The sequence below is a fragment of the Phyllopteryx taeniolatus genome, chromosome 13, assembly GCF_024500385.1.
Source record: "Phyllopteryx taeniolatus isolate TA_2022b chromosome 13, UOR_Ptae_1.2, whole genome shotgun sequence".
Taxonomy (NCBI): Eukaryota; Metazoa; Chordata; class Actinopteri; order Syngnathiformes; family Syngnathidae; genus Phyllopteryx; species Phyllopteryx taeniolatus.
Window position 1 is genome coordinate 21,865,048 of NC_084514.1, and position 144,179 is coordinate 22,009,226.

The 144,179-nt window shown below is 44.2% G+C and overlaps 2 protein-coding genes and 1 long non-coding RNA gene across 8 annotated transcripts in view; 1 reads left to right on the forward strand and 2 right to left on the reverse strand.

The window, feature by feature from the left end:
- Positions 1-24,651: 24,651 nt before the first annotated feature.
- Positions 24,652-78,785, reverse strand: sertad4 (SERTA domain containing 4). Of its 4 annotated transcripts, XM_061795080.1 has the most exons (5): positions 42,393-43,817; positions 40,968-41,366; positions 40,365-40,477; positions 33,252-33,610; positions 24,652-31,114 (listed from the first exon to the last, which is right to left on the reverse strand). In XM_061795080.1, the coding sequence occupies exons 4-5, from the start codon at positions 33,318-33,320 to the stop codon at positions 30,281-30,283; spliced, it is 903 nt and encodes a 300-aa protein (XP_061651064.1). In that variant the 5' UTR covers positions 33,321-33,610; positions 40,365-40,477; positions 40,968-41,366; positions 42,393-43,817; the 3' UTR covers positions 24,652-30,280. The 4 variants fall into 4 exon arrangements, with proteins under 4 accessions (XP_061651064.1, XP_061651060.1, XP_061651062.1 ...); XM_061795076.1 differs by lacking the exons at positions 33,252-33,610; positions 40,968-41,366; positions 42,393-43,817 and adding exons at positions 43,910-44,082; positions 78,516-78,785; XM_061795078.1 differs by lacking the exons at positions 33,252-33,610; positions 42,393-43,817 and adding an exon at positions 43,910-44,048.
- On the forward strand, positions 62,328-69,236 carry LOC133488300 (uncharacterized). Of its 2 annotated transcripts, XR_009791607.1 has the most exons (4): positions 62,328-64,259; positions 64,675-66,479; positions 66,825-66,872; positions 66,958-69,236. It is a non-coding gene; the product is annotated as an uncharacterized LOC133488300 (long non-coding RNA). The 2 variants fall into 2 exon arrangements; XR_009791606.1 differs by having other exon boundaries at positions 62,328-66,479.
- Positions 78,786-82,864: 4,079 nt separating the features above from the next.
- The window catches only part of syt14a (synaptotagmin XIVa), an 80,728-nt gene continuing 19,413 nt past the window's right edge, over positions 82,865-144,179 (reverse strand). Inside the window, exons 4-9 of one of the 2 annotated variants that reach the window (XM_061795141.1) lie at positions 139,726-139,953; positions 110,017-110,288; positions 102,892-103,341; positions 92,030-92,219; positions 89,405-89,461; positions 82,865-86,281 (exon numbers count right to left, since the gene is read on the reverse strand). In XM_061795141.1, coding sequence (XP_061651125.1) covers positions 85,968-86,281; positions 89,405-89,461; positions 92,030-92,219; positions 102,892-103,341; positions 110,017-110,288; positions 139,726-139,953 — 1,511 coding nt within the window. In that variant the 3' untranslated portion in view covers positions 82,865-85,967. The remainder of the gene's footprint in view (positions 86,282-89,404; positions 89,462-92,029; positions 92,220-102,891; positions 103,342-110,016; positions 110,289-139,725; positions 139,954-144,179) is intronic. The other variant, XM_061795143.1, reaches the window with a different exon arrangement.

Here is a 144,179-nt window from a genome sequence, read left to right on the forward strand (position 1 = left end):
CTGCCCCTAAACTTCTAGCCTTACTGCCTTTCCACCTGGTCTCCTGGACACACAATATATCAACCTTTCTCCTAATCATCATGTCAACCAACTCCTGAGATTTTCCTGTCATAGTCCCAACATTCAAAGTCCCCACATTCAGTTCTAGGCTCTGTGTTTTCCTCTTCTCTTTCTGCCGAAGAACCCGCTTTCCACCTCTTCTTCTTCTTTGACTTCGACCCACAGTAGCTGAATTTCCAACAGCGCCCTGCAGGTTGACGGCGCCGGTGGCGGACGTTGTTAACCCGGGCCACGACCGATCCGGTATGGAATTCTTTGGATGAACGCTCATATTTGTTTGGCAAGGTTTTAAGCCGGATGCCCTTCCTGACGCAACCCTCTGCATTTATCCGGGCTTGGGACCGGCCTACAGTTTGCACTGACTTGTGCCCCCCATAGGGCTGCATTACAAAATAACTATGACTGTGATCTTACAAAACTGCTGAAGTAAAAAAAAAAAAAAAAAAAAAGTATTGACAAAAAAAAAAAAGTATTGACAAACCGAAATGGTAATAAGTGCACTATTACTCTTGAAATAGTGGAAGTATTGGAGCGTATCTCAACTGTTAGTGGAAATCAGCCAAGGAAGGTGGTTGAGTTAATTCAGACATTGGCGAAAGCCCTTATAGATATTGAGGATCTTAGAAGCACCGGTGCCGTTAAAAATCTGCTAGTGATGAAAGCCATCGAGAGCAAGCTTCCTGAATTTCTTTAAAAAGACTGGCTTGTTTCTATGGTTGATCCAAATAACGGCGTCACACAACACAATCATTTTAATCATATTCTTCCATTTCTTAAAAAAAAAAAGAAGTCATCTTTGAGAGACGTGAGCAGCACAAAAGCACAGAGCGGTTGGACAAGTTTGATAAAGAACTAAAATAGAACAAAAAATATGCCTCAACTAAATCCACAAACAAAGGCTGTGCTGTGCTGTTTGTGGAGACGAGAGACACCATGACAAGATCTTCTGCAAAACGTTCAAGGGACTAAAGCTTGCAGGAAAAGAAGCTATTGTGAAGAGGAGTGGTGTATGCAGACTGTGCCTTGAGTGGCACATGCATGATGGTGGCTTATTGTAAAGATTAGTACATGTACCAGAATAAAGAATGTATGCAGCTCTTCAAATCAGCACTATTTCGTTTGCCCCAAAAGTGAGGCTAAGAAATATGAACATCGAAATGTACAACAGTACAAAGTCAGTGGAAATAAGAACCTAACAAAGCAACAAGAGAAGTTCTTAAGTGAACTGTCCCCACAGTTGGCAGAAAGATGCAAAAAGGCTTTCACAAACCAATCTTCAAGAAGACATTGTGCCACAATGTCACACTTGGGGCTTCTGAAAGAAAGTGGGCTGCAAGTGGGTTGATGCTGTTAAAAGTCACGGCTAATCCAGGGCAGAGTATAGCCACCCTGATTGACCTTGCTTCTGACAATAATTATATTCCACATAAAGAAGCAAATAGGGTGAAATTTAGACAAGAGAAAATTAAACTTGTTGTATACGGAGTTGGTGGAATGGCCATTAAAATCGTCACAAGACGATATCTACTCAGGGTAGGTCTCAAGACCTCAAGGGGAAGGGAGGAAGCTCATGAACTGATCAGCTATGGGCCGGAAGGGATTGCCAAACTCAATCAGGCTTGGGCCTGATTACTTTATTGAGCTCCAAAGTTTATTTCCATTAGTTTCACTTGGCGAGCTGAAGAGACCAAATGATATAGAGTTGCAGAAAAGGACAGCTTGCCCCTCAACGAGTCAAAGTGGTGGGAGATCTAGTCCTCTGGTAAAGCCTTCTTGGAAAGACTGTTGGTGGAACACATGATGACCTCTGCAAGCCTCCTCACTGGGATACCAAGTATCCACAGAAAATAGACCCTGCGTGCCTTCCCAACAATGACAGTGGGGTTTAAGGCAACACTTTTGAGAACTGAAAAACAACTGAGCAAAGAGCCTGATTGGCTTGCTGCTTACTCAGCTCATGTGAATGAGATGGTGTAACGCGGCGCTGCTAAGAAGCTCACAAGTGGAATGACTTGAGAACTGGAAGAGTACACTTATGGTATGTGAGCCACATGGTAGCACCTAATCCCAATTCTGTCACCGCCCCTGTGCGTCTTGTGTGGCATAGTAGCCAGACGTTCCAGGGAGTAAATGTGAGTGACCTACTGTTAAAAGGGCCAGATGTCTTAACTCCAATCAAAGCTGACCTGCTACAATTTAGAAGAGGAGTAGGCGTGGCTTTGGTTGACATACGCAAGATGGACAAGTCTGTGTAGCTTGAGGAAGAAGAAATGCACCTACTGTACATCAATTTCTCAGGAGAGAAACTCAAGAAGAAGACATAGAAGAACATGGAATCACCAGAGTAAACTAGAGATAGACCTGCTGGATGCATCGCACATTTGGCAATCCGTGAGACAGCAAGACTCTCGCCTAGAAGAAGCACGCAGAGTCCTCGAGGAGGATGCATATATGGATGACATTCTTACTTCTCACAATGATACAAACAGGCTAGATGAAATATCCAAGAAGGTAAAAAAAACATTGAATGCTGGTGGATTTTTCCTGACCCCTTGGGTCCGGTCAATTCATAGTAGGAGGCAAAAGAGTGTGACCACAAGTTCTTCATCCAGTGATCTTCCCATGAAATTGAAAACTCTAGTTCTGCCAAACCAGATGAGAGAAGCGGACAACAAGTCTTTCGGCATCGGATATCTTTTAGAGGAAGACAACTCTTCATGATGACCTCAATAAACCTTTCGAAAAGGAGAAGGAAGATGCAAACTGGCCAAAACCTTTAGAAGAAGTGAAATCTAAGACACCAAAACCCTCTGACCAGAAGAGCACTACTACGCCCAACAGCAGGGTTCTATGATCCAATTGGGCTGGTCACACCTGTTAAAAAGAAAGGTACTATCCTTGTCAGAAAGGCATTTCAAGAAACTGGAAATAGAAACCTAACTAAACAAACTTGGGAGAACCCACTCCTATAAGGCCTCAGAAAGGAGGCTATCTAAATGTTTGAAGACCATGTACAGCTGGGAGAAATAAAGTTTCACATAAGCCTTACACCACCATGCTGGAAAGGGACACCTTGGGCCATCAGCTTTTCAGATGGAAGTGAAAACTCCCATGGAGGAGTTATGTACCTTAGGTTGGAAAAGGACAAAGGTACAAATGTCAGATTGACTGTCAGTCCAAGGCCAAATTGATACCACTTAACCAGAAAGGAGATGGGAACAAAGCTTAAACATGTGGTGCAGTATTCACCTCCAGGGTAATATCTGCAATTCCAATGAAGTTGGGACATGGTGTTAAACAAATAAAAACAGAATACAATGATTTGCAAACCATGTTCAACCTATATTTAATTGAATACACTACAAAGACAAGATATTTAATGTTCAAACTGATAAACGTTATTGTTTTTAGCAAATATTCATGAACTTAGAATTATATGGCTGCAACACATTCCAAAAAAGCTGGGACAGGTGGCAAAAAAGACTGAGAAATTTGAGGAATGCTCATCAAACACCTGTTTGGAACATCCCACAGGTGAACAGGCTAATTGGGAACAGTTGGGTGCCATGATCGGGTATAAAAGGAGCTTCCCTGAATTGCACAGTCACAAGCAAAGATGGGGCAAGGTTCACCTCTTTGTGAACATGTGCGTGAGAAAATAGTCGAACAGTTTAAGGACAATGATCCTCAACGTACAATTGCAAGGAATTTAGGGATTACATCATCTACGTTCCATCATATCATCAAAAGGTTCAGGGAATCTGGAGAAATCACTGCATGTAAGCGGCAAGGCCGAAAACCAACATGGAAAGCCCATGACCTTCGATCTCTCAGGTGGCACTGCATCAAAAACCAACATAAATTGGTAAAGGATATCACCATATGGGCTCAGGAACACTTCAAAAAACCAATGTCAGTAAATACAGTAAGTGTACATCCGTAAGTGCAACTTGAAACTCTACTATGCAAAGCAAAAAACATTTATCAACAACACCCAGAAACGTTGCCGGCTTCTCTGGCCCCGAGATCATCTAAGATGGACTGATGCAAAGTGGAAAAGTGTTCTGTGGTCCGACGAGTCCACATTTCAAATTGTTTCAGGAAATTGTGGACATCGTGTCCTCCGGGCCAACAAGAAAATCAACCATCCGTACTGTTATGGAAGCAAAGTTCAAAAGCCAGCATCTGTGATGGTATGGGGCTGTGTTAGTGTCAATGGCATGGGTAACTTACACATCTGTGAAGGCACCATTAATGCTGAAAGGTACATTCAGGTTTTGGAGAAACATATGCTGCCATCCAAGCAACGTCTTTTTCATGAATGGCCCTGCTTATTTCAGAAAGACAATGCCAAACCACATTCTGGACGTGTTACAACAGTGTGGCTTTGTAGTAAAAGAATGCGGGTACTAGACTGGCCTGCCCGCAGTCCAGACCTGTCTTTCATTGAAAATGTGTGGCGCATTATGAAGCGTAAACTACGACAACGGAGACCCCGGACTGTTGAACAGCTGAAGCTGTACATCAAGCAAGAATGGGACAGAATTCCACCTATAAAGCTTCAACAATTAGTGTCCTCAGTTCCCAAATGTTTATTGAATCTTGTTAAAACAAAAGGTGATGTAACACAGTGGTAAACATGACCCTGTCCCAGCTTTTTTGGAACGTGTTGCAGCCATAAAATTCTAAGTAAATGATTATTTGCTAAAAACGATAAAGTTTATCAGTTTGAAAATTAAATATCTTGTCTTTGTATTGTATTCAATTAAATATAGGTTGCACATGATTTGCAAATCATTTTATTCTGTTTTTATTTATTTTTAAAACAACATCACAACTTAATTGGAATTGGGGTTGTAGAAAGACATGGCAGGATGACCGACAAAGACATAGCAGGATGACGATCAAGCGCTGGTTCCCTGGTTGAGAGCCAAATGATACTAGGAGCCATCCAGTGAAACAGCTACAGCTACCAAGCGTTCTTTGCCAATAGAATTGGTGAAATCTGAAAGGCTGGACTCGTTGAAGACTGGTGGCGGGTTTCAGGCCGTATCAATGTTGCTGACATTATCACAAGAGGAGCTTCTCCAAAAGATCTTTAAGACAATGCAGAATGGCAAAATGGGCCAGAGCTCCTGAGATTACCATTGGATCAATGGCCAATCAAGTCACCAGCAGAGGTCGCCGCAGATGCTTGAGACATTATCAACAAGCTAAAATGAAATGCATTTTCAGCAGTGGTCACAAGAGCCCAGTCAAAAGACTTAATACCTTTAAGCATAAACCTGAATTGTGTCCAAGCTGTAAGAAACACAACCACCCCTCCCCAGGCTCCCAACAAATGAACTGCTAAAAGAAATCTAAGTGAAGCAATCACATTTACCGGATTGATCGTGAAAAACCTGAAAGATATTAGACATTCAGTAGTCTATCCAGATTAGTGGGAGAAGTGTATTGAGTGTGCCAGATTGCTAGCAAGTGTTTGGAGCTCACTGGAAAAAGAAACGCAAAGTGAGAGGCAGCATTCACTCCAAAAAGAAAACCCAACAAGCGTGTCCCTCGGGCTAGTGATCATCTTCATGTCTTCAAAGAACTGTGTTTAAATGCACAGAAACTTGTTGACATTTCCATTCACAACCCTGGACTGCCGAGAAGTGTTCAAAGACAAAACCTCTGGACTTCTCATTTGTGGAGGCCTTCAATGAAGAAAATACTGCTGCCCAACAAGATTCCTGCCTCCATTCTCTATACAGACGTTAGTCGAGGAACAACAACAAGCAACATTCAAGTTACCACCTTGGTTGTCACCTTGGTTGAAATTCTAATGGTAACATGGTGACGTGCAATGTTTCATATTTTGTAGTTAGTTGCATGGTATCCTAGCTATTATCTTAACTATTAGCTAAACATGCTAATGCTAACATTAAATGCTATTTGTACCATTTGGCATGAGGATGTGATGCCTGGAGACAGGCTAGAAACCTTAGCTTAGCTGAACATGTGCTTCAGCCATGTGGGTATTTTGTTTGGTAGGATCAAGGCCTATAGCATATATTGGCGTTTGGATAAAACCTAATTTATTTAAGAAAAAAGCAGATGTCGCTTCCGGTTTAGCATGATTTTACGCTTCGTGTTTTAATCAAGCTATTTTTTCTCCTAAATGGCACCACGTCTCTTTTCATATGTGTACAATTTAGGAAAAAGCGACAAAAAACCGCTTCAGTCTCATAAACTGAAGGGTGCTACATTAAGAAAATACAAATTCTGGAATACAGAGGTTTACTTATTAAATTCAAAACACATAAAACACAACAAGGAGTGGAATTTTATAGAATATTTAATGGAATCTACGAGGGATCTATAGGAAAACACACAGCGGCATCTAACTACAAAAAGGAAACACGGATAATGGTGAAAGAAAGAAAAATGAGTGTGTTGCTGGGCTAAAATAGCTAGCTAGTACAAAGTTGGGACTTGTTTGAAGCTAGTATTTTCCCCAAAATTATTAGGCAGTAATCTTGTAGATGTTGGCACCAATTGTTGTGGTGTACTCACGACCGTAGATCAGGTGTCCCTGTGAATGGTCTTTCTCCGCACAACTCAGGGGGAAAACAAAGCAGCTTTGGTTGAAGAAGATGTACACAAAAAATAAAAAACAGGAGAAGAAAAGGGGAAGTTATTCGTCACGCTTTTGGTGGCACTTTCAGAGAGCTCACGCTTGACCTGGAGCGTACATCGTACTCTTAGAAGCAGCTGCTCTGACCGACTGGCGGAAAATACGTAGGCTGGGAAGCCAAGTCTCCATCCTGGGTTCCCATTGGACAAACCGCATGTTCAAACAAACAAAAGGGGAGGGGCGGCAGCACGGCAGAGCCGTGCTAGGTAACTTTCAGCATGAAGCACAAGTTGAATTCATTAAACATTTTTGGCCAATACTAGCGCCTCTATTTTTCAGAACAGCCAATGAGATAAACGATAAAGGTAGAATTAGTAGCCATATGAACACAGCTTCAATTAAGTTATTACTAAAGCCAGGTAAAGACCTGCGATTGGCTGGCAACCAGTTCAGGGTGTACCCCGCCTCCTGCCCGATGATAGCTGGGATAGGCTCCAGCATGCCCGCGACCCTAGTGAGGAGAAGCGGCTCAGAAAATGGATGGATGGATGGATGGATGGGCAAAGACCCCTCCGGCGAATTATCGGCCCTTATCGCTGATTAATGTAGATATCAAGATTATCTCGAAAGCCCTCGTAGCGAGACTTGAAAAGGTACTTCCGTCGATAGTCCACTATGACCAGACAAGCTTCATTAAAGATAGAAGTTCCACAAATAATGTCAGACGTCTGTTGAATTAAATAAGCATGTTAAAGCGTAAAAATCTAAACGCAGAGAAAGCTTTCGATAAAGTTAACTGGGCTTTCCCGTTTGCAGTACTTTGCAAATTTGGCTTTGGGGATTCAATTATACATTGGATAGCAACATTATACAATTCCCGGAAAGCTACAGTCACCACAAATAGGATTACTTCACAAAGTTTTACATTACAAAGAGGAACCAGACAAGGACGTCCACTCTAACCAACGCTATTTGCAATATATATCGAACCTCTTGCTGCCGCTATACGTCAGAATGCTAATATTAAAGGTATTTGCTCACTAGTAACAGAACACAAAATCAATCTATATGTTGATGATATTCTTCTTTACTTACAGGAACCCAAGTATTCTCTTCAGGCAGTCTTCAATCTCATTAAAACATTTTCACAAATATCAGACGACTCTATTAACTTGACAAAGTCAACAATACTCTCAATAACAGCAAACTCACGGACTCCTGCAGATAAAATCCCAGAGTACCCTATTCCTATAGGAAACATTAAGTATTTAGGTATCAATATTTCATCAAAACTCACAGAGCTAACCAATCTAAATTACACACCACTTCTGGAAAGAATCTCAGTTGACTTAAAACGCTGGAATAACTTGCCTATGTCATTACTGGGAAGACTAGCTACAATAAAAATGAAAACCTTACCTCAAATAAATTATTTATTTTCAATGATTCCATTTAAGATACATTTAAATAGTTTCAAACCTTAGATTCTGCTGTAATACATTTTTATTCAAAAAATAAGAAAAATAGAGTGGGCACGCTGGATGACTGGTTAGAGCGTCCGCCTCACAGTTCTGAGGACCGGGGTTCAATCCCCGGCCCCGCCTGTGTGGAGTTTGCATGTTCTCCCCGTGCCTGCGTGGGTTTTCTCCGGGCACTCCGGTTTCCTCCCACATCCCAAAAACATGCATGCTAGGTTAATTGAAGGCTCTAAATTGCCCGTAGGTGTGAATGGGAGTGTGAATGGTTGTTTGTTTCTATGTGACCTGCGATTGGCTGGCAACCAGTTCAGGGTGTACCCCGCCTCCTGCCCGATGATAGCTGGGATAGGCTCCAGCACGCCCGCGACCCTAGTGAGGAGAAGCGGCTCAGAAAATGGACTGCAACAACATCAAACTACCAAAACTCCCATTTAGTTCTACTAATCTTAAACACCATAAATGTTTCAAGAATCCAATACCTAGGCCTCCTTTGGTAGCTGTCTCACACAGTGGGACGGTTTGGGAAAAGGCATTTTTTCAAGTTGTTGGTGGGGGGGTGGCAGTGACAACCGGGTCAGAGTCACGATGCCTTTTCTTAGTTATTTGTGATTACAAGTTCAAATAAATTGTAAACAATAAGAAAAGGTGCCGTCTAAGTTTATCACCACCTACATTCCCTGCTTTTGTTGGCCATTTTTCGAGAAGGCAAACCATTAGAAGAACTTCAAATAACGCGAGAGTATGAGAGCTCATGATTTTCACATTTGACAGTTTGGTTACACTTGTTTTTTATTTTGCTTCAAAAACAGATTTGTCAAATTCTGTCAAATAAAAAAAAAAAAACACTGATAATCACAGGATTTTTTTCATGGTGTAGAAAAGAAGTAAAATCGACTGGTACTTCATTCGTCAATTTGTAAGAGTCACACTTGCCAAAATAGTCATTAGAGTGGTATTGTTTGAACAGCAGATGAGAGGCAGGTTGCAGGGAAGAAAAACTCACTGTATGAAAAACATTGCACCCCTGTCAAACTAATTGGGATCTTGAATTCTTTTGGAAAGCAAACTCTGTTCCCGATATCTATTATTTATCTTCCTTAAAAAGAATAATAAACGAGTTTGTCTAACAGATGAACAAAAACACTAATCTTAATATCATGCCATGAATGCTAATGATAGTGCACTTGTAGATGTCTATGTTATTATCTGAAGCTTACACTGTCAGTGTCAAACACAACAGTTTGAAAGAGGAAACTGAAAGCAGATAGACATTTTGTGACTTGTATATTAATAATGATTACATTTTGAATGTTTTGTGATATGTATGTGTAGTATGTTTACGACAGACTAGGACAAGAATTTCTTCTTCAGCGTCTTAAGCGCTGTAGTTATGGTTTCCCTCAGGGGGTCGTTATAAATGTGGACCCATATAAATGTATAATTGCATCATCATAATCATAACGTAGACAGTGGAACCTCGGTTTTTGTATGCCCTTGTTTTATATTATTTGTTTTTGGACTTTTTAAAAAAAAAAATTCAGAATTTTTGTCCCAGTTTTTGTACATCCGCTATGTTTTCATACAGTTGAAAATGGTCCAAACTTATTCTCCTTCCCGTGTCACTCCTAACTTTCTGATTTTAAAATGCTAGCCATTTCTCAGCGTTATCACAAGTGGTTTACATTTTGGTTCAGAAGAACATGAAGTAGAGGCACATGATTTGCTTACATGAAATTATATGGGGGGCCAGATCTGGCTCCAGGGCCTTGAGTTTGACACCTGTGGGAAGACTGCATGTGTTGAAGCTTGTAATAATTTTCTTAAACATATCATTGCAAATGGAAAACAGCAAATGGAAAAGTGGCACAATAACATGGGGCAATCAAATCAACAAGTAGACAGTCCCTGCCAGTAGAAGTAAAAATTTCATAAAACTCACTTAACAAGCAGCCAATGTCTCCTGCTGTGGCCATATTAAGAGTGAAATGTTTTGGTCTTCTTCTACTCAACAAATGTTCTGTTCTGATAAAACTGCTACTTTGGCAGCATCTAAGATACTTTTACTACTTCTTGGTTTACTTGAAGAAGTTTCACAAAAATATAGCATTTACTATTTAAAGTATGAATTAAGGCCCGGACACGACGTCCACAATTTCCAAAGACAATTTGAAATGTGGACTCGTCGGACCACAGAACACTTTTCCACTTTGCATCAGTCCATTTTAAATGAGCTCGGGCCCAGAGAAGCCGGCGGCGTTTCTGGGTGTTGTTGATAAATGGCTTTTCCTTTGCATAATAGTTTCAAGTTGCACTTACGAATTTAGCACCGAACTGTATTTACTGACATTGGTTTTCTGAAGTGTTCTTGAGCCCATGTGGTGATATCCTTTAGACATTGATGTTGTTTTTTGATGCAGTGCCGCCTGAGGGATCGAAGGTCACGGGCATCAATGTTGGTTTTCGGCCTTGCCGCTTACATGCAGTAATTTCTCCAGATTCTCTGAACCTTTTGATGATATTATGGACCGTAGATGATGAAATCCCTAAATTCCTTGCAATTGTATGTTGAGGAACATTGTCCTTAAACTGTTCGACTATTTTCTCATGCACTTGTTCACAAAGAGGTGAACCCTACCCCATCTTTGCTTGTGAATGACTGAGCAATTCAGGGAAGCTCCTTTTATACCCAATCATGGCACCCACCTGTTCCCAATTAGCCTGTTCACCTGTGGGATGTTCCTCAACTTTCTCAGTCATTTTTGCCACCTGTCCCAGCTTTTTTGGAACGTGTTGCAGCCATAAAATTCCAAGTTGATGATTATTTGCTAAAAACAATAAAGTTTATCAGTTTGAACATTAAATATCTTGTCTTTGTAGTGTATTCAATTAAATATAGGTTGAACATTATTTGCAAATCATTGTATTCTGTTTTTATTTATGTTTAACACAAAGTCCCAACTTCTTTGGAATTGGGGTATATTGTAGCCATTTGGTGAAATCATTTTAGTTATTTTTTTTCCCTCATTAATGTACAGACAGCACCCCACATTGACAGAAAAAAAATGGAATTGTTGAAATTTTTGCAGAGTTATTAAAAAAGAAAAACTGAAATATCACACAGCCACAAGTATTCAGACCCTTTGCTGTGACACTCATATATTTAACTCGGGTGCTGTCCATTTCTTCTGATCATCCTTGAGATGGTTCTACACCTTCATTGGATTCCAGCTGTGTTTGATTATAATGATTGGACTTGATTAGGACAGAAACACACCTGTCTATGTAAGACCTTACAGCTCACAGTGCATGTCAGACCAAATGAGAATCATGAGGTCAAAGGAACTGGCTGAAGAGCTCAGATGACAGAATTGTGGCAAGGCACAGATTTGACCAAGGTTACAAAACAAATTCTGCTGCACTTAAGGTTCCTAAGAGCACATCCATCCATCCATTTTCTGAGCCGCTTCTCCTCACTAGGGTCGCGGGCGTGCTGGAGCCTATCCCAGCTATCATCGGGCAGGAGGCGGGGTACACCCTGAACTGGTTGCCAGTCAATCGCAGGGCAAATAACCATAAACAAACAACCCTTTGCACCCACATTAACAACTATGGGCAATTCAGAGTTGTCAATTAACCTACCATGCATGTTTTTGTGATGTAGGAGGAAACCGGAGTGCCCGGAGAAAACCTGCGCAGGCACGGGGAGAACATGCAAACTTCACATAGGCGGGGCTGGGGATTGAACCCTGGTTCTCAGAACTGTGAGGCAGATGCTCTAACCAGTCGTCCACCGTGCCGCCACAGCGACCTCCATTATCATTAAATGGAAGACGTTTGGGACGACCAGAACCCTTCCTAGAGTTGGCCGTCCTTGGTGAGAGAGGTAAAGAAGAACCCAAAGATCACTGTGGCTGAGCTCCAAAGATGCAGTCGGGAGATGAGACAAAGTTCTAGAAAGTCAACCATCACTGGAGCCTCCACCAGTCAGGGCTTTATGGCAGAGTTGCCCGACGGAAGCCTCTCCTCAGTGCAAGACACATGAAAGCCCGCAAGGAGTTTGCTAAAAAAAAGACTCCAAGATGGTGAGAAATAAGATTCTCTGGTCTTATGAGACCAAGATAGAACTTTTTGGCCTTAATTCTGTGGACAAAACCAGGCACAGCTCATCACCTGTCCAATACAGTCCCAACAGTGAAGCATGGTGGTGGCAGCATCATGCTGTGGGGGTGTTTTTCAGCTGCAGGAACAGGACGACTGCTTGCAATCGAAGGAAAGATGAATGTGGCCAAGTACAGGTATATCCTGGACGAAAACCTTATCCAGAGTGCTCAGGACCTCAGACTGGGTCGAAGGTTCACCTTCCAACAAGACAATGACCCTAAGCACACAGCTAAACTAATGAAGGATTGGCTTCAGAGCAACTCCTTGATTGTTCTTGAATGGCCCAGTGTTCTGGAAAGACCTGAAAATGGCTGCCACCAACGTTCACCATCCAACCTGACATAACTGGAGAGGATCTGCAAGGAACAATGGCAGAGGATCCCCAAATCCAGGTATAAAAAAAATAATTCCCAAAAAGACTCATGGCTGTATTATCTCAAAAGGGTGCTTCTAATAAATACTGAGCAAACAAACCATAAATACTTATGGTTGTGTGATATTTCAGTTTTTCTTCTTTAATGACTCTGCAAAAAATTCAACAATCTGTTAATATGGGGTGCTGTGTGTACATTAATGAGGGAAAAATGACTTGAAAACTTGAATTATTTTAGCAAATGGCTGCAATATAACAGAGTGAAAATTTTAAGGGGGCCTGAATACTTTCCGTACCCGCTGTAAATAACTAAAGAAAAAAAAACATTTCCTCACACCGTCTCACTCTAGCAAGGAGTCACCACACCTGCATGCCCAGCGCTCTCTGTACAACCAATATATTAGTGTACGTGAAACATCTCACATCCAGCCACTTCCACAGCATGAACAATGATTTTAGTATTGTCTGTGGTCACGAACACAACGCAAGTTTGGAGGACCGGGTTTGCTATTCTCCAATTCTCTGTGATAAAATGTTTGGTTGCTGTCATGTATCTTTGTGTGGCACAGAATGTCCATCCATCTGCTGTGATTGTGATTGATTCAGCCTTTACTTTAGCCGTATTTTCTTCCTGTCTTCTGCTCCCTCCCGTAGTTAGTTGAACTCGTATTAGGAGCCTAGCTAACCAGTAGCCACACGTTTGATCACTCACCGGAAACAAATCCCGTGACACGTGCTGGAAAAGGTTTGATGAACAAATGTATCTTCAATCTAGGTTTACGTTTTATTACATTAACTTAAATTTTTAGTAATAATTGTAGTGTTGGTGGCGGCACTTTTCCTCACTAGTGTCACTGGCGTGCTGGAGAGGCGGGGTACACCCTGAACTGGTCGCCAGCCATTTGCAGGGCACATATACTGTAAATAAACAACCATTCACACTCACATGCACACCTATGGACAATTTAGAGTTGTCAATCGATCTACCATGTTTTTCGGAATGTAGGAGGAAACCAGAGCACCTGGAGAAAACCCACACAGGCACAAGGAGGACATGCAAACTCCACACAGGTATGGCCGGATTTGAACCCGAACTGTGAGGCAGATGTGTTCCTCGTGTTCTTTATAGTTAGTGTAATAATGCTCTGTTGGGTAGCGATCAGATAATTGACTTGTAAATTGATAATTAAACTTATTTCCTTTTAAAAACGTTAGGTTTTTGAAGTATATTTAGGGTCATTTAGGCTCAGCTTCACTATGAATTGATGTGCTATACGTTTTGAAGAATTTGTCAAAGTCTGTCAGCCACGATCAGCCAAAACCACCTGCGTATTTAAGGCTTTGTTGATGACTCACTCGTCATTTTTTTTCGACACTCATCCATGAAGGACGCTACAACAGTTCCCCATGAATCCCGTCCACCTTCAACCTGTGGCTGTTTGCTCAGTCTTCTGCGTCCGACCATGAGTTCTATCTTAGCACGTTCGTTTGCCTGTCGCCTTGGCTGTTTGGGATTCTGCTACAAAGACAGCAAAGTGCAAGTTTCACCGTCCTGTTCTCTGTGAATTATGGATTAAGACAACAATGAAGTGTGAGTATCCTTGACCTGCTACCTGTGGATTACAGAGCATTACATGACTTTGCCCCAAGAAAAAAATCACAGTCTTCAAAGTCTCTCCATCTCGACTGTGAAGTTAACTGCTCTGTATACGGCCTTTGAAGTGTGACCTGTCACAGTTGATGTTCAAGTCCTTTCCAACTGTTCTGGTGGTTCGGTGTGGGTGTGCTGTACTTGGGTCCTACACCACACTTGGCCCATGTCAGAATTTGGCTGAATGTGTGAGAGGAAAACCCCATACACAGAATTCATCTTGTCACCTCTGTCACATTACCAATGAACACCAATGAGCTTGTTCAATCAGCAGCCAGACATACACATGCCATACTATACAGTCCCCTCCAAAAGTATGGGAATGACAAGGTCAATTCCCTTGTTTTTGTTGTATACTGAGGACATTTGGGTTTCAAATCAAAAGATGAATATGAGACAAAAGTTCAGAATTCCAGCTTTTATTTCATGGTATTTACAACTAGATGTGTTAAACAACTCAAAACAGAGCACCTTTTGTTTGAACCCACCCATTTTTCAAGTGAGCAAAGGTATTGGAACATGTGACTGATGGGTGTTTCTAGTTGTTTAGGTGTTGCCTTTTAGATTGATTGCTTAAACATTAGTGCTTGTTTTTGGCTTAGGGTTTCACCTGTGAAAACTGCATTAGCTGTGAAGCAAAAATGAATACCAGAAAGCTGTCTATTGGAGAAAAGCAAACCAATTTGAAGCTGAGAGAACAGGGAAAATCGACCAGAGCTATTGCACAAACACTGGGTATAGCCAATACAACAATTTGGAATCTCCTGAAAATGAAAGAAACAACTGGTGTACTGAACAACAGACATTGAACAGGTCGGCCAAGGATATCAACCCCAGTTGATGACAGAATCATTGTGAGAGCTGTGAAGAAACACCCAAAGAACACAGCGACATCACTGCCAACCTCCATAGGGCAGGGGTGAAGGTATCACAATCCACTGTTCGAAGAGTGAGAGTGGTGGTAAGAGCTTTGGAGTTAGTGGAAGGGAAAACTGTGAACATTTATACAGATTCAGCATATGTATGCAGTGTAGCGCACAACTGGCACAATGGTTGAGAGCAGGTTTTTTGACAGCAACAGGAAAACTGATAAAGCATCAAGATGAGGTTATTCGGCTTCGCAAGGTTTTCATGAAGCACCACAAGGTGACAGTGAAAAATATAAGGGACATAGTAAAGGCGTTGGTTTGGTCGAGCAAAGAAATGAGGCGGCGGATGCCACCGCAAACCAGATTCTGGGTTATCTGCCAGCATTCAGATGGTGTGTGCAGAGTCAGGACCAGTTAAATTACTTCCAAAGGTGATGTTAGAGACATTGCTGGAGGATGAAAAACGTGCATCCCCAGAAGAAAAAACTATTTGGAAGGCCAAAAAGGCCTCCCCAGACGCCACGGGCTTGTAGCGCTACCCTGACGGTTGTCCTGTTCCCTCGGCGGTTCGGCTCAGGGTCCTGGTGGAGGAGGCTCACGGAGCGGCGCATGTGGGTAAGGCACAAATAACACAAGCACTCATTCACTGGTGGCACCCTAACCTGCAGTTGAGAATTTGGTGAAAAATTGCGAGGTGTGTCAGGTATTTAATATTCGGCCAACCATGAAACCTCCCCAGGGCACTTTTCCATTGCCTGGACACCTGGGAGAGGAAATTCAATTGGACTTCACAGACATGACTGATCGTGTACGGGGCAAACGCTATTTGTTGGTCATCCCGGACACATACACCCGCTGGCCCGAGGCCTATCCCTGTAAAAGGGAGGACTCTGCCTCTGTCATCAAAGCATTGGTCAAAAGTTACATTCCGACTCATGGCTTCCCCAAACAAATTTGTTCAGTTCAATGGCAGTCACTTAAAAAACGAACATCTTCAAAGGGTTGAGGCAGTGCTCGGCCTCAAATACTCATTTGGCACTGTTTACCACCCCTAGTCACAGGGGAAGGTGGAACGTATGAATCAAAATCTGAAATCCAAAAATGCTAAGGTATGGAACAAAATTGACATGGGTGGATGAGCTCCCCCTTGCACTCACTTTAGTGAACTCACAAACGCAGTTCACCCCATTTGAACTCACCAGGTGACAGCAATTTCCAGGTCCGTCAGCTGTGGCAGGAACAGAAGAAGAGATGCAACCTCTCAGGTATAAGCCGTACTTCGAAGCCCTCAACCACCTTGTTCAAATGTTTTCCAAACAGGTTGGGAGCAAGCCAAAAGGGGGTGACCATTCAGACGACATCTTCATGGCCCCATGGGTGTACCTGAAAGTCTTGGAAAATGGATGCAGCCAAGATGGACTGGACCATACAATATCATTAAGAGGATGCCCTCCGGCGGGCAGGGGGGGACCATCTGGTTCCATGTGGGGCAGTGTGCCCCTGCCCAAAAGGGGGGCGAGGGGGAAGAATGAAAAGGTCGGAGTTGATTTGCTTTTTCACTTTGCTTACTATTATAGTGTTTCCGTTCTTTGTTTGGCCTCGATCATTGGGAGGTGATCGAAGAGTGGTTTAGCCAAGCAGAGAGTCACACAGTGTGGAGAGGAAGGAGGCAGGTGTTGGAGAAGGTTCCGGGGTCACTCGATACTTGCATGCTGTACTACGGTAGTCACGTTACTCTTAACTACACCAAAGGTACCACACAAATGTTTCAATTCGATTTATGTGAAGTACTGGACTGCTGTGATTATTCTTACCGTCATCCCATTTGTTTCTGTGTAAGTAGGATTGGCATCCCTGTGATGGGTGGGGCACAGTAATGGCCTATACTGGGCGGTGGTCACCCCGGCATCCCTGGAAGTACTTTGGGATATTAAGGGGAAGTCTGGGGCCCCCGGTTAAAGGCACGAATCCTGTGCTGTTTGAATATCAATAAATTCTGGCTACGACCCAACATGGGCCATCGACAGGATCGTTTAAAATGTGAAGGGCATAATCAGGGGTACTATATCCCTGTAGGGGCTAATGTTGTCGGCTTGGACCCAATTGGCTTGGTCAAGGTAATTTTCCAGGAACCAGTAAGTGACCAGAAATCAACGTTGTTACCCCAGCAGGGGGCAGTGCGGGTGATTGATACTAGCACACTCACAATGCTCAAAACATTTGTTGTATCTACAGGTATAGATTGGCCTTCCATTACCTCGTTTCAGGCAGTAGAGGATGTGGCTAACCGCACCGGGGTAATCAACTGCATTATTTGCTCACCCCCCCAGACCACTCCTCCAGATTGTGCCTTCCATCCTGGGTTCCAGTACAAGCTCCGCTTCGTCCATCATCCCTGCCACCTCCCCTAATTGGCTTTGCTTGCTTGAATTAAAGACCAAGGGTAATGTGAACCCTAGTTGTCAGTTGTACGATTCAGTGTTTCCATTAACAGCCCAAAACATTACACCTCCAGCCTTCAAACTGTTGACAGTAGGATCTCAGACTTGCCTTACAAGGGGATTGGATGCTTCCCTCTCAGTTGAATAGGGAAAGATTTCATCCTCTCCACGCTCGCATAAATTAGATTTGACGGGCAACAGGAGTGCGAGATGACTGACCAAGGCCAGAGAAGACGTCTGGTGGCGGTGCGGGTCTCCGTGACGGGCAGAGCAGACTCACCTACGTTGAGTTATTGTTTTATTGTTGTATGTTGTATTGTTGTATTTACGTTGAGGGTGGAGGCGAGTCTCCCCTATCGTTGAATCCAATCTATCACACCAGAGACGGCATGTATATATATATACCATTTGCCTCACACAGTGCAACACATCTCCTTCGCATAGAGTTGGTCAGGTTGTTGATTGTGGCCTGTGGAATGTTGGTCCACTCCTCTTCAATGGCTGTGCGAAGTTGCTGGGTATTGGCAGGAAATGGAACACACTGTCATATACGCTGATCCAGAGCATCCCAAACAGGCTCAATGTGTGACATGTCCGGGGAGTATGCTGGCCACGCAAGAACTGGGATGTTTTCAGCTTCCGGGAATTGTGTACAGATCCTTGCAACATGCATTATCATGCTGCAACATGAGGTGATGGTCGTGGATGAATGGCACAACAATGGGCCTCAGTATCTCGTCACGGTATCTCTGTGCATTCAAAATGCCATCAATAAAATGCACCTGTGTTCGTTGCTCATAACATACGCCTGCCCATACCATAACCCCACCGCCACCATGGGCCACTCGATCCACAACGTTGACATCAGCAAACCGCTCACCCACACGACGCAACACACGCTGTCTGCCATCTGCCCCGAACAGTGAAAACTGTGATTCATCCGTGAAGAGAACACCTCTCCAACATGCCAGATGAGCTTCCCTGAGACGGTTTCTGACAGTTTGTGCAGAAATTCTTTGGTTATGCAAACCGATTGTTGCAGCAGCTGTCCGGGTGGCTGGTCTCAGACGATCTTGGAGGTGAGCATGCTGGGTGTGGCGGTCCTGGGCTGGTGTTGTTACACGTGGTCTGCGGATGTGAGGCCGGTTGGATATACTGTAAAATTGTCTGAAACACCTTTGGAGACGGCTTCTGGTAGAGAAATGAACATTCAATTCATGCGCAACAACTCTGTTGTACGCTGTTGTTATTATTTTTCCCTCAGAACTTGCGACATCTGTGGCATTGTCCTGTGTGATAAAACTGCACACTTCAGAGTGGCCTTTTACTGTGGCCAGCCTATGGCACACCTGTGCAATAAACATGCTGTCGAATCAGCATCTTGATATGCCACAACTGTGAGGTGGGTTGGATTATCTCGACAAAGGAGAAATGCTCACGAACACAGATTTAGACAGATTTGTGAACAATATTTGAGGGAAATGGCCTTTTGTGTATGTAGAAAAAGTTTTAGATCTTTGAGTCCGGCTCACGAAAAATGGGAGCAAAAACAAAAGTGTTGCGTTTATATTTTTGTTCAGTGTATATATAAACTAGATAAAATAACACAAAACATTTTACTGGGACTTAGTTGTGTTTTGACATTGTATGTGTAAATGAATTTCATGTGGAAAGGTGAGAATATTACAGTTGATTTAGAAGGTATTGGAAAAGGTAAGATAACCGTCGGTGAACAAGTGAAATTAATATGGCCCTATTTTATTGGAACAGTTCAAGGATATAATAAGGATAGACAAAAAGCACGAGATAAAATGAAAAACATGCTGAAGAAGAGTCAGGACGCTGGGTTCTTTCCACAAGATGAGGGGCGAATCATGCTCGTGTGGCTCCATATATTCCTTGTTTGGCGGCCTTTGCCCACAGACAGCGCCATCTCTGATCAACAGTTACCCAAGCACACAGCTCCCAGTGGCCAAGCCCACCTGAGGCCATATCTAGTTTAAGCAAGCAGTACTAAGTAGAAAATATATGGACAATATAACAATTTTGACTTCATATTTTGTCATTCGAATTGAAGTATGGTGAGACGTTGCCTTGGTACATGGAGCAACCCCTCGTCACATGATCGCAAAGGGAAAAAAATTGACAATGGACTACATTTTTGGAGCTTTCCTGCTTAGCGACGGCAAGAAAGATGGAATTCCTCGTAGTTTCAGAATAGGTCGGATGTCCCCCTCCTTGAGCCGATACCTTATCGTGATGGAGGGGTTTGTGTGATCCTAGGAGCTAAGTTGTCTGGGGCTTTATGCCCGTGGCAGGGTCACCCATGGCAAAACAAGTCCTAGGTGAGGGACCAGACAAAGCACGGCTCAAAGACCCCTTATGATGACGACAAAAAATGGACTCAGGTTTCCCTTGCCCGGACGCGGGTCACCGGGGCCCTCCTCTGGAGCCAGGCCTGGAGGTGGGGCTCGAAGGCGAGCGCCTGGTGGCCAGGCCTGCACCAATGGGGCCCGGCCGGGCACAGCCCGAAAGGGCAACGTGGGTCCCCCTTCCCATGGGCTCATCACCTGTGGGAGGGGTCATAGGGGTCGGGTGCAGTGCGAGCTGGGCAGTGGCCGAAGGCAGGGACCTTGGCGATCCGAACCCCGGCTACAGAAGCTGGCTCTAGGGACGTGGAATGTCACCTCTCTGGCAGGGAAGGAGCCCGAGCTGGTGTGTGAGGTCGAGAAGTTCCGACTAGATATAGTCGGACTCGGCTACACCCACAGCTTGGGCTCTGGTACCAGTCCTCTCGAGAGGGGTTGGACTCTCTTCCACTCTGGAGTTGCCCACGGTGAGAGGTGCCAAGCAGGTGTCGGTATACTTATTACTTCCCGGCTCGGCGGCTGTATGTTGGGGTTCACCCCGGTGGACGAGAGGGTAACCTCCCTCCGCCTTCGGGTGGGGGGACGGGTCCTGACTGTTGTTTGTGCCTATGCACCAAACATCAGTTCAGAGTACCCACCCTTTCTGGAGTCCTTGGAGGGGGTGCTGGAGAGCGCTCCCGCTGGGGACTCCATCGTTCTGCTGGGGGACTTCAATGCTCACGTGGGCAATGACAGTGAGACCTGGAAGGGCGTGATTGGGAGGAACGGCCCCCCCCGATCAGAACCCGAGCGGTGTTCTGTTATTGGACTTCTGTGCTCATCACGGATTGTCCATAACGAACACCATGTTCAAGCATAAGGGTGTCCACATGTGCACTTGGCACCAGGACAACCTAGGTCGCAGTTTGATGATCGACTTTGTGGTCTTGTCATCGGACTTGCGGCCGCATGTCTTGGACACCCGGGTGAAGAGAGGGGCGGAGCTGTCAACTGAACAGAGGATAGGACCCAAAAATGCACGACTCCAAAACAAATGGACAGTTTCCAAAAAGAGAGGTTTAATATATAGGTCGGTACACAGGCAGGCAATCCAAGAAAGGCAACAGTATCCAAAAACATGAGCCAAAGAGGCGAGATCAATAATCGGAACAGGGTCAAGTCTGTGACGTGGAAACAAGTAATGCTGGAACGCGACGACAATGTACAACGAACTGGCGACGAGAGGGAATGAGACACGAGGTTAAATACAAGGGGTAATTTGGGTGAACGAGGCACAGGTGGTGAAGATGCTCACATGAGCAGGTGTGTGTGAAACAGGGGGAAGACAAAAACCGGAACACACACCCATGACACAACTGATCACCACATGGTGGTGAGTTGGCTCCGATGGTGGCCCAAACGTATTGTGAGGGTCTGCTGGGAACGTCTGGCGGAATCCCCTGTCAGAAAGAGTTTCAACTCCCACCTCCGACTTTGCTCATGTTCCGGGGGAGGCGGGGGACATCGAGTCCGAGTGGACAATGTTCCGCGCCTCCATTGGTGAGGCGGCCGACCGGAGCTGTGGCCATAAGGGGGTTGGTGCCTGTCGTGGCAGCAATCCCCGAACCTGTTGGTGAACACCAACGGTGAGGGATGCTGTCTAGCTGAAGAAGGAGTCCTATCGGCCCTTTTTGGCCTGTGGGACTCCTGAGGCAGCTGATGGGTACCGGCTGGCCAAGCGGAATGCAGCTTTGGTGGTCGCTGAAGCAAAAACTCGGGCATGGGAGGAGTTCGGTGAGGCCATTTATAAATACTTCCGGACGGCTTCGAGGAAATTCTGGTCCACCATCCGGCGTCTCAGGAGGGGGAAGCAGTGCACCATCAAGACTGTATAGTGGGGATGGGGCGCTGCTGACCTCGACTCTGGACGTTGTGAGCCGGTGGGGAGAATACTTCGAAGACTTCCTCAATTCCACCGACACGCCTTCCCATGAGGGAGCAGAGTCTGGGTTCTCTGAGGCGGCCTCTCCTATCTCTGGGGTTGAGGTCACCGAGGTGGTTAAAAAGCTCCTCGGTGGCAAGGCCCCGGGGGTGGATGAGATTCGCCCGAGTTCCTCAAGGCTCTGGATTTTGTAGGGCTGTCCTCGTTAACACGCCTCTGCAACATCGTGTGGACATCGGGGACAGTGCCTCTGGATTGGCAGACAGGGGTGGTGGTCCCCCTTTTTAAGAAGGGGAACAGGAGGGTGTGTTCCAACTACAGGGGGATCACACTCCTCAGCCTCCCTGGTAAAGTCTATTCAGGGGGGCTGGAGAGGAGGGTCCGTCGGGAAATTGAATCTCAGATTCAGGAGAAGCAGTGTGGTTTTCGTCCTGGCCGTGGAACAGTGGACCAGCAGGGTCCTCGAGGGTGCATGGAGGTTCGCCCAGCCAGTCTACATGTGTTTTGTGGACTTGGAGGAGGCGTTCGACCGTGTCCCTCGAGAGGTACTGTGGGGGGTGCTCCGGTAGTATGGGGTACCGAACCCCCTAATACGGGCTGTTCGGTCCTTGTACGACCGGAGTCAGTGTTTGGTCCGCATATCCGGCAGTAAGTCGGACTCGTTTCCGGTGAGGGTTGGACTCCGCCAAGGCTGCCCTTTGTCACCGATTCTGTTCATAACTTTTATGGACAGAATTTCTTGGTGCAGCCGAATCGTAGAGGGGATCCGGTTTGGTGGCCTCAGTATTGCATCTCTGCTTTTTGCAGATGATGTGGTTCTGTTGGCGTCATCAAGCCGTGACCTACAACTCTCACTGGAGCAGTTCGCAGCTGAGTGTGAAGCGGCTGGGATGAGAATCAGCACCTCCAAATCTGAGACCATGGTCCTCAGTCGGAAAAGGGTGGCATGCCATCTCCAGGTCGGGGATGAATTCCTGCCCCAAGTGGAGGAGTTCAAGTATCTTGGGGTCTTGTTCACGAGGGAGGGAAGAATGGAACGGGAGATCGGATCGGTGCAGCGTCTGCAGTGATGCGGACTTTGTATCAGAATCAGAATCATCTTTATTTGCCAAGTATTTCCCAAAAACACACAAGGAATTTGTCTCCAGTAGTTAGAGCCGCTCTAGTACGTCAACAGACAGTCAATTGACAGAGAACACTTTTGAGACATAAAGACATTGACAAAAAACAGTCACTAAGCCGAAAGCCAAAGCTCTCAATTTACCAGTCGATCTACGTTCCTACCCTCACCTATGGTCACGAGCTGTGGGTCGTGACCGAAAGAACAAGATCCCGGATACAAGCGGCCGAAATGAGTTTCCTCCACAGGGTGTCCGGGCTCTCCCTTAGAGATAGGGTGAGAAGCACAGTCATCCGGCAGGATCTCAGAGTAGAGCCGCTGCTCCTCCACATCGAGAGGAGCCTGATGAGGTGGCTGGGGCATCTGATTCGGATGCCTCCCTGGTGAGGTGTTCCGGGCACGCCCAGGACACGCTGGAGAGACTACATCCTTCGGCTGGCCTGGGAACGCCTCGGGATCCCCCTGGAAGACCTGGATGAAGTGCCTGAGGAGAGGGAAGTCTGGGTGTCCCTGCTAAAGCTACTGCCCCCACGACCCGACCTCAGATAAGCGATAGAAAATGGATGGATGGATGGCTTTGATGTGTTGTAAAATGAAAAAAAATCTAACCTTCGACAATATCACGGCAACGACAAGTGTGCTCCTTACATTTTTATTGCAGTAAGTAAAAACATTTGTTTTTTACATGTAACAAAGCATGTGGGATGTGTCATGATCGACAGCTGTCTTTATTGATATCGTTATATCAGAATCATTCATTCTAGCTGGATTGCTGAGTAATATGTGAGAAACACACATGCAACTTGATTAGCTCCACCTACCTTCATCCGAATGACACGTTGGCATTGTTCGCCGGTCGGCTTTATCATGTTAAGGTCCTGCTAACGATTTATACTTCTTCAACTGCTCTGAAGTGTAGGAATACCACACACGAGCTACGTAAATCCGCTGCACACAACGGAGGCAGTAGGTCCGGCCTGTCGCTGCTCCACTCTGTATTCGGGATTTCGTATGGATCCAAACCATTTATACTGCATGTATTTTTTTTTCCAGGTATCGGTCTCTGGGTTTGCGGTCTAGTTTTTCATTGTAAAATCCCATCGTTTTTTAGCATTTTAACATGTTTTTCAGTTGCGGAAAACACATAGTATAGCCTGCTTAGTAAGCCATTGTGGCCGCCTCAACCCACAATGCAAAGCGGTTTCCAAGCCCAATTTCATTCAGTTTTGTTCGACAGAGTTGTTTCCCATAGGCAGCATAACACAGTAGGGGCAACTGTCCCGTATTAGCCAGTCTTTCAACAAATTTCCTTTCCTTAGGGTTTTTTATCTCCGACAGCTACCGTTGCTTCAATACATGTTTGGTAAACTGAGGCGCTAGTGCACTATTCATTTGTATGTAATACACAATATCAACGCTAGATGGGAGTATTTCCTACACAGTGTCCCTTAAATTGTCGCGGCTGTATTTCCTAAACTAGTGGCCCGGGGTGTTCTGTCCAGGCACGTGCACAGACATTTTTGTGGGCAGGTGCACACAAAAACATCTCCCATCGCCGAAATATTCATGCAATTAAGAAAAAAGCAATAGTATGTATTTAACATATGTATTTATTTATGTTTACACAAGCAATACAGTCAATAGTAAAACTATTAACAAGAGTTGAAGGGCAGCATATGCGCATTGCGGTTCAGTGAGTGGCACAATTCTCACAGGGACTCACATAAATGCCCAACAGATATCAAAAACTGAGGGAGAATTGATGACAGAGAGGGTAATGGTTATTATTATTTTTTTAAATTGATTAATAAAGGGGGAAAATAAGGGCGACAGAAGAAAGGGCACATTTTTTTCATCCGTCGCAAAGGGGCTCGTGCTGGAGCCCCATGAGGGGTCTATCTTTGCATGTGCCTGCTTCTATCCATTGATTGGTCATCGAAGAATTGTTACTTCTGTGCTACAATGGGCATGGAATATGCAACTTCCAGCTCCTGGAATGGGCAGCTTCTATTTGTGCATCCTTTATATTTTTGGTTTCCTATTAATTGCTAATTCCTCCCTGATTAAGTTTAATATCACATATGATCATGTCACACACCTGCTTCAACAGTGTGGCCAAAGCAGTCTTAAGTTACATTCACTTCACGTTTTTACTTACTGCACGGCTTTTAGAGAATACTGCCGTGTTTATTGTATGTTGTATCAATTCAATATCCTCATCATTATTAAAAAAAAATGCTCTCACCACTGGCAAGTTACACATTGTCCTGCTGCGATAATGTCACACTATTTTCAGAGGTCATACAGCCATTTGCATCCTGCCTTCAAACTCATGGTGAAAGCACTCAGCAAATCATCTTAAGGTCGAGGTCAAATTGAACTACAGTATGCCACTTCGTGGAGACGTTGCTGTCGTTAAAGTGATTACAGCTACTTACTGGAGCCACTAGATATTTTTTTCTGAGGGGAAAAGAAAGAAAAATAAAGGATTCATTGAGACATATATTAGAGTGGACGTCACGATCTGAGGATGTACATGTACAGTATATTAACTTTTTCAAACAAACCCTCGCCAATTGATTTAAATGTGTTACAATAGTTCATTATGTTGATAATGTATTATTTATCATATGTGCAACACAAGGGAACACAAAACTAATACAAACAGATTTAGTTAATTATGAGATGGAAATAATGTATTTTAGGTTGATTTTCTTGGGGGCACAAGACCAGGAAAAAATACAGGTCAAACTTCTTTAATAAATGGTTACAATGTAGGCTTTAGTTTTCCTAACAAAAGTTTTCTTCAAAGTTCGCTCAAGTTTGTGTATGGTCAGTGCTGAGTCATCCACAACATGCATTCTAAATAATAATAAAAAAAATAATAATAATACAAAAAACAAACAAAAAAACACATTTTGAGTGTATATTTAAGTGAGAGTTTTACTCACATTTGAAAAAAAGTCACAGCATTCAACAAAATGCCAGTGTCAAGTCTTTTAGGAACAATAACATGAACACACAAAATACATGAACCGTAAAAACTCTAAGGCACTTCACATTTGTGTTTTACCATTGCCAAAGCTTATGATTGTTGTCTCTATAATACACGGTGTCTCCCTTCCAGGTCAAAGTAACAATACATAATTTTATGTAATCAAAATTAATTTAAAAAAAAAAAGTCAAGATTTGGAATTCTACATTATATTCTGAACACAATCATAAACAGACTCTTGTTTAGGGTCCTGAAATAAGACCATTGGATCATTGCTATGGAATTTGAAAATAGTCTTGGAGACTGGAGTCTTGGAGATCACTTACAATATTTACCCTTACAACACAGTTTATGGAGAAATGTTGAGGCCTAATGTTTTGTGGTTCTTCCTTTACTTTGATCTTTCTTTTATCGTTAAAATTAAGTTAGCTTGGAATTACAGCTAAAGTTCAGTTAAAAACTGTTGATCATTTCTGCATTTATGTGTCATTTTCTTATAATTTGATCATAAACAGTAAAGACATTTTCCTTTTGAAAATCAAATAATTTTACTGATCTGAGTACCGTATTTGAATTTAAGGCAGTTTTTATCCATAAAAGGATCATAATTGTTTCTAAGAAAAAAGAAATATTTCGAAAGTAATATTTTTCAAACTTTTAAGGCCAAAATGTCTAAACCATTCGGTGTCTGATATTTGTTCTCCATAACAAATAACACACATGCATCTTAGTGTCGTCTGAGTTCCTTTTTTTGGTTCGTTTACAAACCATCCTTCTTTGTCACTAAAATTTACTTTACCATTAACGCCACTGGGCAGAGCCTCATTATGTTGTTGCAATAAATCAGATGGTAATGTCGGCAGAAGTGCTAGGATAAGGTAGGCATTTTGCATTCACACAATAGCAGACAGCAAAATCAATGGTGTTACTTCTTGGATATGAATATGTATTAATTTGTGAAAGTGTCTGAACTATTACGTCTTCACCATTATTATGATTGTATGAAGACGAGTGTTATAGGTTTAATGAGTAGTTCGGATCATGTATGGACTTGGACCAGCAGAGTTTGAAGGGCAACACGTGTAAATTGTGAAAATCACACAATTTTTATGAAGCTGCTTGTCTTTGATAAAACTAAGTGTATTTCAATGGACCACCAACATTTGTTCTGTCGATAAGGATTGCCTTTATGAACACCTACAATTTTAAATCATCAATAAGCTTTTGAAAATAGGATTTTAAGCGTGGCTGTTTCAACATGGGACACATTAACCCATACAAAACCAAGACGTCCCTCCCTGAGCCATCACCTTATCGTGGTGGAGGGGTTTGTCTGTCCCAATGATCCTAGAAGCTAAGTTGTCTGGGGCTTTATGCCCTTTGCAGGGTCACCCATGGCAAACAGGTCCGAGGTGAGGAATGAGACAAAGCAAGACTCAAAGATCCCCTCAGATGATTCCAAACATTGGAAGACGTTTTCCCTCGCCCGGACGCAGGTCAACGGGCCCCCCAGGTCAGGAGGTGGGGCTTGTTTGTGAGCACCTTGAGCACCCATGGTACCCGGTTGGGCATAGCCCTAAGAAACAATGTGGGTCCCCCTTCCCATGTGCTCACCACCTGTGGGAGGAGGCTCAGGGGATTGGGCACGCAGAGAGCTGGGTATACCTACTGCGCCACAGCTTCGTGCCTGTACATTGGGGTTTACCCCGGTGGACAAGAGGGTAGCCTCGTTGAGGATGGGTCCTTACTGTTGTTTGTGCCGATGCACCTAACAGCTGCTCAGATTACACACCCTTTTTGGAGTCTTTGGAGCGGGTACTGGAAAGCTCTCCCACTGGGGACACCCTCGTTCTTCTGGGGGACTTTAACGCTTACGTGGGCAATGACAGTGAGACCTGGCTCCCCCGATCAGAACCCGAGCGGTGTTCTGTTATTGGACTTCTGTGCTCGTCATAGATTGCCCATAACGAACACCATGTTCGGACATAAGGGTGTCCACATGTGCACTTGGCACCAGGATACCCAAGGCTGCAGTTCGATGATCGACTTTGCGGTTGTGTCATCGGACTTACGGCCGCATATCTTGGACACTCGGGTGAAGAGAGTGGCGGAGCTGTCAACCGATCACCACCATGGTCCGACCTGGCAGACCCAACCGCATTGTGAGGGTCTGCTGGGAACCTCTAGCATAGTCCCCTGTTAGAAATGTTTCAACTCCCGCCTCCGGCAGAACTTCGCCCGGAGGAGGCAGGTGACATTGAGTCAGAGTGGACCATGTTCCGGGCTTCCATTGTTGAGGTGGCCGACCGAAGTTGTGGCCGTAAGGTGGTCAGTGCCTGTCATGGCAGCAATCCCCGAACCCGTTGGTGGACACCAGCGATAAGAGATGCTGTCAAGCTGAAGAAAGTGTCCTATTGGGCCTTTTTGGCAGAGGCAGCTGATGGGTACTGGCAGGCCAAGCAGAATACGGTCGCTGAGGCAAAAAGTCGGGCGTGGGTGGAGTTTGACGAGGCCATGGAGTATGACTTCCAGACGGCTTCGAAGAAATTCTGGTCCACCATCTGGTGTCTCAGGAGGGGTAACACATTGTATAGTGGGGATGGGGCGCTGCTGACCTCGACTCGGGACGTTGTGAGTCGGTGGGTCGAATACTTAAAAGACTTCAATTCCACTGACACGCCTTCGTATGAGGAAGCAGAGTCTGGGTGGTTAAAAATCTCTTGGTTGCCAAGGCCCCGTGGGAGCTCTGGATGTTGTGGGGCTGTCCTGGTTTGACAAGCCTCTGCAACATCGCATGGACATGGGGGACAGTGCCTCTGGATTGACAGACCAGGGCGGTGGTCCCCCTTTCTAGGGTAACCTGAGTGTGTGTTCCAACTATAGGAGGATCACACGCCTCAGTCTCCCAGATAAGGCCTATTTGGGGGTGCTAGAGAGGAGAGTCAGTCTGGAAGTTGTATCTCCGATTCAGGAGGAGCAGTGTGGTTTTCGTCCTGGCCGTGGACCAGTGGACCAGCTCTACACCCTTGGCAGGGTAACTCGTGAGTGCATGGGAGTGTGCCCAACCAGTCTACATGTGCTTTGTAGACTTTGAAGAAGGCATTCGACCATGTCGCTTGGGCCGCCCTGTGGACGGTGCTCCGGGAGTATGGGCTATCAGAGCCCCAGATACGGGCTGTTTGGTCCCTGTACGACTGGTGTCAGATTTTGGTTCGCATTGCCGCCAGTAAGTCGGATTCGTTTCCAGTGAGGGTTGGACTCTGTCAAGGATGTTCTTTGTTACCGATTCTGTTCATAACTTTTATGGACAGAATGTGTAGGCGCAGCCAAGGCTCGTATTACACATTAGCTTTTTGCAGATGCTGTGGTTCTGATGGCTTCTTCAAGCCGCGATCTTCAAATCTCACCAGAGCGATTTGCAGCCGAGTGTGAAGCAGTTGGGATGAGAATCAGCACCTCTAAATCTGAGAACATGGACCTCACTCGGGAAAGGGTGGAGTGGCCTCTCTGAGTCGGGAATGAGTTCCTGCCAAGTGGAGGAGTTCAAGTATCTCTGAGTCTTGTTCATGAGTGAGGGTAGAATCGAGCGTGAGATTCACAAGCGGATCGGTGCAGCCTCTGCAGTGATGCGGACTCTGTATCGGTCTGTTGTGGTGAAGAAGGAGCTCAGCTGGAAGGCTAAGCGCTCTCACTCCTACCCTCACCTATAGTCACGAGCTGTGGGTCGTGACCAAAAGAACAAGATGGCAGATACATGCAACCAAAATGAGTTTCCTCCGCAGGATATCCGGGCTCTCCCTTAGAGATAGGGTGAGAGGCTTGTTCATCTGGGAGGGGATCAGAGTCGAGCCGCTCCTCATTCGCATTGAGAGGAGCATGATGAGGTGTCTCAGGCATCTGGTTAGGATGCCTCCTAGACGGCTCCCTGGTGAGGTGTTCCGTGCATGGCCCACCAGTAGGAGGACCAGGGGATGACCCAGGACATGCTGGAGAGACTCCAGATGTCTCCAAGCTGGCCTTGGAACAACTTGGGATCCCCCGGAAGAGCTGGATGGAGTGGCTTAAGGGAGGGAAGTCTGGGCTTCCCTGCTTTAGCTGCTGCCCCCATGACAGGACCTCGGAAAAGCGGAAGAGAATGAAAAAAATGTAATAAAATTTTTTAAGTTAGTGTCTTTACTGTTAGTGATTAAATTATAACATAATGACCCTTATATTCTCCATGATTTTTATGTAAGCAAATTCTCATTGTCTTTGAAACGCTGACGCTGCCAGCAGTGAACCTTGAGAAGAGCTCCTCCTGCATCAGAGTCCCACTCACAAGGTCGGATACCGTGCGCTTCCTCTTGTAGCTCATCCTCCACTTGCACTTCGAAGCTAGCAGTAATCTCTGCCTCTGTCCTTGTGTGTGCGTGACCCTGCATGGTCCTCATGCTACTTTTCTGCCTTGATGTATCTTTAACCAAATCAGTAGAAGGTCCTGCTTGTCTTCTTTCACCAACTTCTTCCTCCTCCTCCTCTTCCTCAATTTCATCCTCCTCCTCTGCATCCTCATCCTCATCATCATGCCCGTCTATGACAGTCAGTCCTAACTTACGATGGCTAGCTATTTGAAAGAAGGAGGATGAGTGTGGTGCAGAGAGTTCTGCATCGTACATGGAGAATGGGAGGTTAAGGTACTGTCCTGCGGCTGCAGCCGCAGCATAGATACAGCAACATGTTTGGGCACAGTCATTACGGAGGTGCCCTTGTCCTGCACGGACCATTCGGAACCGCTTTCGGAAGGGCGGTCCGGGTTGAGGTGCAAAGCAGATTGGTGTGGGGACGGACCTGTTGAGTGTCTGCTGTGTGGGGTTTGAGGGTGGGGGTAAGACAGTGGTAAAAAATTGGTTGGGAGAGATGCACCATTCAGTGCTCTGAAGCAGGATGTCAGCTCGTATACGTCGGAGGAGATTGTTGACAAGGACGGAGCGTCGCAGGAAAGCCTCAGGGTCATCAATGAATCGCATCTTCTCCAGAGAGAGACGCAGCACATGGGCCCGTTCCTCCAAAACGGGTGCCACCTGAGATCCGAACAACCAGGGGAAGGTAATTAGTAAAGAAATATATATTTGGATTCAGTCAGACAAAAATTAAACATTCCAGTTGCTCAATTGACAGTCCTACATAATTTATATGAATATTTATTCGTCATATGCCCCCAAAGTACTACCCTAAAAAGAAAAGTTAAAGGTCCCTTTAAATGTGGCATAACTCACAGTCTCCCATGGAGACAACTCTGTGTGGAAGGGGACGATTTGTAATTGCTGCGATCTGTGCTTGATCGGAGCATTGTCACTGTTCTTGGCCGGTGTGGCAACAGACAAGGTGAGCGGGTACTCTTATTATACACAGAATGAGCTGGTGATAACCGCTCGCGACTTAAATATGCCCGCGGACCTCGTGTATTTCTCCCCGATCGTTTGTGTCTCCCCTCTCTCCCCCACCATAGCTGAGCCAGTCAGTGGTATAATAATAATAATAACAACAACAATAATATTAATAATAATAATAATAATACGGACAATGAATTTATTTCTACAATGATTCAGAGTTTGATGCCGAGTGTTCATATTAAAAATAAAATACTTTTGACAACAACCACGCATCTCCGTCCGCCAAGCTCAGTGTCTGTCTGCCTGTGCAGTAGACCAGCGGTCTACCTTGTGCCAGGACTGAGACGTGGTCTGAGCAGGTGTAAGTTTAGACCGACTTTCTACCACCAAATTGTCATGCCGCGGGGCACGTCTCCAAGGGCACACCCTTGCTGTGCTGCAACACCCAGCTTGGCGCAAATTGGCAAACATGCGCAAAGTGCAATGTAAAAATGAGCAAAAGCTGTTTAGCTGTAAATATTCGTTCAATTTGTTTATATTTGAAATATCTTTTACTCACCTGGTCACACTTTCTTTATTTCTTCAATATACATTTAGGTATTTATCTGCCGATCTTGTGCTTTTGGAAGCTCAGTTCCAAAGCAGTGTGTTTAAAAAAAGAAAAATTAAACTATTACTAACTACAACCCCAATTCCAATGAAGTTGGGACGTTGTGTTAAACATAAATGAAAACAGAATACAATGATTTTCAAATCATTTCCAACCTATATTTAATTGAATACACTACAAAGACAAGATATTTTAAGTTCAAACTGATAAACTTGATTGTTTTTAGCAAATAATCATTAACTTAGAATTTAAACATGTTTACCACTGTGTTACATAAACGTTTGGGAACTGAGGACACTAATTGTTGAAGCAAGGTGGAATTCTTTCCCATTCTTGCTTGATGTATAGCTTCAGCTGTGCAACAGTCCGGGGTTTCCGTTGTCGTATTTTACGCTTCATAATGCGCCACACATTTTCAATGGGAGACAGGTCTGGACTGCAGGTAGGCCAGTCTTTTACTACGAAGCCACGCTGTAATAACACATGCAGAATGTGGTTTGGCATTGTTTTGCTGAAATAAGCAGGGGCGTACATGAAAAAGACGTTGCTTGGATGGCAGCATATGTTTCTCCAAAACCTGTATGTACCTTTCAGCATTAATGGTGCCTTCACAGATGTGAAAGTTACCCATGCCATTGGCACTAACACACCCCCATACCATCACAAATGCTGGCTTTTGAACTTTGCGTCCATAACAGTCCGGATGGTTCTTGGCCCGGAGGACACGACGTCCACAATTTCCAAAAACAATTTGAAATGTGGACTTGTCTGACCGCAGAACACTGAACATCACATGGAGGCTTGAAACAGTTCTGGGCGCAATTGCTGCCCCATGACATAACCTGCCAAGAGGACCAGTCAATGTGGGGATTATGTAATTTCAACCATGGGTTCCCGAAAATAAGGTCATGATTCATGACGTTAAAAATATGAAAACTAAGGCGTTCTGAGTGAGAATCAGGAAATGTCAAATGTGAGTGTTTGGGTGCGGTGAGTGATCTTGCCCATAAAACTACCATCTGCATCATAGGTGTTGCGGTGGCATTTTATTTGAAAGGTTCTAAGGTGCATATGTCTAACGAGGAGGGAGTTGAGTAAGTCTGCGTCAGAACCAGAGTCAATTAATACAGGTGTATGAATTTCTTGCTCCGGAGAGCATAGTGTCACTTTAGGAAGAACCCGGGCAGGGTCTTCCTTAATAAAATTCAGACTCACCTCTCCCGTGCCCTTGCACCGGCAACCTTGACTTGACAGTTGCTCATGGAATGACCCAAGTGCCCGCATTAGAAGCACCGCCCTTCCCTCAGCCGGCCTTGACGTTCCTCAGGGGAGAGACGGAACCTGCCCAGTTGAATGGGTTCATCGATGGTGACACTAGCCAGTGGATTGAGACCGGAAACGGGGGATCTGCCTTGGTTTGGCTGGTCACCGAGTCTCGTCCTCCAAGTGCGTGGTGACGCAGCCCTCCGCCGAACTCCGTCCAGGTCGCGATTCAAAAGCCTCTTGTCAATCTTTACGGCGAGAGCGTTGAGAGTGTCCAAGTCGGTCGGCGGGTCTAGCGGGACCAAATGATCCTTGACGGCGGGGGATAGTCCATGAAAAAATGCATCGAGCAGTGCCCTATTATTCCACTGACTCTCAGCTGCTAGAATGCGAAAATCAATCACGTAATCTGACACCCTGCGCTTGCCTTGTTGTAAGGTGACAAGGGAGCAAGCTGCCTCACGATCTGGTGTGGAAAACTGAAAAATTTGCTCCTTAGTCTTTACGAAAAAAGGCCACGAATGACATGCGGTGGAATTGCAGCTCCATTCAGCAGTAGCCCACGCCTCCGCACGACCAGTCAGGTGGGAAATGACGAAAGCGATTTTTGCCCACTCGGTGGGGAAGGGAGCTGCCTGCAGCTCAAAGTGGAGTTCGCAGTGAGTGATGAACGGCTTAATATTCCCAGAATCTCCAGAGAACCTCTCCGGTCGAGAGAGCTATGGGCAGACAGCAGCGGAGGTGGCAGGTGGCTGCATGGTGACTGCTTCACCTGGAAACGGCGGTACAGTGGCGGCATCGGGTGCTGTGCCAGCTGTTTCATTCTTCTCAACCATGAATCTTAGTCTGCTGGGTCCATGTTATGGCCAGTTCGTTCTGTCATGGACGGAACAGAGGATAGGACCCAAAAATGCACGACTCCAAAACAAATGGACAGTTTCAAAAAGAGAGGTTTAACATATGGGCAGAGGTATGGCAATCCAAAAAAGGCAACAATATCCAAAAACCTGAGGCAAAAAGGCGAGGTCGATAATCGGAACAGGGTCTAGTCTTACTGTGAGTCTGTGACATGGAAACAAGGAATGCTGGAACGCGACGACATGGTACAAGGAACTGGCGACAAGAAAGAATGAGACACGAGGTTAAATGCAAGGGGTAATTAGGGTGAATGAGGCACAGGTGGTGAAGATGCTCTCAGGATCAGGTGGGTATGAGACAGGGGGAAGACAACAACCGGAACACAGAACCATGACACAAATCCACGCACATGCAGAATGTGGCTTGTCATTGTCTTGCTGAAATAAGCAGGGACGTCTCTGAAAAAGCCATTGCTTGGATGGCCGCATATATGACAAAACCTGTATGTAATGTACCTTTCGGCATAAATGGTGCCTTCACAGATGTGCAAGTTACCCATGCCATGGCCATTAACACACCCCGACACCATCACAGATATTGGCTTTTGAACTTTGCGCAATCCATCCATCCATTTTCTGCCGCTTATCCGAGGTCGGGTCGCGGGGCCAGTAGCTTTAGCAGGGACGCCCAGACTTCCCTCTCCCCAGCCACTTCATCTAGCTCTTCTGGGGGGATCCCGAGGCGTTCCCACGCCAGCCGAAGGACGTAGTCTCTCCAGCGTGTCCTGGGTCGTCCCCGGGGTCTCCTCCCGGTGGGACGTGCCCGGAACACCTCACCAGGGAGGCGTCCAGGAGGCATCCGAATCAGATGCCCCAGCCACCTCATCTGGCTCCTCTCGATGTGAAGGAGCAGCGGCTCTACTCTGAGATCCTCCCGGATGACCAAGCTTCTCACCCTATCTCTAAGGGAGAGCCCGGACACCCTGCGGAGGAAACTCATTTCGGCCGCTTGTATCCGGGATCTTATTCTTTTGGTAACGACCCACAGCTTGTGACCATAGGTGAGGGTAGGAACGAAGATCGACCGGTAAATCGATCTTTCGGCTTAGCTCCTTCTTTACCACAATGGATCGATACAAAGTCACTGCAGACGCCGCACCGATCCGCCTGTCAATCTCCCGTTCCATTCTTCCCTCACTCGTGAACAAGACCCAGAGATACTTGAACTCCACTTGGGGCAGGATCTCATCCCCAACCTGGAGAGGGCACGCCACCCTTTTCCGACTGAGGACCATGGTCTCAGATTTGGAGGTGGTGATTCTCATCCCAGCCGCTTCACACTCGGCTGCGAACTGCTCCAGTGAGAGTTGGAGGTCACGGCTTGATGAAGCCAACAGAACCACATCATCAGCAAAAAGCAGAGATGCAATACTGAGGCCCCCAAACCGGACCCCGTCTATGCCTCGGCTGCGCCTAGAAATTCTGTCCATAAAAGTTATGGCGGAGTCCAACCCTCACTGGACATGAGTCCGACTTACTGCCGGATATGCGGACCAAACTCTGACTCCGGTCGTACAGGGACCGAACAGCCCGTATCAGGGGGTTCGGTACCCCATACTCCCGAAGCACCCCCACAGGACCCCCCGAGGGACACGGTCGAACGCCTTCTCCAAGTCCACAAAACACATGTAGACTGGTTGGGCGAACTCCCATGCACCCTCAAGGAACTTGCCAAGGGTGTAGAGCTGGTCCACTGTTCCACGGCCAGGACGAAAACCACACTGCTCCTCCTGAATCTGAGATTCAACTTCCTGACGGACCCTCCTCTCCAGCACCCCTGAATAGACCTTACCAGGGAGGCTGAGGAGTGTGATCCCCCTGTAGTTGGAACACACCCTCCTGACCCCCTTCTTAAAAAGGGGGACCACCACCCCAGTCTGCCAATCCAGAGGCACTGTCCCCGATTTCCACGCGATGTTGCAGAGGCGTGTCAACCAGGACAGCCCTACAACATCCAGAGCCTTGAGGAACTCCGGAGGAATCTCATCCACCCCCGGGGCCTTGCCACCGAGGAGCATTTTAACCACCTAGGTGACCTCAACTCCCGAGATAGGAGAGCCCGCCTCAGAGAACCCAGACTCTGCTCCCTCATGGGAAGGCGTGTCGGTGGATTTGAGGAGGTCTACAAAGTATTCTCCCCACCGGCTCACAACGTCCCGAGTCGAGGTCAGCAGCGCCCCATCCCCACTATACACAGTGTTGATGGTGTACTGCTTCCCACTCCTGAGATGCCGGATGGTGGACCAGAATTTCCTCGAAGCCGTCCGGAAGTCTTTCTCCATGGCCACACCGAACTCCTCCCATGCCTGAGTTTTTGCTTCAGCGATCCCAAAGCTGCATTCCGCTTGACCAGCCGGTACCCATCAGCTGCCTCAGGAGTCCCACATGCCAAAAAGGCCCGATAGGACTCCTTCAGCTTGACGGCATCCCTCACCATTGGTGTCCACCAACGGGTTCGGGGATTGCCGCCACGACAGGCACCAACCACCTTACGGCCACAGCTCCGGTCGGCTGCCTCAGCAATGGAGGCGCGGAACATGGTCAACTCGGACTCAATGTCCCCCGCCTCCCCCGGAACATGAGCAAAGTTCTGTCGGAGGTGGGAGTTGAAACTCCTTCTGACAGGGGATTTCGCCAGACGTTCCCAGCAGACCCTCACAATACGTTTGGGCCTGCCACGTCGCACCGGCAGCTTCCCCCACCATCGGAACCAACTCACCACCAGGTGGTGATCAGTTGACAGCTCCGCCCCTCTCTTTACCCGAATGTCCAAGACATGCGGCCGCAAGTTCGATGACACGACCACAAAGTCGATCATCGAACTGCGACCTAGGGTGTCCTGGTGCCAAGTGCACGTGTGGACACCTTTATGCTTGAACATGGTGTTTGTTATGGACAATCCGTGATGAGCTCATAAGTCCAATAACAGAACACCGCTCGGGTTCTGATCGGGGGGGGGGCCGTTCCTCCCAATCACGCCCTTCCAGGTCTCACTGTCATTGCCCACGTGAGCGTTGAAGTTCCCCAGCAGAACGATGGAGTCCCCAGCTGGAGTGCTCTCCAGCACCCCCTCCAAGGACTCCAAAAAGGGTGGGTACTCTGAACTGCTGTTTGGTGCATAGGCACAAACAAGAGTCAGGACCCGTCCCCCCACCCGAAGGCGGAGGGAGGCTACCCTCTCGTCCACCGGGGTGAACACCAACGTACAGGCGCCGAGCCGGGGAGCAATAAGTATACCCACACCTGCTTGGCGCCTCTCACCGTGGGCAACTCCAGAGTGGAAGAGAGTCCAACCCCTCTCGAGAGGACTGGTACCAGAGCCCAAGCTGTGCGTGGAGGCGAGTCCGACTATATCGAGTCGGAACTCTCAACCTCCCACACCAGCTCGGGCTCCTTCCCTGCCATAGCGGTGACATTCCACGTCCCTAGAGCCAGCTTCTGTAGCCGGGGATTGGATCGCCAAGGTCCCCGCCTTCGGCCACCCCCCAGCTCGCACTGCACCCGACCCCGATGGCCCCTCCCACAGGTGGTGAGCCCATGGGAAGGGAGAACCACGTTACCCTTTCGGGCTGTGCCTGGCCGGGCCCCATGGGTGGAGGCCCGCGCACCAGGCGCTCGCCTTCGAGCCCCACCTCAGGGCCTGGCTCCAGAGGGGGCCCCCGGTGACCCGCGTCTGGGCAAGGGAAACCTGAATCAATTTATTGTACTCGTCATAGGGGTTTTTGGAGCCGTGCTTTGTCTGGTCCCTCACCTCGGACCTGTTTGCCATTGGTGACCCTGCCAGGGACATAAAGCCCCAGACAACTTAGCTCCTAGGATCATTGCGACACACAAACCTCTCCACCACGATAAGGTGACGGCTCAAGGAGCAATCCAGATGGTCCTTTTCCTATTTGACCTGGAGGTCATTACGTCCATGTTTTTCAAAAATAATTTGAAATGTGGACTTGTCAGACGACAGAACCCTTTTCCACATTGCTACAGTCCATCTCATATGAGCTTGGGCCCAGAGAAGCCAGCGGCGTTTCTGGGTGTTGTTGATAGATGGCTTTCCCTTTGCATGGTAAAGTTTTAACTTGCATTTGTAGATGTGGCGACGAACTGTGTTAACTGGCAATGGTTTTCTGGTATTCCTGACCCCCTGTGGCAATGCCTTTTACACAATGATGCCGCCTGAGGGATCCAAGGTCGCAGGCTTTCAGTCTTGGTTTTTGAGCTTGCTGCTTACATGCAGAGATTTCTCCATATTTTTTAAATCTTTTGATGATATTATGAACAGCAGATGATAACATCCCTAAATTCCTTGCAATTTTATAATGAGAAACGTGGTTTTTAAACTGTTAAACTCTTTGCTCACGTAGTTGTTCACAAAGTGGTGAACCTCGCCCCATGCTTTCTTGTGAACAACTGAGCCTTTCGGGATGATCCTTTATACCAATCATGACACCTGTTTCCAATTAACGTTCACCTGTGGAATGTTCTAAACAGGTGTTTTAGAGCATTCACAGTTATTGTTTATGAGCATTTCACAGTCTTTTGTTGCCCCTGTCCCAGATTTTTGGGGAACATGTTGTAGGCATCAAATTCAAAATGAGAGAATATTTCCAAAAAAACATTAACGTTCATCAATTTAAACACTGAATATCTTGTCTTTGTCATGTATTGAATTGAATATAGGTTGAAAAGGATTTGCAAATATTTTTTTCTTTCAGTAAAAAACATAAATGGATGGATATACTATATATTTTATGAGGTTGTGGACCTCGACGTTAAAGCTCAGATGACAAAGATGTTCAAAATTCTCTTGTTAACGCTATAACCCCTTTACAAACCAAATCTGTCATTTCGAAGTGAGTATACAGCAGATATACAGCAGTTTAATCGATAAATATGATTCAGAATGCGCCTTCTGCTTTTTGCATCCAACGGCTTCCGGTCTTCGGCTTTATTCGGTGGTGTGACATAACACGAGCCATTCGGCATTGTGTGCTATTGTTCCATGCTGTTGTTCCCGTCCTTTTATATTTGTTGTTGTATGATTTAGCGATGTCACGATGGTTTATTGTGTGGCATTTGGTTGTACAAAATGGTTCAGGCAGTGGCAAGAGTTTTTTGGGCTTTCCAAGTGAAAAAGGAATACCTGACCAGTGGATAGGGAAAGTCAATCAACAGGGGAAGAAACGTGGTCAGCTATGGGTGCCGAGCAAGCATTCCAAACTCTGTGATGATCACTTCGAACTGGCGTGTTTTGAGAAAGACTTAGCAGAAAGCATTGGATACAGAGGTAGAGGCTGAAACCAGCTGCGGCGCCAACTATTTTCCTACGGCCATCGGGACCTCAACCGCCAGGAAAAGAACTAAATATCGCAGCCGCCGCCGCGATGCGGCGCTGACAAAGGTGAGGATTTCCTTTTATATACTGTACCTACGACACTAGTATGGTTATTATGCACTGGGCGGTAAGAAAAAAAGACCCACAGAATACTTTTCAGTACTGTCATCTGTACTTTTGCCTTTATGGCAAGTCAACATACACGGCAAATACTTTCTGTGCAGCGTGTTATAACACTACTTGAGCAAGGGGCACACAATATAATGGAATACTGCATCCTATGTAAAAGCTTGTGCCGTGTCACTGAAACATATATGAATATATAATACGTATAAACGTACGGTTTGACGATGCCAAGTTCAGTTGGATATTCCTGTACGTCGAAATCCTCCTCCTCCTCATATTTCAACACGTTGCTCGCCATTGCGTATAGTGTTGCGCGCTGTGTTTGTCAATTGCAACGTCACTTCCGGTAGCCCTTGCGGTGGATAGAGTCACCACACCCCGGTGTCTTGAGCTTCGGGTATGTTCAGGGAGTGCTCAATACGCGTAATAAAAACCTCATTATTAGCTAAACTATAGTTGAAAACTTGCTGGAAGTTAGGTGCATGTATTACGTATATAAACAATGCAAATATGAATTTTAACTGACCCTTTAAGAGTTTTCCTTTGACTTAACCTTTTAAGAGGTTTACTGGAATAACACTGCTCTACTCCCAATATGCATCCTCCTACACCTTACCAATTATTATATAGTTTGTTGTTTTGATTACTGACCCAATAATTAAAGTATAAAATATCTATTTCAATACTTACAGTCTGGCAGTATGTCCTGAAACTGAATGAAGCTTCATCATCATCAACAAATTTCCTCTTGAAGTATGCAATTCTGGACATTGACACATGGTCAGGAAGTCGTCGAAAAGGTTCTACAGAAAAACATACAATTGTTTAAAGAAACATTTCATAGAAATGCAGTCAATTCACACTTTGATGGTGAACAACTATCCAGCTTGTATTAAGATTAAATACGTTTCATCAACAGCTCGTTAGTAAGCTTGTGTTACACTGGATATGTCATGGGAGTTTGGGTACAATAGTACTGACATTAAACAATATTAAGCAGTTATTGTCAATAAATGTATACCTCCAGTGCAATAATGTTACTGTTATAGTCCAATGAAAAGCCTTTAATTCCAAATTATTATTTTTCCTTTCAATTCAGAAGCCCCTCCCTGAGCCATCACCTTATGGTGGTGGAGGGGTTTTTGTTTCCCGATGATCCTAGGAGCTAAGTTGTCTGGGGATTTATGCCCCTGGTACTGTCACCTATGGCAAACAGGTCCAAGGTGAGGGACCAGCCGAAGTACGGCTCATAAGACCCCCTATAATGATAAACATAAATGGACCTAAGTTTACCTTGCCTGCACAGGGGTCACCCCCTCTGGAGCCAGGCCTGGATGTGGGGCTCGAAGGCGAGCGCCAGGTTGCCCAATGGGGCCCGGCTGGGCACAACACATGTGGGAGGGTCCGTATTGAGCTGGGTGATGGTCAAAGATGTGGACCTTGGCGTTCCGATACCCGGCTACAGAAGCTGGCTCAAGGGACGTGGAATGTCACCTCTCTGGCAGGGAAAGAGCCTGACCTGGTGTGCAAGGTTGAGAAGTTCCGACTGGATATAGGTGGGCGCCGAGCAGGTGTGGGCATACTTATTGCCGCTCGACTCGGTGCCTGTACGTTGGGCTTTACTCCGGTGGAGCAGAGGGTAGCCTCCCTTCACCTTTGGGTGATTGGACGGGTCCTACCTGTTGTCTGTGCCTATGCAGTGGTATCGGAATACAATATTTTATTGCAGTAAGCTGACAGTGCAATCGTGAAAGAGCAAATTTGTCTTGTAGTCTGATCCGGGCATTACGTGTTGTCTGACTCAGACGTGTTGTCTGTTCCACACCGCCGACAAATATACTGTTCACGAAGGCGACGCGGAGTAAATGTCTTTTGCGGAGCCAATCAATGACGTCATTATTTAATTGAATACAATACAAAGACAAGCTATTTAATGTTCAAAATGAAAAAAGACTGAAAAAGTTGAGGAATGCTCATCAAATACCTGTTTGGAACATCCCACAGGTGAACAGGCTAATTGGAAACAGCTGGGTGCCATGATTGGATATAAAAGGAGCTTCCCTCAATTGCTCACTCATTCACAAGCAAAGATGGGGCGTGGTTCACCTCTTTATGAACAAGTGCGTGAAAAAATAGTCAGACAGTTTAAGGACAATGTTCCTCAATGTACAGTTGCAAGGAATTTAGGGATTTCATCATCTACGGGCCATAATATCATCAAAAGATTCAGAGAATCTGGAGAAATCACTGCATCTTTTTTTGGTGTTGTTTTTTTTGGTTTTGTTTTGTTCGGCTGTTAGGTCAAGCAGAATAGAAGATCTGTATCCCTTTTATGTCAGAACAGTTTTACTGTGTCACAGTGGAGTTTTTAAGCTTCTGCTGTGGTTTCTTTTTATTATATCCATCCATCCAATTTCTGCCGCTTATCCTCACAAGTGAGGATGCTGGAGCCTATCCCAGCTATCTTTGGGCAGGAGGTGGGGTACACCCAGCCAATCGCAGGGCACACATAAACAAATAACCATTCGCACTCACATTCACACCTACGGGCAATTTAGAGTTGTCAATTGTGGCGCAATCCCGGCCACCAATTGTGGCGCAATCCCGGAACCTGTTGGTTGACACCAGCGGTAAGGGATGCCATCAAGTTGAAGATGGAGTTTTATCAAACCTTTTTGACCTGTGGGACTCCCAGACTCTTAGGGCGGGCTCCCCTACCTCTGGGGTTGAGGTCACTGAGGTGGTTAAAAAGCTCCTTGGTGGCAGGACCCCGGGGCCGGATGAAATCCGCCCAGAGTTCCTAAAACCTCTGGCTGTTGTGGGGCTGTCCTGCTTGACACGCCTATAGGTCTATTCAGGGGTCCTGGAGAGGAGGGTCTGTCAGGAAGTCGAATCTCAGATTCAGGAGGAGCAGTGAGGTTTTCGCCCTGGCCGTGGAACAATGGAACAGTTCTTCACCTTCATCAGAGTCCTTGAGGATGTGTGGGAGTTCGCCTAACCACTCTACATGTGTTTTATGCAGTTGTAGAAGGTGTTTGACCATGTCCCTTGGGGTGTTCTGTGAGGGGTGCTTTGGGAGTATGGGGTACCGGACCCCCTGATATTCGGTCCCTGTATAACCAGTGTCAGAGCTTGGTTCACATTGCCGGCAGTAAGTTGGATTCGTTTCCAGTGAGGGTTGGGCTCCACCAAGGCTGCACTTTGTCACCAATTCTCTTCATAACCTTTCTGGAAAGAATTTCAAGGCGCAGCCGAGGTGCGGTTTGGTGACCACAGTGTTACATCTCAGCTTTTTGCAGAAGATGTGGTTCTGTTAGCTTCATCAAGCCGTGATCTTTAACTCTTACCGGAGCGGTTTGCACCAGAGTGTGACGCAGTTGAGAGGAGAATCAGCACCTCCAATCCTGAGACCATAGTACTCAGTCGGAAAAGGGTGGAGTGCCCTCTCCCGGTTGGGAATGAGTGGAGGACCTCAAGTACCTTGTGGTCTTGTTCAGTGAGAGAAGTATGGAACAGGAGATCCACAGGTGGATCGGTGCAGTGGTTGCAGTCATGCAGACTCTGCATCGGTCTGTCATGGTAAAGAATGAGCTGAGCCAGAAGGGAAAGCTCTTGATTTATTGGTCGATCTACGTTCCTACTCTAACTTCTGGTCACTAGCTGTGGGTCATGACCGAAAGAACAAGATAGCGGATATAAGCGGCCGAAATGAGTTTACTCCGCAGGGCTCTCCCTTAGAGATTGGATGAGAAGCTCGGTCATCTGGGAGGGGCTTAGAGTCGAGCCGCCGCTCCTCCGCATTGGGAGGAGCCAGATGAGGTGGCTCGGGCATCAGGTTAGGATGCCCCCTTGACGCTTCCTTGGTGAGGTTTGCGGGGAAGTCCCACTGGGAGGAGGCCACAGGGACGACCCAGGAGACGCTGCAGAGACAACATCTCTCGGCTGACCTTAGAACACCTTGGGATTCCCCCGGAAGAGCTCGATTAAGTGGTTGTGGAGAGGGAAGTCTGGGATTCCCTTCAAAACCTGCTGCCCCCCGTCACTAAATCTCGTATAAGAAGTCAAAGAGTGACCATAATAGTGAGTGATTTAAAAAAAAAAAAAACCTCACAATATTTTGATTTTTTCATTGACAAAAAGCACTGTTATAAACCCTTTTTCATTGGTACAAGTGGGCATGGCAACTGGTAAGAAAAAAAAGGACAATATGAACAAACATCAGTTGACACATTTACCCTGTTTCAATTGGTGTTCCGTTTGGCCTGGTGAGGTGGTGTTTGACAGGCACGTCTTACTGTCGCGCTCCGTTTTCCATATTGGTTGGTACGTTGGGAGGGGAGTTTCTCCCTCTGACTCCAAAAAGGGATTCATGGACAAGACGAGGGTCATCTCTTTTACTGATTTGGGTCTGGAAAAACAGCAACATTTAGTCAGTTATCAAGCTGATACCAACCCAGTTTTTGCATAAAACCGATCAGTGCATTCTTCAGTGTGATAGTATTTTAGAACTTAAGTTTAGATTATTACAACCCCAATTCCAATAAACTTGGGACATTGTGTTAAACATAAATAAAAACAGAATACAATGATTTGCAAATCATGTTCAACCTATTTTTAATCGAATACACAACAAGGACAAGATATTTAATGTTCAAACTGATAAACTTTATTGTTTTTAGCAAATAACCATTAACTTAGAATTTTATGGCTGCAACACGTTCCAAAAAAGCTGGGACAGGTGGCAAAAAAGACAGAAAGTTGAAGAATACTTATCAAACACCTGTTTGGAACATCCCACAGGTGAACAGGCTAATTGGGAACAGGTGGGTGCCATAATTAGGTATAAAAGGAGCTTCCCTGAATTCCTCAGTCATTGGAATTCAAAGATTGGGCGAGAAAATAGTCAAACAGTTTAAGGACAATGTTCCTCAATGTACAATTGCTAGGAATTTAGGGATTTCATCATCTACGGTCCATAATACCATCAAAATGTTCAGAGAATCTGGAGAAATCACTGCATGTAAGCGGTAAACCAACATTGAATGCCCGTGACCTTCGATCCCTCAGGCGGCACTGCATCAAAAAGTGACATCAATGTGTAAAGGATATCACCACATGGGCTCAGGAACACTTCGATGTCCGATGACACGACCACAAAGTCAATCATCGAACTTGGGCCTGGGGTGTCCTGGTGCCAACTGCACATGTGCACACCTTTATGTCTGAACATGGTGTTCATTATGGACAATCCATGTCGAGCACAAAAGTCCAATAGCAGAGCATTCTTCCAATTACGTCCCTCCAGGTCTCACTGTCATTGTCCACGTGAGCGTTGAAGTCCCCCAGCAGAACGAGGGACTCTCCAGCGGGAGCGCTCTCCAGCACCTCCTCCAAGGACTCCAAAAATTCTGGGTACTCTGAACTGCTGTTTGGTGCATAAGCACAAACAAGAGTCAGGACCCGTCCCCCCCACCCGAAGGTGGAGGGAGGATACCCTCTCCTCCACTGGGGTAAAACCCAACATACAGCCACCGAGTTGGGGGGCAGTAAGTATGCCCACACCAGCTCGGCACCTCTTACCGTGGGCAACTCCAGTGCAGAAAAGAAGAGGACTGGTACCGGAGTCCAAGCCATGTGTGGAGGTGAGCCTGACTATATCTAATTGGAACTTCTCAACCTCACACACCAGCTAGGGCTTCTCCCTGCCAGAGAGGTGACATTCCACGTCCCTAGAGCCAGCTTCTGCAGCCGGGAATCAGACCACCAAGGTCCCAGCCATCGCCCGCCACCCAGCTCACTACGCACCCAACCCCCTTGGCCTCTCCCACAGGTGGTGAGCTAATGGGAAGCGGGACCCATGCTGCCTCATCGTCCTGTGGCCGGCCGAGCCCCATGACTGCAGGCCTGGCTCCAGAGGGGGGCCCCGGTGATCAACATCCGGGCAAGGGAAACTGAGGTCCATTTATGTTATTCGTCATAGGGGTCATTTGAGCCGTGCTTTTTACTGGTCCCTCACCTAGGACCCGTTTGCCATGGGTGACCCCACCAGAAATTTAAAGCCCCAGAAAACTTAACTTCTAGCATCATCGGGACACACAAACCCCTCCACCACAATAAGGTGACGGCTCAGGGAGGGGACCTTTGAACTTACGTGTTTTTTTTGTGGTTTTTTTTTCATTAGCCACCAGTGGTGTCCACCAAATACATACCTTTTGATACTTGTGAGAACTAATTGAATGATACTCATTTCAACAAGAATATGAGTCCAATGCCTTGATGAGCATACAGTATTTGTGGCCTGTTACATCAATACCTATAATTAGAAGTCCAGAGGAACATAAGCAGCTTATGAATAATTGTTCGTTGGTTAAAGCGTGGGTACATTCTTGGCACGACGTTCACTTAAAGGGATACTGAACTCAATTGTAATTTTTTATTTTATTCAAAAATACACTGTATGTGCCCCTACCAGTCTGAACATGGTATTCTGATTAATATTGTGGTTGTGGAATTAGAATTCAACAGATTAATTCATTTATTTTCATCCATTTTAGGGGGCTGCCATGGGTATGCTGCGATAACAAGCATAACTACAGGTCGATAACATGATGGTTTGAACCCAAACTTGCTAAAGGTTTGTGAGAAACAGTTTTTGTTGCTCCTAAAAGACATCCACAGTGACAAAATTATACGGTCAGGTATTGCTTTTCATATTGCTTTTGAATATTACAACAGAATCTCACTGTGATAGGCATGTGAGTGATACTCTTTCAAAAAGAGACACTTGTGTTGATGCCCTTTTATGTTGGGAAGTTGAGGATTGAATTGAATGTGAAGTTGGTGACAGTATGTCCTTTTGATCGCTGTGAATGTCTGTCATTTGATTTACGGGTGATCCTCCCCTTCATGTACAATGCAGAGCCAGCTGTTCCAAACATCCGCAGCTGGACTTTCTTGTCACTACCTTTCCTCCTCACAGCTCATTCACTTTGATTCCCTCTCCAGATACTCTCAACTACAACCCTCCATGACAGACCCAAGCTGAGGTGACACCATCCTCAGTCCTGCTGGGGCAGCAGATTAAAGTGTCCGTTTCAATAAATTCCCCAGTTGGCATGACTGAACAGCACTAGCTTTTGTTCCTCAACCCTCTAGTGAGGAGTACCAAGAGCGAATAAAGCAGCTATGTAGACTATATATATATATATATATATCAATGTTACATTTTATGAGCAAATTGATATGCAGAAACGGGCATTATTAAGTGAATATTGAAGATAACGGTTGATTTTGATTGCAAAAACTTTAGTTAGTTTTGAAGCACATTTGGATAACGGATTTCACAAGTGTTTACTGAATGAAGAAATCGACAGTGAAGTGTATGTATCTAAAGCGTTACATTGCCTCATTATGGAGCAGAAATTTCCAGATGCTAGAGACAGTCACCAGGCTCGAATCTCATTTATGAGCATGTTGATATACCATATTTCAGACAACAAAATGGTAGGCCACAACTTTAGATATCCTATGTGTATAAATGAGCATTTTGGTGTTTAAATATACGTACTGTATAACATATAATGTTTTAGTCACTTTTGTTTTATTTGTCAATTTTTTAAAGCAAACTGAATGGAGGTTTAGGGTCCAGTGACATGCATGACACTTTGCCCTGCAGTGACCTGCGTGTGTCGGTTAGGCGCATTACAAACCCTCCGATGCACGTTCCAGCCAGCCACAACGCAACCAAGTGGGGCGGGGGAGGTGACGGCGGTCAGCCACTTTAAACGCTCACACTCGCCTGACGCAGCAAGGCCAAGATGGTTGAAAAAAAAAATATTGTGTTCATTATGTTTAAAAAGGGCGGCACGGTGGACGACTGGTTAGAGCGTCAGCCTCACAGTTCTGAGGACCCGGGTTCAATCCCCGGCCCCGCCTGTGTGGAGTTTGCATGTTCTCCCCGTGCCTGCGTGGGTTTTCTCCGGGCACTCTAGTTTCCTCCCACATCCCAAAAACATGCATAAATTGGAGACTCTAAATTGCCCGTAGGTGTGACTGTGAGTGCGAATGGTTGTTTGTTTGTATGTGCCCTGCGATTGGCTGGCAACCAGTTCAGGGTGTACCCCGCCTCCTGCCCGATGACAGCTGGGATAGGCTCCAGCACGCCCGCTACCCGAGTGAAGAGAAGCGGCTCAGAAAATGGATGGATGGATGTTTAAAAAGTGTCACTGATGGTGTAGTGGTACACTCGCCTGACTTTTGGCAGGCAGCGTGGGTTCAGTTCCCACTCAGTGACGGTGTGAATGTGGGTGCGAAGTCAGCTGGGATAGGCTCCACCGCCCCGCGACCCTAACCAGGATAAGCGGTGTTGAAAATGGATGGATGGATGTTTAAAAAGTGTCTGTTGAAGAAGTTTAAATGTGTTTAAAGCATGTGCAGGGTCCGACGTTAAGCCTGTTTGAGTGGTGGCCCGAGCCAAGGTGTGGTGTCCCTGTCTAAACTTGGAATGACCCCATATAGTCATAATATAATATGTTATGTTTTAGTGATTATTTTGTATTTAGCATCTTTATAGTGTATTATTTAAGCCTCTTTAAGTGATTATTGGTATGCATTCATGGCGATAACTGTACTAACCTAATATCAAGCCAGTGCAATTGCACATTAATAATAAGGTGAATTGGAATCACTGTATTACATTTCTACTTGACATAATCCAATAGAGGTTATACGCAACCAACTTCCGCATTCGGCAAATCATGACGAATCACTTCCAGTTGAGGTCACTAGCGGCGCCCTATGGCAGCAGACCTGAACAAAGCACCTGTAGAAATATTAAATGTCTACAAGATGACAAGATGTCTTCAACAGCGACCAAAGATGACCATATCTGATTTTTAGGCTTCGTTTGTGTTTAGATATGGGTCATTCCACTGAGGTGGTACACAACTTGTGAGACGTAAGAAACATGTTAAGAACTTGAATCCATCCATTTTCTAAACCGCTTATCCGCACAAGGGTAGCGGGAGTGCTGGAGCCTATCCCAGCTATCATCGGGCAGGAGAGGGGTTTCACACTGAACTGGTTGTCAGCCAATCGCAGGGCACACATAAACAAACAACCATTCGTACTCACATTCACATTCACACCTACGGGCAATTTAGAGTCTTCAATTACCTATCAAGCACGTTTTTGGGATGTGGGAGAAAACCCACGCAGGCACTGGGAGAACATGCAAACTCCACACAAGCGGGGCTGGGGATTGAACCCCGGTCCTCAGAACTGTGAGGCAGACGCTCTAACCAGTCGGTCACCATGCCACCAGAAGTTTAATCATTTTGTTGAAAATGTCTTTGAAGTATACCAGTTACATTTAGGGGTTCATGGGATAAAAATATACATAGTTTACTTAATATGACCATTATTTGACCAGTGGTCACATGTAACACTGACTCTAGGTATGAACATGGAAAGCTGTTTATTGTATGAAAACCTTGGGAATTTTTCACACAAATACTAGGGTTAGAGTAGGTTCGCGAACCAATTTATGTCCAACTTGTTAATACACTGCAAAGTATCGAGTAAAAAATTTACTTAGGGCAAATATAGATGTGTGTAACGTTGACTAAAAATACAACATGGAAAATGAAGGACCTGAATACTAACAGGTATAAGTGAATGAATTCAGTGGCTATCAGAACTTAATAGGACTAGTGAATATTTCAATATCAGTTTCCTTCAGGTTTAACTATTGCCATTTGTTACTACTAAAACCCTAGATGTACCTTTTCAGTGTTATGCAGTGAATGTTATTCTATTTGTGTAGCTGTAGCAATAGATTAGAAACATACTTCAGCTGAAGTGTACCCTTCTGTTGTAAGTGTTGTGAGCTTTGTAAACGTAGACTACTTGTACTTTCCAGTTACACACACCATGGCATTCCAGAGTTTCAACATGCATTCCAAATACCAATCCTTGACTGAACAATACTATGATTTCAAAACGTTAACACATACTTCTGAACACAATGTCTCTACAGAAGTCAGTTTTAGTAAACGATAATACAGCCATTTAGACCTGTGCGTAATTTTGACACCAGTGGTCTTTGCCAGTGCCCATGTCATGTTACAAGCACCAGTAACAATCCACAGTGCACACAACATCGACATTTTTATCAACAAAGTGAATCATATGTTTTGATCGAAGATAGTTAAAAACGTCTGACAGGAGGACTTTATAATCGGAACCGAATCCAAGTTTAATAATAAGGATTAAAGTATGCAAAAACATGCATGGTTAACATGCCTAATGATAGCTGGGATAGGCTGCAGCACGCCCGCGACCCTAGTGAGGAGAAGCGGCTCAGAAAATGGATGGATGGATGGATAATTGCTCGTACCATTTCACCAAATCCGTGGAAAGACCCATATATCATATCATATATGTATATAAGTATTTAACTTTTGTCCGAAAACAACAGAGATAAGTTCAGGTTCAAATCATCATGTCATCAGCGCGTAGTTATCGAGTGATCGCCCCACGCACAGGAAGTCTGCTAATCCACATTCCGGTTTGGTCACGTAAAATTCTGCATAAGGCCAATTACAAGTAGGGCAGCAAAGATAATGATGACTAAGGCCTGGTACACATATAAGGATTTTTCATATCTTAGATTGTTTATCTGTGACAGACCTCACGCACGGAGATAAAAAAAAATCAGGCATGTAATAGTTTTTCCTCGTATTGTGTGTAGTGTGCTCCGATAATATCAACACAGTTTAACGAATGAAAGCAGTTTCTTTGTATCTTAAAAAAATAGCTGTGACACGCTTTGGTCATGCACTGCAATTAGCTGATGACCAGGGTATACCTCTGTCTCTCGCCCACAGTCAGCTGGGCACTTTGGTGGGGCCCTCCACAAGCCCTCCTGCGATAGGTGTCCCAGGCTCATATGTCCTGCTTGGGTGGGTGAGGCTGAGTCTGACCTCTGATAACTAATCTGCATGTGTGGCAAGTATTGATTCACTCATATAAATTAGTCGCTGGGGGCCACTCTCTCACTGCTGTACTCGGCCCATATCATTACCCAGGTAATCTTCCTGGACTGTCTACTCACTCTAATTAAAATTCTTTACAGGGGTCTTTGGAAATACATTACCACTCCCACCACACCCCGGTAACTAGGGTTGGGCATCGAGAATCGATTGGAACAGGGAGTAAAATTCTGGTTCTCCCGGAATAGTTAAAATTAAAAAACTCGGTTCCCAGTTTCGATGCCTCTAGTCCGCCGACCGTAAAGAAGAGAGTGAGTGAAACAATAAAATATGTCGATGCCAACAGGGAGGTAGCTTACAAGGTAAATGGTTGGTTGTACTTTTGCAATGATAGTTTTGAGCGTTTATTTTAGTCTTCAAACTAACGTAAGAGCCGATGACAGAAAAAAAAGTTTAACATTGAGCTAAAACTTCACCAAAGGTCATACTAGCAACTTTACATCACAATGAATTGGGACAAAATTCCCATAAACTTCTCACCGTATCACAAACATGAACCTTGTGCCTCATTGGTGGGTAGGTAAGGGAATCAACGTTTTATAGCATTTGGTTCCATCACTTTCGTTTTCAAAATTTACCGGTGTCGTGTGAATTCACTTTTCTTGCCAAAAAGTTCTGGTGCGTACCCTTCAAAATAAAAGGCGAGAAGCTTAAAACAGGAAGTCAAGTTAAAACATGCACATATAAACCATTTGACGTGATAAAAAAAAGTCCCAAATAACTTTTAAAAATGTTATATTTAACTTTTAGCTGAAACATTAATTAATGAATATTAAGTCAATTGGGTTAGCTCCACACACATTGCCTTTTTGTTCATAGGTTTGATATTGATACTGGTTATAAAGAACCCCGAGTCAAATGTTCATTTTCGTCCATGCTGCGGGCTGCTAAGAAAATGGATGTTTATAATTTGGACACCCTTTATTTAAACCATGCAAAAGTTTTTTGAAGGGTCTGAATCAAGAATCGTTTGGAACTGGAATCGAAATGAGGAACCGGAATTGTTCAAATTAAAATAATGGGCAACTAGTGGACCACTGGCCATACATGGCCCACGCCCACACTCTGAGTGGCCCCTCAATTACCCCCCACCCGCCCCCCCAAAAAATTTGTGGGGGAGGAATTATAAATGTTTCCTCTACTGTTGTATACCTGATCAGTTTTAAATTGTAATACCACAATCACAACTAGATGGCAGATATTGTTGAGTAGTGCTTCCACCAGATCTTCAGTAATATCATCAAGCAGTCTATATGTTCAACAAACTTAAAGGCAAGTGTATGCATCTAGTTTGCTTAGAGACATGATTGTTTTGTGGTGTTGATGAATCATGCAAGGCAAACATATGCTCTTTTACTCAGTGCTTGCATTTAAAGGTAGAAGATGTATGTTCTGTCGCTACTTAGGCTGGAGTTCAGTATTACAACAACAGAATCTGTCGCTTCAATATGATGTATGGGGCCCCTTGTATGTGACGATTCTACAACATTCAATAACATTTTTATTCTGTTTTGAAGGAAAGCCAGTGGGCAATTGTTGTACATTCACTATTATTGCTTCGTTTTGTGTATGCAGTGTTTAGAGGAAAAGAGATTCAAGATTATTGTTGGGTTTTGTGAATGCATTGTTCGGACGTTGCTGAACGTCGTTTATTTTACGCCAGGGACCTTGTTGGGCAGCTAAGGGGTCCTTGGGAAGATGCATGGATTTCGGTTGTTTTCTTTTATCATCGTAGCCTGATGGATTTCGGTTGTTTTCTTTTATCATCGTAGCCTGACTGCATTTGTAATGACGATATCAGACAGAAATATCCCACGCAGTACAATGCAGACAGTCATTCGCTATTATTACTGCATTTGTGCATGCATTTCGGGTATTTTACAAAGGGCACGTTGCTGGGCAGGTAAGGGGACTTCGGAAAGAGGTTTTGTTCGTTCGCATCAATTATTATTACCGTTTTTATTTACACAGTGATTATTGAATGATTATTTTCTGTTACAGAAACGCAAAATAATATGTATAATGAGTTGTTTTTTTTTACAAAAGCTGCATTCCGCCATTGCTCGGTAAAATGCCTCATTTCTGTGTCGTAGTTTCCACTACGTCATTTTCGGTGCACCACTAAGTAGGCCATTGTAGGAAATGAATCATGCATTCACTAAATATAAAAAAATCAGATACACTGAAAAATACAAGATGTTAGAGGAGCTGTATACTGGCTTGGGAGAAAGACTTTTTCTAACATAAAAAAGTTACATCCTGCAAGTTTGCCATTCAGCAGTTTTGTGGTATCTTTGAATTGATTTTTTTTAAATGTTAGACAGCCCTTTGCACTGGGGGGTAAAAAAAAAAAAATCACACTATGTGGTTATTTTTTGATTGCTTAAAAGCCTTTGTCTCATTAGAAAGTGCGTGGTCCTGTGCCAAAAAATCGTGGCCCCCTCCATCATTTATGTTGCCCATCCCTGGCTTAGACTCTCCTGTTGTACAGCAAAATTGTTCCAGTATACAAGGCTTACAGAGACACCATACTGCATGACAAAGCAGTTTAACAGGACAGGTGAAAAAAAAAAGAAAAACATCATCAGTAAGGAAAAGAGTACATTTCGGTGGTTTATCTTTTATTTATCGCATCACACAACAATAAAATGTCATAACTGTTGTTGGTGTCAAACCATAGACTACAAATATTGTGGAAGACTCGCCCAGCAAGGACTTCCACAAGGGCCAATTATGTCAATGCCATTGAGTGCTGCAGCCATGGTTAATTAGCATCCTTTGCCCTGTGTGTTTCCCTCCAGAGCTGCTTCTTTCCCCGCAGCTATTTTCTTCTCCATCACCTCCCCTCACTGCTGCTGTTGCTACGTTTGCTTGGGCACAAAGAAACAAGCATGCCATCACTCCCTCTGCCCTCCATAGGGACCTCCATCTTGACACCCCCCTTCCTCCATTATTATCGCTTTCATCCCCCTCGCCTCTCTCTTTTACTCCATCTGTCTTTATATCCTTTCAACAGTGGTCACAACAGACAGCTTACTGCACAACGTAGGGATAAAAAAACAACAAAGAGAATACAGACTGAGCAGCTTCCTTGCATGTACAGCAATATGTGTTATTCAAGGAGCATGTGGAGGGTAGCGACAGAGACACTGTGAATAATTGTTCATGGTTGTGTGCCAGAGAGGAAAAAAGAAATGGAAGGTTGATGGGGAAAACGAGCAGAACGAGGAGAAAAATGTTTCAGAGGCCAGTAGCATGACTCTGTCTTGCTTTCTGTCTGCATCTCACAGGAATATGATATGACTGAAAGTCCAGGCTGCATGTGTAGATGTGTGAGTTTGTCTTTCACAGTGTGTATCTGAAGGGGAAAAGAAGAGTGAAAGCATATGTGATGTGTGAGTGTAAGAGACTTTGCTTCACCTATGTTCAGTCAGCCCTCCTCCTGGCTTCATCCCTCTTATCTCTCCTCTCACAGCTCCCCTACCTCCTCTGTCAGACTTTATATTGCATTCTTTCATTACACTCTTTGATGATGTGAAGTTAATTGCAGTGCCAGGGCACGAGACAAACTGTGGGAGAAAGTCTGATAAAGAATGATAGAGAAGAGGAGAGAGAGGGGAAAGATGAAGGGAGGGCTTGGGTGGGGATGGATGGATAGAATGAGTCAGGAAGGAAAAGATAAGTGCCTTAGGGAGCCTCGTCATGAGTGGAGACAAGTCACCCGCAGCGATGATTTCTGCCGTTGTGATTGACTCCCTCCCTCCAGCACCGAGACAGAGAACACACACTCTTGCACAGCTTGTAGTGTAGTGAAATATTTTGATGGGGAGTCAACCAAGGTCAACTGAGATGCTCAGTCACACAGAAAGTCTGATTCTGGTTTTTAAATGATCTGTATTTGTGTATGGTTAATTGACCTATAACTGGTATTTCTGTCAACTAGAGCTTTAAAGAAAACACACAGCTGTATTTCAGATGTTTTAAATTCACCTCAGGGCGGCAACTTTACATCATAATGAATTGGGGCAAAATTCACATAAATGTTTCACAGTATTACAAACACTAACGTTGTGCCTCATCGGTGGGTAGGGAAAAGAATCAGCGTTTTATATCATTTGGTTCCATCCATTAAAATGAAAAAAAAAGAAAAAAAATCACCGGTACCATGTGAAGTTACTTTCGTGCCAAAATGCTGAATTCCGGTGCATACCCTTCAATATAAAAGGCTACAAGCTAAAAAAAGGAAGTGAAGTTAAAACTTGCACATATAAACCATTTGATGCTATGAAATAGTCCAAAATAACTATTTTAACAATGCTATATTTAACTTATAGCTGAAACATTAATTAATTAATATTAAGTCAACTAGGCTAGTTCCCCAGACATTGCCTTTTAGTTCATAGGTTTGATATTGATACCGGTTATAAAGAACATAGGGTCAAATGTTCATTTTAGTCTATGCTGCGGGCTGCTAAAAAATGGATGTTCATAATTTATAAATCTTTTACGTAACCATGCAAACCCATCCATGGGATGTAGGAAGAAGTGCCCGGAGAAAACCCACACAGGCACTGGGAGAACATCCAAACGCTACACAGGCGGGGGCAGGGATTGAACCCTGGTCCTCAGAACTGTGAGGCAGACGCTCTAACCAGTCATCTACCGTGCCACCTTGTTGACCTACCCCAAGGAATCCGAATCGAGACTCGTTTGGAACTGGAATCGAACTGAAATTGCTCCAATTCAAACGATGTCCAACCCTAGTGGCCAAGACAATTTGTAGATTTGAACTATATATTCCGCCCTCTAAAGAGAAGAGGGAAAGTCAGACAAAATTCTCAAAACAAACAACTGAAACAAGATGAATAAACCTGTAAAAGAACACAAAGTCTAGTGATATTATGGGGTCATGCAGTTATTGCAAATAAAGGATTTGCAACAAAATATTGACAAAATATATATATATATATATATATATATATATATATATATTGACACCTATAAATGTGGTGTTTCGTTACAAATTATCTTCTTAGTTGTGTATACAATTCAGATGTAAATACCTGGACATGAAAGCTAGAATCTTGATCTACTGTCTCATATTCATCTTTTGACATTGACCCAACAAAAAGACAGAAATTAGCCTCACTGTTCTAGTATTTTCGAGGGAAAATACTGGAACACTTGTGGGAATAAAGGTAACTGTGTTTTATAAATAAGGCACTAGAGAAGAAACTAGTCTGAACGTACTGGTTACTGAGTACTTTATTGTACAATATAGAGATTATTATATTCCAACTTAATTCTAAAATAAACAGGGATACTGCTATGTTTAGAATAATAGCTATGTTTAAAAATGCCAAAAAAAAAAAAGTTTTAAATAGTAAATTTCTGTGCACCCATGCATTAGGAACACTTAACATCCATCCAACCATCCATCCATTTTCTTTACCGCTTATCCTCAATAGGGTCGCGGGCTGCTGGAGCCTATCCCAGCCATCTTTGGGCGGGAGGCGGGGTACACCCTGAACCGGTCGCCAGCCAATCACTGGGGAACATAGAAACAAACAACCATTTGCACTCACATTCACACCTACGGGCAATTTAGAGTCTCCAATCAACCTACCACGCATTTTTTTGGGATGTGGGAGGAAACCGGAGTGCCCGGAGAAAAGCCACGCAGGCACAGGGAGAACATGCAAACTCCACACAGGCGGGGCCGGGATTTGAATCCCGGTCCCCAGAACTGTGAGGCCGATGAGCCAGTCGTGTCCATCTGTGTTGAATGGAGTCTACTTCTGGCATCAGGTATTCCAGCACAGGACATCAGGACTAGATTCCTGTGCATTTTTGGTAACTTGATCGCTCCCCAGGTTCTCTATTGGATTGAGGTCCGGGGATTGGGTTGCACACATCATAACATTAATCTTATGCTCCTCTCTGATTGTTGTTTTTCCAGTTGTTGTGCAGGTGTATTTGCAGCAGGAAACATGACGCGACTAAGGAAACGTGACGTATGACGACAGTGATCTAACACAGACTGAGGCCCCAATCACACAGAAATGTGTTTCAGTGTATCTGCAAAGGTTATTTATAGTTTGTGCATTCCGCTCACACGGAGCCAGCGTTTTAGAAGCCCGAATCTGATCTTTTTTTTTAAAACCAGGTCCCAGAGTGGATAAATCTCAAAACGCTGCCCTCGTATTTCCATGTTTACAACACATACATGTCTTTCCTGCAATGACAACATGGTTTTGCCAGTTATTATGTGACCAAGCGTGAACACTGCCAACATTAAAAACAACAGTGGTGGATTATACGTGTTGCAGTCATGCTGCAGAAACTCCTGAACATGATACGGCTTTTCCAGCAAAATCTCCACGAAAATCCAATTCTCACAAATGTCTCCTTTATTCCTCGCTTTGCATTCACCACCATTTCTGTGAGTTTGTTTTCATCGCGCAGCTTCTTATGTTATTATTATATATCTATATCTTATATTATCCCTGTTTTTGGTGACTTCCTGTGGCAGCCTTACACCGCCATACAGGTTTGGCATAAACAGATGGACAAAATTGTTGGTACCACTCTGTTAATGAAAGAAAAACCCAAAGTGGTCACAGAAATAACTTGAATATGATATGTAATCGAAATCAAACAATGAAATACCTACATTGCTTTTGACCTGTGGTTGAACAGAACAGAATTATTTTAAAAAACAAACTCATTAAACAGGCCTGGACAAAAATGATGGTACCCTTAATATTTTGTTGCACAACCTTTTCGGGCAATCACGGCAATCAAATGATTTTAGTAACTTTCAATGAGACTTCTGCACCTCTCAGCAGGTATTTTGTCCCCCTTTTTAATGAGGAAACTGCTCCAGTTGTCTCAAACACTGATGTTCAACAATTTTTTGATCAGGGCTCATAGAAAACCCCTTCGGAGTGTTTCAATTATTTGCTCTTAGCCATTCTTGCGTGTTTTTAGCTGTGTGTTTTGGGTAATTATCCTGTTGCAAGACCCATACCTGTGACTGATACCAAGCTTTCTGACACCGGGCAGCAGATTTCTCTCTGGAATACCTTGTAAGCCTTGAGATTTCATTGTACCATGCACAGATTCAGTACACCCTGTACCAGATATAGCGAAGGAGCCCCAGAACATAACACAGCCGCCTCCATGTTTCACAGCAGGGACAGTGTTCTTTTCTTGGTATGCTTAATTTTCACATCTGTGAACATAGAGCTGATGTGCCTTGCCAAAAAGTTCCAAATGTGTTTCGGCTGTACAGCGGACATATTCCCAGAAGGTTTGTGGCTTGTCAACATGCAGTTTGGCAAATTCCAGTCTCACCTTTTTCTGATTTATTTTCAACAGTGGTGTCCTCCTTGGTCGTCTCCCATGAAGTCCACTTTGGGACAAACAACGACAGATGGCGCAATCTGACACTGATGTACCTTGACCTTGGAGTTCACCTTTAATTTATTTGGAGGTTCTGGGTTCTTTTGTTACCATTCATAGTATCCGTCGCTTCAATTTGTCATCAATTTTCCTCTTGCGCCCACGTCCAGGGAGGTTGGCTACAGTCCCGTGGATCTTATATTTCTGAATAATATGTGCAACTATAGTCACAGGAACATCAAGCTGCTTGGAGATGGTCCTATAGCGTTTACCTTCAATGTGCTTGTCTGTAATTTTCTTTCTAATCTCCTGAGACAACTCTCTCCTTCACTTCCTTTGGTCCATGTTTAGTGTGGTACACACTGTCACCAAACAGCACCGTCACCGTATAAATAGGCCGACTGACTGATTACAAGTTTGAAGAAAGCTGTAATGCCAAATAGAGGAAACACCTTCATTGAACATGTCCCTATTGTCAAATTATTTTCAACCTTTTCTCGGGGTAACATCATTTTTGTCCAGGCCTGTTTCATGAGTTTGTTTTTTTAAATAATTCTGTTGAACCACAATTCACAAGAAATGTCTGATTTTCATTGGGCCATTTTCATTACATTTTCCATCCATCCATCCATTTTCTTCTGCTTATCAGAGGTCGGGTCACGGGGCAGTAACTTTAGCATGGACGCCCAGACTTCCCTCTCCCCAGCCACTTCATCCAGCTCTTCCGGGGGGATCCCGAGGCGTTCCCAGGCCAGCCGGGCATTACATTTGTATTTATTATTATTTTTGTCAAGATTCAAGTAATTTCCGTGATCACTCTGGTTTTTTTTCTTTCATTAACAGAGGGCTACCAACAAGTTTCACTAAATACAAGCAAACTGATGAGACAACGAGGCACACCTGGACAAGACACAAGTAGTGGGAGGAACCTGATAGGTAGACACAAGCAACGTTTTGGAACGGCAAGGTCAATTCCATTGTTTTTGTTGTATATTTAAGACATTTGGGTTTCAGATCAAAAGATGAATATGAAACAAAAGTTCAGAATTCCAGCTTTCATTTCATGGTATTTGCATCTAGATGTGTTAAAATGTGTAACTCACGACAGAGCACCTTTTCAAGTGAGCAAAAGTATTGTATTGTGTATCATAAGGCAACGTGACCTCTTCAAGTATCCTAATGTTGCCAAACTGCTCTATGATCCTTGGATCTGTGATATACTGGCCAAGAATTGTCTGAGGTCACCTGACAAACTGTTTTGCAGCCCCGATACGATCATCTTGTTTTCATCAGTCCACACAGTGTTGTGTTATTTCTCTTTAGGGCAGCCAGTGTTTTATTTGGCAAATTATAGCCTCTTCAGCTCCACGTTTTTCAAAAATGACACTTTCTTGCCAAGAGCTAGGCGCTGACGTAGAGATCTTTAAGAAATGTAGGCGAATTGTGTAATGATGTGCAATCACCCTGGGCTTGAATGCCATTTTACAGGTGCCAAAAGTTGGTTTCCATGCAACACAAATGTGAAGCAGCTTGCAGGAAAAGTGGTTTGTAAGTAAGTAAGTAAGTAAAGTTAGTTTAGTGATTCACAGAACAGCAAATGTTGTCCAGTTAATAGTGAGATTGAGTGGTTCAGAAAATGGATGCATGTATGGATGGATGGATGGATGTTTGTAAAGGAAAATCCTGACTGGTATTTGTGTTTTACATATTTTTTTTGTATTTCCTTCACTTCACTCTCTGTAAAGGACTAAGAAATTAGAAAATGTTTTCATGTTATCTGACGGCCAATGAAGTTATTTAAAATTTAAAAAACGGCGGCGGTGTGGGACAGACAACTGTCAGAGACAGGCCACACGTAATACCTGGATCAGACTACAAGACAAATTTGCTGTTTCACGATTGCACTGTCCGACGACTGCAATAAAATCTTGTATTCCGATACCACCGCATCCCGTTTTTTACTAAAATTGGGCTTTATCTTGTCAACTCAAATGCGACCGGATACACTCGTTACTGTAGTGACGACAACAGTGGAGTGAGCCGGCCCGAATGTATTATAAGGGCAAAATGGGGAAAAACGTGTGTTGGTGGTCACCGGTGCTCAGGACAGGAGAGAACGTTCATTTAAGGCTTGCTTGAGGTATGTTCACGTACTATTAATACGATACGTCTCACAAGCAGGCAATAAAATGTTATGTAGCCTAGCAAGCTAGCGGTAGCACGAACGGTTGGACGTAAACATGCCACCATTCTGTCGAATCATGCTCTAACGTTTCGGTATGGGTGAAGTAATTTAATTAAAAACAAAGTCATTACAGTAAGTTAGCACCCATTATATCTGTCATTTAATGTTGGTTTGACCTGACTGATTAGAATACACTATCTGACGAGAGCAGTGATTTCCAACCTTATGGAGGCAAGGAACATATTTTACAATTGAAAAATCTAACGGCACACCAACAAACAAAAATGTCACAAAAAGTGGATACATTAATTACTGTATTTACTTCCTGCCATCTAATAGAAGACCATTCATTTGTTCTGTCTGTCACTATGCCTCACTGGCATAAATAGAGGAACAAAGATACATTATTTATTGTAAATATAATTGTTTGAGCAATTAAGTACACAAGTATATACAGTAAATGAACAGGTCATTTAAATAGACACATTCCTCCATCTTGTGATCGGATCGTTGATCGGTTATCGGTTTTTTAAACTCGCTGATCAGTGATCGGCCCCAAAAATCCTGATCGTGTAAAGCCTAAAATAAACTATGCCGACTTCGAGCTTTACTCACTTTTTTTCAACTGCTTTTATTCTGAACACAATTGTTTTACTCTGGGAACTCTGTCTGGTGTACTGATTTATGATGACCACTGTACAGTATAGGGAGTTTTTTATTTATTTATTTACTACACTCTAGCAGCTCATTGTTTATTTCCTCAGTTATAGATTTATTTGGGAATTTTTTTCCTCCAAAAATTGGCCCATGACTCATATTTAATTTCGTTTGTTAGAAGATTTGAGTAATAAACTACGCGGCACGGTGGCTGACTGGTTAGAGCGTCAGCCTCACAGTTCTGAGCGTCAGCCTCACAGTTCTGAGGACCCGGGTTCAATCCCCGGCCCCGCCTGTGTGGAGTTTGCATGTTCTCCCCGTGCCTGCGTGGGTTTTCTCCGGGCACTCCGGTTTCCTCCCACATCCCAAAAACATGCATGAATTGGGGACTCTAAATTGCCCGTAGGCATGACTGTGAGTGCGAATGGTTGTTTGTTCCTATGTGCCCTGCAATTGGCTGGCAACCAGTTCAGGGTGTACCCCGCCTCCTGCCCGATGACAGCTGGGATAGGCTCCAGCATGCCCGCGACCCTAGTGAGGAGAAGCGGCTCAGAAAATGGATGGATGGATCTGTAAAGTATTTTCGTCTGCAGTCCCACCAATGCTAATGGGTTCAGCATGTGTGTGTGTGAAGAACCAGTCTGTGCATGTGTTCAGTGTTTACTCCCTGTTCTGTTCTTTTTTCTAAGTGTTTCCGAGCCTTGGGGGAACAGATAGCAGTCAAAACAGTTCGTCTGTGGTTTTTACATCAAAATAGTTCCAAGTCCGCCCAAGAGGGTCATAGCACAGAAAAGCAGTCACAGACAAATGCCTGCACTCACGCACGCATGCAATGTGTCACGACTTATTAGTCGGTTGCATAAGCATAATTGTGGAGGGGGAGACTGCAGAGGACATAAGTATGATATTGAAATTTTGTAATGCAATGTGGCATTATTATCAATTGCTAAACTACACAAGCAGTATCAGAAATCAAAAACAGCATATATCAAAACAGATGCATATCCATCCACAATCACCTTGATACATGAAACAAAAATACCTGTATGGACTATGTTGTCACTGTTGTACTTTTAGATACTGGTAATCATTTTATTTTCCAAGTTTGTGATGACTTGGTATTCGGACATACAGCGGCTGAAATAAGTATTTAACACGTCAAGTACAACAAATAAACTCAGAAATTAAGTTGTGTGTAATAATGTGACATGACACAGGGAAAAAGTAATGAACACGCCAACTGGTATTTATTTAATACTTTGTACAAAAGCCTTTGTTTGCAATGACAGCATCAAGATGGTGGGCTTCTTTTATGGACCTTGAGTTTCAGTTCTAAAATTCCATGAATTTTCAATTGGATTCGAGTCAGATTATTGGCTGAGACATTCAAGCAGATGTTTTAGCAAGGGTCGTACAACTAAAGTGTAGTGGGATGGACTGTGTAAATTATAAAAGTCTATAGGACAAGAATGTGAGTGAGGGGATACACAAGCAATTCACATATTCATAAGTTATTTGTCGCAATAAGAGAGTGGCTCCACACCCAACGAAATAGTCCCAGGGGTGTGTGCCTGTGGACACAAACAAGTGAATTGACACCGGTTTGCATTCACAAAGACTGATAGAAGTGTCCTCTAATTGCTGTGCCTGCCCCACGGAGGCTGAGGACCCCACCCAATCAATCGAGGGACGGGATCGGGCCCAGAGGTCCACCCGAGAGCAGCCCACACGTCCCACACCGAGAGACCCAGGGCGGTCCGCTGGCCCCACCGAGGCTTCCCGACAACTGGCCACCCGGCGGAGGCCGCAGGGACCCAAAACCATTTAAATGTGGGTTTAAATGGAATTATTGAAAATAAATAATTTATTTGAGGTAAGGTTTTCATTTTTATTGTGGCTATTCTTCCCAGTAGTGATATTGGCAAGTTATTCCAGGGTCTTAAATCATCGGAGAGTCGCAGAATTTCAAAAACTCATCACGAAAGAATCAAAATCCGGGTCCGTCAATAGGGACGTGTTGAAGCGCCATGTTGGTGTGGGTCCCAAACTTGGCTCAACTTTTAGATTGAGAGAAATGCATGGTGCATGGTCGTTGATGATGATTGGATGTATTCTGGGGGTAATTATTTGAGCTGCCGAATTGTGTGAGAGAAAAAAAATCTATTCTTGAGAAGGAGCGGTGAACCGACGAGAAAAATGTGTATTCTCTTTTTCTTCATTTTTTCAGCCTCCCTATGTCAACAAGATCAAAGTCGTCCATATACTGCTCTAGAATATTGGGGCATTGTGGCTGATTGCTATTTTTGAGATTTGATCGATCTATTAGGGGATTTAGCGTAAGGTTAAAATCATCTACCATGATAATTGTAGAATTGGCTAACAAGTGTGAAAAGAGCATGTGAAAAAGGGCTGGATCATCTTTATAAGCAGCGTATACATTGACAATTGTGTAATGCTTGTTAAATATTGTAGCTTGTATAATTATGTATCGGCCTTCTGGATCTGTTACTGTACTATTTATTGTAAAAAGTAGTCTTTTATGCACTAGTATTGAGACTCCTCTTTGTCTACTGTTATAAAAGGCAGAGATAGCCTGAGTGAAATTAGAGTCGAGGGATTTTTCTTCTGACTCAATAAGGTGTGTTTCTTGTAATAGGAGGAGGTCTGTTTAAAATGTAGTTATATAATCCATAATCTTAATTCTCTTTCCCTGTGATCGAATGCCATTGACATTCCATGACACAAAAGTTAAGTGTGACATATAATGGGTGCGTGTATCATACTTTGAAATAGATTTGGTACTATGCAATCTTTGTTGTTGTTTTTTTGCCCGTTTTTGCGAGATTTTTTTGGTATTGTGTTGACAAATGTTATTTAGAGAGGGTGATAGAGATGCTATATTTTAGTACAGCAAAGCCAGGGTACATAGAAGGGTAAAGAAAGAAAACTGAACATAGAAAATAAACAATGACAAGGGGATAATATGGCGTGTGGTGGTTGTTTGCAGTGCGCAAGAAGAGTTTTGAGCGACTTGTGTGTTTAGTACGTGTGGAAACAAGCAGAGCAGAAAAGCAGACAGACCGTTTTTTTGTTTGTCTAAGCAAATGTTTTTACGCCTCTCATTGATTTCCTTGAGGAACTGATCGTTCATTCCAAACAAAGCTTCCTTTGAGCTTCCGACCTTTTGATTTTACAAACACTTTTTGCTGAAAGTGTTCAAACTTCGCAATGATGGGACGTGGTCGGTTTCCTGGACAACGGCCTGCCAATCGGTGGACACGCTGAAAGGTAATCTTGACTGTATCTTGCTGTATCTTGACCGCGGACATCATGAACTTTTTAATCTGCACCTCTGGGTCTTCCGGAGCATTTTCTGGAATGCCGGAGAAAATTAGATTGTTGTGCATACGTCGTGATTGAATGTCCAGCGTAGTTCCTTTCATGAGTTTATATTTCTGTCGAAGAGTTTGTATTTCCACGTTGACATCATGTTTGATCGAAGCGCAGTATTCTCTAATCTTAGCTCCCTGGCCTGTTGTTGTGTGAACTTTAAGCTCTTTCTGAGTTCGGCGATCTCTTGGCGAAGCAAATCAAGTGTAATTGACAATTTCTTGTTGATTGAGAGGAGGACACTCGTCTGTGTCTCTGTCGAATCGAGTAAATCCTCAGTTGAAGTGGAAGAATCATCTGTTTTCCTCTTCAGCGGCAGCTCAACGCGCTGGCTCAGATCATCCATGACAGGCGAGTTGGCGTTGACGTAGCTGCGCGGATCGCAAGTAGCTCTCTACGAGTTGCCGCTGCTAGCGAAGCTGGTGAAGGAAAAGAGAAAAGAACGAAGCAACCATCCGCCGCAGAAAAAGGAAAAAGACTGTCATGTAATAACTGCTTTTCCAAGTCTATGCAAGGGGCGCCGCCATGTTTTTTGTCTTTGGAAATCACGCAATCTCTCGTGTTGTCACAGCATGCTCCCAGATCTGTCACAGCATGCTCCCGGAACCCGGTCTAACCCAGCTCCGTGCAAAGTTACACCACATGCCGAGGAGCACCTGATCGAGGCAAATCTATGGTGGTATGGTTGGCTTTCCACTTAACATATTATGGCCCCAACCATGCTCACTGGAACATTCAGAAGCTTAGATATGCGCCTGTAACCAATGCCATCATTATGTTTTGCAACAATTAGTTTGCGATGGTCTTGAGACAGCTCTTTGCTCTTACCCTTCATGAGATGTGTCTTGACTCACACCTTGGCAATGAGACCTTTTTGTAGGCCATCAATTACGACTGAACCAGCTGATATTCATTTGCACTGACATGTGGCTGGATTGCTGTTTGATTATTGATGGATTTTAGGTGTTGTCTTGACTTTCCATGCCTTTTTGCACCTCCCTTTCTTCATGTGTTCAATACTTTTTTGCTTTGTCGTTTCACATTATTACACACAACATAATTTCTGATCTTATTTGTTCTACTTTCTTTGTATGTATGGATTACTTGGGTTGTTCCTGACATCTGGTGAAAATTCCATGTCAATAGCACCTTTGGAAATATATTTAGTGAGAAAAATGGTGACATGTTAAATAATTATTTCAGCCACTGTATTACATTAGATGTATCAGTGAAATGGTGATATCCGAGAACATCTCAAGTATAACTATGAATAGTGCTATGAACAAATCGGTGCTAATTTCAAATTCACACGGGAGTGTGGCAAAAAATAAGAAAAAAATCAGAATTCTCAGATTTGAATGAACAAAAGAATGATCAAAGAATAACATACTACTACAACATGCTGCCCCGCTGCATTTACTTCCTTTGTTTTACGGTCAACATCTTGACGTAAGGGGCACAAACATATGCGCAGTTGTAAAGTAGCTTCCAAGTGCTGTCGTTTATCATGTATCACAGATGCACGTAGCCATCTCCCTCGAGATGATAATCTCTGTGGAGCAAGGTGTCCCATGGCCATGCCCAAAGAGCTGCATGGATATTCATGACCGTGATAGAATGACTGGGAGAAACTTCTGCAAGATTAATTCATCACATTGTGGAAGATGATTGCTAGCCGCTAGCAGCTAACTTTCTGAGCCAGCGTGGATTTCAGCATTTTCCAGCACAGACCAGGCATCCTGGTTAACTCATTTAATGCCACGGACGTATTAATACGTTTTCATAAACCCATCCGTTTAGTGCCATGGATGTATTAATACGTTTTCAGTGGTTTTTTTAAATAATATTGTAATAGAGGGTTTGACGCAGCTCCACAAGTATCTAAGGGTTGGGAAGGATTTTAGTATGTTAAATCGACATCAGAGGGCAGCAGTAGCTTTGATCAGAATTTTGTCAGCATGTCAGAGGAAGACTATTTCCCTCTGACTATATTACTATGACTACATCTGATGGTGGAGCGTTACAGTGGCGTGGTTGAGCGAGAGAGACACGGTGAGCCAGTTGGAGCGAAAAACAAGCAGGGCTTCCTCCATAAGCCTGCAGAAAGTCACCGACGAGGTAAGAACCTGCTAACTTCAAAGCTAACATCCATAGACTGAGCAATTACTCCATTTTACCATTTTTATCATGCAACGTGCACTAAAAAGCACGATAGTATGTCCTACGATACTACATGTTTACTAATCATGCATCCTGTAGACAAACACGTGGAGCACCGCTAGCTACATGAATTGGATATGTATTTGTTTACTGTTGTTCTTTTATTTATAGACAGTAGTGCACCAAATTATAATTTTATGACAATGTGACGTGTAATGTAGAAATTATTTTACCTTTCCTCATCACATTGTAGCAACAAAATAAATATTTTGTGGTAAATGTACATATTTCTATATTTTGCAGTTGGTGCAACCATCAGCAGATGCACTCCCACACCTGTTGGCAAGAAAGGTGAAAAAAGTATTTTTTTCCCACTTCACTGCAGCAATAAAATGTTTCACTTTTATACTAATTGTTTACTTGTTATCATTTACAGGAGGTGCATCAAGCAGTGGTGTGGCTGTTCATGGCTGGTCGTCTGCTGACTGGCAACCCCCAAAAGTCCAACATGCACGCACCCAAACATGCACAGACACATGCATACACACATGGGCACGGACAAACACACACACACACACAAACAAACACACACACACACACACAGCTGTACATACTTGAAAGTTCATGCATCATCAATTTGAAAATGCATGTGTTAGACTTGTAAATAAACTGTACTTTCCCATCAAAATACCCTTTTTGAGTTTTTTTATATTGTTGTTATAAAGTAGGAAAACATTGTTTAGATATTTGAGCTATCATAAAAGTAAAAATATTAACATCAAAGTGAAAGTTCTGCTTGAAATGCATCATTTCACAAAAGGCTCTTTTTCTCTGTTTTTTTTTTGGAAACAGGTATTTTCAAGAAACTTACCTATGTTCAACTGCTGCTTGCAAAATAATGGTAGAAAGTAGAAATTTACTTTTTTTTCCTGATGAAAGAAGAGGGTTAGATATTTCTTTTGGTGAGCGTTATGTTTCTATAGCTATCGAACACAATTTTTTGTAGGCCTTCAAAATCAGTTAAAATTGTCAAAAATAGCTGGCACCTGGCTCTCACGATTTCTGAAAAACGGCTGGCATTAAATGAGTTAAAGTGAGCCATTTTAAAGTAAAAAGAAGCGTTTTGACAACCTCTTTTTGGCAGTTGCTAGAATGTGTCAGCGTACCCTCTTTCTGGTGTTGACAAAATCTGCGACCCCCCAAAAAAATTTAAATAAATAAAATAAACAGCTGCTAGGATAGTTTTCAAATAATCAAATTGTTTTTTAAGTTGTTGGACAATTACGTCTATTTGGAATATTAACGTAATATTTTGGAATAGTACAAGGAGTAGTACAAGGAGAAACGATTGTGATTCGTCAGTCATTCGTTACTGTCAATGCAGGTGAAACTGTGACCAGCACCGCCTGACTGGATAAACACGCAGGAATTTGGGTTAGCCTCAAGACGATAGCTGAAGCTAATGCCGCTAGCCACATATAGCAGCTTGTACTTTGCAACGTGTGGAATGTTAATCTGCCCTCCCTGAGCGTGGTTTAAACTGTATATTGACAGCCCAGTTGGAGTTTACTGTAAAATTAAGCGCAGAACAAAAATTATTATTATTTTATATTCAAATACAAGACATATCGTTTTAGAAATCGCCATATTGATACTAACAGTCAATCGAAAATTCTATTGACGGCCTTGCTAATATTAGCATTCGGTCACGGGAGGGATTTACCTTCAAACAACAAATATTCACACATAACGTAACATATACAGACAGGTAATATAACAATACTCACGGGCATATAGTTTTCTTAATCTGTGAAAAATTTGTTTATTATATATCGCAACTTTCTTCATCTACTCTTTTTTTTTTGCTTACTGAAAATGAGTCAAACAGCAATGACACTTACGGTATCTGAAGAATCCAATATAACATCCACTATGGGAATATTGATTGATTGAATTTGTTGCATAGACACGATGAGGAGTATGAGGAAGATCTTGAGCTGCATATACAGTTGACTTTACGCCTATAATTAGCATTTTATGCTGATCGGCTTTAACATCATAATTCGCTGAAGATATTTACTCCACATCGCCGTCAAGTTAAAGTTATTTTTAAAAAAAACATGTCGGCGGTGTGGTACCGATAACACGTAATCAGACTACAAGACAAATTTGGTCTTTCACGATTGGACTGTGTCAGACTACTGCAATAAAATATTGTATTCCGATACCACCACATCCCGTTTTTTTACGATCACTGGGCTTCATCTTGTCAACTCAAACGCGACAGGATACACTCGTTACCATGGCGATGACAACACTAGTGAATCACGCAGGGGGGAAAATGTGTATTGGTTGTCACCGGTGCTCGGGAGAGGACGTTCCTTTAAGGCTTGCTTGAGGTATGTTCACGTACTTTTAATACGACACCACTCGAAAGCAGGCAACAAAACGTTATGGAGGCTAGCAAGCTACTGCTAGCACTAACTGTTCAAAGCAAACATTCTGTCGAATCATGCGCTAAAGTTTGGGTGTGTGTGAAGTAATTTAATTACAATAAAGTAATTTAAAGAGCATTCATTTGTTATGTCTGTCACTATGCTTCACTGGCATAAATAGATGAACAAAGATACGTTATTTATTGTAAATATCATTTTTGAGCAATTAAGTACACAAGTATATCCAGTAAGCGAACAAGTCATTTAAATAGACACATTCCCTCCATCTTGTGATCGGATCGGTGATCGGTTATCGTTTTTTTAAACTCGGTGATCGGTCATCAGCCCCAAAAATCTTGTCGTGTAAAGACTAATATACAGTCACATAAATAGACACACAAAAAGGTTTTCTGAGTCACATAGACTATATGTTGACCGACAAGCATACAACAAATAAAAACAAATCATTACAAATACAACTCATCATTGCCCCAATTGTAGTTGTAATTAGTGGGAGTCCTGCATGTTTCTCTTCAACAAACAACAATAGAGAGGACATTCAACTTGTCTGTCTGCTGCCATCGCTGCACTATAACGCTCTGTGGAGCAGCGAAATGTCCGGCAACACATAATACAGCTGCGTGGGTCAGAGATTTTAAAAAATAAGCTTGTTTCAAATGACAATAGCTGTTTGCTAACGTTTCCTGTTACTATCAACACAAGTCTTAACATTCATTCCTGTACATCGGGACTGGCTGCGACGTACGAGGGCATGGTGTGAAGTGAAACTCCATCTTCGTCGTCAAAATGTTATGGCTAATAATGCACACACAACAACTACAGTGATACCTTGAGATACAAGTGACCCAACTTACGAGTTTTCGATACACGAGCCATCATTCGGCCGTTTTTGCTTTGACTTGCGAGCGCTTTATGGTGGCAGTAACTCACTTCCCAATAAGCACCACTTTAACAAATGGTGAACATTTCATCAAAAAAATGAGGTTTCAAGTTGTTTAATGCCACTCCCAGTTGATGTTTATTGTCAAACTGAGCATAAAATAAAGACAATTATAAGTTGTGTATGTAAAACAACCACAGCTTTGTCTGAGGAAAGTCCGCTAGCTTAACGCTAACAGACAATAACCAAATGAATGGAAAACCGCACTGACATGCTAACAGCATCGACAGTTGCGGTTTTAGAACCCTTTAAGAAACGGATATTTGAACGCATGTGATGGAACAACACATATAGACAGATAATATAACATTACACACAGGCAAATGTTCTTAATCCTTGACAAAAAAAAAGACTAATATTACAGCAACGTACTAAGTGCGAGAACAGCAGAAGAAGAAATGTATTCTTCTTTGTTTGTCTGCATGATTGTACTATATAATAGTTCCTCCAGTGGCCAATAATAATAGAATTTTTTCCTTATTGTAAAACAAAAAAAATGTTTTCTGGGGGGAGTAGTGGAGGCCGGAACGGATTAATGGCATTTCCATTCATTTCAACGGGAAAGATGGTTTGAAATAAGAGTGTTTTGAGTAAAAGGGCATGCACACAGAAAAAAAAAAACTTGTATCTCAAAGCACCACTGTATGTGCTAACAAGACCTTTATTCATCATAGAGGTTGTTTGCTACACACACCAATATTGCTTAACAACACTGAAAGTGTCACTTTATGTCACTGGTGCCTGTCCCAGTTCGCCTGGCACCCAAAATGATGTGTGCATTACAGCGCCTTGTTGAAGAAACAGGCATGTGTCTTCTTGAAAACAACCAATACCTCTTGGCAAGACCAGGAGCAATGACCCATGTCCGAGGTTCAGACTCGCCCATTAAAAGCTTTGTGGTGCAAAGTCTTCCATGTCATTTACATCCAACAAGCTACGTAAGCATACAGCTACTTTGTCTACCTTGTTAAACATGACGGACACTGAGATGGAACAGCTGGCTAATTTCCTTGGGCATGACATAAGAGTCCATCGTGAATTACGAAGGTCAACAAAGTTTTGATGGCACTCGAACAAGGATGATTAGCCAACTTTCAAGGCCAGAACTTGGATCAAATGGAAATATATTCAGATGGTGGTTTATTGCATTAAAATATTTACAACATATTTGTTGTTTGGTCACATTAGACTTACATAAACTGTACTTTGAATTGTTTCCACGGAAAAATGTATTGGCCGTGATAACACGCAGTAGATGCTGGGTCTGAGTTCGGAGCCATTACTGTCATGATGATATTTATTGATGAAATCAATCATCCAGCTGGCACAGCTGGCAAGCCAATACCATCACCACCACCAGACACAGGAAAAAAAAACAGCGGAGCCACCGAGAATCGCAGGCAGCAAAAAAGTACGAGTCGTTTCATCACCTCTTTCATTGTTCTCACAAAGCATGACTGTAAAAAGTGTTAACTTGTCAAAAGAAAGTCCGGGACAGAAAAAGTGTTAAATTCTACGTTTACAACTGCATTATGGCCAGGAAGAGGAAAATGCAATCTGTATAGTGTGAAACTATGTCAATAAAATGTTCTCAATGCAAGTTCAGTGTGTAATACTTCCCTTATTTTAGTAACTACGTGTGCCGGGTCGACAGAATGACCATATCTGGTGGTGATGCATTGCGAGCGAGCCAAAACATCAATGAAACGTGGGCAACTGTGTGAAGGAAGGGGAAAAAAAATTGCACCGTTATACACATAGGAGTGTCGAAGAGCATCTACAATGCCCTTCCACACATGTAAACCAACACATGTATAAGTGTATACGTGTGCGTGCGTGTGTGTGCGTGCGTGCGTGTGTGTGTGCGCGTGTTGGACCTAAGTGAATCTAAGTGACACATCTCTGCAGTGAGAAAATAAGTGGGTGTAACCTGTAAGAGCTACCTGCGGTTCCACTGACAGGGACCTGACAGAAAGCATCAGAGCTCTGTGATCTCACGGCAGACACTAAAATCTCACTGGAGGAGTCTTAGTTTGATGGCATCTACCTCCACCATCCACATAGAATGATAAACACTCAATGTTGGTATGATATGACATAGCGACCTGAGAAATAATTGATTCAGATGATTCTGAATGTATTCAAAATTAGTCATAATTATTAATTATTAAATAATGAAATGGCCGGGAGTAGCTTATCTATAAGGACATGGCTTTGGAACGGGAGGGTCGCATTCCGAATCCTGCTCCAAACAAAGACAATGGCAACTAACTGTTGGAGAGATGCTAGTCTGCCTCCTTGCTACTGTCAAGGTGCCCTAGAGCAAGGCACCACACCTCCCGGCCACCCTAGCACGAAAGATGCATTACTGTTCGAAGGGGAAATTATGTAGTTTGGGTTTGAAATATATTCTTTGTAACACCAGTCCTGGAACCTCAGAACTCTGAGCTGTGGATGTGCTAACCACTCGCCACCAGAGATGGAAACACCTGCCCAAAACCAAGTGCTTTCAATCAACATGGTAAAAGTAGATGTTAAGTGTGGAATTCTTTATCATTTGTGTATTTTGATTGAAGAATTTCAGCGAGTTTTTATAAAGACACCTGTGCACTGTTTTAAATTGTGTGGGAGGGGGAAAGCACACCACACATCATCTTTAATCTGTGCAGAATTTCATGAAGCAAAAGTTTCCTGACTACCAAACAGCCAACCTTACTTGTGCCTTTGTGGAGCACAAAGGCATATTCATGATGGGGATGGTTGATTCCCTCCACTCCGTTCATATTAAAACATATAGTACAGTAGTAAATATTTAGTACATAGCCAACACGTTTGTTCTTGACCATTGATAATTTGTACTGTAAAATACAGTATTTTCACTTACTTTTACTGTTTTTTTGGGGCAAGTGCAAAACACCAAGGGTTTAGATTTGTACAGCACAAGTAGTGTTAATGTTATTCTTGGCCCTATGTCTGCTGAAACTCCGTCGTTTAAATATGCATCAACTTTCAGTGTGCACTGCATGTCTGCTAAGGGCCATGTTTTGAAATGCTGCTCCAGATGTGAGTCTCAGTGTCCTGCTGAGAGAGATGAATGGCTCGGGGTTCTGCTAGCTACCTACAGGTTCACTTCCTTAATGAGCAGAAGAATCTGCTGAGAGCAAGATATGATTGATAGCGTCACAAGAGAACAAGAGGGAGGGAAACACAGCAAGAGCTTGTGATAAAGATGGAGGGGCGGTGGGCTCTAGCAGGCAGGCAAAACAAGAATTGTGGCACTGGCCTTTGACAGCTTACTGCCCATAAAACACCATGCTGCCAAGACAGGGCACTTCCTGTTGTTAGAATCTTCTCTGATTTGTGTACGTCATTTAAGATGGATATCCTTCCATGATATGTAATTCATTATACTCAACAAGTCACAACTTTTTTTTTGTCTGACAAAGGATCTGTGCAGAATTTCATGAAGCAAAAGTTTCCTGACTACCTCACAGCTAACCTTACTTGTAATGTGGATTGATGTAAATGGTACGATTGGAGGTGAGTTGTAACTTAGCTCATACCCGTTCAACTTATTCGTCACAACTTTTTTTTTGTCTGACAAAGGATCTGTGCAGAATTTCATGAAGCAAAAGTTTCCTGACTACCTCACAGCTAACCTTACTTGTAATGTGGATTGATGTAAATGGTACGATTGGAGGTGAGTTGTAACTTAGCTCATACCCGTTCAACTTATTCACAATTATATCGATGCTTATTCCATCCAGACTGCAGCTGCTGATGTACTCTGCAGTACAGCTTTGCTTTTATTACATTAAGAAAAAGTGTGTCATTCCTCTACAGTAAACCATTATCAATCCAATGTTAAATTTACTGCGATTGGCTGGCAACCAGTTCAGGGTGTACCCCGCCTCCTGCCCGAAGATAGCTGGGATAGGTTACAGCACTCCTGCGACCCTTGTGAGGATAAGCGAATGGATGGATGGATGGATGGATGTTAAATTTATATGAGATGATGAGCCCCGGAGTTCCCGGTGAGGGTTGGACTCCGCCAAAGCTGTGGGTCGTGACCGAAAGAACAAGATCCCGGATACAAGGGGCCGAAATGAGTTTCCTCCGCAGGGTGTCCGGGCTCTCCCTTAGAGATAGGGTGAGCAGCTCGATCATCCGGGAGGATCTCAGAGTAGAGCCGCTGCTCCTCCACATCGAGAGGAGCCAGATGAGGTGGCTGGGGCATCTGATTCGGATGCCTCCCGGGTGAGGTGTTCCGGGCACGTCTCACCGGGAGGAGACCCCGGGGACGACCCAAGACACACTGGAAAGACTACGTCTCTCGGCTGGCCTGGGAACGCCTCGCGATCCCACCATTGTCTGGGGGTTTATGCCCTTGGTAGAGTCACCCATGGCAAACAGGTCCAAGGTAAGGGACCAGAAACAGCACAGCTCAATTTACCTTCGATGATGAATAACTTAAATGGACTTTGGTTTCACTTGCCTTCACTTTCACCGGGACCCCCTCTGGAGCCAGGCCAGGAGGTGGGGCTCAAAGGTATGCACCTGGTGGCCGGGTCTGCACCCATGGGGCCCGGCTGGGCACAGCCCTAAGAGGCAACGTGGGTCCCCCTTCCCATGGGCTCACCACCTGTGGGAATGGCCAAGCGGGTAGAGAGCTGGGTGGTGTCCAAAGGCGGGGACTTTGGTGGTTGGATCCCCGACTGTAGAAACTGGCTCTAGGGACGTGAAATGTCACCTCACTGGCAGGGAAGGAGCCCAAGCTGGTGTGCGAGGTTGAGAAGTTCTGACTAGATATAGTCGGGCTCACCTCCACACACACAAGACAGTAGCCTCCCTCCGCCTTCGGGTGGGGACAGGTCCTGACTGTTGTTTGTGCCTAACTACCGAACAACAATTCAGAGTAACCAGCCTTTTTGGAGTCGTTAGAGGGGTTGGAGGGCTGGAGAGTGCTCCCGCTGGGGATTCCCTCATTCTGCGGGGGGATGGGGGACTTCAATGCTCACGTGGGCAATAACAGTGAGACCTGGAGGGGCGTGATTGGTAGGAACGGCCCCCTCCGACCAGAACTTAAGTATTGTTCCGCTATTAGACTTCTGTGCTCCTCATGGATTGTCCATAACGAACACCATGTACAGACATAAGGATGTCCACATGTGCACCACGACACCCTTGGCCGCAGTTCAATGATCGACTTTGTGGTCGTGTCATCGGAATTGCAGCCACATGTCTTGATGACTTGACATGTCTGGTGGTGAGTTGGACATCAATCCCATTTAGGCTTTTATTTTGAAGTTGGCACCGGAGCGCAGTGCCGCAGCTTAATGAAGCCTAAACCATACGTTTGCCCCCTGGTGGCTGGCTGACTAGGTTGGGGGCACTGCTGCAAATAAAGAAGCACTTTTCATATGCAGTAGTGCCCGCATTTTGATTTTCGCAGACGATCAGGCTCATTTAATCGTGGCAGCCAAAATCGCGATCACGATTAAAATTTTATTAATCATGTAGCCCTAGGGACAACTCTAATGTCATACTACCATAAATTTGCCTCGATCAGGTGTTCCTCGCAAGATTTCTGACAGAGGAGTTCAAAGAATAATCAGAAGAGTTGTCCAAGAGCCAAGGACCACCTGTGGAGCGCTTCAAAAAGACCTGGAATTAGCAGGTACTGTTGTCACAAGGAAAGCAGTGAGTAATATACTCCGCCACCATGGCCTGTATGCACACTCACCATGCAAGACACCATTGCTGGGAAAAAAAAAAAAAAGCATGTCAAATCTTGTTTAAAGTTTGCTGAACATTTGGACAAGCCAGTTATATACAGGGAGAATATAGTCTGGTCTGATGAGAGCAAAATTGAACTGTTTTGAATGCCATAATGCACACCACATTTGGGGGAGAAATGGCACTGCACATCACCCTAAAAACACCATACCAACAGTGAAGTTCGGAAGTGGGAACATGATGGTGTGGGGCTGCTTTTCGCCAAATGGTATTGGTAAACTTCACATTATTGAAGGAAGGATGAATGGGCAAATGTTCCAAGACATTCTTGACAAAAATCTGCTGCCATCTATGAGCATGATGAAAATGAAACGAGGGTGGACATTTCAGCAGGATAATGATCCAAAACATACTGCCAAGGAAACTCTCAATTAGTTAAAACAATAATAATAATAACGCTGCTAGAATGGCCCAGCCAATCACCTGACTTGAATCCAATTGAAAATCTATGGGAACAAGTGAAACTCAAGGACCATAAAAAAAGCCCACGGAACCTTCAAAATTTGAAGACTGCTTGTGTTGAAGAATGGGACAAAATCACACCAGATCAATCCATGCGACTAGTTTCTCCATACAATAGGCGTCTTAAAGCTGTCATTGCAAACAGTCTTTTGTACAAAGTATTTAATAAATACCAGTTGGTGTGTTCAATACTTTTTCCCTGTGTCATTTCACATTATTACACACAACATAATTTCTGAGCTAATTTGTTCTACTTTCTTTGTATGTATGGATTACTTGGGTTGTTCCCAATATCTGGTGAGATCTTCAGGTCAATAGCACCTTTGGAAGTATATTTAGTGAGAAAAAATGGTGACGTGTTAAATATTTCAGCCATTACATAGACAAACAACCATTGGCACACACATTCACACTTACAGGCAATTGAGTCTTCAATTAACCTACCATGCATGTTTTTAGGACGTGAGAGGAAACCGGAGTACCTAGAGGAAACCCACGCAGGCACGGGGAGAACACGTAAACTCCACACAGGCGAGACCAGATTTGAACCTGGGTCCTCAGAACTGTGAGGCAGATGTGCTAACCAGTCATCACTGTGCTGCCCGTCAAATAATATAAAAAATAAAATTTGGATGGAAGGACACCTTTAACATTCTAATTTATGTTAAAAATATTTTAAGTATTGCGTGTTGTAACAGCCAGACTTCATTAGCACGTTTTTCACATCCTTTATCTACCAAACCGCTGTACCCTAAAAAAATTCTCAATAGAGACGACTTTTTCGACAAGGGGATAAGTCGTCGGGCTCACTGACTGCTCACACCAACAATGGGAGGGTAAAGGGTCCTGTCACTTTGCCTGTACTGACGACTCCAAAAAAATAATAAAAAGAAACATACCACTGATGGAAAGCTTTAGCAGTTTTGAAACCGTGACTTTTTAAAACTGTGAACCGCCTCATGCCTACATGACCACTTCTCAGAAGTTATTTTCCCAAAATAATGCATTTTTGTAGCTGTAATTGGAAAACCGTTACACTGTGAAACCGCAGTGTTTTTGCTCCTGGTTATGATAGCTTCAGAATCTGATATTTGTAAGCTCAGACTTCGATCTGAGCACCGTACTCCTTATAGCCCAGACGTAGAAGAAAACGGGTGATTGTTGTCACATGTAGTAATACAGCCTCTCCTTGCCAGACGTTTCTGCAGCTTTAGTAAATGTTGCTGTCCTCCTTGACCAGTTTTCATCACTTTGGAGGGATGTCCAATTCTTAATAACGTCACTATTGTGTTATATTTTCTGCACTTGAAGATGACTATCTTCTGTGTTCCACGGTATATATTATTAATTCTTTTGTACTATTTTCCTGACTGATAGCTTTGAAGAATGAGACCGCTCTCATGCTGTGGAAGCTTTCTGCAGACAGTGACTTGTGCGGAAAGATGTGACTAAAAAAATAAGAGGAAAAAAATCTGTGTGTGGGTTGAGGAAATGCGTTGTACTGGTTGAGGTGCAATATGTCGTATTTTAATCCATGTCAAAATGAGCAGACGGGGCTTACCAACCCTGCACAAGTTACAATGTAAAAAGCCAGGATTCCTTTGCAAAATAATGAAGTGATGACGGAGAGATGTCATGACTGGGGATAGCTTTTATCACCCTTTTTAATACACCAAACCACTCAGTCTGTCATGTCACGGCAGTCATTGATTGACCTGATTCACGCAAGGTATTATTAATCAGCAAAGCTAGAACAGGTTAATGCAGAAGGGGACACATTTTAGTACACTATAATGCTCCGTCAAATTAACATTAATGTATATTTTATTCACAGTTTATCCGTAACGCTTAAAAGAAATCCTAAAATCTGGTGAGATCCATCAGTTGAACAGATTTTTGTGTTATTACAGTTGTTACGCTATTTTTTTAATACTGTTTATACGATATTTTTGTCTTATCCATTGCGCTTGCGCTTTCTCGATATGTTATGTTAAAATGTGCTTGTATTGTTTTAAAAGTGTTTTTAAAGACCTTTAAAAAAAATATTCTAATAAACATGCCTATATAAATTTCTATATCGCGGATTTCACTTATTGCGGGTGAGGGGGGGGAATTACTGTTTATGAATGATACATTATTTGTTACTACACCATACGTCTTTAAAACGCTCCAAAAAAAAAAAAAAAAATTAAATAAAGGACGCGAGAATAGTGTTAGTTTGGGAGTCTCGTTCAAGTAAACTTCAGGACAACTTTTAATGTCAAGACCTATTACACTGTAATGACGACTTCGTGATGTCAAATATATCAAACCGCTAATAACTACATGTTGGTGTCTTACCCGAGTTGAATTCCTTTGGTATTTGGCTCCACACTTGCTTTTTAGATGCAGCCGAAATCCTTGGTGTTTCAATAAAAACGCAAAAGTGAGTGGGGGGCTCGGGGGGGAAGGGGGAGGAAGATGTCAGTCTTGAGTCATTCCCTCCATAGAGCTTTCCCGAGAACAAGGTACAGCTCGGGTGCTGCTGTTGTCTCGCCTCTTGTGAATATGTGGCGAGGAAGAAGAAGAAGAAGAACACCAGCGTCGCAGTTCCATCCCTTCAAGTCAACTGCTGCTGTGAGGCGTTCGCTGTCTGCTCGTAATTTGCGACACCCGTCACTGGCACGGGTCTGGGCGATCCGTTTACACAAAAAAAGAGAGAACGAAATAATGCCCATTTGTGATTTGTTTTCCCGTTTATTTATGTTTTTTTAATCATGTATTTATAACGTTTAAAAGTATAATTAAAAATAACTAATGCACATTAGTTCTATCTTGAATGTATTCTGTGCAATTTTACTTGCTATGTTGCAAATTCTTGTTTTGTATTTATCGAATCCGGATTAGATGTTTGTGTGTATTTCGTTATCTCCGACAACACCCAAAGGTAATCTAGCACTTTTTCTTTTGACACGGTAAATGCTGCAGGGATGTGACCGACAAAGAGAGGGGCGGGTGCAAGCCCCTCTCATCTGTTATGCATTTCCCTTTGATTCCGCAAGCAGCCACTGAATCTTATTTTCCAGCATTTCTTCCCTCAAATGCTTTGTTCTGTGTTCGCTCTGGAATGTGCAGTTTATGTGCAGTTAGCCCCTCCCCAACCTCCCCCCCAAATAATACTTGAAAAATTCTTATTTTTTAAAATCTATCTCTGATCTTGGTTTCTCTTTTCTTTTACCACTAAAGGTGATTGTGAAGGCATTTCATTCATTGTGTGCCAAAAACAAAGATATTAAAAAGCCCATTGCGGTCAAAAACTGAACACATGTTGCGTATAAATAAAACCAGATTTGGATGGTCATGTGTCTCATAGACATAGATCATCAAGATAATAAAATAGCTGCCCCAACATTCACATTAGACACACAGTGTGTGCTTTTCCAATTCCATGCAATAATTTGTAAGGAGCAATATTTTTTCACAATACAGGAATTAAAAAGAAGTAACAATGACAAGGAAGAACCCCAAATGTCTAATCAGGGCCCAATCCACCAAACTTGGAATTTGCTGACCAATAAATATTGACCCTTACTTAATTTTATCAATGTAAGTTATATTTATACATCGACTGATTACATAATGTTAATTGGAATTATCCTCCATGGCTCCATGCTGTATTTAAAGATATGTTTGGGGTGTCTCAACAGCAAGTAAATTCATATAGGACAATACCAATGTTTGCGTTCAGTAAAATGACAAGACTAGTGTAAAAATAAACCTGCAACATGATTTTTCCAAATTTTTGCATTTCAATTTCAAAAATTGTTCAATTAGAACAACTGTTAAGTTTAAAGGAGCCAAAAAAAAAAACGAAGGAAGTTGAAATGGCTGCTCCACCTGTTGGTTACTTGGTAGTGATGCAGTGCACAGTGTCAAGGCAAATATGAAATCAGAGGTTTGAAACCTCACATTTTGAAATACAATATTCACCAGGAAGCGGTTCCCTTTCCCCGCAGAAGCAAGCAGTGCAAAAAAATTCACATTCCCAAAAATGTGACGAGCTCGCATGAAAACTGCTCACACACAAGTTTTTTCCCCCTCACTTTTATCAGAAATAATTCTCACTTTTTTTCTGCAAATCACACCCAAGTACAGGCAAAGTACTGTACATTTACAGATACTGTACAAGTATACGAGTACATTAAGACACTATAGCTCAAGTTGCTGCGTAAGACACAATAAGGCACCGACGCCCTCCAGCAGCACGGGTTTGATGAAGTGGAAAAGCATTTAAAATCAACGTTTTAAATGTTTAAAAAAATAATAATTTTAAAAATTGCAAACTTGAAATGGAGTTTGTCATATGACAATTTACCCAGGTATACTTTCATTTTTACAGAAGCAATGATTGTTTCGACTGAGCTTCAATACATTTCAGGGAATTTGGATTTTTACAAAAAAAAAAAAATATTTACCCAGGATGTTTTCTCATCCAGAGCTTTTTTTTTTTTAATGGTTTTGCCTTTATCCGCCACCACAATGAATTTGAAAGTAAGATACAATTTGAGTGTAGACTTTCAACTTTCTCCATCCATTTTCTGAGGCACTTCTCCTCACAAGGGTCGCGGGCGTGCTGGAGCCTATCCCAGCTATCATCGGGCAGGAGCCGGGGTACACCCTGAACTGGTTGCCAGCCAATCGCAGGGCACACATAAACAAACAACCATTTGCACTCACATTCGCACTTAGGGGCAATTAAGAAACTTCAATTAACCTACCACGCATGTTTTTGAGATGTGGGAGGAAACTGGAGTGCCGGAGAAAACACTTTCAACTCTATATTATATTAAAATGATCTTTTGTAAAATAAAATTAAAAAAAAAAAAAAAAACAAAGAAAAATAAAAAAAAAACCTCTCTGGCACCATCTAATGCCTCTAATTTAATTTTACTTATTATTTTACAACTGGGCACGGCAGGACAAGAATAGCCAATCAGAGACTGTAGAACCAGGAGGTGTGCCTCAAAAGTCTGCCAATCATTTGCACACGTCGTTAAGGACTTTTGTGCTTGGAGCCTGGCAAGAACACACCTCCTCTCATGCAAAGAAAGAATATGAAAGTTTCTTTGCCGGATTGTTTAACTCCGGTAAGCAACCAAAGTTAAAAAGAAGGAATTGGACAGCTCTCTACTTCTAATCAAGGGTCAAGATATAGCGGTGATGTTGCGGACGGCTACAACCACCGGCGCCAACATAACCATTCTGATCGCGTTGTCAGTTAAGTTGATCACCTCTCGAAAAATTTAAAATGATTGTACATTCCCGGAAAAAAATCATCAAACCGGCAACATTTCGTGGATGGCAATAAATACTCTCGGCATGCTCTGCATGGTAACATTGTGGGCTCGCTGCCGACCATGTTGCACTCTGAGGCGGCCAGACGACAGCACGACGTACCAGTCCCTTTCTCCAGGTCAATTCCAGAGGGCCGTCAGCGTGCTTGTGGGCGAGCGAGGTGCACTGAGGCGGCCATGTGAGCACGATGAACCAGTCCCTTCCTGGATCTTTTCTTTTTCAAAATTTAGTTGTTTTTTTTTTTTTTTAAATGTGGCAAGTTAAGTTTGTTGAACAGCTTATATCAGGTATTGGTAGTTTTCTGTTAACTCAAATGAGCGCTCAATGCATGTGAAGGAGGCTATCATGCATCCAAAAAGGTGTGGCAAAAAAAAAATAAAACATTTGGTACTGGATGGCAAAATATTTTCCTTAATGAGATTTCAAAAAACAAACAAACAAAAAAAAAAACACAATTCCAGAATACTCTAGAGAAGGTAGGCGCAAGATTGTCACAGTGTATAATCAAGATAGACCTTCATGAATAGGGTTAGAAATGCGAAATATACAGAAATGCGAGTCCCCCGGTAGCATCAAGAACAGGGAATCTGTATCTTTGGACAGGGTGAAGTATCAGAAAGATGAGAAAAGAGAAGCATGAAGAAGAACAGGACATCTCCTAAGCAAAAAGCATAGCACATGGGAATGTGGGCTATCATTACTATTGAGACATCTGCCTATTGAATTACAGGTAATCATTTTTTTTTCTTGCATTGTACAGTCCACTGATTGTACAAGACACAGGATCATTAATTCCATTATACATCAGTGCCTCAATGAGCCACGTTTAAAGAAAAAAAAATAAATAAATCCATATTTTTGCACATCGAACCACACTGTCAACTAGCAAACATGATCATTCATGACATGCATAAGTTACAGCCAAAAACTGCTATTGGGTCTGTTTTAGATACAAATAAGTCTATTAAATTTTGCGCTGAGTCATTTTTCACACGTGCGGTGTTGTCATAATGATCTGTGCTTTTTTGTTTGTAAAGAGAATCATCATGAAGCCTTGATGACAAGACAAGCTCCTGTCTGGCTGTGGAGGGAGTGAACCTCGGAAAAGCTGTAGGAAAATTATTCTTGAAACATAAATCAATAAGTCAATTAAATATAACCATCATCAAATACATTACAACAGCACTGCACAACAGAATGAGTTAATAAAGGCTTTGTTAATAACTTTCGTAATACATTTTCTTCCCCAATATAATTAAGACACAGCAAACAATCAAGAAGTGGGTTATTTTTTTCGGAATAATGATGATTTAAAATAAAGAAACACCAAAAACAAAAATATCCCAACTCTCGACTGGCCTTTTCTCACTTTACTGTCCATTTCAACACATTTCATACCACACGCAGGCGCACTTTGTAAACACTGCACTAAGCACAAGTACAGGAGCTGTAAAGATTATTGTGCACTTTCTGGTTGTCTGTACATGAAGTGAGAAAGTGGCATGCTAGAAATTACACCTTTGTCCACCCATAGGGTGTTTTTTTTTCTTCTTTTTTCCCCCCAGCAAACTATCAATCCTCACTGTAGTTTAAGAGTGGAGTGCTGTAATCTGTCAGTAATAATGAAACACTTTTTTTTGTTTACGCTTCTCTACAAAGCAGCCGCCATAGCACCAGAGTTGGCCTTGAGGTGGCATCATTGAGAATGGGCTTCATTGCCAGAGTGGATTCAAAGTACATTAGTTGAGGAAAACTGTATGGGAAAAAAAAAAAAAAACCAAAAAAACCGAGTATTTGTACTTAATAGCCATTTAAACACTTCATTTGTCTCATCATGTCAATCATGGATGAAAACTTACTGTCATAAAAGTACTGCGGTAGCTATGGCATAATTACAATATTTAACATATCTGATTGTCCTTCGCGTTTGTCGATTTGGGCGCTGCATGACGCCACATACACGGATCCGCACACGAATTGACAAGTGTAATCCGGTCGCATGGTGACGAAGTTCTTCCCCCCTTCCACAAAAATACAATCGATCTTTTTCATTTCCGTATGGGACATTTCTTCTGACTTGCTCTGTCTCTCGTTGTCGTCATGGCAACGCAAAGCTGTACTTCTGTTGCACAATTTACAGTGGAGCGGGCAGCGGCTCGTTTGAAGTATTTTGAAGAAAGCATGTCACAGACATTAAGACATGCGTAATATGTCTGCTGGAAAGTGATGATTTTAATACATAAACAAGACATCCAGTCAGTGATATCAGATTATTTTGTTTGTAAATGTGCTTTCTCTTTCATTGTTACTTATGGCAAAACTAAAACAATGTTGAGATGGGTTGGCAGTGTTGGCTTTAAACATTCCAAATTGGGATATTGTGAATTAAAAACATAAATAGCAAAGAACTTACACAATACAGTGGAACCTCTAAAGTCACTGTCGCACAATTCAGACGTTTTACTTGAATTTCCCCCCAAAAATAGTCGGACAAAAAGACTATTCAGGCTGGTACACGCATAAAGACAATCGGGCTGTTTTTGTTCCAATTCTTCGCCCTCCCGACCAAGCACGTCAAACGCAGGACAATCTTATGTCTTATAAGATTATCCTAAAAGATTGTCCTTGGATCAGAGGTGTGTTAAGAGTGGATTCGTCCCAATTTTAGGGTCCGAAACAGGTCGGGTCCGGGAATATTAAATCACGAACATCTTCAATATTTATGACCAAAACTCTTCATGTGTGTGGTGAAAGAGGACGTCTCCCAGAGTTATGATGCCGTGAATTGTGACATGGAATGGAATGTAACCACTCAAAAATGGGCCCTGCAAAAAAACTAAACATAAAACAAACAAAACAAACAAACAGACATGTCCTAGCCAATGTCAAATTTTGTAAAAAAAAAAGTGGGTTCACCAGATCTCGCTTATCCAGGCTCCCTTGTACTCATGGTACCACGGAAGTCCTGACCGCCTCTCCGTTTAAAGGGTTAAGGCTCCCCGTTGTCCATGCGAGTTACACAATGAACCTTAAGTCGGTGTCGAGAAAGATTTGCCAAGGTTCTAACAGCCACTTATGAAACTCCAGCCCAGTTTTAGTTAGCCCACACCTCGACAGAGTCACCTTAGCAGATGCCAGGCGAAGGTCTAACCACGTTTCTTTAAAGCTGCTCCTTCTCTTAATGATCTATTGCAGAGGTGTCAAACAAATTTTTGTCACGGGCCACATTGTAGTTTCGGTTTCCCTCCCGAGGGCCGTTATGAAACCATATCAATGTTTCATCGCCTGATCATAGTATTAAATACAGACAACAAATTAATCAAAAACTAGTTTTGAAATCAGATGTCAAGAATAGTAGTTTGTTCAGCTATTGTTCAAGTTACTGTAAAGAGGGTTTTGGTTACAAAAAATACTTAAAATATGTCAACCTAATTATTTTTTATGTTAGACAATTGAAATTTTGGTACGGATTTTAGCAAGTATCATGGAAGTTGATGCACATGATTTGCTTTTGCGGGCCACATAAAATGATGTGGCAGGCCAGATCTGGCCCCCAGGCCTTGAGTTTGACACCTGGGATCGATTGCTATTGGTACTGACCTAGGCTATTCGATGGCAGTCGTCGTACGTCATAATCCTTATGTGTGTGCTTTCCTGTGTCGGGATTATCGGAGCACTAAACACACGATACGACCCAAACTGTTAAAAGACTTTTGTCTTTATGAGTTGGGGTGAGGTCTTTCAAAGATTCAAAAAAAAAAAAAAACAAATTTAAGATTTGACAAATCTTTATGTGTACCAGGCCTTGGTGTGCTTTGTTTTTTTCTTTGGCTTGTGTGTGTGCTTTTCCGGTTTGTTTGTGATGCTGCCGCAGAAAAGTAAGTGATGTGACTAAACGTTATGATCGCCACCAGACTGGAAATAGTCGCAGTACACATCTCTCTCATGGTTGCAAGTTACAAGTTAACAGTAATTTTAAAATCAGAAAAATGGAATGTGAGGTACATTTTCTGTGGGCGTCCACCTTCCAAGCACAAGCAGTAACCTGGATCACTTGTCCAGTTAAAGGTGATTACAAAATGTTTTGACACTGTAATATTAACAGCGGTTAACTTTGATTTAAACCCATATGAGGTGCACATCTTAAAATGTTACATATAACTGCTTGGGAAACCAATCAGAGGTTGGGCAGCATGTTGGAACATATTGTGTTCAACCTTAAGAGGTTCCACTGCAGTTCCGTTAATGATGTAAAGGCTTTGTACGTGTTTTCTCTGAGAACAATATATTATATTTCTCTTTTTCTGGTTTCAAATTAATTTGACTGGAATTAAAAAGTGAGTAGTGGCTCCTTCAGATTTATCACCAGCAGCCTGGTTCACCATCTTTTTTACTCAATGCGGATGACAACAGTGTGCAAAGTTAGTGGTCATATTCTTGTGTACGTTTGGGATGCAGTTAGGACTCTAACAGACTGTGCCAGCGGCAAACCTGCTGTCCTCTGGACTCTTTCATCAGAGTCCAGTGGGAGAGCTCTTCCTCCCCAGAGCTGTTGAGCCCAAGTGAGATCCAGCCAATCATCTCCTTGCGTTTCATACTGCGCTTATTGTAGACAGAGAGGATGAGTGTTACATCCGACAACTGGAAAAGGGCAACCTGGAAGACAAACGTCTCTTTGTAGGTCGGGTTGGGTTGGCCTCGACAGATAGATGTTTTACACTTGGACATCTCGTGGCCAATGGAGTTCAGTAAGGTCAGCTTAACATATGTGTCTGAACAAAGAACAAAGAAACAAAGAAGTGCACAATTACAGGTCGACGTCACTTTTACAGATATATGCAAACAAATATTCACTGATAACTCATCTGACTAAATTGGTAATTTGTGCAAAATCATTATGTCTCAATTGCCTGAATGACTGCAGCAACTGCATTAAAAGTAAGACATGTTTTTCCCCCAAAATCCTTTGTTCTCTGCAACGCCACAGCAGTTTGTCTGAGATTACTACTATAGTGGATGTTTTTCTCCTGCTCAAATGCAAACTGTTCCTCATAACAAAGATGAGAACTCAAAGGGCACAAGAAGCAAAATGTAAAATGGACTGGAAAAATATACCACTATGTCTGCTTATTGGAAGAGTATGAAGGTCTTCTGATAGTTTAAAACATATATGTCAAACTCAGGCCCGGGGTCCAAATTTGGCCCACGATGTCATTATATTTAGCCCGCAAGACCATATCAAATGTGTATTAGAGCTGGCCCGCCAGTATATAGCACAACTAATGCGCCACTAATATTACAAATCCCAGAAGGCTTTGCTAGTGTGTTGGCCCGGCGAGTGCTCCTTCCCTTTCTGTTGCAGTCGTTAGCAACTATGCTACCAGTCTCCTCGGGCAAATTTACACTTCCCCTTCCCAAAAATGGCCAAACGAAAGATGGAAAACAGGTAAGTTCCAAGACAGTTGGGAGGCAGATTGTCTGTACACTAAAGTAAAAGATTTTTTGTCGTGTGCGGAGCAACGTGGCTGTAACAAAGAATATAATATAATTGAATTCATGTTTTCTTTTTGTTTTTAATGCCCTTTATCAACTCCTCGGCAGGGACTGTTAATAGTTTGAAGTTTGGATTTTTTTTGAAGGACATTCTTATTTTTTGGGGTTGTTTTGTTGTTGGCCTTTGAAAAAACATTTAGAAACAAAAGAAAGGTAGTTGGAGATAAATAGAAGATGGCGAGACAGAAGAATTCATGTTATCTATTTAAATACAAAACAACAAACAAATAACACTGATGTCTTTTATCGCACATTTTATTTCTCGTGATTATAATATTAAAGTTTGTTTATTCCAGATTCAGTGTTTAAGGAAACATTTAAGGTTGTAGTCATATGATAAACTTGAATGCTACATTTCTGCAGAGAAGGGAAACATGCACACTGCAGTGATTTTTCATTAAATATTGAGTTTGGCCTGCGACGTTGTCCCAATTTTTAATTTTGGCCCATCGTGAATTTGAGTTTGACAACCCTGGTTTAAAAGATTCATGATAAAAATATGACATTAGCGGTGACAGTCCTGTCAAACAACACTGACCATGCAAACAAGGTCACATGGCCAAGAAAATATATATTGCTGGGTCTGCTAGAAAGTTATTATGTGTTTATATTGAATCACAAATGATTTGTCATGTCTGGGTTTTTAGCATTGTTGTTGGAAGAAAAGCTGGTGGGTAGATTTCTTAAGTGGCTTGTGTGCTATCATTTTTCTTTTCCATATATAAATGCACACATTACTGTGCAAGTCTTACGTAACCACTAGCTTTTTTTGTTTATCTGAACTTTTTGTAGAGGAATCCCACCGCCCCAAAATGTAACAGTATTCCCACGATGTCATCCTCCATTGAGGAAATGAAGAAACAACTGTGGTTTTTCACTGTCAACCTTTTTGAGAGATTTTGTTACAATCCAGCGAAACCAAGGTTGAAATTTTTGACCATAATTCCAATGATGGCAGGCGTCTGATGACTCCCATTTAACATGAGCGTAAATGTTAACGGTTTACTCTGAACACAGCCACATCCCATTCATAAGAGGGTGTGCACAGTTTTGCACCCACATTATGTCTTTTTTCTTTGTTTTCTTACCCTTTTCAGTTTACTTTAATGGTGGAATATTTTTTTATACGATTTATCTAGATTTTTTTTTTGTATCACACAAACAGGGATTTGAACAGGGATGTGTAGACTTTTTATATTCACTATATAGTGACGCCGCACATTTGAATGAGCGCAAACGAGGCAGGAGTGAAAGTAAATGAGATAATCACAATGGCTGTGAGTGTTTCGCCCCTCATCTACAACTTTACTCCACAATAATACTGTGTATTGCACTCCTTATCTAGGAGGGAGTCAACGGAATGAATAGCTGAAGCTTTCATGCCATCGAGTGCCAGCTGCCTTCCAATGCCTCGCTCACAGCACTGAAGGATACATTCAGTTGCTCTCTTTGACATAAAAGCACTGTGGGAAAAAAATAGCCTTGATTTCTTTTTTGACAGCTGCTGAAAGGGTTCTGAAGAGCTGTGGATGTCTTAAGTGGTCAGTAGCGGCAATGCAAGGCACTTTGGTATTGTTGCTGAACGAGAGGGGCTCCAACTGATGATTAACTTGACGCGCAGGCTTGCTACTGTTTTGAAATTATTCAAAAAAGAAGCTTTAAAATTGCTTTGCACCATTCACCAGGCTGCTTCCCCTTTTGTAATTCACTCGTCCTACATAAAGATTTTGCACAAAGATATTTTTTTCTGTATTGCCAGATGTGACTAGTTCCTAGATTTAAAAAGAGGACTACACAATATTCTGAAGATGCTATTCAGGAGCATACAAACAATACAGTGCCACTGGTTCTCATTTGTCACATTCAATGAACCATATTGATTTATGAGATGAACCGAGAAAAACATGAACAGTAACGCTCCACATAAATACTACAGGCCTGTTTAAGTTTAATGTGCATTATGCACAACTGAAAAATAATACAATTACAGCCAAAGCATGCCAGAGTACACAGCTAAGCCTCAATCATCGAGCAAACTGGATTGAACTAGAGTGAAATATCTAAGTGAAAAGGTTTCACAGGCATGACAAGGACACATGGAGGAGATACCAAATGTCAGTGAAGGAGGTGGCTACATTCAAGGAGGCATTGAGGTTTAAAATGAGCTGTTGTCTTCATGGATGAGTGGGTAGTTAAATACTTCAAACTTTTAAAATGTGGACCCAACTCAGCAGTTTTACAACGTTGGTTATCAGATCCATTACTTGCTTGATTATCTACATCCATGAAGGCGTATGAAAACATTGAAAGGTGTGTAATTTGAAGCAGGGCTAGACACTCACCTCTGATAATATAAACCTGTCCACCTATCAAGTGTTTTAGACAACAGAACAGCCCATCTGACAACAAGGGTTGGGCAGCAGTAAGAAAAACAGTGAACCAAGGTGTCAAATACAGTAGGTAGTATAGGATGACAGAATTTTAGGCCAAGACAAAAGATGCAAGGGAAGAAAAACAGGGTAAAAAATTCCAGAACATGATAATGTTCATAAGAGGACGTTTCAGCTTGAACATGCTGCTTAGACTTCTGACTTTGGAGCCCAACGAGGAAATTATATAAAACAGGGAAAGACGGAAAAATTATGTACATGGAATGCCTTAATAAATGACCATAAAGCTATCTCTTCACCACAACAGTCTGATACAGCGACCACATCACTACGGATGCAGCACTAATCCATCTGTTGATATCGCACACCATCCAACCCTCACTTGTGACTAAGAACCCACCAGGGGCAGACTTTGTTCCCGACCCAGTGGACGACCCAATGTCCACACAGCCAAAAACCTTTTCCAAGTCCACAAAGCACATGTGGACTGGTTGGATAAATCCCATGCACCCTACCCTACAATATCCACCTGCTTTAGGTAGCTACTGAATACATGTATAGTGTAGTATGAATATTCCCAAATTGTCGACGTTGGTTTTAGGAGGAATGCCGTTTTTTCTGTTACCCATGTGGGATCTTTAAGCATTAAATACTAGTGGTGTCATGATTAATTCATTTTATCGATGTATTAATTTGTATTCCTACGATACGACTGGATCGATCTGTGCTCAGCAAGTTAGCCATCCGGACAGAAATATATCTATTTAAATCATTTTACAAGGTAATCAATCGTTTGTATCAATGCTGGGAAACAACAGGATTTAAGAACGACAAGATTTATATGGAGATGTGTATGTGTTGTATGTCCAAGAAAAACACTTGTAAGTCCTTTTACTTCGCTTGATTTTTCATTAAGGACACGGCAGTTAGCACTCACTGTCAAGGGTAATTTCCTCATCATTTATGATCATCATCATCATCATCCCACATTCACACCTACGGGCAATTTAGAGTCTTCAATTAACCTACCAGACATGTTTTTGGGATGTGGGAGGAAACCGGAGTGCCCGGAGGAAACCCACCCAGGCACGGGGAGAACATGCAAACTCCACACAGGCAGGGCCGGGAACTGAACCCCGGACCTCAGAACTGTGAGGTCTGTGTTTGTATTATTAACATTATTTCTAAAAGATTTTCCTCATGAAAAGCCATTAATATTTAACTGTTTAGAACAAGGCGGCACGGTGTATGACTGGTTAGAGCGTCAGCCTCACAGTTCTGAGGACCTGGGTTCAATCCCCGGCCCCGCCTGTGTGGAGTTTGCATGTTCTCCCCGTGCCTGCGTGGGTTTTCTCCGGGCACTCCGGTTTCCTCCCACATCCCAAAAACATGCCGTAGGTGTGAATGTGAATGCGAATGGTTGTTTGTTTGTATGTGCCCTGCGATTGGCTGGCAACCAGTTCTGGGTTGTACCCCGCCTCCTGCCCGATGACAGCTGGGATAGGCTCCAGCACTCCCGCAACCCTTGTGAGGATAAGCGGCTTTAGAACAAGAGTTCTCAAACTTGTACACCACACAGGAGAGATACCAATTTTCTACTTTCTATTGTGAAATCTATTTTCCGGGTAAAAAAATGAGTCAACAATAAAATCATTGCTGAAATAAATTAAATAACAAGTTGCTGTTTTTCCCCTTTGCTTTATTGCAAAACAATAAAATCAATCAACTTTTATCAATCAGACTCATAGTCCATTAGAAAACACATACAGTACAGTACAATGAGACACATAAAAGGAAAGTACATCAGGAAAACCTTTATATTTAATGACCATAATTAGTTTTTACCTGATTCCCTTACAAGAAACAATAAGAATCTAAGAAATTTCACGTGCATTGTCCAGGATGCAAATATTTATTTCACAGTCACACTGGATGAATCTTTCACTAAAAAGTTACTGAATCGATTTCAAGCCATTTTGTCCTGCAGTTCCATTATAGTAGCCTGGAGGGCTCTTTGCGTCCTCTCTCTCCCCCCCCCTCCCCTCTCTGTTTTCAGCACCTGTCTCCAATCAGCCTCATCACCACCGGTTTTTAAGCCTGCCTGTTCCAGGAAATCCTCGCCAAAGTATTGCAGCCTCTCCTCGCGGTACCACAGCCCACCTTATGTCAAGTAAGCTCTACTGTTCCTCGCTTCCCTTGTTAACTCTTGTGTCTCCTTGTTCCCAGTGCTCCCCCGTGTTCCTGACCCACGTCATACCTGCCACCAAGCCAGCCGCCTGTTCTGTCCATTTCCTGGCGCCTGTCCACGCCGCTGTTTGCCAACACATCCAGGACCACCTCCATAACCTTTCCTCAATAAACTGTTCATCATTTTACATCTGCCTCCGCCTGCACTGGGGTCCAGCTACTCCCCACACGTGACGCAGTGAATCGTTTCAGATCATATCGATCAAATGAACCAATATCATCCTTGAACTGAACTGGTAACCACAAATTGTGATACAAATTGAATCATTGCTAAAACTAATTGTTACACCCCTATTAAATACCTAAAAAAAAAAAAATGTCAATACTTACTGGGTGGCTTATTGGTTTCTAGGTTCTTGAAATGGATTCCTTTGATGACCTCCACAGAAAGATGTCCTGTTGTGGCATTGTACACCAGGCCCACAAGAATCTCTGGTGTGGAAGTCTGACTGACAGATGGGAACGATGAGGCGCTTTCACTGCACGTCATATCTGAGAGACTGATTTGGGAATCAGCACCCTGCAAGTTTTAAAGGATTTAGATTGGTCACTCATCTAAATAATTGCACAATATAACATTATTCTCTATTTTATGCAGAAATAACAAGATCATAAACATTTTGTTTAACACAAATTCCAAAATAACTACCACTAGTAGTTATAGTTTTAACTATAGAAAGTCTGCGATTGGTTGGCTACCAGCCCAGGGTGTAAAAGTCAGGTGGGCTAGGCTCTAACACACTCATGACCCAAATGGGGATACGTGCGGTATACAAAATTGGTGAAGGTCTCGTTTCATTCGCATTATCCATCCATCCATTTTCTACACCGCTTATCCTCATTTATACAACCCCAATTCCAATGAAGTTGGGACATGTTAAACAAATAAAAACAGATTACAATGATTTGCAAATCACGTTCAACCTATATTTCATTGAATACACTACAAAGACAATATATTTAATGTTCAAACAGATAAACTTTATTGTTTTTAGCAAATAATCATTAACTTAGAATTTTATGGCTGCAACCCGTTCCAAAAAAGATGGGACAGGTGGCAAAAAAGACTGATAAAGTTGAGGAATGCTCATCAAACACCTGTTTGGAACATCCCACAGGTGAACAGGCTAATTGGGAACAGGTGGGTGGCATGATTGGGTATAAAAGGAGCTTTCCTGAATTGCTCAGTCATTCACAAGCAAAGATGGGGCGAGGTTCACCTCTTTGTGAACAAGTGAGTGAGAAAATCATCGAACAGTTTAAGGACAATGTTCCTCAACGTACAATTGCAAGGAATTTAGGGATTTCATCATCTACGGTCCATAATATCATCAAAAGGTTCAGAGAATCTAGAGAAATCACTGCATGTCAGCGGCAAGGCCGAAAACCAACATTGAATGCCCGTGACCTTCGATCCCTCAGGCGGTACTGCATCAAAAACCAACATCAATGTGGAAAGGATATCACCACATGAGCTCAGGAACACTTCAGAAAACCAATGTCAGTAAATACAATTCGGCGCTATATCCTTTGGTGCAACTTGAAACTCTACTATGCAAAGCAAAAGCCATTTATCAACAACACCCGGAAACGCCGCCGGCTTCTCTGGGCCCGGCTTCATTTAAGATGGACTGATGCAAAGTGGAAAGGTGTTCTGTGGTCCAACGAGTCCACATTTCAAATTGATTTTGGAAATTGCAGACATCATGTCCTCCGGGCCAAAGAGTTAAAGAACCATCCGGACTGTTATGGACGCAAAGTTCAAAAACCAGCATCTGTGATGGTATGGGGCTGTGTTAGTGCCAATGGCATGGGTTACTTTACACATCTGTGAAGGCACCATTAATGCTGAACGGTACATACAGGCTTTGGAGAAAGATATGCTGCCATCCAAGCAACGTCTTTTTCAGCAAGACAATGCCAAACCACATTCTGCACGTGTTACAACAGTGTGGCTTTGTAGTAAAAGAGTGTGGGTACTAGACTGGCCTGCCTGCAGTCCAGACCTGTCTCCCATTGAAAATGTGTGGCGCATTATGAAGCGTAAAATACAACGGAGATCCCGGACTGTTGAACAGCTGAAGCTGTACATCAAGCAAGAATGGGAAAGAATTCCACCTACAAAGCTTCAACCATTAGTGTTCTCAGTTCCCAAACGTTTATTGAATGTTGTTAAAAGAAAAGGTGTATCACAATGTAACAAAGTGGTAAACATGACCCTGTCCCAGCTTTTTTGGAACGTGTTGCAGCCATAAAATTCTAAGTTAATGATTATTTGCTAAAAACAATAAAGTTTATCAGTTTGAACATTAAATATCTTGTCTTTGTAGTGTATTCAATTAAATATTGGTTAAACATGATTTGCAAATCATTGTATTCTGTTTTTATTTATGTTTAACACAACGTCCCAACTTCATTGGAATAGGGGTTGTATATACTCATAAATCAGGAGTGTCAAACTCATTTTTGTCACGAGCCATATTGTAGTTTTGGTTTCTAATTGCCTCCTCATATTATCACATAGACACAACAAATGGATAGATAACTACTTTTGAATCAGAACTAAAACATAATAATTTGTTCAATGATTGTTCGAGTTACTATAAAATTGGGTTTGGTAATACAAATTTTTTTTTGCAATATCTCAACATTATTATTCCTTATATATGACAATTTGAATTTTGGGTACAGATTTCAGCAAGAATCATGGAAGTTCATGCACACGATTTGATTTCAGGGGCCACATAAAATAATGTGGCGCGTCGGATCTGGCCTCGGGCCTTGCATTTGACAACTGTGTCATAACTAATCATTAAACTTGTTTCCCTAAAAAATACATCCATCCATCAATCTTCTTCCACTTATCCAGATCAGGTGATGGGGGCAATAGTGTGGTACAGAAGTGGTGAAGATGGATGGATGGATGGATGCATGTATGGCTGGAACTTAATAAAAGTACAATAGTTATAGTTACATTCAACAGATAATTTACCTATACTTTGTATACCTAACATACTGGAACTGGGTGATTTGGAAAATTTTGACTGGGAGTTAAATGGTTTCCGGTACACTTCTAAACTCTGATGAAATTTCAACCAATTAGTATTCCTGTTGCATATTGTAATTATTGCTCCTACCGTATTCAGCATAATGTGAGATTATGAGAGAGCGAGAGAGAGTGCCTTTCCGAGCCCGCAACCTCAGTCACCCTGCCTCCTGTACAAAGAACCTCATGTCCCGCCACCCGAGCCCTACTCCGGGGACCTAGGTGCATGGAGCCAGTTTTTACTCAATTCCTCACTCATTTTCAACCTTCAACCATACAGTTATCCCACCGAACAATTCAAAGTAGGTTATGTCACTAACCTCCTCCGCGGCAAACCAGCTAAATGGTCCACTTACTTATGGCAAAACTCCTCCCTGGTACTCCACTCATTCGATTCCTTTTCCAACGAACTCCATAACGTGTCCGATCGCCCCGTTCAGGGAAAAGAAGCCACCCGTCGTCTCATCACGCTCACGCAGGGCGCTAAATCAGCAGGAGAATATTCCATAGACTTCCGGATATTGGCGGGTGAATGTGGGTGGGATTCAGAGCAGCTCAAGGATGAGCTAGCAGTCCTGGACGAGCCCTCCTCTCTCGAGGATCTCATCGGCCTTTCCTTCCATCTGGATAACAGACTGCGAGAGCAAACACAAAAAGCCCTCCCATTCCGAGCACCGCGCCGTCAGCTTCACTTCCGTCACTCCCCGTATCAGTGTCAGCGTCGTATCACTCAGCGGCTGTGTATCTACTGCGGTGATTCCGGTCACTTTATTTCCTCGTGTCCCCTCCGGCCAAAAGACCAGATTCTGCACGCTCTGACGTTCTTCATTGGGCTCATAACTCCAAACTCACTTGTCATCCTGGCATCACCCGCACCATTCAGTTCATCCGACAGCATTTCGGGTGTCCCAGCCTTGTTCAAGACACCCGGGAGTTCGGCCAAGCCTGCTCCGTCTGTGCCTGAGGGAAGTCTTCACATCTGCCCCCAGCTGGGCTGCTGCGTCCATTGCCTATCCCTAGCCGCCATTGGTCCCATATCTCTCTGGACTTCGTTACCAGTCTACCTCCTTCTGAAGATATCATTCTCACTATTGTCGATTGCTATTCCAAATCTGTCCATTACGTAGCCCTCCCCAAACTACCATCCGCCTTCGAAACTGCTAACCTCCTTGTCCAGCATGTCTTTAGACTCCACGGTATTCCCATCGATCTTGTCTCTAACATAGGTCCTCAGTTCTCATCCCTGGTATGGAAGGAATTCTGTAAAGCGGTGGGCGCAGCAGCCAGCTTGTCATCAGGATATCATCCGCAAACCAACGGCCAGACGGAGCGGGCAAACCAATCCCTAGAATCAGCCCTCAGTTGTGTTGCCGCACGCAAACCCCTCCTCCTGGAGCTCATTCCTCCCGTGGATTGAGTACGCCCACAACACTTTCACCAGTTCCACTACCGGAATGTCTCCATTCATGGCTTGCGATGGTTACCAACCGCCATTATTCAAAGTACAGCAGCAGGTAGTGGCAGTCGCCGCAGTCAAGAATCATCTCCAGAGAATCCAGGCAGTGTGGAAAGATGTCCATGCGGCGGACCGTCATTGCTCCCCGACGCCCAAATACAAGGTGGACCAATCTGTCTGGCTTTCTTCTCACAACCTCCCACTTGAAACTGAATCCTGTAAGCTCACTCCCCATTTCATTGGCCCTTTCCCAATTACCAAAATCATCAATCCCACTTCCGTCCAGTTGAAGCTTCCACAGTCCTTAAAGATTCACCCAACCTTCCACGTCTCATTGCTCAAGCCTGCCTCCATCTGTGCACTAAGGGTTAGGGTTGAGGTTAGTCTTTTTGCGCCACTTAGTTCTCAAATGAGCAGCCTTGGAAGAATAATGTGAAGACTAGAAAATACTGTCCATCAGAAGTTAAGGACTTCTTTAGCATCACCAAAAGCCTTGTCACTTTTTTATCAACATTAACAGCTCTATTTTTGTAAACTGCACAACGTGTGCCGGAGCACCAATGGTGGTGTATCTGATTTTTGTGCAAGCGCAAGGCTCGCCACCATGTTTACAAATTTGGCAGACTGGCCTGCGTCACCCCTCCTGGAGCTGTCACCTTATCGTGGTGGAGGGGTTTGTGTGTCTGAATGATCCTAGGAGCTAAGTTGTCACCCATGACAAACTGGTCCTAGGTGAGGGACCAGACCAAGCATGGCTCAAAGAACCCCTTATGATGAGAAAAACATTCGGACCTCTTTTACCGTCGCCTGGACGCGGATCACCAGGGCCCCCCTCTGGAGCCAGGCCTGGAGGTGGGGCTCGATGGCGAGCCCCACTCATGGAGCCCGGCCAGGCACAGCCCGAAAAGCCAACGTAGGACCCCTTTCCCATGGGTTCACCACCTTTAGGAGGGGCTAAAGGGGTTGGTTGCAATGTGAGCTGGGTGGCGACTAAAAGAACTTGGCGGCCCGATCCTCTGCTACAGAAGTTAGCTCTAGGGACGTGTTACGTCACCTCTCTGGCAGAGAAAGAGCCTGAGCTGGTGTTCGAGGTTGAGAAATTCAGACTGAATATAGTCGGGCTTGCCTCGACACACAGCTTGACACACATTCTGTGCTCATCATGGATTGTCCTTAACGAACACCATGTTCAGACATCAGGGTGTCCACCTGAGCACTTGGCACCAGGACACCACCCTAGGCCGCAGTTCAGTGATTGCCTTTATGGTCATGACATTGGACTTGCGGCCGCATGTCTTGGACACTCGGGTGAAGAGAGGGGCGGCGCTATTAACTGATCACCACTTGGTGATAAGTTGGCTCCGAGGAAAATGCGGGTCTGACCTGGCAGTCCCAAGTGTATTGTGAAGGTCTGTTGGGCACGTCGCCTATCAGAAGGAGTGTGAACTCCCACGTCTAGCAGAACTTCGAGCACTTCCCGGGGGTGGTGGGGGACATTGAGTCCGAGTGGACCATATTCCGCGCCTCCATTGTTGAGGTGGCTGAACGGAGCTGTGGCTGCATGGTGGTTGGTGCCTGCCTGGGAGGCAATCCCCAAAGCTGTTGGTGTACACCAGCAGTAAGGGATGCCGTCAAGATGAAGAAGGAGTCCTATCGCGTCTTTTTGGCATGTGGGAATCCGGAGGCAGCTTATAGGTACCAGCTAGCCGAATGGAACGCAGTTTTGGTGGTCACCGAGGCAAAAACACGCGCGTGGGAGGAGTTTGGTAAGGCAATGGAGAGCTACTTCAGGGCGGCTTTGAGGAAATTCTGGTCCTCCATCCGCCGTCTCAGGTGGGGGAAGCCCTGTGTAAAGTGGTGATGGGGAGCTGCTGACCTCAGCTCAGGACATTGTGAGTTGGTGGGCCGATACTACGAAGGCCTCAATTCTACACACCTTTCTATGAGAAAGCAGAGTCTGGGGACTCTGAGGTAGGCTTTCCTATCTCCAGGGTTGAGGTCATCAAGGTGGTTAAAATGTTCCTCGGTGGCAGGGGCCTGGGGATGGATGAGATCCGCCCTGAGTTCTTAAATGCTCTGTGGGGTTGTCCTGGTCGACACGCCTCTGCAACATCGTGTGGACATCGGGGACAGTGCCTCTGGATTGGTAGACCAAGGTGGTGGTGCCCCTTTTTAAGAACTCAGCTGCCTGTCTGTCCCATCTGTATTCACTAACTCATCACATAATACAGCTTGGTGATTTTAATATTCACATGGACATCTCCAATAACAATTTCCAGTGAGTTCTCATCTTGTCTCAATAACTTTGGTCTTCAGTAATTAATTAACTTTCCCACTCACTGCAAAACACACATCCTGGAACTGGTAAGCTGTTCCGGTACCAATACAAGCAACTTAAATTCCGACTCACGCACCCTTTTCAGATCACATGCTAATGACCTTTTCTATAACCTAACCGTTTTCAAAATCAACCTCCCCCGTGTCATCTCTTTTTGCCAAATCAAGAACATTACCCCAGACACTCTCTTCACTTCTATCAACAGCCTCCCCATTTCGGAGTCTCTCTCGACCCCCAATGAACTGATTCCTCCATCCATCCATCCATTTTCTGAGCCGCTTCTCCTCACTCAGGTCGCGGGCGTGCTGGAGCCTATCCCAGCTGTCATCGGGCAGGCGGCGGGGTACACCCTGAACTGGTTGCCAGCCAATCGCAGGGCACATAGAAACAAACAACCATTTGCACTCACAGTCATGCCTACGGGCAATTTAGAGTCTCCAATTAATGCATGTTTTTGGGATGTGGGAGGAAACCGGAGTGCCCGGAGAAAACCCACGCAGGCACGGGGAGAACATGCAAACTCCACACAGGCGGGACCGGGGATTGAACCCCGCTCCTCAGAACTGTGAGGCTGACGCTCTAACCAGTCGGCCACCGTGCCGCCGAACTGATTCCTCATTACAGTAATAATCTCCATCGTCTCCTCAAAACACTAAAATGCCTCGATCAGAAAACCTGACTCACTATACACAAGGACATGTACAGTCATCATCTTAAACACGACAAAGACTAACTCAAGCCAAATCTCCCTACTACACAACTCTTATCCGTAAAAATGAAGGCAACTGCAAGACACTAGTCTCCCTGCTTGGCAATATTTCACGCCCACCAGACTCCATTCCTTTCCACTTGTACTCATCTGTTTTCAGTAATTCCCTAATGTCATTTTCCAATGCAAAATTCAAAGTGATCCACCAGCAAATTCTTGCTGTCTTAGTCCATCCTCACTGGCTGGCCCTATCTTACCTGTCCTTTCACTTTCAAGTTTTACTCTGCCTTCTGCCTTGGACATTTCTGAAATCATCTGTTGCTCCAAGCCCTCCAATTGCCAACTTGACCCCCTTCCTATTCTGGTGAAAGCTTTCCTCCTGTCCCTGGTCCCCATCATAACGCACATCATCCACTCATCTCTCTCTACTGGCATTGTTCCCACAGCAAAGCCGGTTCAGATCCAAATAATTTCAATAACCTTCATCCCATATCCAAGCTCCACATTTCTCTCAAAAGTGTTGCAAAAGACCATCACTTCCCAGCTCCACTCCCATCTCACTTCCAATAATCTCTATGAACAATTCCAGTCTGTCTTCCGCCCCTTCTATAGCACTGAAACAGCACTCATCAAGATCACCAACGACCTCCTCCTGGCACCTGACTCTGGCCTACTCACCATCCTCATCCTCCTTTATCTGACTGCAGCTTTTGATACCATTTCCCACGCCATCTCCTGAACAAACTCCACCACATTAGCATTTCACACACACCCTTCCAGTGGTTCCCTTCTTACCTGTCTGGCCGCATCCAGTTTGTTGAAATTAAATCATTTAAATCCCATCCGTCCCCAGTTTATTCTGGTGTTCTCCACGGCTCTGTCTTGGGCACCCTCCTCTTTATCACCTATATCCTACCTCTCAGCAGTATTTTCAACTTCAATCCAATTTACACTTTCACTGTTACGCAGATGACACCCAGCTCTACCTCTCCACTAAACCCACCGCCACTCTTCCTCCTTCACTGACTGCTTATATGAATTCAAACTGGTTCTTATCAAAATTTCTACAACTCAACAGTGATAAAACTGCCAAAATTGACAGTTTTTCTATTAGACTTGATAATTCCTCTGTTTCCCACCCTTCGCTCAGGTTAAGAGTATGGGTGTCACCCTCGACAGCACACACTCCTTCCAAGCACAGATAAACAACAGCACCCGGTCTGCATACTTTCATTTTCACAGATCAATCGCCTATGTCCATCCATCACCCCCACACTGCTGCTATCCTTGTTCATAGCCTTGTCACTTCCCGCCTGGATTATTGCAACTTTCTCCTGTTTGTTCTCTCCCACAAGTCACTACAAAAACTACAGCTTCTCTAGAACTCCACTGCCCGTATTATTACAAGGATCCCCTTCACTCACTACATCAATAACTCCACCCCTGCAACAATTCCACTGGCTCCCTGTCCAATAGCGCATCCATTATAAAATACTGATCTGCACCTTCAAACCCATCAATAACCTCACCCTGCTGACCTCCTTCACATTACCATATTCCCACCCACTCTCTTAGATCTTCGTCCTCCAACCACCTCACCGTCCCTTCCCTTCTTCTGTCTACCGTGGGGGACCGAGTCTTCAGTTGCTCTGCCCCCCGTCTATGGAGCTCACTACCACCTGACCTCCAAAACACAGAGTCATTAGCCATCTTCAAATCCAAATTGAAGACACACATATTCCGGACTGAATAGTCACTTAAAATTTCCCATATCATTTGCCATTTTAATTTATGTTTTATGTTGTGTTATTTGTATTGTATTGCTTGATTTGATGTATCTTGAATGGCTTCAAAGGTGCCTATAAATAAAATGAAATATTATTATTATTATTATTAAGCTAGGGGCTTTATGTTAGGGTAATGATAATGTTAGTGATGTGTTGAAAGTACTTTCAATGAACATTTCTGTTGACAAATAAACATCTTGGAGTATCATTTCGAGAACTGTTAGCTACCTGCCAAACTAAACACTGCAGTGACTGCACATTCAGGGTGGAGTGAATACAAACAAATACAAAACAAATACTGCTAACCTTTGAATGCTTCAATGTGTGCCTATCTGACTGAAAAATGTGAACAGTTCACACTTGAACATGGAGATCATTGAATACCTCATGCACAGTAAATACGATTTTGGTAAGTTAAAGACAAGCTGAGAATAGACGAGAGAACTTGACACTCCTGGGGTCGTGAAAATCTGTAAATAAGACGTATCATTAACCCACAGTGTTAAAGCTGGGAGAAAAAAATTTAGGCTTATGGTCCGAACTTTACATTATTTCCCATGGGACCAAACAATGTTTTAAAAACAATTCCAATGTCAACCAGTCGGGGTGTAATGGTTTGTTTTGGAAACGATTCGATTCGTATCACGATTCGTGGTTGGGAATTCGATTCAAGGATGATATTGGTTCATTTAGTATGATAGGATCTGAAACAATTCAGAAGCTGGAAATAAATTCAGTAACTTTTTAGCAAAATATTCAACCAGTGTGATTGAGGAATAAACACCTGTATATTGGAAAGTGAATGTGAACTTTGCTAGATTCCTGCTGTTTCTTGTAAAGAAATCAGGTAAAATTAATTAAGGACATTAAATATAAAGATTTTCCTGATGTACTTGTATTTCTTTGCAATAAAACAGAAAACAGCAACTTATTGTTATTTACAGTACATTATTTCAGCTATGATTTGACTGGTTCAGCTCGTTTTTTTCTCGAAAAAAGATGTTCAATTGGTGTTCGAATGAGTGTCCTTGTAAGTGTCTCTAGTGTAAAGAGTCCCAAGCTGGAACCAAAGTTTGAGAATCCCTCTTCTAAATAGTCAAATACTAATAGCGAGAATCAAAGCACTGTGAGGTCTTCACGTTGGTAATCTTTTAGGAATAGTGTTACTAATACAGAGTGCTAAATAAATTAACAAACCTGCTCTTTGAAGTACATAGTGAGCCTTGTAAGCAGAATCCAGTAGTTGATGTTGTCTCTTGTTCTCCTCTTTTGTACCACAAAGTTGCCCACCTCACTCATACTCGACTGTTGTTCTTTCAAAAGCTACAAATATTTCTTTGATGGCCGCAATAGTTTGTGCATTCAGCAATGCTCTCAGCATTTCTACTTTACACATTTTTACACGATAATCACAGTCACAGCCCTTTACAAACTTTATCTCTGCTGAGCGATGTATTCTTCACGAGCTAGGCTAAACTTGCGAGCTTCAAAGTCTTCGACACGCAGCACAAAGTGAGTCACACACATACTGTGGTGTCTCGGTCCACCCGCAAGGGGCACTACAGAGAGGAATGTCCTTCATATAAAGTCTGCTGTGCATAAATCTAATCTAATTATTTCCAAGTATCGATGCAATCATTTTATTACCTTTAAAATCATTTAATGAATTTGATATAATTTCGTCCTGAAGTCTAACCAACCATGCACAGATCGATCCAATTGGATTGTAGGAATACAAATCGATACATTGATATAATGACTGAACCGTTACACCCCAGTATCACTGAAACAATTGTGTATGACCTTAAGAGGTTCCACTGTACATGACAAACAACACCTGCTTTAAACCTACTTACTGGGTATGTGCAGCATGGGTCTAGAATGACCGGCACAGACATTTTTCCCTGAAGATTGAGCTTGGTGAGATAAAACACATTTTCGCCAAGCACCTTCTCCTTCTTCATCCGCCGCATACTGTAAAGTCTAAATCTGATCGCGTAGTTGCTGATCATCTCAGACTCCATATGGCAAAAGTGAAAGGTTTCTCTGAAAAGAGGGCATGCACCTCTTTGGATTCCTGTCTTAGCCCTCTGCTTCTTCATGGGTAGCAGCACCAGATGGACCTGCCAGGAGATGTTGCCAGTGTGTTTTAGGATGGGAAGGTCTGTTACCGCCATGATGGTCACAGCCAGCTGCTGCTCCTCTGGATCATAGTCAAACGCTACGTCGAGAGTCCCATATTTTGCAACCTGATCTGGTTCGTAGCCTTTAGGGAGCTGAGCTGCTGAACCGCGGGCTGACATCTCCTGAAGAAAAAACATGAAATATGCTGTTTACTTGGGGTTGAACCGACTAGTCGATGTGTCGACCTTGCCACTCCGCAATGATGGTTATAGCTTAAAGTCGACAAATCATCAATCATATGTGGCTGGTTGGCACTACGGTGGTGCCTCAAGCGTGTGGAAATATTTTACTAAAAAGGAGACTGGTAGAACTGTCACTTGTGCAAATCAATCATCAAATATAACCAGCAAAAGTGTTTTGAACACCCTCATCTGAAAAGGCTAACGCTAGCTGAAGGGCAGCCTGAAATCCTCACATCAACTGTCAGTAAATTTACCAAACGCCCTTCGGAAACGGAGACAAACAATGGTCGATCAATAACCTCTTTATTGAATAAAATCACTACTACTACTTCTTCTTCTTTTCCTTTCGGCTTGTCCCTTTAGGGGTCGCCACAGCCTGTCATCCTTTTCCATGTATGCCTATCTCCTGCATTCTCCTCTCGAACACCAACTGCCCTCATGTCTTTCCTCACGACATCCATCAACCTTCTCTTTGGTCTTCCTCTAGCTATCTTGCCTGGCAGCTCCATCCTCATCATCCTTCCACCAATATACTCACTATTTCTCCTCTGGACGTGTCCAAACCACCCAAGTCTGCTCTCTCTAACTTTGTTTTAAAAACATCGAACCTTGGCTGTCCCTCTGATGTGCTCATTTCTAATTTTATCCAACCTGGTCACTCCGAGAGCGAACCTCAACATCTTCATTTCCGCCACCTCCAGCTCTGCTTCCTGTTGTCTCTTTAGTGCCACTGTCTCTAATCCGCACATCATGGCTGGCCTCACCACTGTTTTATAAACTTTGCCCTTCATCCTAGCAGAGACTCTTCTGTCACATAACACACCTGACACCTTCCTCCACCCGTTCCAACCTGCTTGGACCTCAAGGCAAATAATGCATTTGTGGTACTATTTCTAGGCATGAAACCATACTGTTGTTCGCAAATACTTACTTCTGTCCTGAGTCTAGCCTCCACTACTCTTTCCCATAACTTCATTGTGTGGCTCATCAACTTTATTCCTCTATAGTTCCCACAGCTCTGCACATCACCCTTGTTCTTAAAAATGGGCACCAGCCCAACTTTTCCCCCATTCCTCAGGCATCTTCTCACGCGCTAGAATTCTATTGAACAAGCTCAAAGGTCAAAAACTCCACAGCCACCTCTCCAAGATGCTTCCATACCTCCACAGGAATGTCATCAGGACCAACTGCCTTTCCATTTTTCATCCTCTTTCTTGCCTTTCTAACTTCCCCCTTACTAATCATTGCCACTTCCTGGTCCACCACACTTGCTCTTCTACTCTTCCTTCTCTCTCATTTTCCGCATTCATCAACTCCTTGAAGTATTCTTTCCATCTATCTAGCACACTGCTAGCACCAGTCAACATATACCATCTCTATCCTTAATCACCTTAACCCGCTGCACATCCTTCCCATCTCTATCCCTCTGTCTGGCCAGCCTGTATAGATCCTTTTCTTCTCCTTTAGTGTCCAACCTGCCATACATGTCATCATATGCCTCTTGTTTGGTCTTTGCCACCTCTACCTTTGCCCTGTGTCGCATCTCAATGTATTCCTTTCGCCTCTCCTCGGTCCTCTCAGTGTCCCACTTCCTCTTAGCTAACCTTTTTCCTTGTGTGATTTCCTGTACTGTGAGGTTCCACCACAAAGTCTCCTTCTCTCCTTTCCTGCCAGAAGATACACCAAGTGCTCTCCTGCCTGGCTCTCTGATCACCTTGGCTGCAGTGGTCCAGTCTTCTGGAAGCTCCTCCTGTCCACCGAGAGCCTGTCTCACCTCTTCCCGAAAATCTGCCCAACACTCGTCCTGTCTCAGCTTCCACCACATGGTTCTCTGCTATGCCTTTGTCTTCCTAATCTTCCTCCCCACCACAAGAGTCATTTTATACACCACCATCCTATGCTGTCTAGCCACACTATCCCCAACCACAACCTTACAGTCGGTAACCTCCTTCAGATTACATCATCTGCACAAGATGTAATCCACCTTCGTGCTTCTACCGCCACTCTTGTAGGTGACCCTATGTTTCTGCCTCTTCTGGAAAAAAGTGTTCACTACAGCCATTTGCATTCTTTTTGCAAAGTCTACCACCATCTGTCCCTCCAAGTTCCTTTCCTGGATGCCGTACTTACCCATCACTTCTTCATCACCCCTAGTTCCTTCACCAACATGTCCATTACAATCTGCACCAATCACAACTCTTTCTCTGTCTGGGATGCTCAGAACGACTTCGTCTAGCTCCTTTCAGAATTTCTCTTTCACCTCGAGGTCACATCCTACCTGTGGGGCATAGCCACTAATCACATGATACATAACACCCTCAATTTCAAGTTCCAGCATCATCACTCGATTTGATACTCTTTTCACCTCCAAGACATTCTTAGCCAACTCTTCTTTTAAAATAACCCCGACTCCATTTCTCTTCCCATCTACACCATGGTCAAATAATTTAATCCGTGCCCCTAAACTTCTAGCCTTACTGCCTTTCCACCTGGTTTCCTGGACACACAATATATCAACCTTTCTCCTAATTATCACGTCAACCAACTCCTGAGATTTTCCTGTCATAGTCCAACATTCAAAGTCCCCACATTCAGTTCTAGGCTCTGTGCTTTCCTCGCTCTTTCTGCCGAAGGACCTGCTTTCCACCTCTCTTCTTCTTCAACTTCGACCCACAGTAGCTGAATTTCCAACGGCGCCCTGCAGGTTGACGCCGCCGGCGGCGGCCGTTGTTAACCCGGGCCACGACCGATCCGGTATGGAATTCTTTGGATGAACGCTCATATTTGTTTGGCAAAGTTTTAAGCCGGATGCCCTTCCTGATGCAACCATCTGCATTTATCCGGGCTTGGGACTGGCCTACAGTTTGCACTGGCTTGTGGCCCCCATAGGGCTACATCAAAATCACTACTACTGTTGTTAAAATTAATGGTTAGCGTGTCAAAGAAAAACAGCCAACTGGCGTTTCTCTCCTCTGTCTGCCTCCCCGCTCCAGCGGAGACACACCCTTGCAGTGGTATCACCCACCCCCCGCTCTCACAGATAGCTTCAGGGTCTCAAAGACAGTAACAACTTATAAAACTCTTGCAACAGTCCAAATAACACAACTGAAAGTTTTCATGAATACATTATCGAAAACCATTCCTTCATCCTTTATTTTTTAAACTATCCATCCATCCATCCATTTTCTGAACTGCTTATCTTCATTAGGGTCGCGGGCCTGCTGGAGCCTATCCCAGCTATCTTTGGGCAAGAGGCGGGGTACACCCTGAACTGGTCGCCAGTCAATTGCAGGGCACATAGAAACAAACAACCATTTCCACGCACATCCACACCTACGGGCAATTTAGAGTCTTCAATCAAACTACCATGTATGTTTTTGGGATGTTGGAGGAAACCGAAGTACCCGGAGAAAACTCACGCGGGCACGGGGAGAACATGCAACCTCCACAGGAGAGGCTGGATTTGAACCCCAGTCCTCAGAACTGTGAGGCAGATGTGCTAACCAGTCTTTCACTGTGCCACATTTTTAAACTATGTAGATACAATTCTTATATATTATAGCAAGTAGTGAACCCGTGGTTGTGTTATATACATTGGTGTTCGAGTTGTCCAAAATCCGACTGTACCTTGACGGTATCTAAATGTGATTGGATGACTGAGTGCCTGAATTGTCATGGTCTGTGTTTTGGTTTGGGTTGTGTTTAGTTTTGTTCCATGTTTTCCTGTGTTCCATTTTTGTCGTGTGCTCATTAGGTTGTTGTGTCCACCTGTTCTCGTCTACTTTGTGTCGACCAATCAGCTCTCTCCAGCCACTCGTGTCTTGTCCAGGTGTTCCTCGTTGTCTCGTCAATTTGTTTGTATTTAGTTCCCTGGTTTCTTTCAGTCCTTGTCGGTTCATTGTCGTTGTCACACGTCTTGCCATGTCATAGTCGCCAGTTGTTTAGTCGCCAGTTGTTTAGTCACCAGTTGTTTTAATCATTGTGATTAAATATTATTATTTTGAGATTCCCGCACTCCTGCCTTGCCTCCCTGCTTCCCTGCAATTGGGTCCACCATGTTCTTGCCTTGCGTTCCTCGCCTTCGCCCTAACCACGTACGTGACAGAATGAACCGACCAGAACAGGACCCAGTGGGAAGAACATGGCGTCAACCTGGACGCCACCAAACTGCCTCCCACCGTCCTCAGCCTGCCATCCATACCTACCCTCCTCCAGTAAGCCCTATCGTTCAGTCTTTTCTGTCCTTTTCCTCGGGTCCCCCCACTTGTCCTAGTTATTCACCGTGCCCGACTATTTTACATCCACATGTTTCTTTAGATTCTGATTTTTCTGATTGTGAAGATGGCCCTGATTTAGTTAACATCCTGTCTGATTCTGACTCTGACACAGATTTAGATTTTTCTGGTTCCTTCCCAAGTTTATCCCGTCCTCGTCCGTTTTTGTCACGTCTCCCCGTTTCCAACCCCAGTGAGTCCAAATCCTTTCCCTCGGACCTTTTCTTGGGCACCCGTTTGGCCATCTACCCGGGACCGCCGCGTGGTGGCCAACGGAGGCGCCCAAGTAAAGGTCAAATTTTGCCCCCTCGTTTTTTTCCCCCTGTTCACAAGTCACTTAATTTTTCACCTGTTCCCACACGTTGTTCCACGGCTCTAATTAAGTCACGTCAAGTCAAACCTGCCCCCAAGCCACCATGTTCAGTACCAGCCATTTTTCCTAGTTCACCTTCCCGAGACCTTGTGCACTCTGCCACTCCCGTACCCTCTACTCCCAAACCTCAATGGCGGCTGGCTGAGGAAGCGACTGCAGGCCCCGTTCCTGCTCCTCGGCAGCTGCGGCAGGCTCCCGTTCCGGCTCCTCGGCAGCTGCGGCAGGCTCCCGTTCCGGCTCCTCGGCAGCTGCGGCAGGCTCCCGTTCCGGCTCCTCGGCAGCTGCGGCAGGCTCCCGTTCCGGCTCCTCGGCAGCTGCGCCAGGCTCCCGTTCCGGCTCCTCAGCAGCTGCGCCAGGCTCCCGCTGCGGCGGTGCTCGTCCAGCGGCCGCCACCCGACCTTGCTCCGGCGGCGCTCGTCCAGCGGCCCTCACCCGTCCCTGCTCCGGCGGCGCTCGTCCAGCGGCCGCCACCCGTCCCTGCTCTGGCGGCGCTCGTCCAGCGGCCGCCACCCGTCCTTGCTCAGGCGGCGCTCGTCCAGTCCTTGCTCCGGCGGCGCTCGTCCAGCGGCCGCCACCCGTCCTTGCTCCGGCGGCGCTCGTCCAGCGGCCGCCACCCGTCCTTGCTCCGGCGGCGCTCGTCCAGCGGCCGCCACCTGACCCTGCTCTGGCGGCGCTCATCCAGCGGCCGCCACCTGACCCTGCTCCGGCGGCGCTCGTCCAGCGGCCGCCACCCGTCCTTGCTCCGGCGGCGCTCGTCCAGCGGCCGCCACCCGTCTTTGCTCCGGCGGCGCTCGTCCAGCGGCCGCCACCCGTCCTTGCTCCGGCGGCGCTCGTCCAGCGGCCGCCACCCGTCCTTGCTCCGGCGGCGCTCGTCCAGCGGCCGCCACCCGTCCTTGGTCCGGCGGCGTTCGTCCAGCGGCCGCCACCCGTCCCTGCTCCGGCGGCGTTCGTCCAGCGGCCGCCACCCAACCCTATTGCCTGGCCCCTGCATTACCATTGGGTTCGGCACCGTGGCCGTCCGCCTGAATGGCCCTGTAAAGACCCTGGTGCTTGGCGTCCTGGACGACCTCCTGAACCGGTCAGCCAAGCACCTCACCTCGGGTGGCCTGGATGGCCACCAGACTGACCTGAGGGGTGGACTCTGTACCCTCCTCCAGGCCCCCTTCCGCCCACCCTGGGTTGATGACTTTTTGGTTGTTGTTTGGGGAACGTCTGGGATCCGTTCCTTTAGAGGGGGGGTACTGTCATGGTCTGTGTTTTGGTTTGGGTTGTGTTTAGTTTTGTTCCATGTTTTCCTGTGTTCCATGTTTGTCGTGTGCTCATTAGGTTGTTGTGTCCACCTGTTCTCGTCTACTTTGTGTCGACCAATCAGCTCTCTCCAGCCACTCGTGTCTTGTCCAGGTGTTCCTCGTTGTCTCGTCAATTTGTTTGTATTTAGTTCCCTGGTTTCTTTCAGTCCTTGTCGGTTCATTGTCGTTGTCACACCTCTTGCCATGTCATAGTCGCCAGTTGTTTAGTCGCCAGTTGTTTAGTCACCACTTGTTTTAATCATTGTGATTAAATATTATTATTTTGAGATTCCCGCACTCCTGCCTTGCCTCCCTGCTTCCCTGCAATTGGGTCCACCATGTTCTTGCCTTGCGTTCCTCGCCTTCGCCCTAACCACGTACGTGACATGAATGTGTTTGGATGTATGTGTCTGGGGCTGGGGTCTGCACACTATGGACAGCAGCAGTGTGTTTGGAATTGGCACAGTGATTTTCTTTTTTTCTTTACATTGGCACACACAGTGAGTTGAGACAAAGAAAATATATCAATGACATCGATTAGTTGACGTCGCCTTGGCTATCATCACCTTGCCGTCGACTGCAAAAGAAGTTGTTCAACACCCGAGTGTTTCCATCATTAATTACTGCATCACCTCATTCGATTTTCTTGTATATGTCTCTGGGGAAGCACATTATTTACCTCTGGGCTGAGAACAGCAGTACTGTCACTGGGCACATCCTCCTCATAGCCCTTGTTTAAATAACTCTCTGTCTCATGGCCATCACTTCCCTCACTGGTGCATTTGCGAAAGGAAAGGTGGGGGCTACCACTGGTCTGTGATAGATCACATTTGGCGTCACCCAGGTCTGACAGTGTACAAGACATCCGTGGAGATCCATTTTCATCCTGATATGGCGGAGGTTGGAGTTCATCAAGGGGGGGTGTCCGCCTCATCCTCTGAATGCAGTTGGCTGTTATAGAATGGCGGAAGACAAGACACAGACAAAGATTAGCTGTGTTGACAATGGACTACGTGTATACAGGAGCCATGATATGGGCTATGGATAAATTGCACTGCTGTAAAGAGCTGTTGGCTGTTAGCGTTAGCGTGCTTCGGTAATGTTTGCTATGTGGTGATGAGGGTTTATAGTGGAGTGCCCCCACCAGATGGTGTTGATTTTTGGGGAGAAATGAAGGTTATATTTAATACTGAGTAATTTAATTGTGGTAGCACAATGGAGAAGTGTTTAGAACTGCCTCACACACAGGTGATTTAATCTCTTTTGGAAAATCTCTGTGGAGTTTAGATTTTCCCCATATGCTTGTGTGGGTTTTACTCACACATACCAAAAACATGCTTCTTTGGTTAATTGAAAACTGTAAATGGTTGTCTGATTATATACCATGTGTATAGATTGAGTGGTGACCAGTCCACATTGTCCCCTGCCACTCGCCCAAAGTAAGGTGTTATTGGCTCCAATTCACAGTGACCCAAATGAAGAGAAGTGGGATACAAAATGGACGGCTAGTTCATAGAGTTCCTCAACGATACAAAGCCTCTTTATTGTGATTTAACTTGTCAGTGGAGTACAGAACATAAATAATTGATGAATAGATCCCGAATATTCAATTAATGGAATTCAGTGACTACAGTACTTACAGTATATACCTGCCACAGATTTCATGCATCTCACACTTCTAATAATTCAAATGAAAAGAAGGCAATGACAAATGATACACTGAGAGTTTGTGTCACACTCATGAGAAATCTTGAGCAGTTCTGTCAGCTAAATTCTCAAATCTACTTTCATTGTCCAATTTGGACTTGCACTTGAACAGCTGAGACTAATACTCACATAGGGACATTTGCATAAAAAAAACAGAAATTAAAACATAGCTCAGGATGAAAAATAGGCTCTCTTCTGTTTCCTAACTTTTAGAAAAAGCAAGCCTTGTTTTGTCACAATCCTCTCCAACTTACTGTTTCTAGCGCTCTCCAAAATTCTTGGAACTTTCTGTCTCATGTCAGATGCAGTGAGACTTCTCCTCAAAGTGGCACATAGCAGCAGCACGATAAAGGCAAAGGAGTTTTAACTAAGTGTCATGGAGGTCTTGATAAAAGAAGCAAACCCATTTTGCCGCCCCCCGCCCTGCTGAGCCGGGGGCGGTTGATTTGATGGAAGCTGCTGTGTAAAGGCATCACTTTTTCCTGCACCCTGATAATTGGGAGGGTTATAAATCCACTTTTCTTGTAAGCCCTCCTTCCTTCACAGAGAATTCCCTGTTCACATGGGCTTTTTTGATTGATTGATTTATTGATTGATTGATTGATGTTTATTTGTCTCAAACAAGCAAAAGTGAAAAAGTGTGATAAAGTTCAAATTAGAGAAGAGGCTGAAGTAAGCAAAGATTATCAAGTTCAGCACCCCCCTTACATTTTAATAATTACAAGATCCATAACAACATACATAATCCATACATCCATACATTTTAGAAGATAAAAACCTCATTTACTGCCAGCCCTTCAAGTTAAAATTGATATTTGACTTCTATAGCCGAGTCACTGATGGTGTAGTGGTACACTCGCCTGACTTTGGTACAGGCAATGTGGCTTCAGTTCCCACTCGGTGATGGTATGAATGTGAGTGTGAATTGTTGTCCATGTCTATATGTGCCCTGTGACTGACTGGTGACCAGTTCAGGGTGTAGTCCACCTTTTGCCTGAAGTCAGCTGGGATAGGCTCCAGTGCCCTAACCAGGATAAGCGGTGTTGAAAATGGATGGATGGAGGGACTTCTATATGCCGTCAATGGCAGTGAATGAGTATGAAATAAAGCCTTTATTATAAACACACAACTACAATCCTTTCACAGAAAAGTATAAAATTAGCTGTTCAATTCTTTATAGCTGACCAAAAGTGTTTGTTTGTCGCTACTTTTAAATTGTTTTTAGTTAATGAACATTTTTATTTTCTCATCTAATTTATTCCAGTTTTACACCACATCCCTCTCTTACCATGAATATCATTTGGATGTCGCTTTGTGACAACTTATTGCAGGCTTTACACAAAATCTGACCCGTTTTATATTTAACTAAGTCCCAGAATTAAAAAAAAACCAATTTTAAAAACAAAGAATTTGTATGAGCAAGGTACCCAGCATGATGAACTATCCTTATGACTCTTTTTTTGTAAAGTGCAAATCTTTTGTAAAGTACTCCAAGGCCTTCTCTGTTGGCCTGAACACTATCAAAAGCATGGACTTATATTTACAACGTAATTACATTGCTAATTAATCATTGCTAATATTTATTGTAAGAGAATAAAATATATAATCATACATATAATAATTTGTATTAATTCATTTCCAACAGCTTTTTGACTTTCATTTCATAGCGTGTCTTGGCTGCCCAGCTTCCAATCGTTTGTGGATAAATTTTGGTGGGTCCAATCAAGATTCCAGCTGCTATGTGTAATGTAGCTAGTATGCAGCTAGCCAGCCCCCATAAAAAGTCCTTAGCATAAAAGTGGACTATACATGGACTGTTATAATTCCTACACCATTTAACCAATGTGCCCACAAGACACTAAATTGCTCGTAGGTGTGAATGTGAGTGTGAATGGTTGTTTGTTTATAAGTGCCCTGCGATTGGCTGGCCACCGGTTCAGGGTGTACCACGCCTCTCGCCCGATGATAGCTGGGATAGGCTCCAGCAAGCCCGCGACCCTAGTGAGGAGAAGCGGCTCAGAAAATGGATGGATGGATATAAAAATATATTGAAAGTTTGAAATACTCCTTCTGCTTATTTTTTATCCTTCCATCCATCCATCCATTTTCTGAGCCGCTTCTCCTCACTAGGGTCGCGGGCATGCCGGAGCCTATCCCAGCTGTCATCGGGCAGGAGGCAGGGTACACCCTGAACTGGCTCAGAAAATGGATGGATATATATATATATATATATATATATATATATATATATATATATATATATGTATATATGTATATATATATATATATATATATATATATGTATATATATGTATATATGTATATATATATATATATGTATCTCCATCCATCAATTTTCTGAGCCGCTTCTCCTCACTAGGGTCGCGGGCGTGCCGGAGCCTATCCCAGCTGTCATCGGGCAGGAGGCAGGGTACACCCTGAACTGGTTGCCATCCAATCGCAGGGCACATACACACAAACAACCATTCGCACTCACGCCTACGGGCAATTTAGAGTCTCCAATTAATGCATGTTTTTGGGATGTGGGAGGAAACCGGAGTGCCCGGAGAAAACCCACGCAGGCACAGGGAGAACATGCAAACTCCACACAGGCGGGGCCGGGGATTGAACCCAGGTCCTCAGAACTGTGAGGCTGACGCTCTAACCTGTCGGCTACCGTGCCGTCACACACACACACACACACACACACACACACACACACACACACACACACACACACACACACACATATATATATATATATATATATATATATACATACACACACACACACACACACTTTTATATATATATATATAACATTTTATGTATTTCCCCAATTGTAGGTGTGTCAGGATCCACTCTTTTGTTCGTTTTTTCAGTTGGCCCCTCCTTGTGTTTTTCTTTGTTTCCCCTCAGCAGCGCAATGAATGATGAGCATTTAGGCGCACGTGGGCGTTATTGGTAATCAGCTTCGAGACTGAGGCTCTGCACCACCACTACTACACCAGGAGGATGCCAAATCATTCCTTTGTCTTCACCATTTGCTGTGCTGCGTCCTGTCTCACTCTAGTATTTCACACTGCTCCTCATTTTTTTTTTGTTGTTCGCCTTTTTTCTGTAAGTTGTGGCATTTTCCTGCTTTTCCTGCTTTATTGTCTTTATTATTTATTTATTTATTTTTATTTTTGTGCTAAGTGGAATGAAATTTTCCCTACTTGTTAGTATAACTTAATGTTTACCAGTTTCTTATCTTGCACTTTGCAGAACTATTCCATACCTTCTCGTCACTCGCATTTATTTGAACATCATTGGAATAAAGACTTTTTGAGTTACTCCTTTAACGCTCTGTGTCTGTTATGTGGTCTGACCAGTCACATATCGTTACAAGATGTTTACTCTTAAAGTAATGGTGTTCTGCTGAATATTGCATTTTTGGAATAAGAATTAAACAGATTAATTCATCAAATTTCATCCATCTCAGAGCGCTGCCATGTTTGGCAATATTGCCCTCTGCTGTTGACCTAAATTAAAATAACAACTGCTCTTGTCCTTGCGTTGCAAATGTCATGTGACCAAACCCAGAAAACAGGCAGCAGACGTCAGATTTATGTTGGGATATCTAGCATAACTAAGGGTTGATGACATGATGGTTTGAGTAATTTTTTTAAAAGTTTGGGTTTTTCTTTTCCACTTGTGTATACATTTCTGAAATAAAAAAATTATCGTGACATATTGTCTATTAAGCAATGCAATTATGGAGCTTCTGAATGATCTAGGGTCTGACTTGGAGCCAGTCATTTGTTGCATCTGGGTCAGCAGTTTGTCAGGCATGCTGTCCCAACCTGTCCCAAACGCAATGTAATGCAGGATGGGCACATCCATCCAAATGCCACGCACAGGGTTCAATCAAACATGGCTTTTATGTGGTTGCTGGCTTAACCAAAATTACTGGAGTGATAGATTTATATTCTGTAACTCAGTAATATGTTTGTTTCTCTTCCACTAACACTTACAATTCCATTCAAAGTTCATTTTTTTCTATTTTTTATTTTGATCAATTGACTGGCGGCCGGTTCAGGGTGTGCCTCGCCTCCCGCCCGAAGGTAGCTGGAATAGGCTCCAGCAGCCCGCGACCCTACTGAGGATAAGCGGTAAAAAAAATGGATGGATGGATTTAGTTGATCAAAAAGGCATTGTGAGTCGGCAGCCTTTTACAGCAGCTTTGTTAAAATTCACCTTTATTTGTCCCCCACCCAACATTTAGTATTCTTATTGTGTAATGCCACAATGGTTGCACAAGGATGGTGTGCCGTTTGTAAAAAAAATAAATAAATAAATAAAATCCACACTATTTTTTTCAACATTGTTGAAAGCTAAATGTCGCAAAATGATATTTTCAGTGTGAGCCAATTTATAAACAGCACCCCATACATTAGTACAACATTTTAGCCGTGATATTTAATAGCGGAGAGGTTCAGCGCTTTTTTGATGTTTTTAAACTATGCTCACAACAAGGAGCTACTCCACCTCGAAGATGGATCTGGCATTCCCTTGGTGCACGTCCCAAAGATGTGGAGATGGACTCAAGAGAGCCAGCGTCAAACCGAGAGACTATTGAGAAGGACAGGAGATTTAAACCATTCCTTCCTTTAAGGTCACTGCCTCTCACCTGCTTGTCTGAGGGACTTCAACTCTACTGCCCTTTCCTCCTCAGCTTTCTTAGTGTAGGGTGAATCTGACTTGGTTAAATGTTTTATGTTCAATTTAATTTATTTACAGCACTTTCTTTCATCTGTGGCACAGTGCCCGACTGGTTAGCACGTCTTCGTCACAGTTCTGAGGACCCGGCCGGGCTCCTGTGTGGAGTTTGCATGTTCTCCCCATGCCTGTGTGGGTTTTCTACGGGTACTCCGGTTTCCTCCCACATCCCCAAAACATGCGTGGCAGGTTAATTGAAGACTCTGAAATGCCCATAGGTGTGAATGTGAGTGCGAATGTTTTTTTTTTTTTATGTGCCCTGCAATTGGCTGGCGACCAGTTCAGTGTGTACCCCGCCTCTCGCCCATTGTCAGCTGGGATAGGCTCCCGTACGCACCCTAGTGAGGATAAGCAGTACGGAAGATGAAAGGAGGAATGTATGTATCAGCTGTGCTCTGGTAGTCTAGTGGTACATGTTGCTCCCTTTCAAATCATATGCCGAACCCTGACAGGAAAATGCTTGAAGTCCCTTTTTCTACAACTCCAATTCCAATGACGTTGGGACGTTGTGTATAGAATACAGAATACAATGATTTGCAAATCATGTTCGACCTATATTTAACTGAATACACTACAGACAAGATATTTAATGTTCAAACTCATAAACTTGATTGTTTTTAGCAAATAATCATTCACTTCGAATGTTATGGCTGCAACACATTCCAAAAAAGCTGGGACAGGTGGCAAAAAAGACTGAGAAAGTTGAGGAATGCTCATCAAACACCTGTTTGGAACATCCCACAGGTGAACAGGCTAATTGGGAACAGGTGGGTGCCATGATTGGGTATAAAAGGAGCTTCCCTGAATTGCTCAGTCATTCACAAGCAAAGATGGGGCGAGGTTCACCTCTTTGTGAACAAGTGCGTGAGAAAATAGTCGAACAGTTTAAGGACAATGTTCCTCAACGTACAATTGCAAGGAATTTTGGGATTTCATCATCTATGGTCCATAATATCATCAAAAGGTTCAGAGAATCTGGAGAAATCACTGTATGTAAGTGGCAAGAAAACCAACATTGAATGCCTGTGACCTTCGATCCCTCAGGCGGCACTGCATCAAAAACCGACATCAATGTGTAAAGGATATTCCCACACGGACTCAGGAACACTTCAGAAAACCAATGTCAGTAAATACAGTTCGGCGCTACATCCGTAAGTGCAACTTGAAACTCTACTATGCAAAGCAAAAGCCTTTTATAGACAACACCCAGAAACGCCGCCGGCTTCTCTGGGCTGATGCAAAGTGGAAAAGTGTTCTGTAGTCCGACGAGTCCGCATTTCAAATTGCTTTCGGAAATTGTGGACGTCATGTCCTCCGGGCCAAAGAGGAAAAGAACTATCCGGGTTTTGGAGAAACGTATGCTGCCATCCAAGCAACGTCTTTTTCATGGACGCCCCTGCTTATTTCAGCAAGACAATGCCAAACCACATTCTGCACGTGTTACAACAGCGTGGCTTCCTAGTAAAAGAGTGCGGGTACTAGACTGGCCTGCCTGCAGTCCAGACCTGTCTCCCATTGAAAATGTGTGGCACATTATGAAGCGTAGACAATATGACAACGGAGACCCCGGACTGTTGAACAGCTGAAGCTGTAACTCAAGCAAGAATGGGAAAGAATTCCCCCGACAAAGCTTCAACAATTAGTGTCCTCAGTTCCCAAACATTTATTGAATGTTGTTAAAAGAAAAGGTGATGTAACACAGTGTAAAATTACCCTGTCCCAGCTTTTTTGGAAAGTGTTGAAGCCATAAAATTCTAAGTTAATGATTATTTGGTAAAAACAATAAGGTTTATCAGTTTGAACATTAAATATCTTGTCTTTGTAGTGTATTCAATTAAATATAGGTCGAACATGTTTTGAAAATCATTGTATTCTGTTTTTATTTGTTGAACACAACGTCCCAACTTCATTGAAATTGGGTTTGCACTTAGTTTCAGCTGTTTATTTTTAAAGTGCGCTATAAAACCATTCCAAGTTGACTTGAGTTGAGTTAATTCTGCGCTTGCCGTGCTCTCTCAAATATTCCAAGATGACAATCATTTGCGCGACATAAGGGGCAAAACCCTCTTAAGTACCACAGTCTACATCACTTTTACAGTTCTGAACAGTGAGCACAATTTGCTAGGCCCGCGGCCTTCAGTGATGCGCCTGAAACCAACAGAACTGTTGCACAGTGTGCAGGGTTCTGACACTAGTTTTCATGAGGTGCAGACCGTCAGTCGCTGGTTTTGCTGCGATTCAAAATTTGTGAGTGGCGTCGCAAGGTTGCAGATGCAGAGCTGCCAACTGACAGAAATTCACTTCCATAACAATTTGTCTGAATTTCCATTTTTCTAAAATTATGTCAAGAATATTACTGCGGGACAGTTATTGCAGTATATTATGTACAGCGGGAGCAAAAATTAAGTGAACCCTTTTGAATTTCTAAAATTCAAAAAAAGTTCTGACCTCAAACCGATGAAGAAGCTGTAGCATGACGTCAAGAGATCTATTCACATCAGATATCCCCAGAATCCCGCAAACTGCAACAGTTTTTGTCATGTGTGTGTGTGTGTTTCGGGTTTTGTCTTCCCCCCTGTTTCACACACACCTGCTCCTGTGAGCATCTTCACCACCTGTGCCTCGTTTACCCTAATTACCCCTTGTAATTAACCTCGTGTCTCATTCCCTCTCGTTGCCAGTTCGTTGTATCTTGTCGTCGCGTTCCAGCATTCCTTGTTTCCACGTCACAGACTCAGTAAGACTTGACCCTGTTCCGATTATCGACCTTGCCTTCTTGCCTCATGTTTTTGGATACTGTTGCCTTTCTTGGATTGCCTGCCTGTGTACCGACCTATGCCCGTCTATTAAACCTCTCTTTTTGGAAACTGTCCATTTGTTTTGGAGTCCTGCATTTTTGGGTCCTATCCTCTGTTCCGTTCATGACAGAACGAACTGGCCATAACATGGACCCAGCAGACTCAGACCCGGTGCCCAAAGCCCTTCAAGCGCAGGGTCAACGCCTCTCGAAGCAGGATGAGCAGATTGCTGCCCTCCAACTTCATCTAGAGGGACTGTCAAGGCATCAGGACAATATGATGAGACAGGTGGCCTCGCAGTTTGAACTTCTTATGAAAATTATTCAAGAGAAGGAACCAGTTGGCACCACACCCAATACCGCCACGGTATTTCCATGTGAAGCAGTCACCATGCAGGCACCTGCCACCTCCGCTGCTGTCTGCCCACAGCTCTCTCGACCGGAGAGGTTCTCTGGAAATTCTGGGAACATTAAGCCGTTCATCACGCAGTGCGAACTCCACTTTGAGCTGCAGGCAGCTGCCTTCCCCATCGAGCGGGCAAAAATCGCTTTCGTCATTTCCCACCTGACTGGTCGTGCGGAGGCGTGGGCTCCTGCTGAATGGAGCCGCAATTCCGCCGCGTGTCATTCATGGGCTTTTTTTGTAAAGACTATGGAGCAAATTTTTCAATTTTCCACTCCAGATCGTGAGGCAGCTCGCTCCCTTGTCACCTTACAACAAGGCAAGCGCAGGGTGTCTGATTACGCAATTGAGTTTCGCATTCTAGCAGCTGAGAGTCATTGGAATAATCAAGCACTACTCGATGCTTTTTTTCAAGGACTATCCCCCGCCGTCAAGGATCATTTAGTCCCGCTAGACCTGCCGACCGACTTGGACACTCTCATCGCTCTCGCCGTTAAAGTCAACAAGAGGCTTTTGGATCGCGAGCTGGATGGAGATCGGCGGAGGGCTGCGTCACCGCGCACTTGGAGGACGAGCCTCGGTGACCAGCCAAACCAAGGCAGATCTCCTGGTTCCGGTCTCAACCCACTGGCTAGCGTCCCCACGGATGAACCCATACAACTGGGCAGGTTCCGTCTCTCCCCTGAGGAACGTCAACGCCGGCTGAGGGAATGGCGGTGCTTCTACTGCGGTCAGTTGGGTCATTCCGTGAGCAACTGTCACGTCAAAGTTGCCGGTGCCGGTAGCAAGGGCACAGGAGAGGTGAGTCTGAATTTCATTAAGGAAGACTCTACACGGGTTCTTCCTAGAGTGACACTATGCTCTCCTGATCAAGAAATTCATACACCTGTATTAATTGACTCTGGTTCTGACGCAAACTTACTCAACTCCATCCTCGTTAGATGTATGCACCTTAGAACCTTTGAAATAAAACGCCACCGCAACACCTATGCTGCAGACGGCAGTTTTATGGGCAAGATCACTCACCGCACCCAAACACTCACATTGACATTTCCTGATTTTCACTCGGAACGCATTAGTTTTCATGTTTTTGACGCCATGAATCATGACCTTATTTTAGGGAACCCATGGTTGAAATTACATAACCCCCACATTGACTGGTCCTCTGGGCAGGTTATATCATGGGGCAGCAATTGCGCCCGGAACTGTTTAAAGCCGCCATGTGATGTTCAGGGCTATGTTTCTAAGGACAATCCACAGACCCCATCTGGGGATCCTGATTTATCTCAAGTGCCCACCTGTTACCAGGATATTAAAGATGTTTTTTCCAAGTCCAAGGCCAAATCCCTTACACCCCACAGACCTTATGACTGTACTGTTGACTTGCTGCCTGGAACCACACCCCCACGAGGGGGGTTGTTCTCTCTTTCAGGGCCGGAACACAAGGCCATGAAGGAGTACGTGTTAGAATCACTGGCAGCCGGGATCATTCGCCCATCTTCATCCCCTGCGGGAGCAGGATTTTTTTTTGTGGACAAGAAAGACAAGACCCTGTGACCCTGTATCGATTACCGAAAAAACGGTATCCTCTTCCTCTCATCTCCACCGCCTTTGAGTTCCTGGAGGGAGCCAAGATTTTCACCAAACTGGACTTAAGAAATGCATATCATCTAGTCAGGATAAGGAAGGGGGATGAATGGAAAACAGCATTCAACACACCAACGGGACATTATGAATATTTGGTAATGCCTTTTGGGCTTACTAACGCTCCAGCTGTTGTCCAGAACCTTGTCAATGATGTCCTGCGTGACATGTTGAATATTTATGTTTTTGTATATTTGGATGACATTTTGATATTCTCCACGGATGAGAAGACTCACATTATTCATGTCCGCTCTGTTTTGCAGCAGTTATTGCAGAATCAACTATATGTCAAGGCTGAGAAATGTGAGTTCCACAAGGCGTCCGTTTCTTTTCTGGGTTTCGTCCTGGCTCAAGGTGAAGTCAAAATGGACCCTTGCAAAGTCGATGAAGTTATTAATTGGCCTACTCCCACGTCACGCAAAGATGTACAAAGGTTCTTAGGGTTCGCAAACTTCTACAGAAAATTCATCAGAAATTTCAGTTCTACAGCCTGTCCTTTGCATGATCTTACCTCGCCACACCAACCTTTTGTATGGAACCCGCTTTGTCAGGCAGCTTTTCAAAAACTTAAGTCGAGCTTTACCTCCGCTCCCATCCTTACTTTGCCAGATCTCAAACAGCAGTTTGTGGTTGAAGTCGATGCGTCTGATGGCGGAATAGGAGCAGTGCTCTCCCAGAAATCTCTCAAGGATGATAAATTACATCCTTGTGCTTTTCTCTCCAAAAAACTGACCCCAGCTGAGAAAAATTATGACATTGGTGACCGTGAACTGCTGGCAGTCAAGGTGGCTTTGATGGAGTGGAGGCACTGGCTAGAGGGGGCACAGACTCCGTTTTTAGTATGGACAGATCACAAGAACCTTGAGTATATTAAAACTGCTAAAAGATTAAATGCGAGGCAGGCTAGATGGGCTCTGTTCTTCCCTAGATTTAATTGTACCTTATCCTACCGACCTGGTTCTAAAAATGGTAAGCCAAATGCTTTGTCACGCATTTTCTCCGAAGAGAATTCTTTGTCCGACCCTAAGACTATTTTGCCTAAGTCATGTTTCATTTCCGCTTTTGTTTGGGACATTGAAACTGCGGTTAAAGGGGCTTTGAAAGACAGTCCTAGCCCTGAAGATTGCCCTGAAAACAGGCTTTATGTGGTTCCGACCTTAAGGGGAAGAGTCATCCACTGGGCTCACATGAACCGAACTGTATGTCACCCAGGCATTGCCAAGTGGTCAGTGGTCGAACAGCGCTTTTGGTGGCCTAATGTTAGGAGGGATGTTATCGATTACGTCAATGCTTGCCAGGTATGTGCTGCTAACAAGCCCTCTCATCAACGTCCTCCTGGGGAGTTGCGACCCCTGCCAATACCACAACGTCCTTGGTCAGACATTTCCGTAGACTTTGTGACAGGATTACCGGCCTCTAAAGGCAATACCACCATTCTTACAGTTGTTGACAGGTTCTCTTAGATGGCACACTTCATTGCATATCCAAAATTACCCTCAGCTAAAGACACTGTCGAGCTAATGATTAATCAGGTTTTTAAGTTCCATGGTTTCCCCAAGAATGTGGTGTCTGATAGGGGTCCCCAATTCATTTCGCAATTTTGGAAGGAGTTTTGCAATCTCATAGGTGCTACCGTCAGTCTGTCATCTGGGTTTCATCCTGAAACCAACGGCCAAACCGAGAGGCTGAACCAGGACCTGGAGACGGGGCTCCGATGTCTCGCTTCACAGGAGCCGCGATCCTGGTCTCAGAAACTGGTTTGGGTCGAATTCTCCCACAATTCCCTCCCCTCTGCATCCACTGGTCTATCGCCTTTTCACGTTGTGCATGGTTACCAACCAACTCTGTTTCCTGCCATAGCCCCAGAGTCCACAGTTCCAGCGGCATTAACCTTGGTGAGACGCTGCAGGAGGACCTGGGAGCGAGCCCGCCAGATGCTGCTGCGCCAGGGACGGTACTACAAAGCCATTGGAGGACATCGGCCCCGAACTACAAAGTGGGTTAGCGAGTTTGGCTCTCGACCAAACATATTCCACTCCGGGTGGAGTCCAAGAAGCTCGCTCCCAGGTTCGTTGGGCCCTTTCCCATCACAAAAATCATCAACCCTGTCACCGTGAAGCTGATATCTGGTGGACTGGGAGGGCTATGGGCCTGAGGAACATTCATGGGTACCATCTGCGTTTATCATGGATGATTCGCTCATTCGGGACTTCCACGTTGCGCATCCAGGGGCCCCAGGGCCGTCTGGGGCCGGCCGTTAATGGGGGGGGGGGGGGGGGTACTGTCATGTGTGTGTGTGTGTGTGTTCCGGGTTTTGTCTTCCCCCCTGTTTCACACACAGCTGCTCCTGTGACGATCTTCACCACCTGTGCCTCGTTCACCCTAATTACCCCTTGTATTTAACCTCGTGTCTCATTCCCTCTCGTTGCCAGTTCGTTGTACCTTGTCGTCGCATTCCAGCATTCCTTTTTTCCACGTCACAGACTCAGTAAGACTTGACCCTGTTCCGATTATCAACCTTGCCTCCTGTTTTTGGATACTGTTGCCTTTCTTGGATTGCCTGCCTGTGTACCGACCTATGCCCGTCTATTAAACCTCTCTTTTTGGAAACTGTCCATTTGTTTTGGAGTCGTGCATTTTTGGGTCCTATCCTCTGTTCCGTTCATGACAGTTTTGTAAAGAGGAATGGTCTTTTTTTATTTTTTTTAAATGTTTTTCTTCCTTCTTTTTTCTTTTTTGAAACCTATCCTGTTCAGCTGCATTGCCTTGCAGAATGCTGGCTCTGTATGCCTTTGTGCTGGAACTGTTTTGCTGTGCAACAGAGGAGTTTGAAATACTCCTGCTTATTTTTTATCCATCAATCCTTCCATTCTCTGAGCGGCTTATCCTCATAACGGTCGCGGGAGTGCTGGAGCCTATCCCAGCTATCATCAGGCAGGAGGCGAGGTACACTTTGAACTGGTTGCCAGCCAATCGGAGGGCACATATAAACAAACAACCATTCACACTCACATTCACACCTACGGCCAATTTAGAGTCTTCAATTAACCTACCATGCATGTTTTGGGATGTGGGAGGAACCCGGAGTGACCAGAGAAAACCCACGCAGGCACAGGGAGAACATGCAAACTCCACAAGGCGGGGCCGCGAATTGAACCCCGGTCCTCAGAAGCATGCCACCTTGCTTTATTATTGAAAATGCAGCCGGACAGAAAAGGGTTTTAGGGGACAGACAGAGATATAGAATGGACAAGGGGACTAGGTGTGAGTCTAGATACTTGAACACAAGTAACATTACAACAGTCATTTGTAGATGGGGGGGGGGGGGACGCCCGATGAGGACATGCAATAACTAACCAAGAGAACAAGAGAAGACAGAAAGGGCAGGACAGGATGGGGGGAAATGCGCAAGCCAGTACTATTGACGAGTGGTGCGGTGGAATGGTCTGATCTTCAATGACAGGAAATGTTTGGTTGAGGTTATTCCTGCCAAAGGAGGGTCAACCAGTTATTCAATCAAACGGTTCACTTACTTTTTCCATACTGTCCTGTAAATGTTTACGTTATGCTCCGTAATCAATGGAGTCCCATCAATGCAAACTAGAACTAGCAGACATTCCAACAGCTTCTTCCCTCTTGCAATCAACTTCTTAAACACCTAACCTACAATTCCATTACAACATGCTGACTTGAGTTTGTTGTCACATTTCTGTGGGGCCAATTATACATTACTCGTGCACTCACTGTAGTAGTCTCGCCACGCTGCACTATTTGCATATCTGTTGTTGACCAATACTGGCCACTCATGCCTGAGTAGCATCTGCTCCATTTGCACACTGATTGAGGAGTATCTGCAACATTTGCACAATCAACATTGTCCCAGATTTTCGCACTACTCGCTTGAAGTCTCTGCGCCCTTTGCACAATGGTAATTGCACCGGACTATTACAATATTAGTCTTTCGAACTGCTCTAAGTGCTAGAGGACTTTTTGCACAATTGTCAAAAAACTAAAAAACAAAAAAAAACAAAAAAAACGTACCGGCATTACCAGATAACTAGCAAGCCTTTATTGCTCAGTGACTGTTTTTCTCAATGTCTTTATATCTCAAAAGTGTTCTCTGTCAATTGACAGTCTGTTGTCGTACTAGAGCAGCTCCAACAACCGGAGACAAATACCTTGTGTGTTTTTTGGACATACTTGGAAAATAAAGATGATTCTGAACTCCATATAATATGGAGTCAAATGTGAAAACGTGATTGTTTGTGTGGTATTAGTTTAAGCAATGTTTTATTCTTGTGATTTAGATGAATATGAAGACTACATTTTACATTTTACAGTTCTAGCTGGTCAGCGGCTGCCACGATACTGCCAAGCCGTACCTTTACATATGTTTTTTACAAAAATATATATTGTGTTTTGCAATATGTGGCATGGTGGGTGACTGGTTAGCACATCTGCCTCACAGTTCTGAGGACCTGGTTTCAAATCTGGCCTCCCCTGTGTGGTGTTTGAATGTTTACCCGTGTCTGCGTGGGTTTTCACCGGGTACTCCAGTTTCCTCCCACATCCCAAAAACATGCATGGTAGGTTAATTAAAAACACTACACTGCCCGAAGGTGGGAATGTGAGTGTGAGTGGTTGTTGGTTTATTGGTGCCCTGCGATTGGCTGGCGACCAGTTTAGGGTGTCCCCGGCCTCTCGCCCGAAGATGGCTGGGATAGGGTCCAGCAAGCCCGCGACCGTTGTGAGGATAAGTGGTACAGAAGATCCATCCATCCATTTTCTACCGCTTATCCGAGGTCGGGTCGCGGGGGCAGTAGCTTTAGCAGGGACGCCCAGACTTCCCTCTCCCCAGCCACTTCATCCAGCTCTTCCAGGGGGATCCCGAGGCGTTCACAGGCCAGCCAAGAGACGTAGTCACTCCAGCGTGTCCTGGGTCGTCCCCGGGGTCTCCTCCCGGTGGGACGTGCCCGGAACACCTCACCGAATCAGATGCCCCAGCCACCTCATTTGGCTCCTCTCGATGTGGAGGAGCAGCGGCTCTCTTAAGGGAGAGCCTGGAAACCCTGCGGAGGAAACTCATTTTGGCCACTTGTATCCGGGATCTTGTTCTTTCGGTCAGGACGCACAGCTCGTCACCAAAGGTGAGGGTAGAAACATAGATCAACCGATAAATTGAAAGCTTCATCCTTCTGGCTTAGCTCCTTCTTTAGCACAACGGACCGATACAAAGTCTGCATCACTGCAGACGCTGCACCGATGCGCCTGTCGATCTCCCGTTCCATTTTTCCCTCACTCGTGAACAAGACCCCAGGATACTTGAACTCCTCCACTTGAGGCAGGATGTCATCCCCGACCTGGAGAGGGCACGCCACCCTTTTCCGACTGAGGACCATGGTCTCAGATTTGGAGGTGCTGATTCTCATTCCAGCCGCTTCATACTCGGCTGCGAACTGCTCCAGTGAGAGCTGGAGATCACGGCTTGATGAAGCCAACAGAACCACATCATCTGCAAAAAGCACAGATGCAATACTGAGGCCACCAAACCGGACCCCCTCTACGCCTCGGCTGCGTCTAGAAATTCTGCCCATAAAAGTTCTGATAAGAATCGGTGACAAAGGGCAGCCTTGGCGGAGACCCTCACCGGAAACGAGTCAGACTTACTGCCGGATATGAGGACCTAACTCTGACTCCGGTCGTACGGGGACCAAACAGCCCGTATCAGGGGGTTCGGACTCCCCGAGGGACACGGTTGAACGCCTTCTCCAAGTCCACAAAACACATGTAGACTGGTTGGTTCCCCCTCCTGAGACGCCAGATGGTGGACCAGAATTTCCTCAAAGCTGTCCGGAAGTCTATGTCCATGGCTTACCGAACTCCTTCCATAACCGAGTTTTTGCTTCAGCGACCACCAAAGCTGCATTCCGCTTGGCCAGCCGGTACCCATCAGCTGCCTCCAACGGGTTCTGGGATTGCCGCCACGACAGGCAGCGACCACCTTACGGCCACAGCTCCGGTCGGCCGCCTCAGCAATGGAGGCGCGGAACATGGTCCACTCGGACTCGATGTCCCCCGCCTCCCCCGGAACAAGAGCAAAGTTCTGTCGGAGGTGGGAGTTGAAACTCCTTCTGACAGGGGATTTTGCCAGACTTTCCCAGCAGACCCTCACAATACGTTTGGGCCTGCCACGTCGGACCGACATCTTCCCCGACCATCGGAGCCAACTCACCACCAGGTGGTGATCTGTTTACAGCTCCGCCCCTGTCTTCACCCGAGTGTCCAAGACATGCGGCCGCAAGTGCAATGACACGACCACAAAGTCAATCATCGAACTGCGACCTAGTGTGTCCCGGTGCCAAGTGCACGTGTGCCTTATGCTTGAACATGGTGTTCGTTATTGACAATCCGTGATGAGCACAGAAGTCCAATAACAGAACACCACTCGGATTCTGATCGGTGGGGCTGTTCCTCCCAATCACGCCCTTCCAGGTCTCACTGTCATTGCCCAAGTGAGCATTGAAGTCTCCCAACAGAACGATGGAGTCCCCAGCGGGAGCGCTCTCCAGCACCCCCTCCAAGGACTCCAAAAAGGGTCCGTACTCTGAACTGCAGTTTGGTGCATAGGAACAAACAACAGTCAGGACCCGTCCCCCCACTCGAAGGCGGAGGGAGATTACCCTCTCGTCCACCGGGGTGAACCCCAACATACAGGCGGCGAGCCGGGTGGCAATAAGTATATCAGCACCTGCTCGGCGCCTCTCACCGTGGGCAACTCCAGAGTGGAAGAGTGTAGCCGGGGATCGGATCGCCAAGGTCCCTGCCAGCTCGCACTGCACCCGACCCCTATGCCCCCTCCCACAGGTGGTGAGCCCATGGGAAGATGAATGAATTAATGTGTTTTACAATATTACTCAACTATAGGCTATTGATAATTTCATATACCTGTAACTGTGGCTGCACAGGTGTAGTCAGTGAATGGGGCCGTCTGATCATAGCCAACAGTCTCTCAAGATTAGGCTTTACACGATCAGGATTTTTGGCGCCCATCAGCGATCAGCGAGTTTAAAAAAAAACAATAACCGATCACCGATCTGATCACAAGATGGAGCATATATGTGTCTATATAAATGACTTGTTCATTTACTGTATATACTTGTGTACTGTATACTGAGTATCTTCAAAAATATTCTCTAGTCAGGGGATGTATTCTAATCAGTCAGGTCAAACCAACATTACAACATGACAGAAATAATGGGTGCTAACTTACTGTAATCAAATTATTTTATCCATCCATCCATCTATTTTCTGAGCCGCTTCTCCTCACTAGGGTCGCAGGCGTGCTGGAGCCTATCCCAGCTATCATCAGGCAGGAGGCGGGGTACACCCTGAACTGGTTGCCAGCCAATCGCAGGGCACATAGAAACAAACAACCATACCTGTAACTGTGGCTGCACAGGTGTAGTCAGTGAAAGGGGCCGTCTGATCATAGCCAACAGTCTCTCAAGATTAGGCTTTACACGATCAGGATTTTTGGCGCCCATCACCGATCAGCAAGTTTTAAAAAAAACGATAACCGATCACCGATCTGATCACAAGATGGAGCATATATGTGTCTATATAAATGACTTGTTCATTTACTGTATATACTTGTGTACTGGGCGGCACGGTGGCCGACTGGTTAGAGCGTCAGCCTCACAGTTCTGAGGACCCGGGTTCAATCCCCGGCCCCGCCTGTGTGGAGTTTGCATGTTCTCCCCGTGCCTGCGTGGGTTTTCTCCGGGTACTCCGGTTTCCTCCCACATCCCCAAAACATGCATGAATTGGAGACTCTAAATTGCCCGTAGGCATGACTGTGAGTGCGAATGGTTGTTTGTTCCTATGTGCCCTGCGATTGGCTGGCAACCAGTTCAGGGTGTACCCCGCCTCCTGCCCGATGACAGCTGGGATAGGCTCCAGCACGCCCGCGACCCTAGTGAGGAGAAGCGGCTCAGAAAATGGATGGATGGACTTGTGTACTGTATACTGAGTATCTTCAAAAATATTCTCTAGTCAGGGGATGTATTCTAATCAGTCAGGTCAAACCAACATTACAACATGACAGAAATAATGGGTGCTAACTTACTGTAATCAAATTATTTTATCCATCCATCCATCCATTTTCTGAGCCGCTTCTCCTCACTAGGGTCGCAGGCGTGCTGGAGCCTATCCCAGCTATCATCAGGCAGGAGGCGAGGTACACCCTGAACTGGTTGCCAGCCAATCGCAGGGCACATAGAAACAAACAACCATACCTGTAACTGTGGCTGCACAGGTGTAGTCAGTGAAAGGGGCCGTCTGATCATAGCCAACAGTCTCTCAAGATTAGGCTTTACACGATCAGGATTTTTGGCGCCCATCACCGATCAGCAAGTTTAAAAAAAAACGATAACCGATCACCGATCTGATAACAAGATGGAGCATATATGTGTCTATATAAATGACTTGTTCATTTACTGTATATACTTGTGTACTGTATACTGAGTATCTTCAAAAATATTCTCTAGTCAGGGGATGTATTCTAATCAGTCAGGTCAAACCAACATTACAACATGACAGAAATAATGGGTGCTAACTTACTGTAATCAAATTATTTTATCCATCCATCCATCCATTTTCTGAGCCGCTTCTCCTCACTAGGGTCGCAGGCGTGCTGGAGCCTATCCCAGCTATCATCAAGCAGGAGGCGGGGTACACCCTGAACTGGTTGCCAGCCAATCGCAGGGCACATAGAAACAAACAACCATTCGCACTCACATTCACACCTACGGGCAATTTAGAGTCTCCAATTAATGCATTTTTTTTACTTTGTTGTAATTAAATTACTTCACACACACCAAAACATGAGAGCATGATTCAACATAACGCCGGCATGTTTACGTACAGCCCATAGTGCTGGCACTGTCTTGCTTGGCTACATAACGTTTTGTTGGCTGTTTGTAAGCTGTGAACTTTCCTCAAGCAATCCTTGAACAAGCGTCTTCTCCCGAGCACCGGTGATCACCACCACCCGTATTTCTCCATTTTTTGTCTTTTTTTGACCAACACAATACACACGGCGCGATCTATTGTTGTTGTCGTGGTTGTGGTAACGAGTGTATCCGGTCGCGATTGATTTGACAAAGCCCAGTGATCGTAAATGACGTCAAACGACATGTGACAAGGCTAAAAATGAACAAGCTTTTGGATTCAAATATACTGTATACGATGGCGACGCAGAGTAAGTGTCTTTTGCGGAGCCGATCAATGACGTCATTGATCAGATCGTCGAATTATGACATTAAAGCCGTTCAGCATAAAATGCTAATTATCGGCCGATACGATCAGGCCAATAAGATCGGTGTAAAGTCTACTCAAGATAGCCAAAGACTTTCCTTGTTCTCGCCTGTTTCCACTTCTTTGTGGCCATCCACTTATTCCTTGAGTATTGCGCCATATAAAATAATACAATATAATATCCCATACGTGGAGTCCAAAAACCCGATACTGGGTCACAATTTTTCCATTGCTGCATGTCGTCAGATGTGCAGTGCTGAATAGCTTGCTGTGCGGCAGAGAGTCGCCAACTGTCGTATTTTCGCGATGGTCCACAGTCACGTTCGGCCACAGTGCTCGGAGTGCAGAGGGCCTCCGGGCGAGTGAACATGCATTTGTTTTTTTTTAATCTTAATAAACGATAGCAATCTTAGTAAATCATGCTCAACACGCCCACCAACAGTGTGGGCAATCCGATAGAGCCGACACGCAATTTAGTAACCAATGTATGGAATCTTGATAAATCAGGCCCCATGTGTACAAGACATTATGAGTAACCAACAGATTTTTTGAGGAAGCATTGTGTCCCTTTTAATGGACCACTACTCAGTAACTACTTGTCCATTAGCAAAGAATCAGTGATTATTTCTTCTGGTGACAATACAAGGAATCACTGCTGATTACATTGGAAATTGGAGATCAAATGATGCACAGCTCCTCTAACCAGATAGAAGTTACTGAGTGGAGATAAATCTATTGGTTTTGTCATGCATCTTTGATATTTTAGGGATGTGTGAAACCACTGAAAACATGTTGAGATGTCATTACTGTATTGATAATGTATCTCATTCAGTTGGAATAGAAAATCATCTTATTTCATCATGTTTTATAAATGACACATTTTTAGGTGTTCTGCAGTTTTCTCTGTATGATTTGTAATTTGTGATTCTCCATTATTGATACAACTAAGGGATGTCATAAACAATTCATCACTCAGCAGCATATTTTAACAATGCTTTAAATAGATTGCCCTAGACATTTAGTCTAAAAACCCACTTTCTTATATAACAGGAAGATAGACATGATGCAGTGATTTAGATTGCAGGAAAAGATCTTTTTTGGGTCGTGACATAACAGTGTCATCGAAAGCATAATAACATTTGTAACTGTTCCTCCAGCTGCTCCCTGCTTTCACTGCAGATCACAATGTCATCTGCAAACATCATGGTCCACGGGAATTCCAGTCTAACCTCATCTGTCAGCTTATCCATCACCACCGCAAAAAGGAAGGGGCTCAGGGCTGATCCCTGATGGAGTCCCACCTCCACCTTAAATTCGTCTGTCACACCTACAGCACACCTCACCGCTGTTCTGCTGCCCTCGTACATGTCCTGTATTATTCTAACATACTTCTCTGCCACGCCAGACTTCCGCATGCAGTACCACAGTTCCTCTCTGGGTACTCTGTCATAGGCTTTCTCTAGATCTACAAAGACACAATGTAGCTCCTTCTGACCTTCTCTGTACTTTTCCATCAACATCCTCAAGGCAAATAATGCATCTGTGGTACTCTTTCTAGGCATGAAACCATACTGTTGCTCGAAAATACTCACTTCTGTCCTGAGTCTAGCCTCCACTACTCTTTCCCATAATTTTAGTTTAATACATACACTATAGTCCTAAAATTATTTGCTCACCTGCCTTGACTCACTTAATGTATGAATTTAAGTGAAATCCCATTACTAATCCATAGGGTTCAATAGGACATCGGTCCACCCTTTGCAGCTATAACAGCTTCAATTCTTCTGGGAAGGCTGTTCACAAGGTTTAAGAGTGTGTTTATGGGAATTTTTTACCATTCTTCCAGAAGCGCATTTTGATGTTGGACGAGAAGGCATGGCTCTCAGTCTCCGCTTTAATCCATCCCAAAGTTGTTCTTTCGCAATGAGGTCGGGACTCTGTGCAGGCCAGTCAAGTTCATCCACATCAGACTCTGTCATTCATGTCTTGATGGACCTTGCTTTGTGCACTGGTGCACAGTCATGTTGGATGAGGAAGGGGCCAGCTCCAAACTGCTCCCACAAAGTTGGGAGCATGGAATTGTCCATCTCGTGGTATGCTGTAGCATTCAGAGTTCCTTTCACTGGAACTACGGGGGCAAACCCAGCTCCTGAAAAACAACCCTACACCATAATCCCCCCTCCACCAAACTTTACACTTGGTACAATGCAGTCAGACAAGTACCGTTTTCCTGGCAACCACCAAACACAGACTCGTCCATCAGATTGCCAGATGGAGAAGGGTGATTCGTCACGCCAGAGAACGCGTCTTCACTACTCTAGAGTCCAGTGGTGGCGAGCTTTACACCACTGCATCCGACACGTTGCATTGCACTTGGTGATGTATGGTTTGGATGCAGCTGCTCAGCCATGGAAACCCATTTCATGAAACTCTGCTCTGAAGCACTGTTCTTGAGAAAATCTGAAGGCCACATTAAGGTTGGAGGTCTGTAGTGATTGACTCGGCAGAAAGTTACCGACCTCTTCCCAATATGTGCCTCAGCATCCGCTGACCCTGCCCCATCAGTTTACATGGCCTACCACTTTGTGGCTAATTTGCTGTCAATACCAAACGCTTCTACGTTCTTATAATGCAGCTGATAGTTGACTATGGAATATTTAAGAGTGAGGAAATTTCACGACTGGACTTGTTGCACTGGTGGCATCCTATCACAGTTCCATGATTGAATTTACTGACTCCTGAGAGTGACCCATCCTTTCACAAATGTTTGTAAAAGCAGTCTGCATGCCTAGGTGCTTAATTTTATACACCTGTGGCCATGGAAGTTATCGGAACACCTGATTCTGATTATTTATACTCTTGGCATTTAGGATTATGTATACTCTTGGCAATATAGTGTTTATACATCGGATAAAACGGACTGTCGGGACTGAACAAAGTGTCCAAAATGTGTGACATTTGTCACTTAAACTGCCATTGACAAAATCTATTAGTTCCAGTCCGCCACTGTTGTTTACTGGGGATTTGGCGCAATGCAGGCAGAGAATGGGATTGGCGTATTTCCGGGTCACAGATCTACAATATGACTAGATCCAATTCCAACAGATGTGCCTCCCATGCCTACGTGGCGACCATGCTGAATGTGGGGCATTGATGTGGCAGCCATGTCATGATGGTAATATCTATTGTCTATTGTGCATAAAGCGCAGCGCAGCACGAGAGAGAGAGAGAGAGAGAGAGAGAGAGAGAGAGAGAGAGAGAGAGAGAGAGAGAGAGAGAGAGAGAGTGTGTGTTTAGCAACAGATTTGGAACTAGGAAACACACCAATTCCTTGCGGCTCAAGAAAGCAACTCACCTATGATGAGTACTGTACGTCAAAAATGCCACCATGAGCAAGCACACTGCCGTTGTAAGTTTGGATAAAATGTAAAACTTTCAAACATTTTCAAGGTTTTTCTATATGTATTTACAATAACTTTGTACTGTACTGGGCATATTAGATCATGAAAAAAAACAATAATTTTGTACTGAACAGTAATATGGAGGCATATGGCCTCAAGAAGTGCTTCAATGAAACGGACAATCGACTATATCGGACGACCCCCGCCCCTACTAGTCCGTTCTATCAAGGTTCCACCGCGTGTGTGTGTGTGTACACAGAAAAGGGGCTGGATTGGTTTTTGTATATTGATAGATTTTAGGTATTGTCTTGGCTTTCCATGCTTTTTTGCACTTCCCTTTCTTCATGTGTTCAATATTTTTCCCTGTGTCTGTCATGTGTGTGTGTGTGTGTGTGTGTGTGTGTTCCGGGTTTTGTCTTCCCCCCCTGTTTCACACACACCTGCTCCTGTGAGCATCTTCACCACCTGTGCCTCGTTCACCCTAATTACCCCTTGTATATAACCTCGTGTCTCATTTCCTCCCGTTGCCAGTTCGTTGTACCTTGTCGTCGCGTTCCAGCATTCCTTGTTTCCACGTCATAGATTCACAGTAAGACTTGACCCTGTTCCGATTATCGACCTTGCCTCTTTGCCTCATGTTTTTGGATACTGTTGCCTCTCTTGGATTGCCTGCCTGTGTACCGACCTATGCCCGTCTATTAAACCTCTCTTTTTGGAAACTGTCCATTTGTTTTGGAGTCGTGCATTTTTGGGTCCTATCCTCTGTTCCGTTCATGACAGAACGAACTGGCCAGAACATGGACCCAGCAGACTCAGACCCAGTGCGCAAAGCCCTTCAAGCGCAGGGTCAACGCCTCGCGAAGCAGGATGAGCAGATTGCCGCCCTCCACCTTCATCTAGAGGGACTGTCAAGGAATCAGGACAATATGATGAGACAGGTGGCCTCGCAGTTTGAACTTCTTTTGAATTCTTTTCAAGAGAAGGAACCAGTTGGCACCACACCCAGTACTGCCACGGTATTTCCATGTGAAGTAGTCACCATGCAGCCACCTGGCACCTCCGCTGCTGTCTGCCCACAGCTCTCTCGACCGGAGAGGTTCTCTGGAGAATCTGGGAACATTAAGCCGTTCATCACGCAGTGTGAACTCCACTTTGAACTGCAGGCAGCCGCCTTCCCCACCGAGCGGGCAAAGATCGCATTCGTCATTTCCCACCTGACTGGTCGTGCGGAGGCGTGGGCTACTGCTGAATGGAGCCGCAATTCCGCCGCGTGTCATTCATGGGCTTTTTTCGTCAAGACTATGGAGCAAATTTTTCAATTTTCCACTCCTGATCGTGAGGCAGCTCGCTCCCTTGTCACCTTACAACAAGGCAAGCGCAGGGTGTCAGATTCCGCGATTGAGTTTCGCATTCTAGCAGCTGAGTGTCATTGGAATAATCGGGCGCTACTCGATGCCTTTTTTCAAGGACTATCCCCCGCCGTCAAGGATCATTTAGTCCCGCTAGACCTGCCGACCGACTTGGACACTCTCATTGCTCTCGCCGTAAAGATCGACAAGAGGCTTTTGGATCGCGAGCTAGATGGAGATCGGCGGAGGACTGTGTCAACGCGCACTTGGAGGACGAGCCTCGGTGACCAGCCAAACCAAGGCAGATCCCCTGGTGCCGGTCTCAACCCACTGGCTAGTGTCCCCACGCATGAACCCATGCAACTGGGCAGGTTCCGTTTCTCCCCTGAGGAACGGCAACGCCGGCTGAGGGAGGGGCGGTGCTTCTACTGCGGTCAGTTGGGTCATTCCGTGAGCAACTGTCACGTCAAAGTTGCCGGTGCCGGTAGCCAGGGCACGGGAGAGGTGAGTCTGAATTTCATTAAGGAAGACCCTACACGGGTTCTTCCTAAAGTGACACTATGCTCTCCTGATCAAGAAATTCATACACCTGTATTAATTGACTCTGGTTCTGATGCAAACTTACTCAACTCCATCCTTGTTAGACGTATGCACATTAGAACCTTTGGAATAAAACGCCACCGCAACACCTATGCTGCAGACGGCAGTTTTATGGGCAAGATCACTCACCGCACCCAAACACTCACATTGACATTCCCTGATTCTCACTCGGAACGCATTAGTTTTCATGTTTTTGACGCCATGAATCATGACCTTATCTTAGGGAACCCATGGTTGAAATTACATAACCCCCACATTGACTGGTCCTCTGGGCAGGTTATGTCATGGGGCAGCGATTGCGCCCGGAACTGTTTCAAGCCGCCATGTGATGTTCAGGGTCATGTTTCTAAGGACAATCCACAGACCCCATCTGGGGATCCTGATTTATCTCAAGTGCCCACCTGTTATCAGGATATTAAAGATGTTTTTTCCAAGTCCAAGGCCAAATCCCTTCCACCCCACAGACCTTATGACTGTGCTATTGACTTGCTGCCTGGAACCACACCCCCACGAGGGAGGTTGTTCTCTCTTTCAGGGCCGGAACACAAGGCCATGAAGGAATACGTAGAAGAATCACTGGCAACCGGGATTATTCGCCCATCTTCATCCCCTGCGGGAGCAGGATTTTTCTTCGTGGACAAGAAAGACAAGACCCTGCGACCCTGTATCGATTACCGGGGTCTCAATGAGATCACGGTAAAAAACAGGTACCCTCTTCCTCTCATCTCCACCGCCTTTGAGTTCCTGGAGGGAGCCAAGATTTTCACAAAACTGGACTTAAGAAATGCATATCATCTAGTCAGGATAAGGGAGGGGGATGAATGGAAAACAGCATTCAACACACCAACGGGACATTATGCATATTTGGTAATGCCTTTTGGGCTTACTAACGCTCCAGCTGTTTTCCAGAACCTTGTCAACGATGTCCTGCGCGACATGTTGAATGTTTATGTTTTTGTTTATTTAGATGACATTCTGATATTCTCCCCGGATGAGGAGACTCACATTATTCATGTCCGCTCTGTTTTGCAGCAGTTACTGCAGAATCAACTCTATGTCAAGGCTGAGAAATGTGAGTTCCACCAGGTGTCCATTTCTTTTCTGGGTTTCGTCATGGCTCAAGGTGAAGTCAAGAAGGACCCTTGCAAAGTCGATGCCGTTATTAATTGGCCTACTCCCACGTCACGTAAAGATGTACAAAGGTTCTTAGGGTTCGCAAACTTCTACAGGAAATTCATCAGGAATTTCAGTTCTATAGCCTCTCCTTTGCATGATCTTACCTCGCCACACAAACGTTTTGTATGGAACCCGCTTTGTCATGCAGCTTTTCAAAAACTTAAGTCGAGCTTTACCTCCGCTCCCATCCTTACTTTGCCAGATCTCAAACAGCAGTTTGTGGTAGAAGTCGATGCGTCTGATGCCGGAATAGGAGCAGTGCTCTCCCAGAAATCTCTCGAGGATGAGAAGTTACATCCTTGTGCGTTTCTCTCCAAAAAATTGACCCCAGCTGAAAAAAATTATGACATTGGTGACCGTGAACTGTTGGCATTCAAGGTGGCTTTGATGGAGTGGAGGCACTGGCTAGAGGGGGCACAGACTCCGTTTTTAGTATGGACAGATCACAAGAACCTTGAATATATTAAAACTGCCAAAAGATTAAATGCGAGGCAGGCTAGATGGGCTCTGTTCTTCTCTAGATTTAAGTTTACGTTATCATACCGACCGGGTTCTAAAAATGGTAAGCCAGATGCTTTGTCACGCATTTTCTCCGAGGAGAGTTCTTTGTCCGACCCTAAGACTATTTTGCCTAAGTCATGCTTCATTTCCGCTTTTGTTTGGGACATTGAGACTGCGGTTGAAGGGGCTCTGAAAGACACTCCTAGCCCTGAAGATTGCCCCGAGAACAGGCTTTATGTGGTTCCGACCTTAAGGGGAAAAGTCATCCATTGGGCTCACACGAACCGAACTGTATGTCACCCAGGCATTGCCAAGACGCTATCAGTGGTCGAACAGCGCTTTTGGTGGCCTAATGTTAGGAGGGATGTTAGCGATTACGTCAATGCTTGCCAGGTATGTGCTGCTAACAAGGCCTCTCATCAACGTCCTTCTGGGGAGTTGCGACCCCTGCCAATACCACAACGTCCTTGGTCAGACATTTCCGTAGACTTTGTTACAGGATTACCGGCCTCTAAAGGCAATACCACCATTCTTACAGTTGTTGACAGGTTCTCTAAGATGGCACACTTCATTGCACTTCCAAAACTCCCCTCAGCTAAAGACACTGCTGAGCTAATGATTAATCAGGTTTTTAAGTTCCATGGTTTCCCCAAGAATGTGGTGTCTGATAGGGGTCCCCAATTCATTTCGCAATTTTGGAAGGAGTTTTGTAATCTCATAGGTGCTACAGTCAGTCTGTCATCCGGGTTTCATCCTGAAACCAACGGCCAAACCGAGAGGCTGAACCAGGACCTGGAGACGGGGCTCCGATGTCTCGCTTCACAGGAGCCGCGATCCTGGTCTCAGAAACTGGTTTGGGTCGAATTCTCCCACAATTCCCTCCCCTCTGCATCCACTGGTCTATCGCCTTTTCACGTTGTGCATGGTTACCAACCATCTCTGTTTCCTGCCATAGCCCCAGAATCCACAGTTCCAGCGGCATTAACCTTGGTGAGACGCTGCAGGAGGACCTGGGAGCGAGCCCGCCAGATGCTGCTGCGCCAGGGACGGTCCTACAAAGCCGCTGCTGACCGTCGGAGGACACCGGCCCCGAACTACAAAGTGGGTCAGCGAGTTTGGCTTTCGACCAAACATATTCCACTCCGGGTGGAGTCCAAGAAGCTCGCTCCCAGGTTTGTTGGGCCCTTCCCCATCACAAAAATCATCAACCCTGTCACCGTGAAGCTGAGGCTCCCAAGGTCTATGCGGGTCCACCCTACTTTTCACGTCAGCCTACTCAAGCCAGCCCGGGAGTCCCCTCTGGTCCCGCCTTCCAGGCCCCCTCCTCCCCCCCGGTTTGTGGATGGGGGCCCTGTCTTCTCTGTGAAGCGGCTGTTGTCATCTCGTCGGAGGGGCAGGGGGTTTCAATATCTGGTGGACTGAGAGGGCTATGGGCCTGAGGAGCGTTCCTGGGTACCGTCTGCGTTTATCGTGGATGATTCGCTCATTCGGGACTTCCACGTTGCGCATCCAGGGGCCCCAGGGCCGTCTGGGGCCGCCCGTTAAGGGGGGGGGGGGGGGGGGTACTGTTATGTGTGTGTGTGTGTGTGTGTGTGTTCCGGGTTTTGTCTTCCCCCCGTTTCACACACACCTGCTCCTGTGAGCATCTTCACCACCTGTGCCTCGTTCACCCTAATTACCCCTTGTATATAACCTCGTGTCTCATTTCCTCTCGTTGCCAGTTCGTTGTACCTTGTCGTCGCGTTCCAGCATTCCTTGTTTCCACGTCATAGATTCACAGTAAGACTTGAACTTGTTCCGATTATCGACCTTGCCTCTTTGCCTCATGTTTTTGGATACTGTTGCCTCTCTTGGATTGCCTGCCTGTGTACCGACCTATGCCCGTCTATTAAACCTCTCTTTTTGGAAACTGTCCATTTGTTTTGGAGTCGTGCATTTTTGGGTCCTATCCTCTGTTCCGTTCATGACAGTGTCATTTCACATTTTTACACACAACATAATTTCTGAGCTTTTTTTTCTCCTTTCTTTGTATGTATGGGTCACTCGGGTTGTTTCCAACATCTGGTGAAATTTTCAGGTCAATAACACCTTAGGAAGAATATTTTGTGAGAAAAATGGCGACATGCTGCTTTCCTCCAGTGCTGATTAAGAATAGTCACCTTTTCAGCCTCTATCTCTCTCGCTCTCGCTGTCTGAAAGCTGTCGTCTGATCCTTCCGACGTTGCATGCAGTATAACTACAAAGTCACAAAATTGTCACACAGCCCTGAATGATTTATGTTCATAGTATAGCTGGAGTTCACTTGGAATTTGTTCATGTGTTAAAATGACTGCACACACTTCTAGTGTAGTGTTATAACAGATGAATGCAGTGAACAGACTGATCCAAATAGGCTAGAATTGGTTCCCCTGTCCATACTGAATTTTTCAAGTACCCTGAATGAAGCATACTTAAAAAAGAAAAAGAAAGAAAGAAAAAAAAAAACATATGCAGACAGTTGACTGTTTCATAACACTCCCATTGAGAGTGTGCTGAACGGGAGCTCCACTTTGATCGCCTCTCTAAATCAACTGTGTGTATACGAGTGTGTACATTGTGGCTGAACTTTGTTTGGAAGCGTAATGAAATGAGTTTGGATCGAGCTTGTTAGGAATCTATCAGTTTAAATGAAATGTTGTATGATGTGTTGAGGAAAATGATGGAATCGTCTAGATTAGATTTACAGTAAACCTACCTACATCAGCTGAGGCGTCACTGCTGTAGCCATCATAATCAGCCGTCAGGGGGATGTACTTCTGTCGGTTCTCCCACCTGAAGTGTCCCGCATGTTTGACATTAGCAGACAGCTTGGCTCCTCCTCTGAGACCTTGGGCCCGGCTGATTGCTTCTTGATACTGACCCATCAATTCATCCTCGCTGTCTGATGATGAGGCATGCTGGTCGCCGTCAGTGTAAACCTTCTCTGTTGTGAGAAGAAATGACAGAAACAAACAAATCATTATCCAACTAAATGCAAGTGTGAGTCCCCCCTTTTGTTATGATAGATGCTTGCTGGGACCCTTCAGCACAATCTGTGCCTCAATTTCATTTTGTCTCTGTTATCTACAGACAATTCTTTGGATTTCATGGCTGATATGTTTTTTAGGTCCAAATCAGTGATACTGTGAATGCGAGTATGAATTACTGTCTTCTGTTTCCTTCAATTCAGTATGATATGGTACAGTTGTATACAAGTAAAAACTAGATCTACAGTAGGTACGGAAAGTATTCAGACCCCCTTGAATTTTTCACTCTTTATTATATTGCAGCCATTTAATAAAATCATTGAAGTTAAATTTTCCTCATTAATGTACACACAACACCCCATATTGACAGAAAAAAAACAGAGTTGTTGAAATTTTTGCAGCTTTATTAAAAAAGAAAAACTGAAATATCACACAGCCATAAGTATTGAGACACTTTGCTCAGTATTTAGTAGAAGCACCCTTTTGAGCTAATACAGCCATGAGTCCTTTGGGGAATGATGCAACAAGTTTTTCACACCTGGATTTAGCGATCCTCTGCCATTCCTCTTTGCAGATCCTCTCCAGTTGTGTCAGGTTGGATGGTGAACATTGGTGGACAGCCATTTTCAGGTCTCTCCGGAGATGCTCAATTGGGTTTAAGTCAGGGCTCTGGCTGGACCATTCAAGAACAGTCAGGGAGTTGTTCTGAAGCCAATCCTTCATTAGTTTAGCTGTCTGCTTAGGGTCATTGTCTTGTTGGAAGGGGAACCTTCGGCCCAGTCTGAGGTCCTGAGCACTCTGGAGAAGGTTTTCGTGCAGGATATCCCTGTACTTGGCCGTATTCATCTTTCCTTCGATTGTAACCAGTCGTCCTGTCCCTGCAGCTGAAAAACACCCCCACAGCATGATGCTGTCACCACCATGCTTCACATTTGGGACTGTATTGGACAGGTGATGAGCAGTGCCTGGTTTTCTTGACACATACCGCTTAGAATTACGGCCAAAATGTTCTATCTTGGTCTCATCAGACCAGAGAATCTTATTTCTCACCATCTTGGAGTCCTTCAGGTGTTTTTTAGCAAACTCCATGAGGGCTTTCATGTGTCTTGCACTGAGGAGAGGCGTCCGTCGGGCCACTCTGCCATAAAGCCCTGACTGGTGGAGGGCTGCAGTGATGGTTGACTTTCTAGAACTTTCTCCCATCTCCCGACTGCACCTCTGGACATCAGCCACAGTGATCTCTGGGTTATTCTTTACCTCTCTCACCAACGCCCTTCTCCCCCGATTGCTCAGTTTGGCCAGACGGCCAGCTCTGCGAAGGGTTCTGGTCCTCCCAAACGTTTTCCATTTAAGGATTATGAAGGCCACTGTGCTCCTAGGAACCTTAAGTGCAGCAGATTTTTTCTTTAACCTTGGTCAGATCTGTGCCTTGCCACAATTCTGTCTCAGAGCTCTTCAGGCAGTTCCTTTGACCTCATGATTCTCATTTGCTCAGACATGAACTGTGAGCTGTAAGGTCTTATATAGACAGGTGTGTGGCTTTCCTAATTAAGTCCAATCAGTATAATCAAACACAGCTAGACTCTAATGAAGGTTTAGAACCATCTCAAGGATGATCAGAAGCAATGGACAGCACCCGAGTTAAATATATGAGTGTCACAGCAAAGGGTCTGAATACTTATGGCTGTGTGATATTTCAGTTTTTCTTTTTTAATAAATCTGCAAAAATTTCAACAATTCCGATTTTTTTCTGTCAATATGGGGTGCTGTGTGTACATTGAAGAAAAAAACGAACTTAAAACGACTTTAGCAAATGGCTGCAATATAACAAAGAGTGAAAAAATTAAGGGGGTCTGAATACTTTCCGTACCCACTGTACAATAATAAGCATGTTAAATTAATATTTCTCTCTGTGTCAAAACTGTCAAGAAAAATGTTGCATTATCATCTTTGTCAAGAAGAGTTATAATTGTTAACATAGCAACAACTCATGCAATAGTGGACAAAACAGTTAATTAGTGCAATAGCGGACATAATATTGTGGCCTGTGTGTGAAAATACTGTATACACAATACACAACCATAAGCAATGCAACACTTGGAAAAGCCCTAAAGAAGAGGCAAACCACTGTGTAGTAAGTAACAGATGATTAATGGGTAGTTTCTGTCAAATTTCTGACATTTTACCTGGTAAAGTGAATACTGAAAAACACCCCCCATAATAAAACCACCCCCTAATAAATTAGCCAGTTTTCAGCATATTAAATTAGCGATTGAACATAATTTTGGGGTACTAGCTGTTGTTCATGTGAGAGTGCATTGATATATGACAGCAATTGTGAAATATGGACCATAAAGGCCCCATAACTCCTTTATATGTTTTCATTGTGATCTGTTTGGCATCTATCAGCTGTATTTGAGAATTACATGAGCTATCCATCACTCTTTAGTAACAAGAGTAAAAAAATAATAAAATAAAATTTAAAAAATCTAAAAAAAATGTTTTTTTAAATGGAACCATATGCACGTGTGCCCAAGCAATTCACTTTTAAACTTCAAAATCTTTCAGACATCTATGGTTCAGGATCACGCCAGTAATTATAACTGAATATTGTAATAAATCATTTTCTTTAATGGTGTGGCATGATCAACCATTTCAGGAGTTGTGTTTAACATGAGCATGAGATATATTTGTGATAAAACTTATCGCAGAAGGAAGCAGTGTTAAAATGCCTGATAAATGATGTACTACTTCTGTATGTAAACGACGTACAGTGTTCGGTAAGGTGACTGGTGGATTTTTTATTTATGTAGTTTTTTTTGCAAAATTAGTTGGTTAAGTATTTCATCATCATCACAATTACAATATACTGTCCTGTGTAAGCCAGTCAAACCTTGATGTGGTTTCACGTTTCATCCAGCAAGAGGCAGCAGAGTTTTAAAAAGGGCTCCATTAGAATGAGTACACACTTAATTCCAGACTGAAAAATAGCTCAAAATTAATGAATTTTCTTACATTACATCAACCACAATTTAGGTAAGATTTTGAATTTTCAAACATTACTAACACACTCAAATCTTTTATTTAAAAAAAAAAAACATCAAAATTTTACATCTTATTTGTATGAAGAAGGGAAACAAAATAGCAATCATCATCATCCACCACATGGTACTGAGCTGTGCCTAGCTTCTCTTTGTTTGTATATGATTGTTTGCCTACGGTGGCAGACAAGTCAAACCCAGGAATGATGCAAAACCAAAAACACACGCGAACCCCAAAACAACTGCAAGAGAGAAATGCTGCAAATTGACGCCACAAAACAGAAGCGTGCCAGGGAGTGGGGGTAGTGGTCCGGTCCCCTTGTCTCTCTCTTGGGAGCTAGTTGGGGCGCAAACAGAAGCGTGCCAGGGAGTGGGGGTAGTTGTCCGGTCCCCTTGTCTCTCTCTTGGGAGCTAGTTGGGGCGCTTCGTTTGGGCTGGGGTTCCACCCTGAGTCCCGGGGAGTGGGTGGTGTCACCCCGACTGGATCCCTCAACGGATGGGGGCGCTGGCTCAAGGGGGTGAAGGTGGAGGGCCGAGCCCGCCCTTCCTCAGTGTGCCAGGAGAGCAACTCCGTACACCAGTTGACTAGCATTCATGTGATATAGTTTTTATTCACAAATAAGTTCCATAGACACACTATAGGCTTGAATTGCTGGTGCTGGGACCAGAGGTGGGTAGAGAAGTCAAATATTGTACTCATGTAAGAGTGCTGTTACTTTCGAATAATATGACTCAAGTACAAGTAAAAAGTAGTCATCCAAATATTTACTTGAGTAAGAGTAAGAAAGTACTCAATGTAAAAAAAATAAAATAAAAAATAAAACTACTCAAGTAAAGAGTAACTTGTAACTTCTGATTTTTTTTAAAATCACAGAATGAACATCAAATCAAATAAAAAATAATAATAATATATTGGAGTTGACACACACCTGCCACCATTTCAATTTTTAACTGCCCAAAAACCAACAACACATGCACTGGGCCCTACAGAAACATTATTTGCTTTATTCACTTAAATGACTTCATGAAGAAGCTGTTTGCTGACCAGACTTAGTGATTTTGTGCTTGTGCGACACCATAGGATAGGGCTAATTTTGCCATATCCACTGCCAAGACAACAATTGAAACATCTGCAACTTACC

Bases quoted from the DNA above. Each gene is read 5' to 3' on its own strand.
- sertad4 (XM_061795076.1), bottom strand. From the start codon at position 44,063: ATGACCCTCGTCTTGTCCATGAATCCCTTTTTGGAGTCAGAGGGAGAA. The intron at 40,478-43,909 runs GTAAATGTGTCA...GTTTTTCTGTAG, and splicing joins GGAACACCAATTGAAACAGG to AACCTTTTCGACGACTTCCT. The intron at 31,115-40,364 runs GTAAGTATTGAA...TTCGGATCTCAG, and splicing joins TCAGGACATACTGCCAGACT to GTGGCACCCGTTTTGGAGGA.